This window comes from Natrix helvetica, assembly GCF_964273705.1.
Source record: "Natrix helvetica genome assembly, chromosome: 1".
Lineage (NCBI taxonomy): Eukaryota > Metazoa > Chordata > Lepidosauria > Squamata > Natricidae > Natrix > Natrix helvetica.
This window is the reverse complement of record NC_138548.1, coordinates 300,183,330-300,320,054: the sequence shown is the minus strand read 5'-3', so window position 1 is coordinate 300,320,054 and position 136,725 is coordinate 300,183,330. Positions and strand designations below refer to the sequence as shown.

At 43.1% G+C, this 136,725-nt stretch overlaps 2 protein-coding genes across 4 annotated transcripts; one reads left to right on the top strand and one right to left on the bottom strand.

The window, feature by feature from the left end:
* Positions 1 to 3,820: 3,820 nt before the first annotated feature.
* LOC309384743 (hyaluronidase-4-like) lies at positions 3,821 to 51,748 on the top strand. 2 transcript variants are annotated; one of them, XM_081938486.1, is made up of 4 exons: positions 3,821 to 3,927; positions 45,054 to 46,074; positions 49,207 to 49,296; positions 50,549 to 51,748. In XM_081938486.1, the coding sequence occupies exons 1-4, from the start codon at positions 3,893 to 3,895 to the stop codon at positions 50,921 to 50,923; spliced, it is 1,521 nt and encodes a 506-aa protein (XP_081794612.1). In that variant the 5' UTR covers positions 3,821 to 3,892; the 3' UTR covers positions 50,924 to 51,748. The 2 variants fall into 2 exon arrangements, with proteins under 2 accessions (XP_081794612.1, XP_081794613.1); XM_081938487.1 differs by lacking the exon at positions 3,821 to 3,927 and adding an exon at positions 31,232 to 31,447.
* Positions 51,749 to 62,046: 10,298 nt separating this feature from the next.
* On the bottom strand, positions 62,047 to 136,033 carry TWF2 (twinfilin actin binding protein 2). Of its 2 annotated transcripts, XM_081944411.1 has the most exons (9): positions 135,710 to 136,033; positions 113,593 to 113,670; positions 97,191 to 97,369; positions 95,150 to 95,245; positions 92,801 to 92,905; positions 68,828 to 68,953; positions 68,518 to 68,668; positions 67,341 to 67,462; positions 62,047 to 66,495 (listed from the first exon to the last, which is right to left on the bottom strand). In XM_081944411.1, exons 1-9 carry the CDS (start codon positions 135,948 to 135,950, stop codon positions 66,328 to 66,330), a joined length of 1,266 nt encoding a protein of 421 aa, XP_081800537.1. In that variant the 5' UTR covers positions 135,951 to 136,033; the 3' UTR covers positions 62,047 to 66,327. The 2 variants fall into 2 exon arrangements, with proteins under 2 accessions (XP_081800537.1, XP_081800538.1); XM_081944412.1 differs by lacking the exons at positions 113,593 to 113,670; positions 135,710 to 136,033 and adding an exon at positions 104,243 to 104,405.
* Between the last annotated feature and the right edge of the window lie 692 nt (positions 136,034 to 136,725).

The following is a 136,725-nucleotide window of genomic DNA, read 5'->3' as shown; positions in this document are numbered from 1 at the left end:
CGCGGCCTGTTCATCATGCCAGGTAAGTGCGAGGCCCGCACGGAGGCTCGGGGAGGGGGGAAAAAGACCTACCGGAGGTACCGGAAGTCCAGAAACGATTCCAGCCTCCCGAGAGTCTCCAGAGCCTGGGGGGAAATTGTTTTCGCCCTCCCAGAGGCTCGAGGAAAGCCTTTGGAGCCTGGAGAAGGCAAAAAACACCCCCCCTACTGTGGTGCAGGAGGCCAACTAGGCCACACCCATCCAGCAATGGCACAGCAAACCTGTTGCTGCAATTTTTGAAGCCCACCCCTGCTACAATCCTAGAAATCTGATCGTTCTGAGTCCAAAGAGGGGACATTTTAGCCTCAATATACATTGGGCCAATCTTCCTCTGGTCAGACTGTATTGTGTGGATACAGATATCATTTCTGTAGTATTGGACTGCGCTGCCTAATCAATTCTATCAAGGAAATGAGATTGAGAGGAAGAGCAGCTGAAAATACAAGTGATTACATTACAAAATCCACTGGCAGTCATTGCAATTCAAGTGCTGATTGGCAAACAGCCCACAAAGTATGGCTGCTCTCCCTTGTTGTACCTTAGCAGGAGGTCTATTGAGATTCTCAGTCATCTAGGTCATGGTTGTCCCAAAGGTGTTTTTTCAAGATGGAACTGGGCTTTCTGGTTTTTCTTTGAAGACTTTTCGCTTCTCATCCAAGAAGTTTCTTCAGCTCTTAGCAGTAGGTATACCCAAGGCAAGGCTTGTATGAATGCATGGAGTTCTCGGCCAATCAAGGCTATTAATCAATGTAAGAGGAAGGGCTATTGATGCAACAAAGTCTTATCAATATTCACCATGCCAACAAGGACTTCTGGAGTACTGAAGATACTAAGAAGCAATTCAGGAAGTGATCAGGGACTCTGTATTCATCCCCAAGGCAATCAGACTCATTGTCTGGGTAAATTTGCCACATTGCTCATCTAATGGCACCTTCTGGGCTAGTTATGAGAAAAGTTAACAATGAACAAAAGAAAGTTTAAGAAAATTAACTTTGTTTACTGGTCTCATCAAATGTTTATTCAGAGTAATGAATTTATTTTTTTTAAATCCCATTAGCAGAACAGTTGCAGTTAATATTATAGTGGAATGTTCAATTTGTTTCCCCCCCCCCCCCCAACCTATTCCAATATTTTAGTCAGCAGATGGCAGTGAAGGGTTATCACTGAAAATAGCAAACTTGGGTCAGAGTAGTTGAGAGAATCTAAACTCACAAACGAAGGCGAATTGTCCCAAGACAATGTTGCAGGATCCAGTTTGGGTGGGTCACCAGGACCAGAGGTTTAGTTTTCTGACCTTTTGGAGTCTGGAATAGATAGGATCAGATCCTGCAGAATCTAAACTGCCCGTCCCTATTGATTAAGTGGAAAAACTTCATGGAATCTCACCAATGGCTCTTTCCAGAATGCCTATCAGTACAGGACAATTGTTAGAAAGACTATACGCCTTGGGGACTAACCTCACAAGTGATAAAAAAGCTAGGAGTGGTGCAAAGAGCTACGGAAAGATACATGCTTGGCATTACAAGACAATATAGAAAGACCTGCACATGGATTAGAGAACAAAAGTATACAATATCATCAAGAGAGGAAAAAGACTGAAATGGAAATGGGCTGGTCACATAGCAAGAAGAACTGATGGCAGGTGGACCAAGGCAGTCATAGAATGGATCCCACTTGATAAAAAGTGTCCACCAAAGAGACCTAAAAGAAAATGGATCAATAATATCAGCAAGTATTGGGGCCCAATTGGCAAAAGAAAGCTCAGGACCATGTAATTTGGAAACATATCTAAATGCCCTTCATCCTGCTGTGGATACACAATGGGTAAATGATGATGATTATTGATGTAGATAGTGGCTAACTGCTGCTAATTTGAAAGGAAGGAAGGAGGGAGGGAGGGAGGGAAGGAAAGACGGACTTTATTACAAGTCATAGGCCCCTTAAGCACATCAAAACAACAATGAAATGCAATACAAAGAAGTAAGAACAAAACAGCACAACTTAACCAAATCAGCAACACATGAATATCTACCAGTTACAAATGCAGACGTAACAACAGCTTGTCTTGTTTTACTATTTTTCATTCTGAAATCTAATCTTGGTAGTTTGAGTTTTATAGTCAATATTAAGATCAGATAGACTCCAAACAACAGATTGAAACAAAAGCAAAACAGCCATTAAACTTGCTGAGAGTTTCATTCCTTTCCTTTTTAAAGCAAATGAATAGAAACTGGCTGTTATACCAATGGCTAATCCCATCTTCATTCCCTTTAAAGCATCCTGCTCTGGTGATCAGCTTCTTATGCATAACAAGGCATTTGGGGAGAACTACAACAATCTTTTCCACTTCACTGATGGTCAGTTCCTGTCATTTGTCATCCAACATGAGACCACAGGACTGGAAAAATTGGATTGTTTCTACAGATTAGGCAAGTCTGAGCTAGAATGTTACAAGCTTTGCTATTGAAATGTCACATGATGTTAGTTTCTCTGCTCGAAAATATGCTATTTCTAATATATGCAAGGTTTCAAAATGTCCGAGAACACACCTAAAGATAAAATGGCTTGGTTTGTCCACCCCACCAAGATTAAATTGCTTATTTTCTGAATCTACGTAAAACAATGAATCATAAACTGAACAAACAGTCTGAGTTGGCCCAATACAGCAGTAGGGGAGGTGGAAGGTGGAAATCAAGTTTCAAATTAACCAAATGTTGGTGTATTGTACTAATTACCTACTAGGGTTTTAACTGGGACCTAAGCTTGTTGTGCAAAGAAGCCCAAAATCTTTTGAAGGTTTCACTGAGAGATCTTGTGCCTTCTTTACTAACTGAAGCTTTTGATAATCAGCCACAATAATAATGCCATGTGTCAGCTACTCATTTATATGATAAAAAAAATGTAAAGGACTTAATAATATATTTACCCAACTTCTAGATTGATGAACTAACCCTCCCAGCCATCCTGTCTTCTGACACAGAGGGAGGCAGGAAATGGTAGCCCAACAACCCATGGAAAGTAATGGGGTTCCCCATAAGAGAAAGTAAACAAGCAAGGGCAACAAGGGAAAGGAAAGGGGTTGAGGAGAGAAAGGAAGAAAGAAAGGGTAAAGCAGAGAAAGTAAGGGTGGGGAATTAAGAGTAGGAGAGAGGGTAAGAAAGAGGAGAAGAGGAGAGGGGAAGAAGAAAGGAGGAAGGAGAGGAGGAAAGAAGAAGGCAGAGAAAGGAGGTTGAGAAGATGGAAGGAATAAGGTTGTTGCAAAATAAGATGGAGGCACAGGGTGGTAAGAAAGTGACCCAAACTGTATTATACATGTGTGTAAAAATAATTATAGAGACTAAGGATGAATAGACAATTATTAAATAGCAATGATAAGAATGTATATTTGTGAATGAACTTGAAAGGGAAAAAAAACTTTTTATATATAAAAAAAGAAAGTAACGGGGTTCACACGCGTCTTATTCATGAGCTCTGAAAACTCTCCGGAGGTGAACCTCTTGGGGAGTTTGGAAAACTGCTCCCAAAAGAGAAGCCCTGGCTGGAAGGCGGTGCGGTGGGTTTCTCGTCTCCCTCTTTGCCCCCCTCCCCAATCCCTCCCCTGCTTCGATGCGCGAGTCCTGGGACATCGCCGGGCTGCCACAGTATCTGCATCCCTCGATGCCTCATTCCCTGCTACTTCAGAGCTGAATCAGCGAGGGCGTCATTGAGGGAGGTTTCGGGGCCAGGTGGGTCGGGGCGATGGGGCGTGGCCTGCAACGGCAGGGCGTGGCCAGCAGGTGAAGGGGTGGCGGAAGGTAAGTAGCCTCGGCATGCCTGGGTTGCCTTTGGCAAGCAGAGCGGTGGTGCGAGCGGAATGTCGGCATCAGGAGGGATGAACGGGCGGCAAAGGTAACTCGGCTATCCTGAGGGCGCGCGGGACGGGCGTCTTCTCCTCCTTCCCCGTCTTCTTCCCGTTGGGTCGGGAACTCTCTCGTTCCGGCTGATCAGCCCCGCTTTTCTCCTCCGAAGTGGTCAATGACTTCTTTGTTAGCAGAAATGTTTCCACCGTGCCCTCGTTTATCCCCTTGAGGGTAGCTGGATCTGTTTGCAGGGGGATTTCGGCGCGCAGCCGACTCTTTTACACAGGCTCGCTTTTGTGATGCTAGTTTTTCTGGCGGGCGATCCTCCACTCCTAGGTCGGACTACAGTTCCCATCGTTGCCCTCGGCCAATTCATCTGGTGGGCAGTAAGTAGAGGAAGCCGAGCCATCGCATCCTCCTAAAGAACATAGACCCGGGTTCCCAGTTGGGTTCCCCCCCCCCGAAGGACACCTCCCCTCTCCTCTCTTTTCCTCTATGCATATCCTCCCCCTCCATGTCTATCTAGGCTTGGGTGTGTGCGATTGTATATTGTGTTGGTGGTCAGGTTTTGCTTTTACCCAACTCATGATTCTCACTCCCCCCCCCCTTTCCAAGTGCTTTGCTCTGTGGTTGGGGTTCTTATTCCATCCATCCATCCATCCAAACCCTCTTCCAGCTTTTCCAAGAAGTCATGGCATTCTTGAGCCTGGGCAGTTGTGGAACCAGCTTTGACCGCCTCGGTGAAATGGTGGAGGTGGTGTTTCTGTTGCTTCTGAGGTTTAGCAGAATAAGCATCTTATTGAGGTAGGGAAAGATTAAAAATGGTGACCGATCCAGATTAGACCCTCCAAGATTAAAAATATATGTGAGGTGAATATCTGAATGTGGGCTTGGAGAACCCCTGATGTGGTGGTGAAATTCAATTTTTTAAAATTACTGGTTCTGTGGGCATGGCTTAGTGGCGTGGCAAGGGAAGGATACTGCAAAGTCCCCACTCCTGGGGAAGGATACTGCAAAATCCCCATTCCCTTCCCACTCCTGGGGGAAGGATATTGCAAAATCTCCATTCCCACCCCACTCTAGGGGAAGGATACTGCAAAATCTCAATTCCCTTCCCACTCCTGGGGGAAGGATACTGCAAAATCCCCATTCCCTTCCCACTCTAGGGGAAGGATACTGCAAAATCCCCATTCCCTTCCCACTCCTGGGGGAAGGATACTGCAAAATCCACATTCCCTTCCCACTCTAGGGGAAGGATACTGCAAAATCTCAATTCCCTTCCCACTCCTGGGGGAAGGATACTGCAAAATCCCCATTCCCTTCCCACTCCTGGGGGAAGGATACTGCAAAATCCCCATTCCCTTCCCACTCCTGGGGGAAGGATACTGCAAAATCCCCATTCCCTTCCCACTCTAGGGGAAGGATACTGCAAAATCTCAATTCCCTTCCCACTCCTGGGGGAAGGATATTGCAAAATCTCCATTCCACCCCACTCTGGGGCCAGCCAGAGGTGGTACTTGCGGGTTCTCTGAACTACTCAAAATTTCTGCTACCAGTTCTCCAGAACCTGTCAGAACCTGCTGAATTTCACCCCTGCCCTGATGATGTTTGGAAAAAAAAGAAGAGATGATTGGGTGCTGCAATGAATATCCCCGGCCTCTTTGGGTTTTTCAACTGCTGTTACTAAGCCTCCTCCCTGTCTTTTGTCTTTTGAGGGCTCTCTAGCTTTGAACTTCTCCAAGTCCAGGGTGTGTAACATTCCAGCTTTTCATCTTCCATGAAGTTCTTGTGAAGACACCTTAAGTGCAGGAGAGTCAGAGAAAAAGATGGAAGTTTGCCCAAAGGGAGAGGGATTGACTGAATGGCGATGAAGCACCACTGCAAACACAAAGAAGGCAAAAGGGAATCCCATGTGCTGCATATTTCCAAAAGAAGTTGGTAGATTGGTGGTGTGAAAAACTAAGAGATAGCCTTCCATGTGGCCAATCAGCTCACCATTCTGTGCACAGTATTTCCACCCCATATCTCCTGAACATGAAGGGTTTCCTTTCCTGTAATTATTGGTGATGGTTTCCCTCTTGCTTAAGCCAACTCAATCCAGTCTGTTGGCTTACAACCTCGATGATTCCTACCCAACTTGAAAAGGAGAGTTTGGGTTGGGAATGGTGACAATTATTATAACACATGTGGAGGACATCTGGTTTGAGAAAGCTGCCCTGAAACTGTTCTACAATACAGTACCTGGGCTATTAGATCATGTGTTTGTTTGTTTTTAAATTAACTAATGATGCTATGTGGATGACGCATGGCCCCACTGAAATATACTGGTAATTACCAGATATTTGTAATATACCCTTGTTTGCTAAAAACAATTGGCCACAATGATGCTGTGAAGTATAATGTCTTTAGACAATGTCTTTTTCCCCTGTTTTTCTCTTGCTTAAGCCCTGCCCTTGTTCAGAAGCCCTTTGTTAAAACATTACAAATGTATGTGGGAATATTACCATGCAATAAGTGAATAGTCAGACAAAGAAGGGAAGCTAGTTCAACGTTACTTACCTTTTGGTAAAACTCAGGCATATAGTATATTGATCTGGTCACAGAATGTTTATTGTGGTACAAACACAAAATGGACTTTTTGTAAAAGGGCTGAAGAAATTGAGTGTAACTTGATTTTAATGTGCTCTGAGAGTCATCATTTGAATAGTTCTTTCTCCAGATGTGTCAAAGTAGTTGGCTCCTTATAGTGGGGGACAAGGTAGTGGTTTTCATGTACAGCAGCAGCTGTAGTTTCCTCCACTGGTGGCTCAGTATTATTTCCACACAAGTGATGGGATTGCATCCTCACAGTTAGCAGAAAGATTGGGCGTGTGTTTAATAATACACCAGTTAGCAAAAGGATTGAGTAAATGTTTAATAACAATTGTTTAGCTTGGAGATCATAGGAACTGTGTACCCCACAACTCTGTCCACCTACTTTGCTGTTGCTACTCTAATCCACATGTGTTGCCTGAAGCAATGGCTACCCTAGGGCCACCCTGAAATATGTGATGGCTTTGTTATTGGATTCGGAGTGGAAATGATTGGCAGGTCATTGATTAACTTTGTCACTTTGCTTTAATATTATGTTACTCAAATTTATCTGCATGCAACACTAGGAAACAAAATCACATCGAATATGACTAGCAGATTGTTTCAGCTAACTTCCAAGTGCTATTCCTGGGAGTACAAAGGTCTTGATCTAAAAGAGATGGACTGAGGATGCTGGTTGTGGATTACAACATATGCTGAACTTGCTCAAACAATAGTTCTATGCTGGACTTGTTCAGACAACAGGAGCTCCCTCCCACTGTCACATCTTGATCCCTAAAGCAAGACGTGGTGACAGGGGTGGGAGTTCCTGTCGTAGGTAAATATGTTTTCTGAATTCTGCCTAGGGAGAATCAACTTTTGTTTTCAGCATAAGCAGACAACACACTGTCACTTTGGAAAGTGGCTACTGATTGTTCAAATTCTGTTTTTGGATCTGTTGACTCTTCTTCCATAACTCCGTGTCTCCTTTCACTATTATTTTGTTGTATTTTGTGAAGGGTGCAGTAGTTATGAGTGTATCTTGGACTGAATAGATCCATTTGGTTCAGCACTGTCTACTGAAACTGATGGCAGCTCTAGAGCACAGGTGTCAAACTCGATTGCATCCCGTGGTGACTTTTTTGCCTTTGCGGATCCAGGGTTGGCATGGCCTGCGTGTGACGCATTCGGCCCGTGGGCCACCACTTTGACAGGCTTGCTCTAGAGAGAATGGCCTTCCCTAGAATCACTGTCTACTACAGCTAGGCCAATGTGTAAAGTGTTGAAAGGGATTCTGGAGTAAAAGGCAAGACATTTAAAGGGACCTGCTACAAAGATCCCTACCTTGAGCCCAAAGGTTGCCGACTGAAACTTGCTATTATGTAGACCCAACAACATCACGTTCAAAAAGCGTCCAGAATTGCAATTAATCAGAACAGAGCTGGAAGAAACCTTGGAGGTCCTCTAGCCCAACCCCCTGCTCAAGCAGGAGACCCTACACCATTTTAGGCAAGCGATTGTCCAGTCTCTTCTTAAAAGCCTGGAGTGATGAAGCACCCACAAAGCAAGCTGTTCAACTGGTTAATTGTTCTCACTGTTAGGAAGTTTCTCCTTAGTTCTAGGTTGGATCTTTTCTTGATTAGATTCCATCCTTCTTGTCTGATCTTCGGGTGCTTTGGAGAATAGTTTGACCCTCTCTTCTTTGTGGCAGCCCCTCAAATACTGGAATACTGCTATTATGCCAATCCTAGTCCCTATTTTCTCCAGGCTCCCCATGCCTAGTTCCTGCAACCATTCTTCATATGTTTTAGTCTGCAGGCCTTTAATTATCTTAGTTGCTCTTTGTTGAGACTTTTTCCAAAGTCTCAACATCTTTTTTGTAATGTTGTGACCCAAACTGGATGTGGTATTCCACATGTAGTTACAAGGTTTTATGAAGTGGTACTGATACTTCTAGTGAATCCAGTAGGATTTAAGAGGATAAGCTGCTCTTATGGAACAGATCCTGGCTCAATTAATCCAGCAGTCTATTCTCACAGTGGCCAATCAACCTTAGAAGGAAGACCACTAATCTCCCAGCCTATGACCTCAGAGATAATTACACTGTCTTCAGGGCTGATAGTCATTGATCCCCATGACTCCCAGGAATTGTTCCATTGTTATTATTATTGACAGTGACATTGATTGTGTTTGTATAGCATGCTAAGCCGGTATATTGTTTCAAGTAAAGCTTGAATCAGCCTGGAATGAGCAGGAAACACCTTAACCACTCCCTTCCCTCCTGCAAGTTGCACTGAATCTCAATTTTCCCATGTCCTTGAGATTTGAAAAACTTGGACTTTCTCTTCCAGACTCCTCCAAGGCTAAGAGCAATTGCTGAAAAATTGTGTCAAGTTTATATCAGCCTGACAGCCGCTCATCCTCTTCGAAATGCATGAGATCATGCAGATGTCAAAAGGTAATGCTAATTCAGAAGTGCAATGGTAAAAGCAGGCTCAACTGGATTGGCTTACTTCTGCTTTTGTAAAGTAACTTCTCCTGTTAGTAAGGTAAAGGTGAAGCACCCTAGGGGGAATCCTGTTTCTGGGATCTATATGGATACCAACATGTTTCTTGACAACAGTTCAGAAGTGTTTTGCCATAGGCTTTTTCCAAGATGTTTTTCAACCTTCCAGCCAAACTAACAGCCCTGGTGTTCCTAATTGCCCACCCAACTCTTCACTAGTTTTATTTTAAAGATATACTCTGGTAGGAATACTTCTGTTCTGGTGGAATTTCACACCTAATTTCAATTATATCTACTTTCCCCTTGAAAGATGGCAGAGAGTTTGATCCCCCTCCTATTGCTCATTAAAGTAATATCCCTCCACCCCTAAAGTGGCAGAAAGCTATACAAGTATATTATTGAGTGGTCCTTATCTTTACTCCATTGCATCTCTTCTGGTGTTTGTTCTGATTTTGGGATACAGGGTGTGCTAACAAAGCCACTGGATAGACTCTCAAGTCTTGCTGCCTTCCCCTTTCTGAATATAATCATCAGAGGGGAAACTATTCACCAATCACAGCAGAACTGTGATGGGTGGATAATTTGGCAAATGGGTAGACTTGTTCAATGTGCTTCCACATAGGAATGGAGTTTGGCAGGAGGGTTGATCCCAACAGAAGAGAATATCTGTAGTTCAGGGTTGAATTGTTGAGTCCTTGATGCTCTCCAAGCTCAGTTGTTTGCCTGCAGATCAATGGTGGGATTCAACATTTTTTTACTACCGGTTCTGTGGGTGTGGTTGGTGGGCATGGCAGGGAAAGGATACTGTAAAATCCTCATTCCCTCCCCACTCCAGGGAAAGGTTACTGCAAAAGCCCCATTTCCTCCTGATCAGCTGGGACTCGGGAGGAAGGGAACAGATGGGGGCGGGGCCAATCAGAAGTGGTATTTACCAGTTCTCCGAACTACTCAAAATTTCTGCTACCAGATCTCCAGAACTGGTCAGAACCTGCTGAGTACCACCTCTTCTGCAGGTGTTTCATTTCCTAAGTATGTAACATCATCAGTGCCCCCATGTAGACTGAAACACATGTTCCAAGCCAATTCTTCCCAATCTACTGAGTAGCAGGCTGGAGGAGTCTCACATAAAGCAGGAGAACTGACTTTGTCAGTTTACGACATCAAACAGCAGAAGCTACTGGGTAATGATCCATGGGTTCAGGTAGTAAAGTAGCACACTGAAGGATAGTCCAGTTTTAAGAGCTAGACTCTCCTACTTTCCAAGACACAATGTTTGGAGAGGGGGAGAGAGAGAGGGCATAGTTGGCTCCAGCCTGCAGTGACCAATAGGTGGTGGTTGATTACCGTATTTTTCAGAGTATAAGATGCACCTTTCCCCCCCCCCCCCAAAAAAGAGGATGAAAATCTGGTTGCGTCTTATACATTGAATACAGCAGGTTTGGCCTCCCAAAACCCCGCCCCCTTTGCAAAAATGGACGTGCAGAGGGTTTGCAAAGTGCTCCTGGAGGCTGGAGAGGGCAAAAATGAGTGAAAAACGGGCTGTATTTTGCTCATTTTTGCCCCCCCCCCAGCTCCCAGGAGCACTTTGCAGGCCTCTCAAACTCTCTGCATGCCCCGTTTTTCACAAAAAACGAGGCCTGCAGAGGGCAAAAACTTTTTTTTTAATTTACTTCTTCAAAATCTTGGTGCATCTCATACTCCAATGAGTCTTACAGTCCAAAAAATACTGTACATCTTCTGTAATTTACCTTTGTGGTAATTGGTGCAAAATGTCATAGATTTATATCATTGTAGATGTACAGTAATTGAGAGGGACGCAGTGGCTCAGTGGCTAATATGCTAAGCTTGTTGATCAGAAAGGTTGGCAGTTCATCAGTTTGAATCCCTAGCACTGTGTAATGGGGTGAGTGTCCCAGCTTCTGCAGTTCAAAAAGATGTAAAAAAATGCAAGTAGAAAAATAGGGACCACCTTTGGTAGGAAAGTAACAGTGTTCCATGAACCTTTGATATTTAGTCATGCTGACCACATGACCACAGAGACGTCTTCAGACAGCGCTGGCTCTTTGGCTTTGAAACGGAGATGAGCACCGCACCCTAAAGTCGGGACCAACTGGCATATATGTGCAAGGGGAACCTTTAGATGTAATTGAGTGCTGTTGGTTTAAAGGGTAATACATACCTTTAAATACTGGGGCAACTAAGGAAGATTTTGGATTGACTCAATTTGAGAAGAGTTCAATATAAGATGGATAGCTATGTAAATGTATGTAAAGCTATATAACAAACAAACAGCAGAAACAAAATCAACCAACCAACCAAAAACATGGCATGCATGTCCCATGGTTACATGCAAGCCTGGGAAGAAGACTTGTTCCTTTTCATCTTTGACCACTCCCACTTCTATCCCTGTTACACAAAAGTACATATACCTTTTATACAGGGCTGGGATAAATATGTTTTTTTTTTAAAAAAAAGATTTTCAGTGTCATATTTAGGTTGAGTCTTAAGTAATCTTCAGTATCAGAGTTCAAAAATTCACAGTCATTTTTAAAAATAACATCATACTTTAATGGTTTTCCAAAGTCAAGTCAAAGTAAGCAATTTTAATCTGAATAAGAGCAGGCTTAAATTCTGGATATTACAATTTGTATAGTGGCTTAAGGAGAGAAACCTCAAATTGCTGTAACTGTTCTTTTAGTGAGTAATAGAGCAACAGGTTTTTTTTCCCTTCAAAACTGGCTTTCCTCAAGCTACAAAAGAATTTTCAACCTGAATGGCAGATGTTGGGATTCATGTAAACAACTTTATGGGTTCTTGTTGAAAAAAAAATCTATGCAATTCTATGGAATTAGTTAAACACCTATTAGAACCAGTCGGATGTTGAAGTCAACTAAGTAAGTTAACAGGCAAGCTGCTCAGAGTCACTTTGAACCACCAGAGGGGTGATAACTTTGAAAGAAAGAAATTTTTACCTATTATCTTTCCCTCTTTCCCTCCCTCCTGCCACCCATCTCATACTGGGCTTCTTCTTTACTCCATCATTTACATACATACCGGAGGTGGTATTCAGCAGGTTCTGACCAGTTCTGGAAAACCGATAGCAGAAATTTTTAATAGTTCGGAGAACCGGTCAATACCACCTCTGACTGGCCCCACCTCCATCTATTCTCTGCCTCCCGAGTCCCAGCTGATCGGGAGGGAATGGGGATTTTGCAGTATCCTTCCCCTGCCATGCATACCAAGCCATGCCACACCCACAGAACTGGTAGTAAAATAATTTGAATCCCACCACTGATACCTACCCTCCAATGTAGCCCCAGGCCAAGAAGTTTTCAGCTCTTCTGGAAGGCTAGGAGTGTGGGACCAGACCTCTTCTCCAACAGGATAATATTTCAGATTCTCCTAGGCGCTGCTTGGAGTGTCCAAGCACGGGTTAACATCAGCTTGCTGCCCAAGGACTGAGTTCGAATTCTTGTAGCTCCGCCTCTTGCTCCCCTCAGAGGCTCAGTTTTAAAAACTCAGTCGCCCTACAGGACGCAATTTGGGGAGATCCAGTCCTTGAGCAGCAGACTGGACCCTCTGGTTAGTGTAGTTGCTCCCTTTAAGTAAAAATTGTAAGTTTAGTTAGCTCCTAGATAGAGGTTTGTTATTTTTTTAGTATTTTCTTGCATTTTCTTGTATTTTCGACTGTTTGCCGTTTGAATTTTGCGCGCGAGCCAGGCTGCCTGGAGCGTGACTCACTTCTCGCAGCGACGAGAGCGATCGCACTGGAGGGGATTCGTTTGGCGGCTGCCAACGAACATCTGGGGAGCAGGTAGGAGGCTAGGACCCCAAAGGACAGCATTAGCCTTTTCCCCCGGTGCCGCTCCAGGCGTGAAAACGCGAACGGCGGCCATTTTTATTTGAAAATTTTGGCGCGCTTTTTTCTGCCGGGGCTTTTAGCCTCATCGCGTTGCCTGCGCTCTCTGCAGATCGCCGCAGTAGGGGTTGAAGAGGACCATCGCAGGGTCTCCTGACTGGGTCTCTTCCCTCCAGACCTACAAAGCGGCCGCAGGGTTTTTTTGGTCATCTAGACCATTCACCCTTGCCTTCTTCAGCGCGGATCTGCTGGCTTCCAGCCTCATCTCAGCCGGAGCCATTTTCCAGCCACCACTTGCCTGCAGCACGAGGTTCCCAGCGATGCAAGCCTCAGATTCTCCAGCACCTCAGCCATCGGGAAGGATTCCCAACGCTATGGAGAAGCAAGTGGATCAGCAGGCTGGCCCACCAGCAGCTAAACGCAGCAGGACCAACCCTGCTGCTAAAGGTGAAGGGGTGGGATGCCCAGCTAAGGGGAAGGCTCCTAAAGCCAAGCAGCCTTCTAAGGCTGAGGAGAGACTAGATGCTAGGAGGCAGAGGGCCCTGGAGAAACAGTTCCAGAAGGCCTTATCTGCCCAGCAGGCCCTTCCCCCAGCTCCTACTCCTGGGGAGGAAGGGATTCCTGTTCCATCTACCTCCAGGCAAGGGATTCCTCCCTCCCTTCCAGGGGAAAGGGAGGAATTTGATTTTCCCCCTAATCCTTCCAGGGCCTCTATGGGTTCCCCAGGCCATTCCCTGGCAGCAGATTCCCTTGATGAGGCAGACTCCCTGGCAGAGGAGGACTCCTTCATCTATTCAGTAACTGGGCCAGATACTCCTCAGGCCCACGATCTTCCTTTGCCCAAAAGCATGCAGGAGGTGATGGCAGAGGCCATATCTCGGGGTATCACTGATGGGATGATGCAGCTGGCATCTAAGCTTCCCTTTGCCTCTGCTAATCCCAGTAAGGGAAAACCAGCTAGGGCACAGGGACCTCCAGCTAGGGAGGCCTCACCTGCCCCCTCGGGCATCAGTGAGGTTTCTGATTCAGAGGAGGTGGAGCGTGATGCTCCAGACCTCTCTGAGGATGAAAATCCCACACCAGAACCCCCCCCCCCTCTGGATCTTTTCAACTCTTCCATGTTTCGGGCTATCCTGACTAAGGCCCGGGCTGCAGGACCCCAGATGGGCCTTCCAGCCCCTAGGCCCAAACCTGCCTCGGATCAGGCATCCATGGAGACCATCGGTCCCCAGGACCCAGGGGCAGGGCTTTTCAACGAGGTTTCCCCCCCCTAGACTTGGTTCCAGCCCCTCAGCTGTTCCTCGACATTATCCAACGCCAATGGACCCAGCCTGGTTCCTTGGCAAACCCCAGTGGGAACGACAAGAGGTTATATACCATGGAAGAGCCTCTGGAGAAGCTCCTAAAGCTTCCCCAGATTGATGACCCCATTATGTCCCTTACCTCCAATTCGGCTCTACCTGCTGAATTACTGGAGGGGCTTAAGGCAGAGGACAAAAGGGCTGAAGCGTCTTCTATCAAGATGCATATGGCCACTGCTTGGGCCATGAGAGCATCTTCTGCCTCTTCCTACTTCGGAAGGGCAGCTCTCTTCTGGCTCCGCAAACTATTGTCCGGCCTACCGGCTGGGGACACTAAAATGAGACAGAACGTGAATAAGATCATAGCAGCCATAGAATACTCTGCTGATGCCTCACTTAGTGCCACCAAGTTTTCCTCCAGGGCATTAGCCGCCAATGTGACCTCACGTCGCCTACTGTGGCTCTGCCACTGGCAGGCAGATGTCAAGGCAAAGTGGAAGCTGGCTTCCGCCCCCTTTAAGGGTGGGAAACTTTTTGGGGAGGCTTTGGATTCCTTTCTGATTGAATCCAAGGATAAACGCAAGGTACTCCCAGCCATGACCAAGAAACCTGAACGCAAGGGCCAGCCCTTTCGTAGGGGTTCCTTTCGGAGTTCCGAGCCTTCCACCTCTTCAGGTGGTTCCGGCCGTCCCTTTGCCCAGTCACAGGAACGTTTCCAGGACAGACCTTTCTACAGGGATAGAAATAGACAACAGGGCTACCGTAAACCTTCCCGAGGGGGGTTCTCCAACCGCCCCTTCCGGAAATCCAAGTGACAGTCATAGGGACCCTCCCATAGGCGGCCGTCTCCAACTCTATGCCACCCAGTGGGAGGAGACCACGACGGACGTGTGGATCCTCAACACGATCCGTCACGGCCTGACCCTGGACTTCCTTTCCCCCCCTCCAAGATCCCGGGTTCGCTGCCCCACTCCCAGGTCTCCTCACAAGCTCCAACTAATGAGGGCGGAGATAGACCACCTCTTAGAGATAGCGGCCATAGAAAGGGTACCCGAAGGTCAGGAGGGCACAGGCTTCTATTCCATCCTGTTCCTAGTCCCCAAGCCATCGGGAGGGGTGCGGGCAATATTGGACCTCAAGCAACTCAACAAGCATCTAGAATACAAACGCTTCAAGATGCAGTCCCTGCAGACCATCCTGGGTTGCATCAGACAGGGAGACCTCTTGACTTCGATAGACCTGAAGGAGGCGTACCTGCACGTTCCGATTCACCCGGCGCATCGCAGGTTCCTGAGGTTCCAGTTTGCCAACCAGCATTTTCAGTACAGAGCCCTTCCCTTCGGACTCTCGTCAGCCCCACGCACTTTTACCAAACTGCTGGCCGCCATCGCAGCCCACCTACGCTCAATTGCAGTGAGGCTGGAGTGTTACTTGGACGACATCCTGATCCACTCGTCATCCAGGGATCAGGCGCAGCAAGACCTCAACACCACCATTCAGGTCTTGCAACAGCACGGCTTCTTGGTCAACCTGGCCAAGAGCCATCTCAACCCGACCCACAGGATCCAGCATCTCGGCACCATCATCGACTCGGAGTCCTGCAAGGTCCCTTTTTGGGAGAGGGGGCGGTTTAGAAATGTGAATAAATAAATAAATAAATAAATAAATAAATAAATAAATAAATAAATAAATAAATAAATAAATAAATAAATAAATAAGGTCTTCCTCACACAAGAGAGAGTGGACAGCATCAGATCCCTCGTGCGGAAGATCCGGTCCACCAGGTCAGCAACGGTAGTTCCCTCTCTCAACTGCTAGGGAAGCTGGTGTCCTGCATTTCGGTGGTCCCGTGGGCACGCCTTCACGCGAGGGACCTCCAGTGGTTCCTGCTGCCCCTCCAGAGACGCATGGCCAGCAACTCCAAGAGGGTGATACGTCTCCCTCCCAAGGTAATTCGTTCCCTCCGGTGGTGGCAGTCGGATGCTCTCCTGAAGGGCTCCTACTTCAAGGAGCCGGAGCGCCTGGTCATCATGACAGATGCCAGCCTCTTCGGGTGGGGGGGCACACCTTCAGAACCAGGTGATCCAGGGCAGATGGTCACCAGCAGAGCTCGCCCACAATATAAACTGGCTAGAGCTCCGGGCTGCCAGACTGGCCCTGCGGCATTTCCTCCAGCTGGTCAGGGACAAGGATGTGCTGGTCCTGACCGACAACATCACCACGAAAGTGTACATCAACCATCAGGGCGGCACACGATCCCTTGCTCTGATGACGGAGGCGGAATCCCTGGGTCGGTGGGCAGAACGACACCTCAGGTCTCTGCGGGCGGACCACATCTTGGGGGAGGACAACGCGACTGCAGACTGGCTCAGCAGATCCACCATCCAGAACGCGGAGTGGCGCCTTCACCCAGAACTTTTTCATCAGCTGTCTCTGCGATTCGGCCTTCCAGTCGTCGACCTCTTCGCGTCTCCGGCCAACGCCCAGCTACCCAGGTACTTCACGAGGTTCCAGTGCCCAGGGGCGGAAGGCACGGACACTCTTCGCTCTCCCTGGCCTCCGGGCCTGCTGTACGCCTTCCCGCCCCTGCCGCTAATTCCACAGGTCATCGGGAAGATCCTGACAGAGGGAGCGGAGATACTGCTGGTGGCTCCTCACTGGCCGAGGAGATCCTGGTTCGCTGACCTGGTCAGTCTCTCAGTGTCTCGTCCCTGGCGCATTCCTCAGGACCGCATATCCCTCAGCCAAGGGGCCATCCATCACCCGGAACCCCAGTGGCTGAAACTTGCCGTGTGGTACTTGAAGGGGAGATCCTGAGGCTCAGCGCATATTCGGATAAGGTGATCCACACCATCCAGGCATCCAAACGTCCATCAACGGTCAGAATTTATGAAGCTACCTGGTCGGCCTTCTCTCGCTGGTGCCTTCAACACCAGATCTCTGCCACTTCTGCCACCGTTCCCCAAGTTCTGGACTTTTTGCAGGATGGTCTTGACAGGGGTCTGGCACCCAACACTCTCAAACGCCAGACTGCCGCCTTGGCCTCCATCCTGTCTACTGAGTCGCACCTGTCCCTCAGCAAACACCCGCAGGTGCGCAACTTCCTCAAAGGAGCCACCAATCTGGCTCCTTCTACCATCCACAGGTATCCTACCTGGGACTTGTCCGTGGTGCTACGTTCTCTGTCCGGGCCACCGTTTGAACCTCTTTGGACAGTTGGACTACGCCACCTGACCCTCAAGACGACATTCCTCATTGCCATCACTTCGGCACGCCGGATCTCTGAACTGGCGGCTTTGTCAGTCAGAGAGGACCTTTGCGTCATCCACTCCGACAGAGTGATATTACGTCTGGACCCGGCATTCGTACCAAAAATCAACAGCGTTTTCCACCGCTCGCAGGAAGTGATCCTCCTGGACTTTTGTCCGCATCCCAAGCACTCCAGGGAACGTGAGTGGCATAAGCTGGACGTCCACCGTGCCCTGCGGATCTACATGAAAAGAACAGCTCCTTTCCGCAAGTCGGAGGCCCTCTTTGTGTCATTTCAACCTGCCACCATGGGCAAGAAGGTCACCTCCGCTACAGTAGGGCGCTGGATAAGGGCGTGTATCCAGCTGGCCTACGAACATCAGGGCAGGCCGGCGCCTCCTCGTATCACTGCACACTCGACAAGAAGTGCTGCTACATCGGCTACATGGGCCACCCAAGCATCCATTGAGGACATCTGCCGGGCTGCTACGTGGTCAGGCCCGTCACCGTTTGTCAAGCACTATAGACTGGACACCTTTGCCTCGGCTGAGGCAGCCTTCGGGAGAAGAATTCTGCAGAGGGTTGTGGCTAGTCCCGCGCCCGTGAACAGTTCTTCCCTCCCTGGGGGATCATAGCTTTGGCATGTCCCGTGCTTGGACACTCCAAGCAGCGCCTAGGAGAATGACCGTTGGCTTACCTGAATGGTCTTTCTCTAGGCGCTGCGGGAGTGTCCAACCCCACCCTATCAGGGGTTGCGGGGTAGTTTTTCATTGGATTGGACTATTGCATTGACAGTTCCTTCGGACACTCCTTCGTTTTTTAAAACTGAGCCTCTGAGGGGAGCAAGAGGCGGAGCTACAAGAATTCGAACTCAGTCCTTGGGCAGCAAGCTGATGTTAACCCGTGCTTGGACACTCCCGCAGTGCCTAGAGAAAGACCATTCAGGTAAACCAACGGTCATTTTGTTTTGGCCGTGGCCATAGCAGAAAAGGGTCTTCTCCTGGATCATGCCAGCGGAAATTCTTTGGCAGATGGGATCTGAAGTGCAGCCTTTCTGCTGGAACAAGTGGGGTAGACTAAGCCGCTCAGGATGAGACAGCTCCTCAGATATCAGAGATAAATTCAAATGATTCAAACAGATTTGCTTTGATAAATAAACATTAAAATTATTATGAAGTTCTACTTGACACACACATGCCGTGTTTGTAGCTGCTGGTATGGTGAAGAATCTCTACACATTTGCATTAACACCCATTTTGATATGAAGTCTGCTATTCAAAGGAATGGAGCACGAAGAAGAAATATTATAGCAGGATGCTGTCAAAATGCAGTCAAAATTAAACCAATTTACTATACTAGAAAGAGAATTATAGCATTTCTGTTGCCTAGGTGGAAATCAACTGTGAATGAATGCAGGGATAACTGGAAGGAAATTAATTAGATCTGAAATCCAGCTGCTTTAGGGCATCATAAAATTGGTAGACCCTACTCTCCATTTCTTTGTAGAGTATTTCACATGTCAGGAATTCACTAATACCTTTTGTGAATTGTGTGGTTCCATATATATCAACGTGCCATGCAGGACAATAAAGATGCCAAAATAGTTTAGAAGAGATTGATGATTGGTGCCCTGTGAGGAATGACCAATTGTACAAATGATTTTAAAGAAAAGAGAACATCGTTGTATCCTATAAACATAATCTTTTAAATCCCAGTGATATGCTGTCAGACTATGATGCAGGCACTTTTGCTAATACAAAATTTAGGACTAAAGGCAAAATTTGCTCTACAGAATCTGCCTTCTTGAATAAAATGGGTTATTTTTTAAAATAACCTATTCCTAATAGAAATGTCAAGAACTAAGAGAGTGTGTATAAGAGAAAGATAGCAATGTGAAGGCAACATTTATATTTATAAAATCTGATTTTCATCTTTATGAAAATATGTGGCAAATCTGGCTGATGTCCCCCACTCCCGGGCCATCACCCCATCAATCTGCAATGGCTTGCTACAGCTGGAAAGGCAAGTTCTAAACCTGTTTTCCTAGAATTCTAACAACAATTACCAGCAATTCAGATTGACTGAATTCAGAATAATTTATTTCTAAGAAAAAGGGCGTTGGTACTTACCTGATACGCCTCTTCTCATAGTGGGGGGAGGAGTATCCAGGATGGGTTGACCTTATCCTCCAGCTGATTGGACTGAGTCAGATAAGCTCTTGGGACACGTCCCTGGCCCACCAGGCTCCGCCCAGTTATCGACTCAGTCCTCAACTGGACGGTTTGCCATCCTGGATCTCCAAGAGCAACTTTAGAAAAAAAGAAGAAAAATCACCAAAGCAGCCGCAATTGAGCTGGAAAGCTCCCAGAGCGGCAGAAAAGATTTGCCAAAAGCCCCCTGGGGGGCGGCAAGCTGCCCAGGCGTCTGAGTGAGACAAGGATCACTCAGGGATCGAATTCTGCCGGGCAAGCTACAGACACAGGGCACAAGCTCTCCAAGGGCAATAGTGGGGGGAGGAGTATCCAGACCCTCCCTGACATGGTTATGTAACATGTGTTTGTTGAATGTTGCCCTGGTATGTTAAGTTATTCTTCAATAAAAGGTTTGAAACCATACTAAAGTCTGGAGTGGATGGCATAACGAGTCGGATAGAGTTCTTCGCCGATAACTGGGCGGAGCCTGGTGGGCCAGGGGCGTGTCCCAAGAGCTTATCTGACTCAGTCCAATCAGCTGGAGGATAAGGTCAACCCATCCTGGATACTCCTCCCCCCCACTATGAGAAGAGGCGTATCAGGTAAGTACCAACGCCCTTTCTCCATAGTGAGGGGGGAGGAGTATCCAGGATGGGATGTACCAAAGCTCACGTGTCCCTAGGGAGGGTCACATACTGAGGGCACTGGCCAACTAAGCCTGGTGGGGGTGTCTGCTGTCCTATGTACCGTCTGTAAGACCCTGCGCCCGAATGAAGCCTCCGCCGAGGCAAAGATGTAAGTACCAAAGACAGGTAAGTACCAACGCCCTTTTTCCTAGAAATAAATTATTCTGAATTCAGTCAATCTGAATTGCTGGTAATTGTTGTTAGAATTATCGGTTGACTTTACTGAATAAGAAAAGGGGGGGGGGTGGTTGAGCTTGGATTGATTTGTGGTGGAAAGTGAAACTTGTTAATTACAACTCTTACTGTTAAGAGGGGAATTGAAGACACTGAAAACCCATGATCTTCTTGCCATTTTCCACATCTAAAGCAGCGTTTCTCAACCTTGGAAATTTCAAGACATGGGGACTTCAACTCCCATAATTCCCCAGTCAGCATCTGGGAGTTGAAATCTACCCTTTAAAGTTCCCAAGGTTGAAAAACATTGATATAAAGGCTCTGATAGATTGCCTGCAGCATGCAAATATTGGAGGAGTTTAGTTTTTATGTTGGCTTTATGGAGTTGGAACCAGCTGTTTGCTGTTATTTTACCAGGCTGAGTCTTAGTATCTTTGATAATGAAATGAAGGTCACGTCTAGCTATGCTGGAATTCTCACAACTCCTTATCATTAACCAGGCTAGCAGAGTTTAATGAAAGTTGCTCTAAAACATCTGGAGGGCATCAGATTGTCTCCTGCTGATAAAAGAAAATAATTGAGGTTTATTTTACTCTATTTGATTTGTATTTACTTAAAATATTTTTGTGTCCCCTTTGAAGAGATTGGGGGTGGGGGACACAAATCAGTTGATTAGATTGGTAAAAGCTGGTGATTATAGTAAAATAAAGCATCCCAATAAAACAAAACCACTCCTATACATTAAAAAGAGAGGGGGGGGGAAAAACATTTCAATTCTATAAAATTGGAACAATGAAAAAAGACTGCTGCAATTGCTCAAGCTTATGGATATAATCAGGAAATTGTCCCCCACTCTCCCCCTCCCTCCACCTCCGCATAATCTTTTTTTTTTTGAAAGGTTGGGAAATTGAATGCTTTCAAATCCTTTATGATGCAATTAAGGAGTGTTAAATAGTTTTGTCCATATTAAGCAAGCATACACATGCTCACTAATATCTGAATGCCAGACAACAGAAATGAAATCTTACAGTTTTAGTGAAATTATCCTACCTGTGAAAATGAACAGGGTTCAGAGAAGAACATTTCTCTCCTCCTTTTATCTGATGGATATTTGTTGGAGTTGCTGGTTTTCTAATAAAGTGCGTCATTTAAGTTGATACTGTCTGATTGGTTCAGAAAGGTCGGCTTAATTGAAGTTTGGGGAATCTGCCCCTGGAAAATAGAGAGAGCACTTGAAAACATGCTTCATAGCCCAAGGGTGTTTTCCTATAGAAAACAGTTCTGGAAGATTTCTACCCTAAAGGTGGAATATTCATATCTCTTCGCTACATATTCAAGAAGATTCAAGAGAAACATTTAACCCCTTGCATGCCCTGCTTATAAAAGGATCTAGGTGTGATCTCATCCTAATAGGTAGCATAATTTTTTTAAAAAAAATCAGTGCTCAAGGCTCTGAAATTAACTTGTGTTAACCCTTCAGAGTAGGTCAGGGTGGAAACATGACACCAGAAGGACTACTGATGTTATATGATAAAATATAGAATCACGAAATTGGAATATTCATCTCTCTTGGCTATATACTCTCTTCTCTCTCTTAAAAGAAAGTGGGGGAAACTCTTGAGTTTATTCGTTCTCCCTTTCGAAGCTAGGCTAGATTGTTAAATAGCTTTTTCAGGACCTTCTCTCTGATCCTCTATGAATGGGCTTTTCCTAAACTGGTGTTTTCCATTAGTGATATGGGTGAGGGATTGGGTTAGGAAACTGAAATCCAACACTTTCAGATTGAAGAAGACTGCCATAATTCACAGTTCTGCTTTTGGCCCAGTATGTGACACCTTCTTATATAGGTGATGAGAGAGATTCATCTCCCACAATAGACCCAAATCCAACCCCCCTTGAATTCCACTGACTCTTATCTAGTACCAATTTGCTTTGATTCTTATGTGTAGGTAGCATGGGATAAACTGGTAATACTTTTGAACTCTATCCGGCCTCCTGATTTCATGTGTCTCAACTTTATGACTGCAATTGGAGCTGGAACTTCCATTGCTAAGCAATGCAATTGTTAAGCGAGTTGTACCCATTTTTTTAACCTTTTTGTTGGGTTTGCAGTTGTTAAGCAAATCACACAGTCATTCCTCCATTGACTTTGCGTGTTGGATGCCAACTGAGAAGCAAACGGAAACCATGCTGGCTGCCAAGCACCCAAATTTTGATTCCATGACTACAGGGACATCACAATGGTCTAAGTGTGAGGACAAGTCATAACTTTACTTTACTTTACTTTATTTCATATTTCTAGACCGCCCCCTCTCCCAAAAGGGACTCTTTGTTTAGCCATGTCATAGACCGCCCCCTCTCCCAAAAGTCTCTTTGTTTAGCCATGTCATAACTTCAAACGATCATTAAACAAATGGGATAAGTTGAAGACTCCCTATACATGCAGATGTTTTTACTATGAATTTGGTAAGCATGAGCAAATTTTCAATGGGTTTTGCAAGGATCAATCTCTAGTGTCTTTTATTTAAATTAAAAGAGCAGGGATGGGGTTATTCAGCTCTGGAGAGTAAGCCATACTACCATCTGAACATTTTTATACATTACAACATTTTCATTAGACAGTAATAAGAACCTCAAGTTCATCTTCATTATTCAAACATTAGTAACACTCTCCAAAATGTATTAAACAGAATGACAGAATTGGAAGGAACCTTAGAGGTCTTCTAGTCCTACCCTCTGCTCAAGCAGGAAACTCTATAGCATTTCAGACAAATGGTTGTCCAATCTCTTCTTTAAAAACCTCAAGGGTTATAGCACCCACAACGTTTGGAGACAAGTCCTTCCACTGATTAATTGTTCTAGCTATCAGAAAGTTCTCCTTAGTTCCAATTTGCTTCTCTCCCTTATTAGTTTCCATCCATCACTTCTTGTTCTGCCTTTAGATGCTTTGGAGAATAGCTTGACTCCCTCTTCTTTGTGGCAACCCTGAGATACTGGAACACTGCTATCAGGTCACCCCAAGTGCTTTTTTTCATTAAACTAGACATTCCCACAGTTCCTCAACCATTCTTTATGTGTTTTATCTTCCAGTCCCCTAATCATCTTTGTCGCTCTTCACTGCACTCTTTCTAGAGTCTCAAGTTTTGGATAAAAAAATAGCTGAATGTTTTTAGTTGGTGGCATTATCCGGAAATAACAAAGATTAGACTTAAGAGTATGTCTTTCTCAGAGATGTAGCGAAACATATACGATAATGTATCTGTTTTAATTTATTGATCCATAGAGGAAAGGGGAAGGAAAAATTTCAGCTAGGGGTGGTGGAAGAGGCTACATTAACATCTACGCACTGAAGTAACTTTTCACAACATTATGTCTTTCAGATACATTGGGACTACAATTCCCACTTTCAGTTTTAGCCAATATAGTCAAAATGGGGGTTGTAGTGCTCAGGCATGCAACTTGAAGAAAACTGTTTAGAATTAAAAAATAAAGTGATTTTGAGCATATATTTGGTGTCAGGAGGCGGCAAAATGAGCTCACAATATTTTTAATTACTGGCCTCCTTCTTTACCCTGCCAAGTAATGCTGAAAAGTAGCAGAAAGAGGGAACCTGTTTTGTTGGTCTTATGGCTGAGTCATTGAGATGCTACAGGTAGACCTTGACCTAACAACCACAATTGGCACCAGGAAATTCATTGTTCATCGGTGCAGTCGTTAAAGTGGCCATGATGTGACTGCACCCCAGTTTTACAAACTTGTTTGCCCAGAGTCATTAACTGAATCACTGCAATAGTTAAGCAAAATACCATGTGACTGTCAGCTTCCCCATTGACTTTGCTTATGGGAGGCTGGTAGGGAAGGTCACAAATGGTGACCTCACGAGTTGCTGGTTGCCAAGCACCCAAACCATAATCACATGAACAGCAGGGATGTTGGTGACTTTTTCAGCACCATTGAAACTTCAAACGATTGCTAAATGAATGGTCTTCAGTGAAGGATTATATGTATTAACTATCGGCTGTCAGCATTCTTCGCTGCAATTTTTAAGGCATGTCTGGACCAGGGCTATTTTGTTCCTGCTACCACGTTGTCCCTTCTCTCCACCTTTAGTAGTAATAGCATTTAGACTTATATACCGCTTCACAGTGCTTTATAGCCCTCTCTAATAGATTTACAGAGTCATCACATTGCCCCCAACAATCCGGGTCCTCATTTTACCCACCTCAGAAAGATGGAAGGCTGAGTCAACCTTGAGCCCGGTGAGATACAAATTGCTGAACTGCTGGCAGCCGGCGATCAGCAGAAGTAGCCTGCAATGCTGCATTCTAGCCACTGTGCCACCACCAGCAAGCTGGTCCTTTAAAGGTTTTCAAGCGTTGATGAGCAAAGGACATGAATTTGGCCAAGCCAGCATCAACTTCAGTTTTCTCTATCAGCCATACAAGGGACACCAATGGACGACCAGAGAGGAGTGTAAGAGAAAGCAAGCATGTAAAGGACTTGGAATAATCTCAAATGGTTTGAACCACAGTAACAGGACCATGTGTAAAAGTCAACCTTTGGAACAGTCCAACTTAGGGAATCTGGATGTTGCCTTTGAACAGACAAGAGAGGCACCAAGTTGGCCAAGTTTGCTCCGAAGGTTTAAATGGCAGGTCCAATTTTCTGCTGCTTTCTGAAAAGAAGTTGCAGCTGTTCTCTCCCCCCCCCCCCAAGTCATTTGAAGAAACCCATCCTCAGTCCTTGAAGCCCCTCGGGCTGCCGAGACTGCTGCAGTTGTGCTTGTGTCTGCATTCCTTCCCCCAGCCCACATGTCCTTCCCCGGAGCCTCTTTTCTGTTGCTGAGAAAGGAGAGCAGTTGGGTACCCAGGGACAAGGGGGTGAGGGGATAAATAGCTACTGTTCCAGCGCTGCTGGTTTGTGAAATGAGTCACAGCCGGTCAGACTGGGCTGCATAGGATTCAGGAAACCGCAAATCCCAACAGCTCAGGGAGATTCTCCTTTCACGCAACAGAAGTCAAGAGATGCCTTTGGAGGCAAGCCTTTGTAATCAGCCAAATCCCAGCCCAGCTGAATTATCTTTCATGACTCTGAACAGCTGAGAACCAGGGAAAACTGTCTGGTGAAATGAAGGGCTTTCCGGCTGGCGGTGATATTTGCCAGCCTCCAGATGTCAGCCTGCCACTTGCTGGGGTTGTGACAGACAAGCCATCTGCACTGAGAACTGAAAGGATAATCGGACCGGAAAGCATATATGCATATAGCGCTAAGCAGATGTCATAGGATACAGGGCTTCCAAGCCATTGTCAGGATTGCACAGAAAGGAAATATTAATGTTGGCACCAATGAAGAATTTACTATGTACACACACACCTCTTAAAAATAAAGCAAGTGTATCCTTTAAAAAACTGGCAGTTTTTAAAGGGTGCATTTGCATACATACACTGCAGTTAGTTTTCTAACACTTTCTAATGTTTTGGGAGCAATACTCCCAGCAGTGATTTTTCCCCCCTTTAATGTTTTAGGAGGAAAAATCCTGCTGAAGTTTAGGCAGGCATCCTTGAGTTTTTTCCTCCTTCTTAACATATTCCCTTTGATTTCCCCACTGTTTGAAACGTTTGTGATTTTTCTTTGTAGAGCATTACTTCCAATTGTTTGATTACTCAATGCTTGGATTGCAATCTGTTCCACTTGTTTGTGCTTAGCCTCAGAATTCGAGCAGTGCCTATCGGGCAAGTGTGCTTGAGCCCATATGTGTCCTGCTGAACTTGTTTTATTGCTTCTTATTTTGATAACAACTTAAGTCTTCTGTGCACTTTTGCCTCCTGAAATCATAATTTAAATTATGGCTAACTGCAGAGCAGATGCCCTTTGAACATACAAACATCAACTCCTCATATCTTCTGTGATCCTCACAATATGGCCCTCTAGCTGTGTTAGCCTCTAACCAGCTTAGGAGAATGGGAATTATACTCTAATATACCTAGTAAGTATCAAGTTGGGGAAATCACTGCTCGGTGTAGAAGCATTACTGGAACGAACAGGTTCAAAGATCTACCTGCGCAAATTTGCTGTGAACAGAATATGGGCATAAACTTATTTTCTAAGAAACCATAAATGTAATAAAGACAAAGCAAGCTCTTGCTAACAATGGCAAACTACAGTTGTGGTAGAAACTTCCACCACCAGCACTATTACAACACTCACTCTGCATTTAGATGTTTAGGACCAACTCTCCTTCATGCTTATTGCCTTTCGGCTATTTTTCTCCTTGTCAAGCTTGGTGATGTTTGCCGCCAGTGAAGCAAAGTAAACAATGCTGTTATGATGAACCAGAAGCCCTTTGAACCATTTTATGAAGAATTGGAATTACCTTTTTTCTGAGATAAAGGTGGGAAGGATGTTTTTTCCTCTTATTGAAGGGGAATGGATGATTAGGGCATGTCACTAATGGAATGAGGTCACAGATGTGCCAGGAGGTTCTAGCAGAGCTTCAGGATTTTCTGGCCTTCCCTCTTTTTATGGAGGTGCATTACTATTCTTTTATTTCCCCTGTCTGACCAGATGGTATTTAATTCCTCCAGAGACCAGCAATGAGGTTGTTTTTAAGCATTGCATCCCAAAGAGTCTTCTCAAGTCCGTACAATCAGTTGTGCAATATCCAGTGTATATTATCCTCAATAGGCTCAGTTTCATGAAAGCAAAGTGATTTCCCAGAAGCAGAGAGGAAGAGGAGTAGAATAGCAGAGCTTGTTAAATGGGCTGATAGCAAATGTCCCAGAAAGTGTGTGTGTGTGTGTGTGTGTGTGTGTGTGTGTGTGTGTATCAGTGGTGGGTTTCAATTTTTTTTAGAACCTCTTCTGTAGGTGTGGCCTGCTTTGTGGCTCAGAATGTTGGCTCAGAAACTCTGGTATTTGAAGCACGCAAGTCTTAAAGCTGTCAAGTTACAAGACCCTTGCACCCCTAACCCTTTAGAACCCCCCCCCATGGGTGTTCAAACTTGACAGCTTTAAGACTTGTGGATTTCAACCCCCAGAATTCCTCCTCCAGTCATGTTGACTCAGGAACTCTGGCTATGAAGCACGCAAGTCTTAAAGTTGTCAAAGTACAAGACCCTTGCACCCCTAACCCTTTAGAAAAAAAAACCAGAGGTGTTCAAACTTGACTGCTTTAAGACTTGTGGACTTCAACTCCCAGAATTCCTCCTCTCGCTCTTCATCTTGATGATGTGCGGATGGGCGGGGGGAGGGAGCTGGTTCTAAACGGCACTGTAGATTTGTGGAACCTCTTCTATAGAAGAGGTTAGAACTGACAGGAACCCACCCCTGGTGTGTATCTATCTATTAAGGCTTCTCCATATACCTGGGCATTTTCTTCCTTGTGTACTGCCGTTCACTGGCACAGTCCACACTCTGCTGCCACTTGACCAGTCTCGTGTTCATACCTGCTCCATTCCTGGCTGGGCTAACCCCTGCATGGCCTGGCTCCTTTCCTGAATGCAGGAGGCCAAGCAGGGACCAGGGGGAGAGAAGAGAGTAAGGCAGGGGAGGTGAGGGAGTGAGCAAACAAGCCAGAGATGACAAGGATGGTGGCTGTGGCACAGATGGAGAGACAAGCCCGTTGCTTTGCTCATTGGCAGTCCCCAAGGAATGAGAAAGAGGTGTATTGTGATCCTAAAAGTGTGTGTGTGGGGAGGGGGGGGAGAGAATGACAAGGAATTATTTATGTGCCGTACGGCAAGTGATAAGAAAGAGCAAGCATAGAGTGACGCTACGCAGGTAGAGAGTGGGGTGATCCAGCTGACTTTGGATATTTGGGGTTGGAAATTTTGGGGAGGGGGGCAGCAAAGTCTCGCCTGGTGATTCTTGAGTAAATTTTACCATAAGCAGATTAAGAGGGTATTGTAAAAGACAGGAATTGGGCATTAATGGACAATAAGACATTATTTCTGGAAAACTCTTTAAGGGATGTTTGTTTGCTGTTCTGTTTTCTTTGTACAAGTAGCCCAAAATTTATGTTGTTAAGTGAAAAATTTGTCAAGTGAGTTTTGCCCCGTTTAATGACTTTTCTTGCCACATTTGTTAAGAGGATCACTGCAGTTCTTCAATTAGTGACATGGTTGTTAAGTGAATCAGGCTTCCCCATTGGTTTTGATTGTCAGGTGGTGGCAAAAGGCGACCATGTGACACCGGGACGCTGCAATCGTCATAAATATGAGTCAGTTGCCAAGTGTCCAAGTGTAAATCACATGACCCTGGGGATGCTGCAACCCTTGTCAGTGTGAAAAATGGTCACGAGTCCCCTTTTTTCAGTGCCATTGTAACTTTGAACGGTCACTAAGTGAGCTGTTGTAAGATGAGAACTACCTGTATAGTTAATACTGAGCCGGTTGCTACAGCAAGTTTGTAGAAGACGGGGCCAGAGAAATAGCATTTCTCACTCTCTCAAAAGAAGAAATTTGTGCCATGTTATAACTACCATGTACAAGCAAATGTTAGAAGTTGTAAGATTATGATCATGTATATCTAAATAGTAGTAGTAGTAGTAGTAGTAGTAGTAGTAGTAGTAGTGTGTTTAAAATATATTGACCCAGACAATACACTGTTCACCAAGCTTTTATGGATGTTAAAGAAAAACTATAAATAAAATGAGGCTCTTCTGAAAAGCCAAGGGTTTTTTTTAATGCAGATTAATTACATTTTAAATACATAATGTTAGCATCCTAATTTGCAGGAAGCCATTTGTGGTGAAAACCTGGGGCCAAGTATATGGTGTTGCACTGGGTCCCCCAATCCCTTAAACTAGAGCTAAAAGAAGGTAGCAGCTTCTACCAGAATGAACTTCATGGCCAAAGGTTCAGAAGAAGAAAAGATCTAGAAAGTGAGACGCTGGGGGAAGCGGGCTCCATTGCTCACCCTCACCAAGATTAGCACTTTAAAATAAACCTGTTTCTTGCCATATTATTTCTCTGATCCTCCTATGGCAGCGCACGGCACAAATCACTTCACTCTACTGAATGATAGGACCAGCCACATTGGTTAGTGTTGTTTTTGCAAAGTTCTCATCTTCAGATCTTCAGAATGGGTACCTATAAGTAGTCATTCTTCTCACAATCTACCTTGATGTAATCCCTCCCCACCCCCTCTATTCTTTCCATCCATCAACCTCTATGACTTGATAAAGGAGGATGTCCAGGAAAATCAAGTGTCTTTTAAGGTCATTTAAAAAAAATGATTTATTTGTCTGGAATCAAGAGAACTAGTCTGGTTATTTTAAGTATTGAACCATTTTAAGCACCAAAAGCTATTTATGACCAACCTGTGCTGCAAAGAAATACGCTCCATTTCTCTGTATTTTATTGGCTTTCTTTCTTTGCACTGAAATGGGCTACTGTGCACATGACAATTGTGGGAGAGCCTGTAGCTGTTGGAGTTGATGTAACCCTTTCATCACTGCATTTGAACACTATTTTGATTTAAGCAGGCTGTGTTTAATGTAACAAAACAGGTAACCTATAGTTTTGCTAGGAAATCCAAATTGGCCAGATCCAGTACCAAACACTGTGATGTTGTCTCTTGAAGACCCCATATGTGGGGGGCATCCTGCATAAGTCCAGGGCTGTAGCAGAGATATACCAACCAGACTTGCCACAAACCTTCCCATGGCAATGCCTCTGCCATGTATTATGACTGCAGGACTGTAACTTTGTTGCTTGGTATCCTTACGATTTATATCGATATTGTTTCCTGTTTGCTTATTTGTACCCTATGACTATCATTAAGTGTTGTATCTTATGATTCTTGACGAATGTATCTTGTCTTTTTATGTACACTGAAGAGCATATGCACCAAAGACAAATTCCTTATGTGTCCAATCACACTTGGCCAATAAAGTATTCTATTCTATTCTATTCTATTCTATTCTATTCTATTCTAGTCTAGTCTAGTCTAGTCTAGTCTAGTCTAGTCTAGTCTATTCAGTAGAGGAGTTCTGCCAGATGTAGAGTAGAGTAGACTAGACTAGACTAGAATTCTTTATTGGCCAAGTGTGATTGGACACACAAGGAATTTGCCTTTGGTGCATATGCTCTCAGTGTACATAAAAAGACAAGATACATTCGTCGAGAGTACTTAATGATAGTCATGGAATACAAATAAACAATCAGGAAACTATTCTGCTCAGAGATCCAGGATCAGGTTTCCCTCTGTGTGTGTGTGTGTGTGTGTATGTGTGTGTGTGTGTGTGTGTGTGTGTGTGTAGGATTATGCATGGCTCTTTCAAGTTTGCAAGTGAGAACACTCGAGCCCGTTGTGGCTGCTGAGCTGAGTTTCTCCCGTTTGAAGTTTTGATGAAGTGTAGACCGAGACCTCTCGGTGAAAGCAGCCGCGGGGATCACATTCCAGCTGCCCGCTTGGTAAAAAGGCATAAGAGCAAAGCAAACGAAGAAAGCCCTCTGTACACAGAGCCGGCTGCGTGTCTGATGGGAGAGTCAATAAAAGACGGGAGGCTTGTGGCTCCTGCCTGTCACCGCAAACGGCGAAGAGTCCCTGAATGAGCAGGGCGTAGTAGTAAGAGTTTTTCGGTCCGACTGAATGAACGCAAGGCGTGCACCGCAACGGAGCACGAGGTTAGCTTGGAGGAGGTGCACATAAACACAGCTGTTCACAAGAGCACCAGACATGGATCATACCACTCTGGAGGCAGGGGGAGAGCAGCCACAGGTAGTTTCCCTCCTCTTCGCTTCTCCCCAGTGAAAGAAGACCTCCTTGGTGGCTCCTGGAATAAAACTGATGGGCAAAACGTAGCTGATGGGAATCTAGGTGCCAGGCAAGGAGGCTCTTGGAGCAGCGGGAGGAAAAAGGGGATTGGTCCAAGCCAGAGGGACCCACGGAGGAAGCCGGCTTAGCAGGTGCCCTGATACTCCAGGCTCCCAGCCTGAATTGAAAGAGAGGCAGAGTAGCAAAGTGGGCAGAGTGTTTCAAGGAAACCCGGGAAGCAGACGCTCAGTCCCATGGCTGCAAAACTCTTCAGGTGGGTTTCTCTCTCCTCTCTCTCTCTCTTTTTGTCTTCCTCCTGCCTTGCGTGCTGATGGAAACCCTTCCTTGCATTGTCCTCCTCTGGGGAAGGAGGAGGAAGCAGTCCGGGTTGGGCTGCTGTGGGGAAGAGCCGGGATTCACCTGACTTCAATCTGCAGCTGAGAGGCTGGAAGGGGAACTGGAGAAGGCTGTCGTTGGGGTTGCGTGTGAAGTGGGCTCGCCCTGGCCTTTGAGCTGGTTGACTGCCCATCGGTTCAACTCACGGCACGCTTCCCTGACTCGGGGTTCTTGAGAGAGTGGCAAGTGGCTCGGGGTGAAGAATGGCTGGGGAAATTCTTGCCGTGGCACGGGGCTGGAAAAAGAACCCCTGGGAAATAGGATGCTGTAAATAACTCGAACCTCTGTCTCTGCTCCCGGAGGGGATCCCTGCCCTTTTCTTTTGCTCCATCCGTATTTTTCCCCCCGTTTGCCTCTTTCTACAGGAATCCCAGGCAGAATACATGCCAGTTTTCCCCTGTTATGGTCGCTGTTATTTCTATTTGGCTTTTGTTCTATCTTTCTGCCCAGAGGAACAGGGGTTTTTCTCCCCCACTGTTACTTGTACTACTCCTAGTGTTAGTACATAGTGATAATCTGCCTTTGGATTCTTATGTGATTTCCTTCTGGAATTTCATAGTTAAATCACTGCCTTAAAGAAGCCTGTCTTGTTAAATTTCCTACAACTTGTTTTAACACACACACACACACACACACACACACACACAGACACACACACAACCAGAGCTTCTTATTTTCATGATTTTCTTTTCATATACTAGTTCTGGTGCAGGCATTTTTTTTTTTAAAAAGAAAAACATATTGACATAAAAAGGAAAACTCACTTTCGGTATTCTGAATTCTCTAGCATTTATTTCAAAACGAAGTCAGGTGTAAAATTGGATCAAATCCAACCCGAAATTGCACAGTGCCTGCCATGTGCAGAAAATAGCAAGAGTAGACGATGAGTAAATGATGCATTGTTGTGGGGAAAGGAATAAATAGGAAAACGCAAGTGAAATGCTTGTTACGCAGCCCCTGGGTGCTAGTTAATTTGTTTTAATTTGTGTAATTCTACCAACCGCAGAACAAAGTGGCTGATTTGGAGAAGGCTGTGCAGGTTTCATTGCTTCACTTTAGCTGCATCCCCCCCTGTTCTTTTAGAAGCCAGAATGTAGTCTAGAGTATCGCAGGGCAGTTTAGTCATTTTCTTAGTAAAGTTTTTCATGCACCTGATTCTTTAATTTAGTTTTTATCTTAGGCTGACCTAGATATCCAATGTCGCCTTCTTCCAATATACTGCTGTTAGTTTTCAGACATTAATGAAGTCTTGGCTGAAAAGCAGAGATGCTCAGTCAAATGTCCATTAAATCAAAAAGCTGTGTGAAAAACAGTAGCATTTAAGTGGAAATAGGTTAGATCTAGAAAGGCCTAACCTGAACTTTCACCTGGCATTTCAGTTTGAAAAAGCCATAGTTGTTCATAATGCTGAGGCCACGGTTCCCTCAAAAGAAGTAGACCATAAATCTCCCATCTGTATCAGAAGGGCACTTTCAAGCCATCAGTGCTAATTGCACGAACCTTCAGCCCCATGGGATGACTCTTCTCTCCCAGAAAAAGGGGTGGACAGTAGTAATCATGAAGACAAATCAGTTTTAATCACCCTGTCTCTACTTTAGAACTACAAACCTGCTCAAGAGGCTGATTGGCTGGCTAGATAGAGTTCCTGAAACATAACTATCCTCCCCTTATTTGTTTCTGGAAATGTATTTGTTTGTCCAAAGATTATCAGAGCAGAGTTAAGTTCTATTGCAGGCTAACTGTACAATCTCTTTCTTGGCCTTTGCTAATTGGCCACAATCTTTTCTCTGTAGAATGGTTACTTGGTCATTGAATATCTTGAAATGTTTCTTTAAAGCCAAACATTATGTGGCACCAAATGGGTAGCTTGCAGGTGCATTTGATTTTTGTTTGTTGGTTTGTTGTTAAAAGTGTGTGTAGCAAGAGTGGAGTGGGGAGCTGTAGGGAAAGGTGCAGCCAAAATCTGTAGCACAGCAAAGTTTCTATTTTCCATAAGTCCCAACAATTACCTGGCCCCCTCCGGCATCTGGCCCCTAGCTTCTAGAGGAAAGTTCCCATTCACTCTCTAGGCCTTCATGCAGCTAGAACAGAAAGAGCCATTCTGGGTGCCCTTGAAAGGAGAAATTGTTAGATGGCTTGGCTTATACGTTATAAAATGCTGAGGTGCTTCCAAGTACACAAATATAGAGTTTGTGCTGGCAATTTATGCTACCAATTTGATTCTGACACTATTGAATAACGCTGTACTCAAGAAAACTGATTTCGCCAACCCCATTTGCCTCCTTTTATTAATAAAACACAAACTTTATTTCAAATTAATGAACTGTGCAGGTGATCTGTTTCCCTCTAGCAATATTTGTTTTGGTGAGGGGTGTGTGAACAAATGCATGTGTGCGAAAGAATGAGAGACAGACTGCTGCAATTCCTGTCGTTTTCTTCTTGGATGTTTTTTAGTTTACAATTACTTTTTAATATTATAAAGCACTATCACTTTGCCTTTCCACGTTAGCCACTAACGGTGGTGTAAACCATTCGTATTTGCAAAATCACAATAGATTCAGGCTGATACAGTTTTCAAAGAACTTTATGATTAACAAATAGAAACATATTTTGAAATCCATAACGGCGCAGTGTCTTTAAAAAAACAAAATGCTCTAACTTAGTGCTTTATTTAGATACTGGTGCTTTTACAAAAGAGTGAAATGGGAATAAAAGTTTGAATTAATCAGATAGAAATGCCATTGCATGACTGACATTTCATGACTTGCCAATTCAGCAAGACCAGAAGAAGAAAACGTTTTCTTCAATGTACCTAACAGCTGCTCAGCTGCACACTTAGAATTCTACAGGTAGGATTTAGAGGTGGTGCCCCACCTGATTTCTAACAATGGGTTAAATGGGGAAAGCCTCTTCTCCAAGAGGCACATTCTCTTAATTCCAGATCAAACAAGTCTGGGGACTTCTGTCTTAAAGGATAATTTATTTTTTGAACGTCATGTCACAAATTCCGTCCATGAAAAGAAGATATATCTCTGCCCCTTCGTGTTTCTCATCTGGCTGGTTAATTTCTCTGCCAAAGGATTCTGGGCCTAATGCCAGATTCTTCCAGCAAACTTCTACAACTTAAGTGAGCTGGCACATGCAATATTAAGAGCACAAGTCCAGAGCAGGAAATCTCCTGAGGACTTTGCTAAGCTCTGTGTTCACTGAATGGCCTGATCTGATGCTAAGCTGTTCTTTCCGATTTAGCCTCCCATTTGGAGAATGAAAACAGTCATCAAGCCAGCTGCTTACAAAGGTGCGACATAAGAAAAACTGCAAAGATTGGCTAATTATATTGTTAGGAAAAATACAGCAGAGTACGGCATTTTTGACATGAAGTGCATACAATAGGGGGGGGGGCAGAATCAACTAGGAACTACGGTAGGTAATTGCTAGATACATTAAGTTCAAGATGCTGCTAATGAATGTCAGGTCTGCCTGTAACAAAACTAACTTGTCCAATCATGGATGAGAGGACAGACCTTGCATGTATTTCTGATCTCAGCTTGGAGGAATAAAAGGTTGATCCCTCTCATGGAGATCTTCCCAGTTGGGTTTCATGTTTTGCTCTCCATTGGGGGAGGGGGGTTAAGGGAGATGTTGTGGCAATTGCATATCAAGAGACCTTAGCAGTTGCAAGGATCATTGATTCACAGATAGCCAGATGTGGAATCTTGGCTAGTTATGCGCATGTTATTCCATGCGCATGTTATCCCATCTTAGTTATGCGCATGTTATCCCATCTTCCCAGCAGCATTCTTCACTGAGCTCTTGATCTTGTTATGAAGGTGCTTGTAGATTTGTCCAGGTTCTTAGTACTGGGTGTTCAACCACCTTTCCCTGGGATCAGGGAACCTAAGAGGTCCTGTCTACTATGACAATCATGCATTTGTCCCAAGTAATCACTGACCTGACTCACATAGCTGGTCATATTTCAAATCTGGTATTCACTTGGAGCATATGTGTGATGATTGGTTCTGGAGAGTTTTTCCTTTGATCCATTGTCACGGACCGATTACTTCCTTGAGACAATGGAGACACTACACTCTGTAAAATGTCACCCGGATATCTAATGGATCCAGCAAGTTTCTCATTTGATTGAGTTTGGGAAATTTCTTTTTTTTAAAATATTTTTTATTACACAGTTTTTTAAAACAAAAAAAAAGCTACTTTAACAGTTTCCTTCTATACAACATCTCCATATTGGTATACACCTATTATATGTGCATCCCCTCTCTACTCCTACATGCCATTATTATACATGTAATTCCAGTGTTTTTATACATGCAAATATATTAATTTCTTGAGTTACAGTCATTCGTTGTACGTCGTTTCCATTTATACATATTTATTACTAATTTCTAATTCCTGTATCTTCATTTAATCTTTCCTTACGTTTTGCACCTGTCCTCTAACCATTTATACCATTCATCCCATACCTTATAATAATCTGTTTCTCCTTTATCTTTGATCTCTTTTGTGAGGCTATCCATCTCTGCACACTCTAGGACTTTCCTTATCACCTCTTTCTCTGATGGAGCAAAATTATTTGTCCATTTTTTGTGCACACATAATTCTGGTTGCCATTATGATATTTAAAATTAGATATTGTGTGTTTTTTAAAATCATATTTCTCTGTCAATATTTGAGTTTGGGAAATGTCTAAGTAGACTGGAGGGTGAATCTGTACAGTCCCTTGTTGGCCACTGGAACAGAGAAACACTTAATAGGATCACCCCTGAACAGTCTTTCCTTGACCTCCAAATCATGTGGAGGTCTTTTGGATATCAAGGAACTTGGGGAAATAAAAAGTGAAGAGTTTCTGGTGAAAATGTATAGAATGTAGATGCAACCAGAATGAGTAAAAGCCAAGGGGTGAACAATAAAGGCAATAAGGGTGGCGAAGCTCAATTACTTCTCCACCTTTTATTGTCTCTAAAGAATACCGGCTACTGTCCTTTAGGGAGAGATGAGTCAGTAGATTATAATATAATTATAACAGATTAACAGAGTTGGAAGGGACCTTGTAGGTCATCTAGTCCAAACCCCCGCTCAAGCAGGAGACCCTACGTCATATCTGACAAATGGCAGTCCAATCTCTCGTTTCCCTAGCTGAGTTGGACTTCTAAGTTTGAGTTGGCAAACAGATGAACACATCTACTGTACAGATAATAGATAAAGTCTTATGGTGCTATCTTGGAAGCTTTTGAATCTGTAGTAACCAAGGGAGTGGATAATAACCTCTTTGATCTTTATGCCTGCCCCTTAGAAATTGGACTCCTGCCTTATGTTGATAATTAAAAGGGGCAGGAGAGGACTGAGAGTTAGATCTGAGCTGTAGTCAACAACAGTTTGAGGTAGGGCAGATGCCAGGCCTCCTTAAAAAAGGCACAGGTGTAGCAATTTCTTGGGTGCAACAAAACTACACACTTATCAACCTATCTCTAAGGCAGCCATACTTAACCTGTGGGTCGCAACCCCTTTGGGGGTTGACAACCTTTTCACAGGGGGCGCTAAGACCATTGGAACTCTAAACTTTAAACTTCACCTCGTGTTCCTCGAACCCCCCCCCCCCCGCGGATGGGCTCCGGAGTCATCGCCAGCCACGCAGAGTGTCGTCGCGGCTCCACGCCATAGGAAACATAAGTGCGTGCGCACACACCATACAATTACAGCCTTGGAGACTTCGTAATGGCGAGAAAGTGTTCTCACTCTGACAAAGCGCTACCTTGCCTTTCACAGCCGCCTCGTTTCCAATTGGGGGGAAGAAATCCTCTGCATGGATTCCCCCAATTGGAAACGAGGTGGCTGTGAAAGATGTGCTGCTGAGGACGAGCACCGGATGGGATGCTGGCGGTGCTGGGAGCCGGGCTACACGCGGAGGAGCTGGCGCCTGGGGCGCCCTGAAGCAGCACCAGCCAGCATGTCCCACAAGAAGAGCCCCAGAGGCAAGGGCGGTAGCACTGCGCCCTCCGCCCTGCCCATCACCCAGCAATGCGCTGCCACTGCCGCTTTGTTGGGTGGGCCGGGCAGGGAGCGGTTGTGGCCTCGTTTCCAATTGGGTGGGGAGAAATCGCCAGCCGCATAGAGTCTTGCTGTGGCTCCACGCCGTTGAAAACATAGGCACGTGGCGTGTGCACACCCCATAAATTACAGCCTCGGAGACTTTCCCCCAGGGAAAAACGCCACTGCCAGGTACTTTTAACCTGTGATTAAAGGTGACAAACAGTATGTGTGTCTGTGTGTGTGTGTGAGAGAGAGACAGACAGACACATACACACAGAGAGTGACAGAGATGGGGGGAGGGGAGAGACAGACAGACAGACAGACAGAGGCACAGAGAGAGACAGACATACAGAGAGAGAGTGAGTGACAGACAGACACACACACACACACACACAGAGTGACAGAGATCGGCAGGGAGGAAGGGAGGGAGAAACAGACAGAGACACACAGAGAGTGAGTGATTAAGTGAGTGAGAGACAGACACACACACATACACACAGAGTGACAGAGATCGGGAGGGAGGGAGAAACAGACAGAGAGAGACACACACAGAGTGAGTGATTAAGTGAGTGACAGACAGACAGACAGACAAGAGACACACACAGAGAGAGTGAGTAAGAGACAGACAGACAAGATACACGCACACAGAGTGACAGAGATGGGGGAGGGAGGAGAGATGCAGAGAGATAATGACAAAGAGAGATGGAGGGGGAGAGAGACAAAGAGCCACACACAGAGAGACAGACAGACAGATAGAGAGACAGAGAGAGAAAGAGAAAGATATATTCTCTTAATATATAGATTTGTTGGAAGAAATGTCCTTCTGGGTTCGGCTCCAAGTGGGGAAAAAGACACTGGAGACATGGAGGCTGCTTGGAAAGATGGTTTTAATGGTGGACAGGACCACATGACTTTAGTTCCTGAACAGAAAAGGTGATCACATGCTTCAATGTTGGTGGAGAAGAAGAGAAGGGAAGAGAAGAGCAGAGTGAAGAGAAGAAGAATGAAAAAAGGCTTGCAGGGCTTTTTATAATTTGTTCGGCCCCACCTATCTGTTTCCTGTTCCTGTGTAAGAAATGAATTCTGATTGGTTGCCAGACTCCCATGGGCCCGTGCAAGGGCAACCCTCTAGGCTGAGTTTTGAATCCAGGTTTGAATCCAGAGTTCTCAGATACCATGTGGTGAGTTGGGTAAAGGGCCAATATTATCATGCCTTAATTCCATCCCCCTGGAGCTGTGAAGGGGAGAACTCTTTATTATGTAAAATGGACTAGCTTGGTCTTCTTAATGGCCCATTGACAAAGTGGGGATGGGCAGGAAGCTGTAGGAATTTACTTTGTGTTTAAAATGTGTTTTCTCCCTTTTTCACATCCAGGAAAATATAATATTCTGCCTTTTCAATATTTCCTAGGATATTTCATTTTTCTGGGAGAGGGCTGGGTGTTAACTTCCTACAGATATATTAAGAAATATTCACAATATATAATTGCATATTGTTTTTGTGATTAATCACTATGCTTTAATTATGTTCAATTTGTAATAGTGAAAATACATCCTGCAAATCAGATATTTACATTACGATTCATAACATTAGCAAAATTACAGTTATAGAGTAGAAATGAAAACAATTTTATGGTTGGGGGTCACCACAACATAAGGAACTGTATTAAAGGGTCGTGCCATTGGGAAGGTTGAGAACCACTGATCTAAGGTGGGTTTTTTTTTAATGAAGGTTATTAAGAAAGTGGAGCTAAATTTGTACAGGGCTCTGGGGGATATAAACCAGGGATGGCTAACCTTTTCCGGACCGAGTGCCCAAACCGTGTGTGAGCGAATGTGCACCGGTGTGCCTGAACCCCCAAAATGCACTCTGTGTGTGTGCCTCTGTGCATGTGCCCCACCCCCTCAGGCATGCACCCCACACGTGCATGCACAGACCCACATGCGCCCTGCCCCACATATGTGCGTGTGGTCCCCCGGGCACGCCACACCCCCACTCGTGCAGGCCCCCACGCATGCATGGCAGAGACTCGACAATCAGCTGGCTGGCGGGAGACCCGTGCGTATGCACGGTGGAGCTGAACTGGGATAACAGCTTGCAGGCCCACAGAGAGGACACTGCGTGCCAACTGTGACACGCGTGCCATAGGTTTGCCATCATGGATATAAACTATCTGGACCCTTGGCTTCAGACTTGGGCATGAAATACAAACATTAGTTGCTCTCATGGATGACCTATGTATCTGGAGGTTCTGTTGTCATTTTTTGCTTTTTGTGTTTATTTTTAGTTATTTATATTGGTGTTTTTGTTCACTACCCAGAGTCACCTTGGCAAAATAAATAGCCACGTAAATGGAATTAAATAAAAATATTTCAGCAGATTTTAATAATGTCAACCACAGCATCCTTCTGGACTACATGTATGAGCTGGAGGCATAATCTTTCGGTGGTTTTACTTCTCTCTAAACAGGGAGATCCAGTGAGAAGAGGTGAGGTTGGACACCTGGGATTTTTTACTACATAACGTTTCCTTCCCCCTATTCTGTCTCTATGAAATTGCTAGGAGAGAATGTCTGCCGGTCTGGTGTGAAGTTATCATTATGAAGATGATACTTAGCAATAATCTGAATTCCGTGCCTATTGCAAAATGGATTAGAAGTCATTATCCTAATCTGGTAGTTATCAGGATATGAATGGTGGGGTGTGTGGGGAGACTCAGACATAGACCAAGCAAAGTGGAGTGACTGTTGATTCAGGATAACTGATTCCATAACTACCATCTATGGTTCTTGATGGGGATTTTCTCCTCAGGAAAGAACAGTTGCACGGTATGAGTCCCTCTGAAATGTATGGTCTCCAACTTGAAGAACAGAAGAGAGAATGTCCAGTAGGGCTTTTGCAGAGTATTGGTTGGTGTGATTGCCATGCCCTGGCCTGGAATAGGATATACTGAAGATGTTCACTCGTATCCTTGATGTAGCTGAATTAAATTACTGTGATCAATGTTATAGGGGGCTGTTTTTGTAAACTTCCCCAAAGTTTCATCTGATCGCAGTGGCATGTGTACTGAGTGCTTGTAATAGCATTGCCATGTTACACCTCTGTAGGCTTCCAAGTGCAATTCAAGGTGCAATTATTACCTATAAAGTCCTATATGTTCAGGGTTAAGGTTCTATGTACCTCTATTCCCTAATGGTTTCTGCCCATCTTGTCTAGACAATGAGGGATCATTTGCTAAAGGTCCTCATTGGCCTGATGGTGGCCATTCTCAGTAGCAACTCTATTGCTCTAGAATGGCTTGTTGTCCAAAATGTGGATGGCCTTAATCTTCACAGCCTCCAGAAAGCAGGTAACTTTTCCAGTAGGAAAAGTCCAGTAGCACCATTTCCCACAATGTAGCCTGTTAGTCCAATTGCCATTTTAAATAATTTTATTCCAATGTTGTACTCTATTCTATCATGTCAGTTCTGTAGGCCACCTGAAGCCTGGCTGATTTTGGGTGGTACACAAATTTCATAAACAAATAATGAGAAAATCAGAAGGCAAATCTAAAGTTATTTTTTCATAGTGTCTCTTGAATGCATTGCTGTGTCTATGCCTAGAAGTACTCTAGAACTTGAGCTGCATCATCAGAGCCTCATTAAGGAGTTACTATAATTTTGAAGTTTAATAATAATACTTTATTTATAGTCACAGACCAAAACACGACCACTACAAAAGAGACACAGCAGCCAGTCACCAAAAGCCCAACTAAGGGAGGTTACAGCTCTCTCCTCTAATGGTCACAGCTCTCAAGAAAAACCTGGAAACCTGAGATGTGATGTACGAGGAGACATCCCCAAGGCAATGCACAAACAAATCACAGCCATCAGGTCCAGAAGGGACGATTTCAGGAAGAGACAGTGACCTAGATCTGTCCGTGCTATACATAGGGCAAAATAGAAGGACATGCTCCGCTGTCTCAACCTCGGCTCTGTCACAAGGGCACAGCCGCTTATTAATCGGGAGCCTCTTGAAACGACCATCCAGAAGTGCTGAGGGCAAGACATTGAAGCGAGCTAGGGAAAAAGCTCTTCTGTACTTGGGAATGGTTAGGGTATAAAAATAGGAAGCCATCCTCAGTCCATAGTTATTAACTTGGTTGAGAGTCAGGGGGGAGTAAGTTTTATTGGCTCTGGCTCGTAGATATTGTAAATCAATGTCCACAAGCCGTTGGACTATCCTAAATTGGGCATCCTTGAGGTCGTAGTTTCCCAAGGCATCCTCCGTGAAACCTAGCAGATGAAGCTGCATCATCAGAGCCTCATTAAGGAGTTACTATAATTTTGAAGTTGATAGAAACCAACGTTTTTGAATTACCATTTTCTTTCTAAATAGTTGAATGGAGAGGAGAATAATGGATGTCTTTCAGCAGTACACTTTTGCCCATCTTTCTTTCATACAGTGGTCATACTTGCTCTCCACTCAGTATCACTCTCCTAAAGTTACCTTTGAGCTTCATTTAATGCCTGGACTTGTCTGTGTAGCTTCCTAAGATATTGAATTTACACAGAGAGCTGCTGAAAAGCTATTGGGCATTTTCCCCCTAGTTGAGTGACAGGAAGAAGGACATAATATCACTTCTGTAATCAGCCATTGTTTATATCATCACAGCACAAAGTGTCTAAACCTATCAGATGTAATGAGGTTTCATTAAGAAATGATCTCATGCTAAATTGTCTAGGCTCGGAAAGAAATGACCTGAGTATTAAGTCTAAGTACTTTTTTCTATCAACCACCAGGTGTGCATCTCCATTGTTACTTCATGTAAATGATGAATGTAGAGCTCAAAAAATTCCGCAGTTTTCCTGTCTCACCTTGTTTACCTTCTCAGTCTCCTTAAAGAGATTGATTAGTATTAGATCCATTATTCATAGTTTAGAGTCTAGATATTATAAAAGCAAGGGGAACAGGTCTTCCTACTTGTCCTCTCTATTATAAAACATGAGAAATTGGTTCTTTATATTATGCCTTCATTTCCTTTCCTGTTGCTTTTTCTGATCTTCCTGTTAAGTCGTGCGTCCTTAGTCATCTTCCCGTTTCCCTCTTTCCTACTTGTTCTTTTTCTTCTATTGTAACTTTTTCCCCATTTCTCCTTTCAGTGCTTCCCCCATTTCACCCAACAGCATTCAAAACCCTTGGAAAAGAATGCAATTGGTGCCTCTGTTTTTCACTGGTTGAGGGCTGCATGAATGAGCACATCCAACAGTGAGGGCAATGTAGTAAGATTGATCTTTAAAAAATTGTCCAGATGGGATGACAAAAAACCTCCAGAGCCCTGGGCTCTGTCTTGTCCCAACCTCAACCCAGCTGTTTAATTATAAGGTGGCTAAGGGAACCTCTGGATTCATAGCTTCAAACTACTTCCCCTGGGATGTAAGCAAAGGATGAATCCAGTAGAAGGCCCTCTCTGGTGAAGACACAACTTATTCCCCCAGAATTTGCCACCCAAGAAGGAGGCTGGGATATTCTTCAAAGTTTCAATCTGAAGTTTTGCATTTCTTTTTGTCTTGCCATAACCAGGATCCAGCTTGTGAGTTGTGAGACTAATCTTGCCTTCAAGGAATGCTACAATTTTCCAGCTCCCTAATGTACTTTTGAAGATCAGGTTCTGATAAAATCTACTATGTTCTTTTCTTTTGCTATTATCTTAGTGGATGTATGTAATTGTTCCCCTTTGGGCTGATTGGTTTAAATAGTGTTTTAAAAACAAAATCAGCATATCAGCTATGCCCTACTACTGATGCTTATGGTTTGGGTTGTTTTTACTTGTACAGTACATCCAGGCTGACTAGATAGCTAATTTATAAAGGATATATATATCAGGTTAACACAGCAAACACATGCAGGGGGGAAAAGTTCATGGACCAGCTTCTAAATCCATCCTGTTTGTTGTTCTTTGGAAGAACCCTAGCCTCAAGTAATCCAATGGAAATGCATTTATGTATTCATTCACATGGATTTAAACAATGCCCAACTCTTGAGGATGCTGGCATTTTATATAATAAAAAGCTAGAATACAGAAATACGTGTGGTGGGGAAACTGAACACGGATGGCTGAATAGGCCCATGGATGGCTTGCAGTTGTATGATGATATCTTCCTGACATGGCTGGTTGATGGGGGGGTCGCTCTGAAACCTTAAAGGACTGAACCGTCGAATCGCCAGATTTTTTTTTTTTTTTTTAGCAAAGCTGCTGCTAAGTTTAGGGGAGAATGCAAACAAACAGGTGGTTAGCATCTCTTGTCTAATTTATTAGGCATCCGAGCTGTCACTAAAGTTTGTGTGGACTTAATAGTTAGTGGCAACTCAGCCAAAGACTTTGGTACTGTTAACAACTACAGCATGCATTATGACTACTTTCAAAAAAAAATAGAGAGAGAGGTCTAGACGTTAATGGATAATGCATTTGGCTGAGAAATCTTTTATCTCCAGGGGAACAGTGCGTTCAACAGAAGTCACCAATGATCGAGGAAGGCAATCTCTGAATGTCTGCTCCGTGACCTATGTAGAGTGAGGTTAATGTGATTGCTCAGTTCCTGGTGGAATTGGCCCAAACAAATAAGGAAAGAGGCGCTTGTGATTGTCAGGGAAGGAACGGAAAGCAGCATCCAGATTTCTTCACAGTTTTCTACCAGGGACTGTAGCCTCTGGGGTTTTGGATTCAGAACTTCGTCTCCATACTCTTTTCAGAGGCACTGAATGCTAAATATAAACATATGGACTTTCTTTTCTTTTTTAAAAAAATCCAAATGGATTGGAATCTCAACAGAGAAGGAGCAATGAGAAAATGACACAACCGCAGCAGCAAAGTGAAACACACACACACACACACAGCTTTCATAAATAGCACAGGAAGCAGTTCTGAATATTTTCTAATTTAGCTTCCCCCCCTCCCCTTTCTCCATTCACTGATATTACAGTACAGATTAAATTAGTTTGGGGAGAATCTCCCGGCAGCAGTGGCAATTAGCAAACAGGCAGACTCCTTCATGTGCTGCTTTACATGGAAAGAAAAAGAAGGCTTTCAGTGCACTCTCATTTATTGTCATGCCCTTGTCTCCAAGCCCCAGGGGGTTCCTGATCCCCCTCCCTGATCCAGGCAGAGAGCTTTATGGTACTTTTTATAGCACACTGATGGAGGATTGAGGGGCTGTGGACTGCTCTCAAGTCCAATAAAAGGATGGCTTGCTGGAAAGGTCTATACTAGTCAAAAGGTTGAGTGCTTCTGATGACCCTGGAGTTTTCAGCGTCTGTCTGTCGGGGAAAACCAGTTTGTAATGGGCGAAGTGCCATTCAAGAGCAGGGGGTTTATTTTAGAAGGAGGGAGTAATGGCTGATAATCGATCAGTACAGTGCTGATGCCATGTTGACAGTGTCTTCTGTCCTCCTTGCAGGATTGCACACCACTCAAGAACGTCACGCTTAGCCGGGGTGCTAAAATGGGCTTCGACACAATTGAGGCTCTACCATTCTCTGGGTCATCAAACCTTCTTGTTGCTGCTGCTACTCTTGCCAGATGGGCCGGCTGCCTTTCCTCTTGCTGCTCATAACTTGAAACCAGCCCTGCCTCCCATTGTAAAAGACAAACCTTTCCTAGTGACTTGGAACGCACCAACGGCTCGCTGTGCAGCTACCTATGACGTCCCTCTCCACTTGGACTCCTACGGCATCCTGGTGAATTCCCAGGAAGCCTTTGTGGGTGGGAACATTACCATCTTCTACTACGATCAACTAGGCTTATACCCGTATTACATGAACACAACAGTGCCATCCACTGCGGTTCACGGCGGCTGTCCTCAGAACGCCAGCTTGAAAGACCACCTGGAGAAGATGACAAGGGACATCGCTGTGGCCATGCCCTCCCACTCTTTTGCAGGTCTCGCTGTGATTGACTGGGAGAACTGGAGGCCTCAGTGGATTCGGAACTGGGACAAAAAAAATATCTACCGGGACATGTCCCTCCTCTTGGTCAAGCAAAGAAACCCCCATTTATCTGATTATGAAGCTGAGCTGGAGGCCAAATGGGAGTTTGAGACAGCTGCGCAGCATTTTATGACGAAGACTCTCCGCTCAGCCCAATCTCTGCGCCCCAATGGCTGGTGGGGCTACTACCTCTTTCCCGACTGTTACAACTATGATTACTTGGATGACTTTGAGGGCTTCACGGGTCACTGTCCCCCGGTGGAAGTGCAACGCAATAATGACCTCTCTTGGCTTTGGGAGGACAGCAGGGCCCTCTACCCGTCCATCTACTTGGAAGAGATGCTGAGAACCTCTCCTCAAGGGAAGAAGTTTGTGAGGGCCAAAGTGGGCGAGGCCTTGAGAGTGGCCGAGTTGCCTTCTGCCCAACATTCCCTACCTGTTTTCGTGTATGCCAGGCCATTCTACACCTACACCCTGAAGGAGCTGAGCCAGGTGAGATTCTTTCACTGTTTAACCTTTGCCTCCCCATGAACTTTAGCTCTGAGCCCAGCAGAGTTCTTGGGCATCAAGAACTCTGTGCCTGTTTTGGAACTGTGTGATAATTAAACCCGACCTGTGAATGGAATCTTGTAGGACAGAAAGAAATGCATTTGATCCCCACGTTTCAGGCTTCGTTTGGGAAGGTGAGAAGAGCTGTCCCACTAGGTTTCTCAGCGAGAGATGCCAAACGGCATCCAAATGAGAATCACTGTGCGATGAAAAGGGTGATGTGAGTGGGCCATTTCCCTTGGATTGAAACGTACTCTGCACTTAAAAATGGATGTATTTAAAAAATGTTTGTGTAACACTCTTCCTCTTGAATGGGCAGGATACACATAATTGCTTCCAGCCCTCCTTTAAAAAAATATTTTCCCCTCCTTTAGTTGTAAGATCACTACTTAACCTAGGCTGCAAAACCTCAGCAACCCGGGGCTAATGCAGAGCCTATAAGACCTGCACTCACTTTTTACATCATGGTGTCGGCCATGCTCATCATTTTAAAAACCTTCTTCTGCTGATACGGAAAATTTCCAGTTATCTCGGGGACAGTTCTCTATTTGTTCATTGTGCAGCACTATATGTTGCCTTTCGTAGCAGTGTGCAGTTCATTCAGCCTTTGGAAGGGGGTTGCATTTGTGCAGGGCTGAAGGACGATTGTTGGTAGCTCTAGTAAATGAGGCCTTTACTCCCAGGTGGTGGCGTTGCAGTCCCCTTCCCAAAGAGCAGCAACACCCCTTCCTGGCTGGTGGAGCTTTTCCTTCCCTTCAAGCTGAACTGGGGCAAGGTGCTATTTCTAAGTGAAAGCAGCTTTGCTCTTCTCATCTGGCTTCTTTGATGCCTCTCCGTCTCTTTGGTAGTTTTTGAGTCAAGGCACCACATTGTATCAAATTGCTCCTTTGATCTAACTTAAGGGAGCTCTTGTGAAGCCAAGAAGGGCTTTGTTGCCTGGCTCTACTTTAAAAAAACAAATTAACAGAAGAGGAACCTTTTAAAAAGTGGATGTATATTTTAACTCAAGTGGGATGGCAGTCCGATTATGGAGGCTATAACGCAGATGATAGGTAGATGGGCAGATAGATAGACCGAGAAGCACTTAAAAGAATGTCACACATCTCCATGTGTGCCCAGGATTGAAGCAGGAAACTTGTGTAAACAGGGAGAGATCAGCACTCTGGAAATGATCCATGGGGGCCTCTTGCTGAAAGTAGACCAGGAAGAGCTGGCAGAGAAGGTGAACCTCCAGTTATTGGGAAGGAATGGAGCAAAAGAAAGAGATCTTTGTGGTCCACCCCCCCCCCCCCCCACCACCAACAGGGATTGACAGAAGAGGAAATGCCTTGGTTAGGATTATTGTCATAGATTCATGTGGAAAAAAACCTAGAGGTGGATGATCTCACTGGGCTAGGAATAACCCTTCCTCCCAACCCTTGTTTCAACATGGCAAACCCACAGTAGCTTTGTTTTCATCATTCTCTTCATTGGGAGAATGGTGTAGAGCAGGGGTGTCAAACGTGCGTCATCACAGGGATCACAACGTTTTCCCCCTTGGCTAAACCAGGTGTGAGCGTGGCCCGAGTGTGACGCATCCAGCCCATGGGCTGCGGGTTTGACAGTCCTGGTGTAGAGAATTATGCAATTAGGAGGGACTATTTAGGCCAAGTTCAGTGCAGAAGTCAACATTAAAGCATCCTTGATAGATAAACACCCAGTCTCTGATTGAATATATCCCATGAAGTGATAACTGACTTCATTGCTTGTAGTGTTAGGAAGTTTGTCCCCAAGCATCTATTGAAGCGGAACAAGCTTTCTGACAATTTGCATCCATTTTTTTTGTGTCCACACTGGAACAAGAATTTTAGCTCAAGAGATTTTATTCCCCATGGAAGAGCTTACTGTAAGTGTCTTAAGGATTCAGAAATAAGATCAGTTTTTTAAAAAAAAAATCACGCAGAAAAATAGGAGTTTTAAAAACTTGCAATATCATGGAATCATCAGCATCAGATATCGTGATTTGTAAATAGTTACATTCAGGGGTAAAATACAGCAGGTTCTGAGAGTTTCTGGAGAACTGGTAGCAGAGATTTTGAGTAGTTCAGAGAACTGGAAAATGCCACCTCTGGCTGGCTCCAGAGTGGGGTGGGAATGGAGATTTTGCAATGTCCTTTCCCCCAGGAGTGGGAAGGGAATGGGGATTTTGCAGTGTCCTTCCCCTGCCACGCCCATCAAACCATGCCCACAAAACCAGTAGTAAAAAAAAATTGAATTTCACCGCTGACTACATTTAAAAAAGAATCTAATCACATGACCAGGGAACAATTCTAGAAGCAGGTTTTCACAAAGTAAATGGCAAGAGGTTGTTGGAAGCCCCCCCCCACCAAAGAATTAAATATTTTGGGAAATATTAAAGAGGCAGGATAAAATATTTCCCCTAAAGGAGAAATTTAAAAAAAATCTTGAGGCAGAAACCAGCCCCCGTTTCCTTGCCCCAAGCAGAAACTGAGGAGGCCAGCTTTTAGAAATGCAGATTTGGCAATCCATTCAGAAAGATGGAGTCCAGACAGAAACTCAGATAAGCAACAAGCAAAAGGTTGACAAAATTAGCTCAGACTAACACCTAGGATTTCCGTTTCCTCTTTTGTCTATAGAGCCAGCTATGACCCCTGCATGACCCGCATAGGAATCCAGAAGCTATAAAAACTCACCCACTCTCGACTCCATTTTGCCAGCTGTCCCTGAATTACATGTGGTTGGTGGTTCTGCTTCATCAATCAAGGGAACCTTTCTTTTCAATCAGCCTACAGGCTCCATTTTATTTCCAGTGCCTTTCTCCTGGCTCCTTGGACCTGGACCTGGATATTTCTTCCAACAAGGTTCACCAGAAATGTCTCGACCTCTTCCTTGTTTATTATTTATTTTTTCACATTTTTGAACCATCCCTCTTCCTTAGGCAGGGACTCTGGACAGTAGACAATAAATGTTAAAATATAGAAACAGCATATGAAAATCTAAAATTTAGAAGGGGGCAAGGAGGATGAAATCCTGTTGCTGCTAATTTCTTTGTGATGGTTTCTCTTGCTGTTCTAGACAGACCTGGTGTACACCATAGGGCAGGCTGCAGCCATGGGTGCTCACGGCCTTGTACTCTGGGGAGACGCAGAATATTCTCGGAACCGGGTAATGTAGTTCCATAACTCTCCATGCTCTTTTCTTATTCTTTCTTTTTCCAATTCATTTTTGCTCCTTACTTGCCACAGAGGTGAGGATAGACCTCAGGCTGTCTGTATCTCTTATTATCTGGTCGTTTTTAGATCAACTTGCATACAATGCAATTTATTTCTGCAATAAATAAAAGAGATTTAAAATCCAGTGCTAATGAGAAATGGGGGCGGGGGGGGGGGGAATCAATATTTTTGACCTGATCTAGAGATAGGCAAAGTGTCACATTTCAGATGTGGCTGAATTACAGCTTCCAGCAGCCCCTATCAGGCTGGCTAATGGTGAAGGAATCTGAAAATTGTGGTTCAGCAACATTTGGTTATGCACCTTTGGACTAATCCTTCTCTTTGAAGTGACATCCTGCATCTGGGTTATACTATTTCAAGTGTTTGTGGCATCATTAGTAGCTGTTCTGTAACTAATTAAACATCCATCATAGATAGAAAGATACTGCGAGGAATAATTATGGTCTGTTGTTCGGGTTTCTTGACAAAGAAATATGGAAGATCTGTTTTATTTAGAGAGGTAAATGGTTTCAAATGGTACAGCCAAGACTGACCATCTCTTATTACAGGTTCCATACAGTATTAGTGCAGTTTAGTGTATTAATGCATGAATAAAACACACAAGACAAACAATACCCTTTCTGAGATTTCTCATTGGTGTAACAAGGGAAATGTAAAGCTGGCAATTTCTCTAAACAGCTCAGAGTTCTTCTATGTTGTTATGTTTCCATGTTTGTAGTCTATTTTATCTATTTCATTTGACTGTACACCGCCCCGAGTCCCTTTGGGGAGAGGGGGCGGTATAAAAATCGAAATAAAAGGTAAAAGGTAAAGAGTTATTTCTGGGCAGTGCAGAAATGTAATAAACAAAAAAAAAATATGTTTCCAAATTGTCGGTCAGTCCTGATCTCAATTTGGATTTTCCAAAACTGTTATTCTGTGGATTTCCTCAATCTGTAGCCCCCAAGAAAGACATTCCAGGGATCACATGATTTTTTTTGGATTCCTTACCTCAAGATTAGAGAGCACTAGCCCTACCTCAGAGAGAAGAAAATCAGATACTGAAAACACTTTCTCCTCAGGCCCTTGGTAGAATGCTGTACTTCTACAATGGATTCAGCCTTAGCCAGGCAATTTTTCTCTGGATTTATATCAATTATGGTAATTGCTATGTTTCTTAATGTATATCTTCCCCTCTCTTACAGACCAATTGCTTAAAGTTCCACAAATATCTGACAAGCACTTTAGGCCCATATATTGTCAACGTGACCAGGGCAACTGAGCTCTGCAGCCGTCATATCTGCAATAATCATGGCCGCTGCATTCGCCGGAGAATGGACTCTGACGCTTATTTACACCTTGGTCCTAATCCTACGGAGGGCATAGCCACTCTTGAGTTGGCAAACAGGACTTTAAGCCAACAGCAGAAGGTCAAGATGGAGCAGGAGTTTGCTTGTCATTGCTACAAGGGATGGAGTGGCAAAAGGTGCCTTTTCAAGGGGCACAGCGTGCGATTGTGGGCAGACAGTTGGTGCATTTACGGCACGGTTTTGTCTTTACTTTGGATAAGGTATTTATGAGCCACTTGGACTAGTTGTTATAAATATGAATATTGTGAAGCCAATGCTATAAAGCGAATCCTGTATCTTTCCGTGCGACAGAGAAGAAAGGTACAGGCATGGTGTTGGGTGATAAAAGAGGCGTTGTCAAGTTGCTGTAACTCTCCCTGACGTCCCAGGATGTCCTTCTCTGGTGGTGTTGCACTGGGAAAGTTGGCACGTGTGGATTAGTCCTAGTACCGTTCACTATCTATGCAGGACTTCCCATACACCAGGGGTGGGCTGCTTGGGCTCTCCAGAGGTTGCTCGCGTATATCTCTCAGCCATCGATGAAGGATTGTTGGAGCTGAAGCTTAGCCCTCGGGGAAGAACACAGATTTTCTACCCAGACGTTTTTGGGGGGGATTTCAAAAAAAGTCAAGAAGGTGGTTGCAACTGCATGATCACAACAACCATATGGATTTGGGTTTTTTTTTTTTACTTCTCCAGCAGAACTTCATTCCTACCCCAGCAATACACAACAAATAACTTTCTTTTTAGTTTCTAAAGTTCTCACCAGCATACAAGCATCCTTAATGTTTGAGGTGCACGTTTTTCTAAACTGTGACAAAGACCGTAATTTCCTACTTCCTTTTGTTGTATCAAAACTGATCTAAGCACATTATTTATATACAGAGCAAACCTTTCCTACTTGAACCAACTAGGTGTCCTCCAAAATGTGATTGGTGCTGTTTTCATTGAAATATGTACGTAGGTGAAATATGTGTACTTGTCAGGCTACCTCTCTTATCAAGGAATGGGGGAGAGAAAACTTAATTTTTTTTAAATTAAATATTTTTCATGTGACCCTCAGTGCCTCGGTGCCTCATTCTTTTATAATGCTATGTACTGGAAGCCAGAAATATCTTTCATCTCAATCAGCCATGAACATTTTTTATTTATATGAGTTGACTCTCATGGCTGTTTGTCTCCTGAAAACTCTCAAATCTTTAATGTCTTCCTCCTCTCTTTGTACTGTATACTGATGCTGTTGCTACATCCAGGGCCGTTGCTCTAAAAGCATTGGAATACTTTAGACCAGGGCTGTCAAACTTGTGACCTGCGGGCAGGAGGCGTCATGCACTGGCCACGCCTGGTTTAGCAAACAGGGAAAAAGTCACGATACGTCAAGTGACGCAGCTGTGAAGATGCGAGTTTCACACCCCTGCTTTAGATTCTCATTCAGCTCAACCTACATCACAGGGTAGTTTAAAGTTTAAAATTGGAGGGAGTGGGTTGACATACTACATCTAGAGCAGTGGTGGGCAACCTTTTTTTTCAACTGAGCCAAATCTCGCCAAAACCACGATTGAAATTTATTTTGAGAGCCACATTTTTAAAACCGAAAATACATAGGATGGTACACTGTTTTCAGTTTCAATAAACTCTGGCATTTGAAGCACGCAAGTCTTAAAGCTGTCAAGTTACAAGATCCTTGCATCCCTAACCCTTTAGAGAAAAAACCCCAAGGGGTCTTCAAACCTGACAGCTTTAAGACTTGTGGACTTCAACTCCCAGAATTCCTCCTCCAGTCATGTTGGCTCAAGAACTCTGGCATTGAAGCATGCAAGTCTTAAAGCTGTCAAGTTGCAAGACCCTCACACCCCCAAACCTTTAGAAAAAAAAACCCAGGGGTCTTCAAACCTGACAGCTTGAAGACTTGTGGACTTCAACTCCCAGAATTCTGAGAATTGAAGTCCACCAAGGGCATCAATCATATTAGCCCAGGGATCTGCAAAATTGGCTCTTAAGACTGGTGGACTTCAACTCCCAGAATTCTGAGAATTGAAGTCCACCAGTCTTAAAACAGCCAACTTTATAGACCTCTGTGTTAGCCCAAAGCCTGGCGCTGGGCGGGCCTTGCTCCCCCATTGGTGGAGCCCCAAGAAGCGAGGAGGGAGAAAAAGAGACGGAGGCCAAGGAGCTTCCCCCCCGCCCCCTCCCAGCAAAAATCTAACCGGGGAGCGGGGCGGGCAGTAGCAAATTAGCCGATCACGCGGCGTGATCACGCGGCGTGATCGGCTAATTTGCTACTGCCCGCCTGGCTCCCCGGTTAGATTTTTGCTGGGAGGGGGCGGGGGAGGGGAAGCTCCTTAGCCTCCGTTTCTTTTTCTGCCTCCTCGCTTCTCGTCCCCGCCCGACTTCAGGATCCTCCCTAATCATTGTGGATCGAAAAGAAAAAAGGGAAAGGTCCGCTTGTTTTGAAGTGCCCGAGAGGAGGGAGGGGAGCGGGCGCCCGGCACACAGAAGAGCCACATTAAAATGTGTAAAGAGCCGCTTGTGGCTCACGAGCCGCGGCTTGCCGACCACTGATCTAGAGGAAAAGTGGGCTAGAAAACTCTAGGTCCGTGATGGCGGACCTATGGCACCCATGCCAGAGGTGGCACATAGAGCCTTCTCTGTGGGCTTGTGCGCCGTCACCAGCTGCTCTCTTCAGGATTATGGCATGCCAGCTGATCTTCGTGCGAAGACCAGCTGGCCAATTTGCATGCACACTAGCCAGCTGCTTTCTTCCGAGTTCTAGCGCTCCAGCACGGACACGCTCCAGTTTCAGAACTTGGTGCCGAAAAAGTTAACCATCACTGCTCTAGGTTGACAAGCAGAAGTCCAGCAAGTGCAGCCTTCATCTTTAACAGCATAACTGTTCAAGGAAACATGGGCCTTGTTTCCAATCAGCTTGACACATGTGTGGGTCCTCAAGGAAAAGGTTGCAGCTTTAAAAGCAACCCAGTGTTGCTCTAAGGAGCCACATTCAGACAATATATAGACAAATGCAGATATGGTGGTTTTGCAGGGTGACGAGAAGTTCAATGCACATTCGGACTGCAGAGTTTGGATCATGCCGGAGCCCTGCAATGTGCAATGCATTATGCAGTTACCCTATACCAGCGATGGCGAACTTTTTTTGGCTCACGTGCCACAAGTGGGGGGGAGCGCAGGGGGGTTGTGTGCCGGCATGCCGCACCCATAATGCAATGCATGACCCCCCAGTGCGCACGTGCGCACAAGGCACGACCCCCCCATTTTTACATGCTTTTTTCGCCCTCCCCAGGCTCCAGAGGCTTTATAGGAGCCTGGGGAGGGCAAAAAAAGCCTCCCTCGCCCCCCCCGGAGGCCCTCCGGAGGCTTCAGGGACCATCTGGAGGCTTCCCTGAAGCCTTTGGAACGCTTAAAACCACCCTCCAAGCAAACCAGAAGTGACGGTCCCTGAAGCCTTCGGAGCACTCAAAAGGATCCTCCGAGCAAACCGGAAGTGACTTCCGGTTTGCTCGGAGGGTCATTTTAACCACTCTGAAGACATCAGGGAAGCCTCCGGACAGTCCCTGAAACCTTTGGAAGTGACTCCGGTTTGCTCGGAGGGTTGTTTTAAGCACTCCGAAGGCGTCAGGGAAGCCTCCGGATGGTCCCTGAAGGGCCTATACCAATGGATGAGTCATAGAATGATTTCACCAACATCCTAGCACCACTTACAAAGGGGAGGGCTGCTCACTCTCCGTTGCCGCTCCATATGATCAGGACAGTATTTGTTTGCAAGGCCCTTATGCAAAGGAGGCTTTTGCAGGTAGCCAAGGTCCTCCGCTGTGTGCCAGCCAATTTCTGCAACCCGGTAAAACCCAACCACACACCCCATTGTCTCCTGTAAAGATGATGGGATTAATGTTTACAATTTCCTGCTACGATGGGAATCAGTAAGACAACATTTAACTTTGGTTGCCAACCATTTCTTTTTTTCTGGGGTTGGTGTTTGTTTGCACCTTTGCTCTGACTTCCTTCTCACACATTCCTGATGGAAAAGCTGTGTTTGTGTTAGCAAGGTGGTTATGGCAGCTGCAAGAGAGTAGTTGTGTCACCCCGTTTGGTTGATATTGATTCAGATTTCATATCCTATGTCAGGGGTGTCAAACTCATATCGTCACAGCGGTGTCACGTGACATTGGGACTTTCCCCCTCTTTGCTAAACCGGATGCGGCTTGTGCCTGATGCATTCGGCTCCTGGGCCGGGAGTTTGACAGCCCTGTCCTATATCAACGACCCCTAATCTTTTGGGCACAAGGGATCTGTTTGTGGAGAGACCTTTTTCCGCAGACCAGAGCGAGCGTGATTTTGTGTGCTGCCTTCATCCCGTGTATGGGGCTTCGCTTGTTTGCGCGGCCCGGTTTCTGGCATGCGAGGGAACTGTGCTGATCCATGGAGTGGGGGTCGGGGACTGCTGTCATACATATTGGCATTTGCGATCTAAACATAATAAAGTGTATTGGTGGTGGTTTGTTCTCCAAGCTTGCCGTTTGGCTTCCGAACGTTTCGTCACCAGGCTAGATAACATCATCGGCGGAACTTCAGTTGAAGCGTCTTGATTTAACAGCAACAAACCACCAACCACATCTGCCTCCCAAGCTACAAATCTTTTCCATCATCTCTAAAGTGTATTGGATTTCTAGCCTACGTATACCCATGGCTTGGGACAATTGTAACCCTCCTACTACATGGCCATTCTGTGGTGTTAGAGACCTAGGGGCAGATGCCATGACAAATATTACTAAAGTATAAAATATAAGTTGAAATAACGAGGAAATGAAAAAGTGTGCATTTGTTCACGTACGGTGGAGAACAGTAACACTGTTTTTTTTATAAAAGAGACAGATTGGGGTGGGGTGGGGTGGGGTATTGTTATGTATCCATAGAAGAAAACAAGCCACTGGCTGTAAATTCTTGGTTATCAGATGCGCACGTGCTCATGTGCTGAGATGGTTATCACAGCCTGAACTGAGCCCTTGTGTGCAATGCTGCAGAAATGGAGATTAGCTTGTTTTATTTATTTTATTTGTATTAACTTTCCAAATGAGATTAATGCTAATCTGGAGTCCACAGAACATGAACTGAACTGCACTATTAGCAAAGAAGTAGAATTGCAGTTGTGTCATGGGAGCACAAGGCTACTTATGGCACACTCCCCAGGCTGCAAATTTAATCCAGGTTCATTTAGGGTCCGTTCAAAGTTACGTCATTGAAAAAAAGTGATTTATGACCACTTTTCAGTTACCACCTTTGTAGCATCCCCATGATCACGTGATCAAAAATTCAGATGCTTGGCAACTGGTTCGTACTTATGACCATTGCTGTGCCCCAAGGTCATGTGATCCCCTTTTGCAACCTTTTGACAAAGTCAACGGAGAAGCCAGATTCGCTTAACAACCATGTCACTAACTTAACAACTGGAGTAAGTCACTTAACACCTAACCTGTGGCAAGAAAGGTTGTAAAATAGGGCAACACTCACTGAACAAATGTCTCATTTAACAGCGGACATTTTGGGCTTCATTGTGGTCATGCGTTGAGGACTACCTGTACCACCTTTCCCTATGAATTCGTATTGGATCTTTGGTGAAGATAGCTGTGGTCCACATAGATTTAGAGAGCCCCACCTAATTAATTGGCTGTTTTTGCTCAGAGCAGGAATTCTGAAATGAACAGCTTGTATACGAATTAGAATTGATTCCAGTCTCTTCTTTTGTTAGAGAATGACAGCTCTTGGCTTACTATAAAACCTGGATGTTAAATAAAGATGGATTGTTTATAGCAGATCATCTCTAGGCTCATCATCTGATGGCAGAGATGCCTACTGAGTAAGCTGCTTACTTGCACCTCTTTGTGTGAGGATCTATCCGATGTATTAAGTACTTAACTTCAATCCTGGGCAAGGGAATTATGCCACGTGGCCTACTAATTTGGAGGCATAATACTCAGTTTTAGCTACGGCACAATAACATTCCTTTGCTTTTAAACTACAAATTGACCAGCTTATTATAAAATGCATGGTGCCTACCTACCACACAGCAGTTCTACCTTTAATAGATTCCTGACAGAAAATCCAGGCTATGTCCACCAAGTACATTCTCTACAATATTCTTCCTGTCCATTATTAAGTACGTAAATCAAATCTAATTCTTCTCCCTCAAATGTCTCTCACCTAAGAATGCCCCCAAATGCATTGAGCATCTGTGCCAAAAACCAGCTGATGAATACAGGTCTCACGGGGGTATTTTCGTGATTCTTTTGGGGAGTTATAGCTTGAGGTTCATTTACCTTCTTGCACCAAAATGTATGAGAACCAGCTATGAACACAGAATTGAATCCATAATTGAGTTGTGATGACATTTGATACACAGAAAGAAGCAATGAACGGATCTCAATGCTTCTTTGGTATTTAGGACCAGGTAGTGCCATGCTTTAAAAGGGCAACATACAAAGCTTTGGAATTCAGCATAAATGTACCATGTTGTCTTCGCTATGTTTCAGCTGCATATTAGACAGCTTTCTTGGCACAGAAGACATTTTTAAACCTGTACTTGAAATATATTTGTCAGTAAGTCATAATCAAATGATATTAACTGAACATGTTATTAACACCTCAAAGGGGCAAGTTCATGAGAAGTGTTACTATCGCTTTGTACTGCTTTGGCAAGACATGGGGAGAAGAACGCCGAAGATAGAGGAGTGGAGGCTAAAACATGATGAACAATTGCAGGAACTAGCAATACCGAAGAGAAGGACTAGGGGTGTCAAGATAGCAGTCTTCCAATATTTGAGAGGCTGTCACAGAGAATTTGGCATCTATCTATTCTCCAAGCATCTGAGGGGAACACCACAAGAAGCAAACTATCAAGGAGAGATCCAACAAAGAACTAAGAAGAAAATTCCTGATAATGAGAAGAGTTAACTCAGTGAAACGGTTTGCCTCCAGAAATTGTGGGTGCTCCCTCACTGGAGGTTTTCAAGAAGAGAGCCATGTATCCAGAATGGTATAGGCCCGGGGGTCCTCCTCAAGCAGGCGTTGGGACTAACAAACCTCCCTTCCACGTCTGTTATTCTGCATAAATTTTGCCTTTTAATTGTGTACACTAAGAATGCCAGCAATAAAGCTCTGCCTGCTGGATATTTAAGAAACATTGTTTACGGATTTGATTTCAGTATTTTGGCAAAAACAAAGCAACAATGTTGGAGAGGCTCTCCGATTAACACCTGGAGAGTAAAACTGATCTTGTTATCCTTGATAACCAAGCCAAGATAGGGCCTTGAATAAATGTGAACACACCAATGCAGGCTATATATATGTAGTATACAAAACGGCGGCGGCAGGGAGAGGGGATGGGCACGGGCATCCATGGTGTATTGCAGATCTGCAAACATGATCTCTTCTGCAGTTACATGCAGTTATAATGATGACTCAAATAAGCAGGGGATCGTGGTCCAAAATGAAGAACCTTCTTCGGAAATGCGAAATGGGGAACCAGGTATCACACATCAGTCACAGAAGAAGAGCAAGGTAAGCAAAAAGAGAAGCCACCTTCTGGTTGGTGATTCAATTGTAATGGATGTAAATTTAGGAGAGGATATGGAGGTTTTAAAAGAGGTCAGGTGTCTGCCAGGTGCTACTGCCAGCAGAGACAAGAGGCGTATTCTTAAGATAGTCAAGAATGCAAGTAAGGACTGTGACGTTGATGCTATTATACATCTTGGCACAAATGATCTGTCCCAAAAAGATGTACTTTCTGTGCAGAATGATTTCCAGAACTTGGGGTATGAACTTAATAGTATAGGTTGTAGGCTTATCTTTTCAGAGGTTTTACTGTATATAAGGAACAAAAAGGGAAAGGCCAGCGTGTAGCAGAGTTTAATGTTTGGCTAAAGGAGTGGTGTAAAAGGGAAGGCTTTGGTTTTATTAGTCATGATGCCTGTAGCTGGTCCAATGAAAAACTGTACAAAAGAGATGGGTTGCACCCATCCAAGAAAGGGACTGAGTTATTTGGCATTAAATTCACAGATTTTCTTGATAAACATTTAAACTGAAGAGCGGGGACAGAGAATTAATAGATACAGAACATTTCTGTCCCCAGCAAACTAAAATTCATAAGGTTATAAGTGCATGTAACATAGATGTTTGTGTGGGTAAGATTATCACTCCTGCTGTCAAGCAAAACCAAGCATTTAATAGTGATTGCCATACCATGTGAATGAATCACACAAGTGGCAAGAAAATAGGGGCAGTCAGGCATAACACAGGTTATGTAGACAGTAAGCACAAGGTCAATCAAAATGGACTCAAATGTCTATACACCAATGCACAGAGTATGAGGAATAAACAGGACAAATTAGAAATTCAATTAAAAGAGGGCAGATACGATGTTATTGCCATTACAGAAACTTGGTGGGATGAATCCGACAAATGGAACATAAAGCTAGAAGGATTTAAATTATTTAAAAGAAATAGACCAAATAAAAGAGGAGGTGGAGTTGCACTATATATAAGAAATAACTACATCTCTACAGAAATAGAACACAACAATGATGAGAACTATCTTGAATGCATTTGGGTCAATATTAAAGGTTATGGGGGAATTGCCATTGCCATAGGTCTATACTACAGGCCACCCAACCAAGCAGAGGAAGTAGATGAACTTTTTGCTAGTCAGCTAACTAAGGTATGTAGGAAGCACACCACAATAGTAATGGGAGATTTTAACTACCCTGACATCAACTGGGAAACAAACTCTGCACCAAGTGGAAGATCCAACAGGTTCTTAAGAAACCTAGCAGACAACTTTGTTTTCCAAAAAGTAGAGAAGGAAACAAGGGGATCAGCCATATTGGACTTAATCCTCACTAACAGAGAGGAAATGATAGAAGGTGTTGAAGCCATAGGAACCCTGGGGGCAAGTGACCATGCAATATTGGAATTTAACATTATCCAAACACAAGTAGTAGAACAAAGCCAAACTAGAGTCTTGGACTTTAAGAAAGCTAATTTCAATAAACTTAGAGAGAGCTTGGGAAAAATTCCATGGATGAGAATCCTCAAGGGGAAAACAACTCAAGAAGCTTGGGAAATTTTGAAAAATGAGATTACAAAAGCCCAGTCTAGCACAATACCAATGAAGAAGAAAAATAACAGCTCCCAAAAGAAACCAGCATGGCTGCATAAAGAACTATCTGACAAACTGAAAGACAAAAAAGGTAAGTATAAAAAGTGGAAGGAGGGGGACATAACTAAGGCAGAATATCAGCAAATAGCCCAAGCCTGTAAAGATGAAGTGAGGAAAGCTAAGGCTCACAATGAAGAAAGGCTTGCCACAAAAGTAAAAATTAACAAAAAAAGCTTCTTCCAACATGTTAAAAACAAGAAAAAAGTTAAGGAAACAGTTGGTCCATTGCTAGGAGAAAGTGGCAAGAAGGTGACAAGCAACAGGGAGAAAGCAGAACTATTTAACTCATGTTTTGCATCTGTCTTTACACAAAGGGATAAAACAGTCCAACCTATCAAAAGCAGCACCACAACAATCAGATTAGGAACACAAATTGAAATAGGGAAGAAAATGGTAAGTGAGCACCTGTCTACCCTAGACGAGTTCAAATCACCAGGACTGGATGGATTACACCCCAGGGTTCTGAAGGAGCTAGCAGACGAGATCTCAGAACCACTGAATTATATCTTTCGGAGATCCTGGAACACCGGGGAACTACCAGAGGACTGGAAAAGAGCTGATGTGGTTCCCATCTTCAAAAAAGGGAAAAAATTAGATCCAGGAAACTACAGACCTATCAGCCTGACCTCAATACTAGGAAAGATTCTGGAAAAAATAATCAAGCAACGAATTTGCGAACACCTAGAAGCAAACAAAGTAATAGCCAAAAGTCAACATGGATTTGTCAAAAACAGATCATGCCAGACTAATCTTATTGCATTCTTTGATAATGTGACAAAATTAGTAGACCAGAGGAATGCCATTGATATAGTTTACTTGGACTCGAGTAAGGCTTTTGATAAGGTAGACCATAACCTACTACTAGATAAAGTACAAGAATGTGGGTTAGACAGCATCACCACCAGATGGATTCGTAACTGGCTGACCAACCGCACTCAACGTGTAGTCCTCAATGGAACTGCATCTACATGGAGGGAAGTATGCAGTGGAGTACCCCAAGGCTCTGTTTTAGGCCCAGTACTCTTCAACATCTTCATCAATGATTTGGATGAGGGAATAAATGGGGAACTCATCAAATTTGCAGATGACACCAAGCTGACAGGAATAGCCAACACTCCAGAAGATAGGCTTAAGATACAGAAGGATCTTGACAAACTTGAACATTGGGCACTATCTAATAAAATGAAATTCAATGGTGAAAAGAGTAAGGTGCTACATTTAGGCAACAAAAACGGAATGCACAGGTACAGTATAGGTGGTACCTTGCTCAGTAGTAGTAACTGTGAAAGGGATCTTGGAGTCCTAGTGGACAACCATTTAAATATGAGCCAGCAGTGTGCAGCAGCTGCCAAAAAAGCCAACACAGTTCTAGGCTGCATCAACAGAGGGATAGAAGCAAGATCACGTGAAGTGTTAATACCACTTTATAATGCCTTGGTAAGGCCACACTTGGAATACTGCATTCAGTTCTGGTCGCCACGATGTAAAAAAGATGTGGAGACTCTAGAAAGAGTGCAGAGAAGAGCAACAAAGATGATTAGGGGACTGGAGACTAAAACATATGAAGAACGGTTGCAGGAACTAGGTATGTTTAGCTTAAGAGAAAGAAGGACTAGGGGAGACATGATAGCAGTGTTCCAATATCTCAGGGGTTGCCACAAAGAAGAGGGAGTCAAACTATTCTCCAAGGCACCGGAGGGTAGAACAAGAAGCAATGGGTGGAAACTAATCAAGAAGAGAAGCAACTTAGAACTGAGGAGAAACTTCCTGACAATTAGAACAATTAATCAGTGGAACAGCTTGCCTCCAGAAGTTGTGAATGCCCCAACACTGGAAGTCTTTAAGAAGATGTTGGCTAGCCATCTGTCTGAAACGGTATAGGGTTTCCTGCCTAGGCAGGGGGTTGGACTAGAAGACCTCGAAGATCCCTTCCAACTCTACTATTGTATTGTATTGTACATGAACGTGCAAACCATCTGGCCTCACAAGGTAAATTCAATCACTTTGTAGCAATAGTTTCCACGAATTCCTGAGACATCCAATTTGCCATACATGTTTTATTAAGGGAATGGCCAATTGTATCAACAGATATCTCGAGTCTACTAAAGAAATACTCAAACCAGGCTGCTTTAAAAATACTTTAATTTTTAGAAAATACAGCATTCAAAACAGTATGCCCTGCCTCCCCCATAATTTCCAAATTTACATCATCGTATAGCCCAGTCAGGAATGTGCATCTCCCAAACTCCAAACCTTGATTCTTATGGAAGATTTGATAAGTTACTAGCATGGATACAGAAACAATCACTCCTAGCTTGCTTTTCATCTGCAGCGAGTTAAATGTAATGGCCAATGAAAACTACTTACAGTGTTAACCATGTAGTCAATTAGACATTCTTTTAGTGTGCTAGAGATGTCAGTGTAAAACTACTGTCATTTCAGTTGTGTGCACACAGGAAGGAATATAGTTGTTAGAGTATTAGCAAGGTGTTCCTGTAAACATATAATTCTTGAAAAATTATTTTGGGACTCCTACAAAACTTTATTTCTATAACGAGATGTATGTTCTTGCAATCGCTCAAACTTTTGTAGTATTAGTCAGATCTAATAAATGTTTTGATTAAGTGTTCATCCTCGATATAAATAGCAAGATACATTCTGATCCAAGCTAACTGGTTCAGAGACTATTCCAGGATGGGGAGTCGTTTCTACATTTTTGTGGAACTTTTTTGCTACTTGCCAAGCGTGTTGATGGTAAAGTTTGTAAGATCACATAACTGCAAGGAAAACAAAGTTCTGGAGTCTAGCGGAGTATTGAGTCTCCCTATCCTGGAATTAGTCTCTATTTGTTAGCTTGGATCAGAAAATAGGACGAGGGTGGGGGAAGAGTCGGTTTTGATAGAGTAGACCGGGGTTCCCAAACTTGGCAACTTTAAGACTTATGGACTTCAACTCCCAGAATTCTCCAGCCAGCATAGCTGGCTGGAGAATTCTGGAAGTTAAAATCCACAAGTCTTAAAGTTGCCAAGTTTGAAGACCTCTGGAGTAGACAGATCACTATGATTCACACGTTGCATAACTGATTTTATTGGTCTTCCAGTCAACAAATAAGAAAAGGGATTCACTAGCCACACACACACAATATGAATATGCATAATATGGCAGCAGCTACTAAGATCAGACAGACAGCTGAGAAGCAGCTCTTTGCAAGGCTGAGTGACTCCCATGTTTCATTGTGAAGGGAAAAGGGCTGGTCGTGGAGAGTCAGCTTGAGAAGCAGGCTGTTTGCCTTCTTTCCTTCACAGACGTTCTGACTGGTCCTCATGTACCACTGATCATGCCTTTGAGAGTACTGACTGATCCATCATCATTGCTCGGTGATATTTGGCAATAATACCATAAAGGAATCGTTTCAGACTAATTTGATTGGAGTAAAAGATGTAAAACAAAGGCAGTGCTTGCGTGCTTGCTTATCTGCCCCATTTGTTGGATTAATTAATGCAATTAGTGAAAACAAGGAAAATGTCAACAGTAGCCATCCAAGTATGCTTAATATCTCATCATGAACCCCAGGAAATGTGAGTTCAAGATCAGAGTAATAGCTGTTATCAGTTTTGGAATGGCAAATATTTGTTCTTCTGCATCAAAATATAATAGGGAACAAAAATGATAATAATCTGCCTCTTATTGGTGGGGAGAATGTAATACATGGAACAAAACATACAGGACAAATCTAACCTAAAATATAAAATTTGCCTGGGAAAGGGCAAAATGATAAATCATATTATTACACGAGTATAGCACTCTCAACAAAAACTTAAAATGAAAGTAGCAAAGCTATCTGCATATATCATGCAGAAACTGCAGAGATCCAAATCCAAATATTACATAATATCATATCTCTAGATTTAGCTGAACTGATTGAGATTTGGTCACAGTAAAAATAAAGTATTTAAAGATATCATTGTGCCAAAGATCAGCAATGTAGATAGAGCCTTCAAAATGTCCCAAAAACCACCTTTTTTTAAAAAAAAAAATTTGAAATGTTGTGCACTGACCATTGTTATGCTTAAATTTTGTATTTTAGTTGCTGATCCCTGCATGTGCCTGCTTAAAACAGAATCTTGCTGTTTGAACATGTTTTAGGACAAAATTTAAATTTAATTATTATCTTAGAATTATATACTGGATGCAAGATCTGTTTATTTCTAAGCACTACATTATTATAAAGACATCTGTTCCAAGGAATGCCAATAAACCTAAGATGCAAAAGATGAACAGTTTAAAAAAATCAGGAAAAATTAACATTTAGACTTTTCCCCATCCATGAAATGATGGTGCATACCACCACTTCCATCATAGACATTTTCATCTGGATTCCTGTAGTGAGTAGGGGAATGTAGTGGAAATGAAGGTCTAAATTGTGTCCTATTTTGAGAATCTATGATTTTTTTTCCAGTTTTTTATTTTTAGAATCTGTGATTCTATTTTTCCCCCCATACAGAATATTTGGAATTTGGCAAAGCCTACTCTTTCTTTCTTAAATTGAAGATCAGTCCCACTGGGGAAAGAATGACCCAGAGCACCTCTAGGCTTGCTCTTACACAAATACTACTCCACTCAAGGCCACCATACTAATACCATACGATTGGCTATGTAAAAAAAAAAGCTTGTAATTTCAGAGTTTGCTTGCATGAGATATAAAAGCAGACCAATAAATTGCTCCTTGGGGTCATAGGAACTTTCATTATGTATATCAAATTCACCTGCTCTAATGGTTTTTCAGAAGCTCCCAGTCCCCAAGGTCACAATTGTGTCTTGAGTTTTTTGTGAGTAGATCATAGTCTGCTTCTCCTTTAGATGTTCAAAGCTGATCAAGACTCTTCCCAGACTCCTTGGCAGTTAAAAATGCCCATCCGTCATGTACACAGCTAACAATTTCATGCTATGAGCTATCCTTTCCTTCCACCTGGTTTTCATGGATCTAAAACAATTAGCAGACAGTATCCAACACGTGGAATGAACATCCTCTGGGCAAAGTACATTCTGTGAAAGAAAAAGCCCATCCGCATTCAGTGACCAATGAAAGGGCCAATGTTCCTTTGGCCTGGCAAAGCTCTATCACATAACTAAAGAGCTATGACAAGGGGTTGCATCGGTTGGGTGTTGTAATCTAGGATGAGGACAAGCAATTGAGTAAATATGAGAAGACCCAAGGACCAAGCGACTTTACTTTAGATGCCAAGCATGGATGGGTGAAAAAAAAACCCAACAAAACAGATCAGGAAGGAATCTACTTTCTCAGTTAAGTCAGAAGATGATCTCAGTTAAATCAATGCTGTGTTAAGCTGCAAGCTAGCACAGGTGGAAAGTGTGACCTGGGAAAGCATATGAGAGCTACCGGTGAGGTGATTCTTGCCATCTTGATGTAGTTAAGCGAAAACGATGCCAATAAGGGCAGGAAAAACAATTATGCTCCCAGTTCCTAACCGTCCATGTGTCTAGCCTAGGCTGTGACATCACACAACGAGCCATCAAGACATAAGGCAAGGAAGAAAGAAAGGCAGTGTAATTAGCTTTCTGCAGATCAGAAATGAAGCAGAACATCTTTTTAAGAGAAATCCAACCCATCGCTGGATTTGTGATGGAGATTTCCCCCTACAAACAGTAAGGCTTAGAATGGGATTATCAGGACTCTTGAACAAAATGAGTGTTTTACTTCTTCAGTAACTTGGGAAACAAAGAGTTTCTTAAAATCCAAACAATGCACCTCTATTTTGGAGGAGATCTATTTTTTTAGCACTACCCCCAGCCCCCCAACTCCACCCTACCTCAAAAACAATCCATGGAACATACTGCTATTTGCCTTAATCAACAGGCAACTGACCACTGCATCAAATACTAAGGAAACAGACCCCCTTGGTAAGGGAATGGCTTTGACAGGCTGGAGTGACACTAAGTTATTGTTGCCATACAAACGGTGCCTCTCTTTGATGGGGGTCACAGCACCCAAGATAGAAGTTTATAACTCTCTCAGATGAGAGGAAAACAAAACTCTTTTGAGTGGTGCAGATTCCAAGTAAAAACAGGCCACAAGATGAAGCAATAACAGGAGCATCTATTGTAAGAAATATTAAAAAAACAAAGAACAAAAAGCTCTAGGGTACCCCTTCCCCCTAGATTTATATCACCATAGAGCAAAAGGAAAGAAAAAAGAGCATGCCGTCGTCTTCCTCTTCCTCTCTGTCCCCCGATTCCAACCCTCCCACCCTGTTAATGAAACCGATGGACATGACTTTGAGAAAAGAAGTAGGGAAAAGGCTCTGGAGTTCAGTGGACAGGCTCAAATGCAGAGAAGTGGATTTCCTTGGAGCTGCAATGCTGGAGGCTGACCCATCCTCTGGGTTTAACTGTCTTCTCCGTTCTCGCCTGGTCCTTTGATAATTCGCTTCTGTCCCCTTTTGCCCACAGGACCTTTTGGCTTGGCAAAAGCCTGCTTGAAGGCATGCTGCTTGGGATGGACCTCATCATACAGGAACTCGGCAGTCAGCTCAGCTCCATCATCAATTTCAATCTGATACAAAAGAGAAAGGAAAATACTTAGATCTGGCCACTGAGAACCCGAAACCCAACTGAGATTGGGAATTTCTTCTCAGTAATGGTATTCCATTATATTTCTCTTCCCCCATAGCTTTCCAGCTTCCACTCTGGTTCGCTCAACTCCTACTTCACAGGGCCATTTCTAAATTTATTTTAGTTTTATTTTCAGGACTTGAACGTTTCTTCTTCTCATTAGAGATGGGTTCACTAAAGTCTTATCTTACTTTTCATGTTGTCCATGCTGTTAGGACACCTATTTCTAGCATGTCCTTCCAACAACCTCTGGTTACTTCAATCTTCAGATCCCCGCATCACCCTCTTTCATACTGGTTAAAACACTAAAAGCCTAGTTAGAATGGAAGAGAATTCGTTTTTCTTCCAGATGCTTATGAATCCAGAGGACAAAGACTTACCTATCAGGCTTGGAAGCCATCGGGGGATAGGGCCTCAAGCCTGCCACACATTCAAACATAGTTACTATGGGAAACTGGGAGGGGGGATGGTATGGAGCTTGGGAGATATGTAGCCATAATAACATTACTTCTCAGAAAGTCAAGGTCGCCTAATCCCTGCATCTGAACGGATGTGGATGGGAGGAATCTTCATCCACGGCAGTAACTGATTGGACAATTTGATGGACTTGTGAGTGTTGGGGAAGGGTCTTGAACTTTCAACTGGGTGGGGAAAAACCTGGAAGCTTTCAGATTTGGGTTTTTCCCAGCTGTGCCAAATGGCTCTTCTAATATATTGGTGTTTTGAGGGACTTCTTGCCTCAAGCTATTATTTCATAGAGGATGCTATTTGGAACCCCGACATTACCTTTTTTGCAATTTCTAGGCAGAAATCTTGCTCTATGGAGTCCAGCAATCGGCTCTTGCAGCTAGAATACAGCATACGCTCTTTGATGCTACATTTGTAACCAGGCATGGAGTAGATAAACACTAGGAGAAAGAAAAAAAGCAGATCAGACATTCTTAGGCCCCGGTAAAATTAATTCCACTAATCTACTGTATGTTGAAATAATGGCCATTGCATGCCATAATAGCATGTGGCAAAACAAATACAGTTGCATTTGTATACTGTTTATATATTGCACAGATGAAATGATACCAATTCTTATTATAGCTAAAATCTATTGCACATGAATTGGGTAATTGATTTTAGAAACAAATTAAAACTTTCCCCATGTGCTGGGCTGTGAACTCTTTTGTTTTAGGACTGGCATAAAAGGCTGTTTAAACGTCTATGGAGATTCTCAGTTGTCCAGGTTATGGTTGACTCAAAGGTGCTTTTTCCCCCCAAAAGGCAACTGGACTATGTTTTTTTTCCTTGAGGAGGAAGACCTTTCGAAACCTCTTCTTCCTCAAGGGGAAAAAAAAACCCTTAGTCCAGTTGTCTTTTGAAAAGAGTACCTTTGAGATGAAGCTGTTTAGTTTCGCAATGCATTTCTGGACTGTGTGTGTGAAATATTTTTATTCCTGCTTTTGAGCTTTTCCAGAGCAGGGCAGAAGAGATCAGTCTTAGATAGAGAGGTGAAAGAACGTCCCAGCCGGCCAGACTGGGGATAGCAATAGCACTTAGACTTATATACCACTTCATAGTGCTTTTTTTTACAGCCCTCTCTAAGTGGTTTACAGAGTCAGCATATTGTCCCCAACAATCTGGGTCCTCATTTTATCCACTTCAGAAGGATGGAAGGCTGAGTCAACCTTGAGCCTGGTGGGATTTGAACTGAGTGAGATTTGAACTGCCGAACTGCAGTGAACAATCAGCTGAAGTAGCCAGCAGTGCTGCACTCTAACCACTGCGCCACCTCAGATGCCAGGAGATTCACCTATTGTGATTACTGAGGTGCTTGGAGAAGGAATCCACCAGAGAAGTTTTAAACTCCCTCCCCAGATGGCAACACCATTCTAGGAGGTAAGGAAAATACCCACTCCGTGTCCAAAGGGAGGAGGTAAAGCTTTCCTCAGCTGTAGATTTGGTTACAGCTTACCTACTGACTCCAGATAATCTCCCTCATGAGAGTGTTTGTACAGAAAGAAGTGGTAGCGAGCAGAATCCTGAGGAATTCTTCTAGGCAGATCAGCAATTTCTGTAGCCTTTGTGTGGACCAGTTCTATGGTTTCCTGCTCCAGGTTCAGCTTCTGTTGAAACAAAGGCAAGAGGAAACCAAAAATAACAATGAGGTGGAAACTCCAACAGTGCAACTTGTGCAAGCAGAGCATGCACAGAAACGAGCAAAACCTGGGACAATTAAACTGAAAGCGCTCCCCCCCACCCAACCCTACCCAAGAATCCCTTACCAGCTGGATGTAATTGATTTTCCTCTGCTTTAGTAGCTGAATGGCTTGTTGTGCATCTGGCAGCAAAGGGAAGGCCAGGCCTTGGAGAGTCTGGTGTTTGCTTTCTACGCTGATTTCAGTTTTGACCTGGCAACAGGGGCGCAAAAAAAAACCCCAGACTGAAATGAAACCCTGCATGCATTTCCTTTTATATCCTTGCATTTATTTTACACTTTTGTCCATCAAAAAAAGTTAATTCCCCCCAAAAGTAGAGAGGTACAAGAAAGATGGAGATGTAACAGACAAACCATGCTACTAGCATCCAGAAGTGTAAGGATCCTTTCAGGAAAGAGCCATTGTAATGTTCTTCCTTTCCTTTCCCTTCCCTCTAGGACTAGAGAGTTTAAAGGATGTCTCTCTCTTTCTCTCTCTGTGTTTATGCGCGGATTACAAAAATCTGAAAAGAGAGAGGTGAGATGGACTAAGGTAGACATTGGGAACCAGGGGCCAACAGATCCGGCAGCAGTCAGACAATGAGGAGGTTGGGGAGGAACTTGGGCCAGTCCTGGAGTCTGGGGAAGGCTCTGATGAGGGCTTTGTGTTGGAGGCAGAGATGTGGCCAGGGCCATCTGACAGTTGTCAGCTGCCTTCGGTGTTCCCAGTGTGCGTATGTGCAGAGCTGCTAGAAGAAGGGAAAGGCTAAGGAACAAGGGTTGACTCAGGAGTAAAGCCACAAGTGGACGGTAAATGGCCCTTCCCATGGGGAATAAAGAGGAGCAAAAGGGGAAGGGAGTTTGCAGGAGACAATTAGTTCAATTCATTAAAGTGAAGATCTGTTCCAGACTTCTTGCCAAGTATTGTCTGCTACAGAGTGGCATTTGGAAGGTCTGCAGTTGTGAAATCTCTTGGTTGGGACTTTGCTGGAGAGGAATTCACTTTAAACTAAATAAAAGGGGTTTTTATCAGGATGAGGAGTCGGCTTCATGCTTTTGGGAAGCCTAGGTCAGAACAGAACTCTCCGCTCAAGTCCAAATAGAACTAAGTTCATTGGTTTGAATGGGGCTGTTTCCCAGGGAAGTGCATTTATGATTCCAGTCTTAGGAAGAAGGGAGAATACCCGAAGGCAGGAAATGGCCAGAACAAATGAGGCTTGTGGCTGGATGCGAAGAGGAAGGTCTCTTGTGCTTTATTAGTTGTGGAGAAAAAAGAAATCCATCAAGTGTCGTTTGCATGACCTGCTGAAATTCCATTCTCTACTCAACTGTTAAAGCCACTGTGCCCTTTTTTGTCTTTGCCCAAGCAAGAATGAACAGAAAAGCTGGCTAGGAGATGCGGTTCACACCAACAAGCATTTACACCGATGTAAATCCCAGAGTGAAATGGGGTTACATCAACATTTACATGCCTTTGATTGTAATGTGTACAGAATTTCTTGGGCAAGCGACTTATCCTTTGACCACTCGCGTCATCCATGGAAGTTTCTCAGCTTTCTAAAAAATGCTGTCTAACTTATATGTTAGACAGCCCTTTCTAGTGATGCCTAATACAGAAAAAGAAGGCTTCATATTTTGGAAGTGAGCAGAAGAGGAAATCTCAGATATGACTGTATTTATAAATATTCTGGAGATGATACTGACAAAAACAAAGTCTGATGGGCACTAAAAAGGAAAAACAATATTTTCCTTTTGAGTGGCAGCTTGTAAGGAAAATAGGAAATGAATTTTTCATCATAAGCTACAGTAATGATTAACCAATCTTATAAAGCTAAAGAAGTTAATACTAAATAAGATACATACTTTTTAAAATCTACCTCTTTGGGTCACTTCTGGCAACAATCAATTATTAGGTGAGAAAGAATGACATTTTAAAAAGCAACTTCAGCATAATTTTTTCTTCTTAAAACAATTAACAGTACAAAAGCAGCTTTATAGGCTCCACACAGAATCAACAGAGGGAAAATCATTAGATTTCAGTTTCATGCTTCATAGAGGAGAAAAACTAGGTCACATGCTTCATTGAGTAACAAACAAAATATCATTTGTAAAATAGAACTGTGCCAGGACTACTTTTCATCAAGTGCTGGAAGTGACACCTTCAGATGTACTTCTAGTCTCTAGAATAGTCTAGTCTAGCGATGGCAGACCTTTTTTGGCTCGTGTTCCATAAGGGGGCGGAGCGCAGGGGGGTCGTGCGTGGGTGTGCCGCACCCATAATGTAATGCGCAACCTCCTCCCAGTGCTCATGCGCACGAGAGGCGCTCCCCCCATTTTTTGTATGCCTTTTTTGCCCTCCCCAGGCTCCAGAGGCTTTTTAGGAGCCTGGGGAGGGTGAAAACAGCCCCCCCCATCCCCGGAGGCTTCAGGGACCTTCAGGCGGCTTCCCTGAAGCCTTCAGGGGACTAAAAATGACCCTACGAGCAAACTGGAAGTCCTCCGGAGGCTTCAGGGACCTTCAGGAGGCCCTGACAAATGGCTCCGCATGCCACTTGTGGTATGCGTGCCATAGATTCCCCATCCTGGGTCTAGTCTCTTATTTTTAGTCTCAGTTATTCCAAGTAATTTTTATTTTATTTACAGATTTTTACCCTTAAAAGTTCTGAAGCAGTTTTGCATTTTTGGCCTCCTAAATAAAATTATAGATTTCCACCCAGATATAGTCTGGATTAATTTATATGGACGAATATATGATTGACACAACTATATCAAAATGATATATACATTAAATGATATTATTTATTGTAGATGATGCTAAAGAAAAACTGTAAATAAATTTGTACCCAATTATAAACTTCTTTGTTTTTTAAAGTTGAGGCCATATTCATATGGAGAGTCTTGGTGGCGCAGTGGTTAGAGTGCAGTACTGCAGGCTACTTCTGCTGGCTGCCAGCTGACTGCAATTTGGCAGTTCAAATCTCACCAGGCTCAAGGTTGACTCAGCCTTCCATCCTCCTAAGGTGGGTAAAATGAGGACCTAGATTGTTGGGGGCAATATGCTGACTCTGTAGACTGCTTACAGAGGGCTGTGAAGCTCTGTGAAGCAGTATATAAGTCTAAGTCCTATTGCTTTATATTACTGAGGAGCCCTTGATGCTCTCTGAACTTGTTTCATTAGGTAATGAATCGTCTGCAAGAAAACAAGCAAGTTCAGAGAGTACCAAGGATCCCTCATTTTAATCCTAAATTACAAATATTCTCCTTTATTGGTATCATATATTATCAAATATATAATTTGCACCTCTATAGAGTAACAAGTATTGCTCCCATGGCATAGGTTCTACAAGTGAAAGCCCTGGGCATCAAATTTTGAGTGTCTGTGCTTTCAACAACCATGATAGTGAGGTGACCTGGTAGATACCAATTATCCTGACTGAGTTTGTGAATCTTTGAAAACAACAACAACAGAAAACAAGAGGGAGGAGCTATCACAATGAAAGAAATGAAATTAAAACAATATATTACCAAAGGTTCTATATTGATATAATGCTTTTTGACCATTTCAAGCACTATTTATAGTTCTGAAAGAACGGTGCCTGATTAAACTGAAAGTTGTCCCTGAATAACTTCAGTTGCTACCTTTGACCAAAGGACAGGGAAGACTTTTATGGGCTTGGCATGCAATAGGTGAATTATTAATTATCTCAGGTAGTAACGCTCAAGTGAGTCACAATGGTTCTAGGATGTTTCTAACCAAGATGACTAAGTACCAGGATGATGTAATTTAACGTAAATGAGTATACAGATTAGAACTCTGACCTTTTCATAGCCAGAACACAGTGCAAGTTGAACTTTATGGAGGCATTATACATTTTATGTTGAAAGATCCATGGGTGGTTTGCCTTCTTTCCTTCTAAATTCCCTGGGCTGAATTCCTGTCCATGCTGAGTCTTCCTCATAACAAATTGGGAGATGAGCTGGTGAAGCACTTGGGGCTCTGGGGCGGAGTTTGATTGACATGGCCTAATCAATATAATTTTCTTTAGTAACAACGTGAACATAGGTTGAAAATGCATTTTTCCAGGGTGGTTTTTGTTTTTCAAACTTCACAGTCTAAACCTTCAGACAGTTTCTGCCCTAGATCTCTCCCGTTTAAGTGCTAGTTAGGCATGGTCTTGCTTAGCTTTGTTTGAAGCTGTACTCCCACCTAAACCTTATGGTATAGAGATATTTCTCTTGCCACTCTAAAACAACTGAAACCTTGGATTGATCATAAAAGAGTGCAACTAAATGTAAGAGAATTGTACAGACTATAATGCGGGAGGCATAGGAAGCGACAGAAATCTGATCTTCGTGTTTGTGTTTGATGTACCTTTGCTTTTCTTCATTTTCTTAAACAACAGTAACAGGATCACAATAATCGGGGGTGGGGGGTTGTACATCAGGCTTTGCCCATGATGCAATCATAATCAAAAATTCCTAGCACTCTGCTCTGCATGTCAAAGCAAAGTCCCCTTTGTCTGCCAATACAAACCTCTCTTATGAAAACAGTATTTTCCTTGGGAGGGAAGAATATAACGTCAACCCTTTCTCTTTACATTTTGTGGTCTGAATCCTAATGTTAAAGGAACACATGAGATGTAATCTGCCATTCTAATCTAGCGTTGGCTCTAATTTCTAATCAGTGCAAACTTTTGACGGGTTTTGTATCCAGCAGCCATAATCAGATGGGAGTTGTAATAACACAAGTGGAAGCTAAAAGAGATGCCAATCCAGACTCACCCACTTGAACCAAAATTTAGAGAATTAGAGCCCTTCCTAGCATCAAGTACTGACATATTTATTACACGGTGTAATTAACCAGGAGCTCCCAAGAGGCTTATTAAACCTATCAGTGTGAGATAGAAATTAATATACGTTTTGATTCTTTGTTTGAATTTTGACAAATTCTTTAAGATTCTTCAAATTAAAAAAAAATGCTTTCCGATACATTTCTTGAGATAAACTGAATTTTTTAATTCTTGTAACAATCAAAAAATTTAAAAAAACGATAGTAAATTAACTAGTAATATATGTTTGCCAAATTTATCAGCACAATAAAAACAATGGGATTGTTTGGAAGAAATTCAAGACAAAAAACCCCAAATCTCAGTAATAGCACATTGCCAATGTCGTCTGAGTTTAAAAGGTAAGCTGGGCCAGGCAAGAATAGCACTTAAATGAGAGATCACAAAGGAATTCCAGGTCTATAGGCAACTCCAGGAAGTTAGAAAATATTAAATGAAGGTAAAGGCAAACCACGTGTACATTATTGCCAGGAAAATTTCATGGGTGTATCCACAAACTCACTTGACCATTTTAAGGCTTAACCTTCTCAAGGCTTTAATTAGCTTTTACAAAAATAAGCTATGAAAACGGGGAGGAAAAAAAAACCCTATCACTGAAGATTTTTAAAAACCAACATGTATGTGCAGTTTATTCTAAAAGAAATGAAGGCAATCCAATTTTTTTCGCATTAGAAATTCATAATGTCTTTTAAGTAATTTATCTTTTTACCGTATTTCTCTTAAAACAGTAAAAAGTTTGCAGACATAAAACCAGTGGTGGGTTACGACCGGTATGCCCCGGTACGGGCATACCAGTGCCTGCCAGGAGCACCGGGTATCGTTCCGGTACTCCGGAGGGGCTCACCCATGCTCCTTACTGGTATTTGAACTCTTTGGCGCTTCCGTGCACGGAGCGTACGGCTCCTGTGCAATGCTCCGCCGAGCAGCTGGAGTATTGCGGAGGCGTCACGGAGTATCGCAGGCAGTAAGTACGCATACGTGCGCTGCGAGCGTTCATGTGGTGGACACCTGGCCCCGTTGCACCGTACCTTGCAATGGGATCCAGAACCCACCACTGCATAAAATCATACAATAAAGTAATGATGGATTAGGTTTAAAAACCCAGTGTAGTAGTTAGGCTAGAAACTGGAAGGCTGCAAGTTCTGGTTCTGCATAGAAGCAGCTGTGTGATCTTGGACCAGGTACTTTCTCTCAGTCCTAGGGAGGAGGCAATAGCAAAATACTTCCCACATCAGTTCTTTCAATAGCAGAATACTAAAGGAACAAGAGTGAAATAACGTTTCTCAGTACTTTATGGCTCTTATATATTAGTATCTTTTGAGGAGTGCTAGAACCACCTATAGCAGGGGTGTCAAACTCAATTTCACTGAGGGACGCATCAGGATTTGTGTTTGACCTCAGGGGGCTGGGATGGGCGTGGCCATCTCAACATCACTCATGTCAGGGCGCCTGTGGTAGCCCGAGCTCTCTACTCACGCATGGCCCTTGCGAGCTCCATTTTCGCTGGCAGATGGTTACAGGAGGCTGTCGCAGCTGAAAACGGAGCTCAGAAGGACCACATGCTGGCAGAGCTCTCGAGCCACCAACGGTGCCCCCGACATGAGTGAGGTCCAGATGGCCACACCCACCCTAGTGCCAGAGGTCAAACACAACTCTGAGCTCCGTTTTCACTGGCAGAGGCACTGTGGGCCAGTCCTCTGTTTCCAAGTTGGCCCTGCCGGCCGGATCTAAGCACTCTGTGGGCCGGATGTAATGCGCAGGCCATGCCTTACTTATAGTAATTTCTTGGGATAAAGGATTCAAATCCATTCATAATATTTAATAGCCATTAGATATACCATAATAGCTCAACAAATTCTAGAGTTAATTTACTTATACTTTATTTTGACTCCAGTCACCTGAGAAACATGTCTAAGTAGGCTCCTCAGATAATCTTTAGATACACTGAGTCAGATGATTCTAGATTTAAAATGGGAAAGTCTGTGAACTTGGTTAACAGAAAGCGAACCTGGAATATTGTGGAGGAAATATATAAAGGAGAATATGATGAAATGAGTAAGGGAAGAGAAAGAACTCTGCAAAACGTAACAGAAGACAGAATGCAGGCAACATGGCCTACCTCCTCAGGATGAGGGTATTCTACCACAGTTGGGCAGCAGCAGCAGCCCAAAACCATCTGCCAGTAGGAAGTAAGAAAATGATATCATATTATAAGAGGGAAAAAAAAGAAATGCTGCCCAATTTCCATCTATCCTGGCATGTACTAATACTCAACAACAATCTATGGAGATTCTCAGTCATCCAGGTCATGGTTGTCTCAAAGGTCCTTTCTGAGAGCTGAAGAAGCTTCTTGGATGAGAAGCTAAATGTCTTCAAAACAACAACAACAACAAGAAAGTCCAGTAGCCTTTTGAAAAAGCACCTTTGGGACACTCAATAACAATCCTTAATAGAAGACAACTGATCTGAAACCTTGGCTGTAGGTTATCATTCAATAAACCACACAGCTTGTTTAGGAGGGCTTCCATCTGTCTGCGATGACTTTCAAACATGTAGCTTTACCTGGAGTTAAATATGATGGCTTTTAAAGTCTATGCTGCAACATGTACAACTGCAATTGGACTAAGCAAATGTAACTGCTGGAAAAAAATGTTTTTATCTTGAAGCGGAGTTTTTCTTTACATAGACCAGCCTACTAGCCAAATGCTAGAAAAAAACAGTACCATAAACACTTTTTATTTGGATAAGTACCTTGAGATAGTGCTGCATGCCACTTTGATTACTGTATGTGACTATAGTACATAAATCTATATTTACAGGTTCTACAGAACCTGAAATCTTTCTGAAAATCCACATACGTATTCTTATAGTGCTTCTGCTCAGGGGAAGGCAGAAACAGATATTACAGGGCTGATATCTGGCTGATTGGCAGTAAATCAGCAAAAACACATGATTCCTAATTGTCCAATAATGAGGGCACTGGAAGTTCTTTGTTGTAGTTGCACTCCCCCACCATCACAGGGTTCAACATCAACAGCTAAAATGCTTTCCTCCTTTAAATAATATTGTTTAAAATGCAAGGAGGAAAACCAATAGATTTTTATTGATTGACTGAAAATATTTCTCGGCTGTTTTTATGGCCCAAGAGCCACTTAAGAAAACGTACGTTATGAAAGTTCCCCATGACAAAGCAGAACAATATCAGCAGAATACATTGATACAAGGAATGTCATTCCAGCATTTGTAATATCCTACATAGTAATAAAACCAGATATAGCTAAATTAATAGCCCACAACTGAGTAATAATATTGATTCAGGAGATACATGAGAAATAAATAAATCAGGCTTTAGAACTTTCATAAATATTAACAGTGATGGAATCTGAAGCAAGAAATTTCTTGCTTTAAATGATGTTCTGTTAGTGAGGTGGGCAGCCTCTAAGTTTGGTAAATAAACTAACAAACTTCACTGGTACAAGTCAAAATGGTCCTTTACACTGTTGTGCTAAGAGGGAGTAGCTGACACAAACTCTCAGCTTCTAGGGCTAAAGGTAGAGTTGGACCACTTTATCCCTAGTACAAGTCCATTACCTTCACCATTGCACCATACTGGTATTAGGAAAGAGACTTGGAAATGAACTGGTAACCAGTATTGCTGTGAAAAAAAGATGACTGAGGATAGGCTCAACACATATCTATCAATATAGGTAGTCCTCGACAATTGAGCCAAACTTTTTCATTGCTAAGTAAGACAGATGTTAAGTGAATTTTGCCCCATCTTATGACTTTTCTTGTCACATTTAAGTGAATCACTGCAGTTGTTAAGTTAGTAACATGGTTGTCAAGAGACTCTGGCTTCCTCATTGACTGTGCTTGTCAGAAGATCGCAAAAGGTGATCACCCCCGGGGATACCATAAATCATCACAAATAAAGCCAGTTGTTAAGTGTCCAAATGTTTATCATGTGATCGTGGTCCCCCCCCCCCCCCCGTGCCATTGTAATTTCCAATGAATGGTTGTACGTTGAGGACTACCTGGGGTGAAATGCCCACTTTCTATACCAGCTGAAGTTTTTCAAAGCCTCAGACAGAATGTTTTATATTATACCAGTCTAGATGTCTCTGGGGGCATGAAAAATTGAGCAAACATCTAGCTAATATGGCAATATAATAGTGATAAAAGCCACTCTTGACCTACATATCATTTAAACGTCTCCAATTAGCCTTGAATCTAGTAGGATTCCCAAACTACGGTATATCCTTAGAAGTTTTTATTTTTAAAAGCAAGGCACTTATAGTTAAAACCATTTGTAAGTTTATATTAAGAATACTTGGATTCCCCACTTATTCTGCTTCAATCTTATTTTGCTTATGTCTTAGTTTGGTCAATCTCACATACACCTTCCAAACATTGTTTCAGGAGCTCCCAAATGCTTTTCTAGATGAGATGAGCTAGTCCAGCAGTATACAAATCAAGGGGTAATCAATCCCATTCTTTTAGATAAAACACTTGTTCTATATATACTGCTTACAAACTCATTCAGCATCTTTTTTGAAGAGGCATCTATAAATTGTTAGGGTTACAGGTTCACTGGTAGAGAAAGGGAGGAACTTTTTTTTTTAAAGCAAATGCTTCAAGGCTGGAGGGTAGAAGGTTTAGGATTAAAACATGCGAGAGAAAAGAAGCTCCAAGGAAGAGCCGTAATTCTGAGAAGAAATGCGTAACATCAAGCCTACCATCTCAGTGTAGGACTCCTGGGAATCTGAATCCTGAGGGCAGGTGAAGAGAAGACACAAGAGTTGTTTAAAAGAATAATTTGTCCTGAGTCAAGTGGCAGGCAATTGATCACGTTATGCATGAAAAAGCTGGCTACTGGGATTTAATACTTACTGTATATGATATATATTACGCCACTTATTTTCCCCAAAATACATCCAAGTAACTTTGGAGGAAGCCCCCTTCATCACTGTTGGAGAGCTGCGACTGAAAATCCTTGGAGCACACGCAAAACAAATATAACCACAGACTTCCTCCAGAAGTATCCACAATATAGAGAGAGTCAAAATCCTCTGCTATACAAAGGGGAAGGGGGGCAATCTGTGTGCCGTAGTTATATGCAGCTCTTGAATTTTGTTTTGGTATTCCCAGAACTCTTCAGTTCTTTTCATTGAAACAAAACAGCAAAACAGAGGGATAGTTTTCTACTACCGTATTTCCCCGAAAATAAGACAGGGTCTGATTTTCTTTTCACCCCTGAAATAAGCCCTTGGCCTTATTTTTTGGGAGGTCTTATTGTTTTTGAGGTGCAAGAGGCCCCTTAAAATCTCGGCATGTGGCTCAGCTGATCCAGAGAGGACCAGAAGTTCTGTCTGTTTCTGGCACACTCTTGCCAACCCTAGCATCTCTGGGCCTGTTGCTCTTTTTGCGGCTGCCAACTAAGAGAAGGGGCATGGTGGCTAGGATTTGCGGTAGCAGCCTCTGTGAGGCTGTTCTGCATGGATGGCAGATGCATGTGGAGCACATGGGACATGTTAACCCTCCCCCCTTTCCCCAGGAAATGGCAGGGACCGGCTGCACATGCAGTTAAGTATTTTAGGGGAGGGCTTATTTTAGCACATGCACTCAAAAGCCCAATTGGGCTTATTATCTGGGGAAGTCCAGGAGACAGGATACTTTTACATTAACAAACAGGTTAATGGAGTTATGTCAAGCCTGTTATGACTTAGTACATCTATTTCATTAAAAAAAAAGCTCAAACAGAAACCAATGACCAAATAGAAGCCCCCCCCCCCCCCCATTATGGAAAGCCTACCACAATTCTTGACTACTTAAACCGACAAGCAATGTAATTGAGCCATACAAAGGTTAACCAACGCAGTGATAATAAAGACCTGGGATTTTGAGCTTATCTAAGTGGTTTGGAAAACTGTATTTCTGCCATAATTCTAACATAGTTTCTTGCTTTAATTATGGCCTTCTAAAAAAATCATTTAGTAAGATGAAAATTAGGTGAGGTTTGCATAAGTATTCAAGTGATTGCAATACATTTATTTTCCTTTCAAAGACAAGTAGCCAACAAACAGGGTTCAAGATGGGATGTTCTAAACTCGGATTAACAAACTTCCATAGGAGTAAATTCCTCTTTATTCCTTCTTTCCCATGACTCAGAAATAAACTATGACATCTTCAACTTTCAAACACGGTGCAACGATTTTTTGACACTGGTTTAAGAGGCTGACTTTTCCTAAGACGACAACTATAGATTCCAGATCAGACAAAATGAAAAACAATAGATCTAAGGCTTCAGTGATCCAGGTGTGCTATCAAAGGAGAAATAAAACATATAAAAGAAAATAACGGCTATGTTTCAATGTATAACGAAGGACTGATTGCCCACCAGGGTTACTATAGCTGATTAAAGAGCAAAGATGATATAGGGCCAAAGGTATAAAATATTATTTCAATCAACACTCTACTGCCAAGCTGCTTATAAACCTAATAGCACTTTACCAAACCAAAAATCGAGATATTAAGAAATGAAGATCCTTAGAAATGTATATATCTAGTGCAGCAATTCATTTTAATGTAATTCATCATGCTTCTCTTCAGCAATGCTGTCAGAGCAGTTTTAAGAAAAAGATGCAATGCAACAATCAAGCAAGTTGTCAGGCCTGCAGCCATCTTTGCTGTTAGATCTTTGTCCTGCCACACTTTCAACTATGCATTTTCTATTGTGGGAAAATGGGAGGGGGGGATTGTACGGAGTTGGATGCTATGTGGCCATAACAAAATTCTTTCTAGAAAGCCAAGGTCATCCTTTGTCTGCACCTGACCGGAGCTGGATGGGTGGAACTGCCAGCACAGCAGTGGAAGATTGGACCATGTGATGGACTTGTGGGTATGGGGGCAGGATCTTGAACTTTCAACTGGGTGGGGAAAACTGGGAAGCTTTCAGATTTGCGTTTTCCCAGATGTGCCAACATGTCTCTCTTAAAAAATTGGAACTTTGAGCAATACTTTGCCTTGGACTCTGATCTACTTTTGGATGCTATTTGGAACCCTGACACAAATGTGCATACAAGCACGTGCGCCTCCCCCTCCCCCACAGATACTTAAATAACGCAATTACAATATCGGATAATCTAAATGGAAAATGTCTCCTGCCCTTTTTGGAGCTGACTTAATGGCAACTCTGAGCGAGCAGCTCTGCTTCTAGAGCAGGAGCAGGCAACTTCTCCAGGTTTATTGGAGCAGGGACCACACTCCTAAAGCAGACAGGATCAGATCCCAATGATATTTCTTTTGTGGGCTGGAACTGCGCTGCCAGATTAAAAAAAATTCAGATATAGCAGTAATTGATCATAGGCATATATGCTCGAATAGGTTGTTATTTGAAAACATTTATTCTGAGATGCATTTTATCAAATACAAGGTGAACGTGACGAGCAGGCCTATTGTGCACTTTTAATCCCTATTTCTACATGCTGGAAAGATCATTCATTTTAAAAAAAATAGTCTGAGGAAGTGACAAAAACTATTGAAGCACAATAGGGCTTTCAGGTATTTCATACAGGCAACACACAATAACCACGTGCAACTCAATCTTACACCAACTGACAATTTTGGCAGTGGAGCCAGTGGTATTTAGGCTGCAATTTTTCTGAGAATAAGGGCCACTGAACCAGGTAGGATCATTTCTAAATGGACATATGTGAGTTTGCACTTGTGATCGTCCTGTTTCCACTATTTTTTGTTGTTCCTTTTATACATTGACCTACGCAACAAAAACACCACAAAATTATGAACAGAAGTTTAGCTGCTCCACATTCAAAATATTCAATGAAAGCTACAGAAATATTGATTTTAAAGGCTACACTGTGTAGGAAGTTAGCACCTAGCCCTCTCCTAGAAAAATGAAATATCCTGGAAAACATTGAAAAGGCAGAACGTATTTCCCTGGATCAGAAATGGAGAAACATGTTTTTAGGCAGGAAACAGACTCATTCTCAATAGCCCCCACTTTCCTTAATGGGCCATTAAGATGCCCAAGCCAGTCTATTCTGCGACCTAGCTATTTGCGGGATCGCTTTCTGCCCCATACATCCCTGCGACCAATTCGCTCTCACAGAGAAGGACTCCTCCGGGTGCCGTCCACCAGACAGTGTCAGAGGGCGGCGCCCAGGAGTAGGGCCTTCTCTGTGATGGGCCCAGCCCTCTGGAATGACCTCCCCCCAGACATCAGGATAACGACCGATCTCCGCTCCTTCCGCACGAAACTCAAGACCCACCTGTTCCAACTAGCCGGCCTGGCTTAAACTAGAACTTTCTAACCTCCCTGGCAATTTTAATTACGGTAAATGTAAATTTTGGGGTTTTAAATTATTTTAATTGTTTTAATTTATTGTTGTTTATTTTAACCTAGTGGCTTTTTATTGGAATTTTATTTGTTAAGCATTGATGTCACCTCCTCCATGCCACATCTGTATATTTGTTTTGATTGTACGTCGCCCCGAGTCCCTTTGCGGAGAGGGGGCGACTGATACGTCAAATTAAATAAATGAATGAATGAATGAATGAATGAATGAATGAATGAATAAATAAATATTCTACATAATAAAGAGTTCTCCCCTTCAGCTCCAGAGTGATGGGATTAAGGCATAATAGAATTAGCCCTTTACCCCACATGGCATTTGGAAACTCAAACGTGAACTCAAAACAAAGCCTAGAGAGTTGCCCCTGCATAGCCCCATGGGAGTCTGACAACCAATCAGAATACATTTCTTACACAGGAACAGGAAACAGAGAGGTGGGGGCGAACAGAGAGTATAAAGCCAGGAACTTCCAGCCCCCTCCCCTCTTCTTCTTCACCCAACATTGAGACATGTGATCACCTTTGCTGTTCAGGACTCAAGCCATGTGGTCCTGTCCACCATTAAAACCATCTTTCCAAGCAGCCTCCATGTCTCCAGTGTCTTTTTCCCCACTTGGAGCCGAACCCAGAAGGACATTTCTTTCAACAATTGGCACCCCCAGATGGGACTCCAAGCTAGCCTAACCAATGGATATGGCCCAGGTAAGCCTCCCGTGCCGGCACAGACCCCATTGAGTCTGTGGGTGGACTTTACCTTGGCCTTAACCATTTGGATGTAGGTTTTAAAGGGGTTTTGAGTTTCTCAAAGGCTGCCTGGAAAGAAGGTGAGTACCTCTAAATTTTAATTCTCTAAAATTTAATTTTAAAGCGTGGGAAATGTGTTTATGCCTGCATGTGTGTGACTAGTGTGTGTGAAAATGGATGGAAAAGTGAATGAAAATTTGTTGTTGTTGTTGCTGTTTTTGTTCTGTGACCGCAAAAAAGCAAATGCCCATTGTGCATAAAGAGAGAGAAAAAGAGGAGGTGCGCATACCCGCTGATGACAGAACTCCTCCTGGGTAACTGTACAGCCGGTCCTCCCGAGTCTTTCCCCAGGACTCGAAAACTGTTGGAGAGTCCCTGCGAGTAAGGGCGCGAAACACCCCGTGTAGAGGGGCGCGAAGGTTCCCGGGAGTGAGGAACGTGAAACGTCCCTCTGTAGGGCGCGAAAGAGTTCCCTCCGTAGGGCAAGAAAAAGTCCCTTTAAAAAGGGTGCGAAAAGGCCCTCTAAGGACGCAAATTTTGAAGCGGGGAATACGAAGCGGCAAGCCCGGCTAGGACGAAGTGAGCCACACATCTGAGCTGGATCATGGGAAGCGGTAGCTCAAGGGCGGCCATGGAAACCCCCCTGGGGGAGCTGTTGGGGGTCCTGTCCACTATTAAAATCATCTTTCCAAGCAGCCTCCATGTCTCCAGTGTCTTTTTCCCCACTTGGAGCCGAACCCAGAAGGACATTTCTTTCAACAATAGTCCATAAGGGTATTGCAAGTGATCTGCGGGGAATGGGAAGAAATAATGTAGTCCTAGCTAAATCATTTTTCACATTAGGTAAATGTTCTCTCTTTCCCAAGGGCAACTTACTGCAGATAAATGAACTGTAATGAGTGCAATATGCTTACTGTTGAGAGTAATAAATCACTAGGATTTTATAAGGTTTATTCCCAATTTGTGTGATTGTCTTCAAAAAGTTTTAAGTCGATGGAATAGTCTCTATTTTTTTTTTTAAAAAGTTAGAAACTGCTCCTTACATTGTTCTGTGAAATCAGAAAACCTGGCAAATCTTTTAAATGCAATTGCTACGGTGTCTGGATGCAATCCGGCTCAACTAAGCCTGAGTTTAACACTAGTATTTGAGGCTATAATAAACATTTGACTAAAAGATAACTAGAGGGTCTCTAGTGATTGAGATGTAGAAGATGGATGGATGGATGGATGGATGGAAAGGAAAGAAGGATGGAAGGAAGGAAGAAACTCTTTAAGGCCTATAGGAAGTTAGTACCCATCCCTCTCCTAGAAGAATGAAATATCCTAGGAAATATTGAAAAGGCAGAATATTATATTTCCCAGGATAGGAAATGGAGAACCATGTTTTAGGCAGGAACCAGACTCACTCTTAACAGCCCCCACCTTTGTCAATGGGCCATTAAAATGCCTGAGACAGTCTATTCTGCACAACAAAGGTAGGATTAGCCTGCAACAGAAACTCACCACATGGCATCTAGGAACTCAACCAAGCTTGGGACTCAAAGGACACACAGACTACAAAGTTAGCTAAGACACCCCACCCCTGGGAGTGTGACAACAATTAGGATACATTTCTTGCACAGGAACAGGAAACAGAGAGGTGGAGCTGAACAGAGAGAATTAAAAACTCAGGAACTCTCAGCAAGCCCTTCTTTTTCTTTTTCTTCTTCACTCAACATCTGGAAGCATGTGATCACCTTTTTCCCCAGGACCTCAAACCATGTGGTCCTGTCCACCAATAAAATCATCTTTCCAAGCAGTCTCCATGTTTCCAGTGTCTTTTTCCCCACTTGGAACTGAACCCAGAAACTGAACATTTCTTCCAACAGGCCCCTAGAGCAGTCTGGAAGTCTGATGAAGCTAGCACCTATTACATCAGTGGCAAAGGTGTCACATCCCACAAGCGTAACATAATTTAATTACTGTATTTCCCTCAAGGAAATAGAAGAATAAGAAGTGCCAGAAAGCACACCATAGAAACACCAGCTTGTTTTATCCCACAAGGCAGAGGCAGAAAGCCATTTCAATCAAACCAAAATTAAAACAAATTTCAGATGGTGGTGGTGTTTACCAGCAGAATGGTCTCAAATGAGTTTGGACCTTGCTTTTTGTCATACTGGAGGAGCGGCAGAAAGTTTCAAGAGGACCTGCCAGTTGAGATGGACCCACCACTCCTTCCTGCACACTCGTTTTCCAGAAGCAGCAACATCTTCCTTGTCCTTTGGTTGGCTGACCGGCTGCTCTCTAAGCAACAGTCCAAGGGGATTGTCAGAGCAAAGCGTTGTGTTTGGGAAAGCAAACAGCACAGCCATCTTACAGTTTGCCCCTTGAAAAAAATGCACCTAGAGCAGGGGTGTCCAAACTTGGGAACTTTAAGACTTGTGGACTTCAACTCCCAGAATTCCCCAGCCAGCCATGCTGGCTGGGGAATTCTGGGAGTTGAAGTCCACAAGTCTTAAAGTTCCCAAGTTTGGACACCCCTGACCTAGAGTAACCAGCACCATGTAGTTGTGGCTCTGGCTGTAATCCTAACTGGCCATCTAATCCAGAGTGAGTTCTGTTGAGAAATGGCTGCTTTGACCTGGTTAACAGGAGGATTAGTCCAGAAAATGGAATGGAGCAAGGGAAGACTTTCTAATACACACTCTAGAGCAGGGGTCTCCAACCTTGGCGACTTTAAGCCTGGAGGACTTCAACTCCCAGAATTCCTCAGCCAGCTGACTGGGGAATTCTGGAAGTTGAAGTCCTCCAGGCTTAAAGTTGCCAAGGTTACAGACCCCTGCTCTAGAAGATCGGGCCTCGCTCTCAGGTCAGCAAAAAATCTTTCCTGATGGCTTAGGAAAGTTGTGGGCAGCACTAAGCTAAACTGCCAGAGCCTGTCTTAGTCAACCCTTAATTACAGTACTTCAGAGTAGCGCCCTAACAAGGAGAAATGGAAGTTGGCTATCCCAAACTGGCCTTAACTTTGACTTCTTCACATCCATAAGTATACAACGGTACTACACTAAAGTCCATGGTTTATACCCAACCATGCCTGGCTCCAGAGGCCCAAATCAGAGAAAGCAGACAATCACTTTAACGTGGTGTGGGGATTCACACTGATCCAATTGAGGGCAATTCTTACACATCAAAAGTGAGGGCGGAATGCAAAAACCTTGGCTGTCTATTCAGGCTTCGTGCGAGATAATCAATTTTCTGAGCCTCCTCTAAAATAAAACGGATGCCTCATCTGCTGCCAGTGAGACTGGATCACAAGCAGGGTGACCCAGAAATGGAGCCATAAACCGAAAGGGATTCTCTTCGCAAGCTGTCAGAATCGCTCAGCCACGCAGAAGTGGCGGTGGGAAGCTAAGCTCCAGGCCTGTCATATTTAAAGAAAGCTGCGGAATGGGAGGGAGGGGAGGAAGGGCTGGAGTGCTGCACACTCGGTTGGGGGCCCAAATAGGCTATTTGGCTGCACCTGATGTGTGCGGGTCTGATGGAAGGCTGATCTCTCTATAAAGACGCTTTGTTCTCCCTCACTAGTAATATTTAGGTTGACAGTTGGTACAGGCTAGTTCAACAGATTCAGATTACGGAAACACGTGAAAGAGATATTGCTTTTAGGCCCAGTGCCCAAAAAGGATTTGCACCCCCCTCCCCAAAGAGAAGCAGGCACGCTGCTCTCTAAGCTAGTATCTTTCTGAATGAATAACACTAGCTTTCCACCTGATCTCCAATGTGAACTTGTGCCAATATTCCAAGTTTAGGGTTTGGCAAGCAACCCACAAGGACGAGGCAGGAGTGAATTATTTGGAGAATTCAGAAATAAAGGTAAAGGTTCCCTTTGCACATATGTGCTAGTCATTCACGACTCTAGGGGGTAGTGCTCATCTCTGTTTCAAAGCCGAAGAGCCAGCGCTGTCTGAAGACGTCTCCGTGGTCATGTGGCTGGCATGACTAAACACCGAAGGCACACGGAACGCTGTTACCTTCCCACCAAAGGTGGTTCCTATTTTTCTACTTGCATTTTTACATGCTTTCGAACTGCTAGGTTGGCAGAAGCGGGGACAAGTAACAGGAGCTTACTCCATTACGCGGCACTAGGGATTCGAACCACCGAACTGCCGAACCTTTCTGATCGACAAGCTCAGCGTCTTAGCCACTGAGCCACCGCATCCCTACACGAACTCAGAAATAATAATGCTCAAATCCATCCCTGGCCTACTCCAGCCCCAATCAAAGTAGCACCCCCAAAACTTTTAAGTCCTTTCCAGTCTTGTTACAGGTAAGACTATGTTTCTTTCACTGCTATATGTCAATTTAAGAGTTTTTGCTTTGGGAAATTTGGTCAAAATGATGGGTTTTTTTAAACTTGAAAGAAAAGTATTTTTGTCCGAATGGACAGCTTTCCCTTATATTACTATTCTACCTCAGCCATTTCCAGTCTCTATATTTAAACAGGCCGATGCCTTTTGTACTTCAATCAACAAGCCCTCCTTCCATTTCTACACCCTTCACTTTCTCTCAAAGACAGCATAGCCAGCGTTGGTGGAAGGTAAAGGGAATAAACCTACTCAAGAGTATATGTTGCTTTGGAGGGGATAAGGGCCCAATTCAAATATATTGTATATCTTTTAGCTATATGGAATATTAGGTTCCCCCCCCCCCCATCCTTTCTCTCTCTCTTTTTTTTTTGTGTGTATTTAGATGTATATGTACTATGTTAGTATTATTTGCATTTAAAAATAAATAAATTAAAAAAAGACAGCATAGCCACGGTGACTTTAAAATCTTATTCCTATGGTTTACATCTGTGGGGACTCTCATACATAACACCAATCAATTGTTGCCAGAGTTATAAATTTACCACACAAACAACTGAGAGAAATTTCTTTCTGCTTGCTTTCAGAGTCATTCATCACCCGCTTCGGTCGGAGAGGAAAACCGCACAGAGTGCTTGGGCCAATAAATGCAAATGGAAACCCACAAGCAGCAATCTTGCCCTGGCTGCTAAATCATCTTCTGACTTGATAATCATGTGCCAGAGGGAGATGAAAGTCCTACAGTCAAGACCCGGCAGGTTAAACATTATTCAACTCAATGTACAAATCACATTAAGGAAGCAAATAAAACGCAATACTTCAAAAACTAATTCAGGAAATGACGGGAAAGAACACTATATGAGGCCTATGTTATTGTGCAATATTGGGAAAGTTCTATCAGGTGTGCCTTGTATGTACAGAATCTTCAAATCCATATGAACTACGGGTAGTCCCTGGTTAACAATGGTGATTGGATCTGGACTTCCATCACTAAGTATGTGGTCGTAAAGCACAACATCACATAACCGCAACACTAAGCAATGGCAGTCCTGGCACTTGAAGCGAGGACTGCAGGCAGCTTTCAAGCAAACTGATATAGTGCGAGGTGAGATACAAGTGCAATGGGACTGGGGATGGCTGCTGCAGGAACATTGCATTATCTCTCATCCCAACCTTCCCTGCCAGCTTTCCAAAAGCAAAGACAATGGGGAAGCCAGCAGGGAAGCTTGCAAGTTGCTCCAGTAAGTTACTCTCTCCCACAGGGCACAAATGCAGCGGGACAGGGGGCGGGTTGCAAATGGCAATCATGTAACAGCAGAACAATGCCAGAATTGTAAGTGCCAATCAGGTACCCAGATTATGATCATGTGACCATGGAGATGCTGCGATGGCTGGATCTTTGAGGACTGGCCGTGACTTCCACCCATTTGTTAACTCTAAACAGTCACTGAATGAGTGGTCATTAAATAAGGGCTACTTGTAATACTGTCCTATCCTTTTACCATGAATGTTTTGATTCAGATTTCTTACAGCTGCATTAGTTCAACTCTATACTCTTAATGTGGGATTACAACCTCCAGAACCAATGCATAACTATACTGGACACATTTTCTTCTGGGTGTTTCTTTATAGTGGTAGAATCTGGGTGTCCATTCCAGCCATTACTCTCATAGCTATGCATGCTGGGATCAATAGCCCAACATCAAATTGGGACAAAAAGATGGGTCTATTGTCCAAACCAAATGATGTTTCATCACACTTACGGATGGTGTCATTATGCACCTTGTGCAATTTCAAAATTGTTTTCATTCTTTTTCCTTTGCTTTATGGAGCAGCTGTCCTACAGATGAGGAAAGAAAAGTCTATTGATGGTCATGGCATAATGGCAGAGATATTGGACTAGGGCCAGATTAATGTTCCTCCTTAGCCACAGAAACTCTCTCTCTCTCTCTCTCTCAGCAAACTTTGTCTCATTGGATTACTCTTCTGAGGGATAAAATGAAGGCAGACTCCCATAGAAGTTAACTTGTGTTCTTGGAAGAAAGAGGGGATGTACATCTAACAAATGAATAACCATGTAAACAGCTGAATATTCAATAGCATGCAACCTATGCCGCCTGAGTAAACACAGGAAATCAGTACCTGTGCATTGTCCCTCCTTCATGGTAACCAGATCAAATGTTACTAAAGAATGGTAGCCAGACATTATTTCTGGAGGAAACCTGTTTCTTCAAGATTCAAGATAGTGGTACTTTGTAACTGGAAAGATAGGCTTTACCTATTCCTAACCACCAGTCATTTGAGTTGGGTGATGTACTTGAAATCAACCAATCACTGAAAACATGACTATTAAGAACAATATGGCTGCTCAAGTATTGCAGGTCACCTACTGGATAGCAACTGCCTTGGGAATGATAGCTACAAACTTTGACATTTCCCTCCATACAACTGTGGTCTGAATTATCCTCTGAGGTCTGTGTCTGTCTTGTTGGGTTGGTTCTGCAGCCCAACAAGAGAGACACAGACTTCAGAGGATAATCAGAACTGCAGAAAAAACAATTACTGCCAACCTGCCTTCCATTGAGGACCTGTCCACTCCACGAATCAAAAAGAGGGCTGTGAAAATATTTACAGACCCCTCGCATCCTGGACATAAATTGTTTCGACTCCTACCCTCAAAATGACACTGTAGAGCATTTGCACACCAAGACAACTAGACACAAGAACAGTTTTTCCCCAAACACCATCACTCTGCTAAACAAATAATTCCCTCACCACTGTCAAACCATTCACTAAGGCTGCATTACTATTAGTCTTCTCATCCTTCCTATCACCCACATCCTCCCATTTATGATTGCAGGACTGTAACTTTGTTGCTTGTATCCTTACGATTTATATTGATATTGATTGTTTCCTGATTGCTTCTTTGTACCCTATGACTATCATTAAGTGTTCTACCTTATGATTCTTGACGAATATATCTTGTCTTTTTATGTACACTGAGAGCATATGCACCAAAGACAAATTCCTTGTGTGTCCAATCACACTTGGCCAATAAGGTTTAAGGTTTAAGGTTTATTTAATTTATAGACCGCCCCCTCTCCCCGTAGGGACTCGGGGCGGTGTACAGACCATTCATAATCAAAACAACAGAAAATAACATAAGGCATAGGACAAAAACAACACACACACACACACTGTCTGTATATAAAACCCCAAAACAAATTTAAATAATTAAAAACAATTTTAAAACCCGTTTAAAACCCCAATATAAAATTTAAAAAGCCATCCAGGAAAGTTAGTAATAGATGTTAAATACAGTTACGATTATAATTATAATTAGGCCAGACCAGCTACTCGAAACAGGTGGGTCTTGAGTTTCTTGCGGAAGGAGCGGAGATCAGAGGTGGTTCTAATATCGGGGGGGAGGTCGTTCCAGAGGGTTGGGCCCATCACAGAGAAGGCCCTACTCCTAGGCACCGCCCGCCCGCACTGTTTAGCGGAAGGTACCCGGAGGAGGCCCTCTCTGTGAGAGCGGATTGGTCGCAGGGATGTTTGGGGTAGAATGCGATCCCGCAAATAACTAGGTCCTGAGCCATGGAGCGCTTTGAAGATGACGATCAACACCTTGAAACGCACCCGAAAGGTCACAGGTAGCCAGTGCAGCTCGCGCAGGAAAGGTGTTACATGGGAGTACCTAGTACTCCCCATAATAGCCCGCGCGGCTGCATTCTGGACCAGCTGGAGCTTTCGGGTGCATCTCAAGGGGAGCCCCATGTAGAGAGCGTTACAGTAATCAAGGCGAGAAGTCACTAGGGCATGGGTGACTATGCAAAGGGCGTCCCGCTCCAGTAAGGGACGCAATTGGCGCACCAGGCGAACCTGGTGGAACGCCCCCCTAGCCACGGCCGTCACATGATCATCTAGTGACAGCCGGGAGTCTAGGAGGACGCCCAAATTGCGTACCCTATCCACTGGGGGCAGTTGTTCCCCCCCAATGGCCAGAGATGGAACACATTGGCTAAAGCGGGGCGCCGGTAGCCACAGCCACTCCGTCTTGGAAGGGTTGAGTTTGAGTCTGTTGTCACCCATCCAGACCCGCATGGCTTCCAGACACCGGGACATCACCTCGACGGCTTCGTTGGGGTGGTTCGGGGTAGAAATGTACAACTGAGTGTCATCTGCATACAGATGGCACTCAACCCCGAATCCTCGAATAATCTCGCCCAGCGGTTTCATGTATGTGTTGAACAGGAGAGGGGAGAGGACCGACCCCTGTGGCACTCCACACGTGAGCGGCCTCAGGGTCGACCTCTGCTCTCCCGCCAACACACATTGCGTCCGACCGGAGAGGAAGGAGGAGAACCACCGCAAAACGGTGCCCCTCACCCCCATCCCCTCCAGACGACGCAATAGGATACCATGGTCGATGGTATCGAAAGCCGCTGAGAGGTCTAACAGGACTAAGATGGAGGAACAGCCCCCATCTTTCGCCCTCCAGAGATCATCCACCAACGCGACCAAAGCCGTCTCTGTGCTGTGACCGGGTCGGAAACCGGACTGGCGCGGGTCTAGATACGTAATTTCCTCCAGGTGTCGAGGGAACTGCTGCGCCACCACACTCTCAACAACCTTCGCTAAAAAGGGAAGGTTGGAGACAGGACGATAATTGGCTAACTCAACTGGGTCTAGGGAAGGCCTCTTAAGTAGGGGCCTCACCACCGCCTCTTTCAAGGCGGTTGGCAGGAACCCCTCCTCCAACGAGGCATTCACCAGACCCAGGAGCCAGTCACGTGTAACCTCCCAAGTTGCCAGTACAAGCCAGGAGGGGCACGGGTCCAATAAACATGTGGTGGCCCGCAGTCGCCCACGTAGCCTGTCCATATCCTCGGCGGCAACAGAGTCAAACTCCTCCCAAATAGGTACCTCAAGACTCGCCTCTGGTGTCTCCTCACAATCACTGAAGGGGACCCATTCGCTCCGGATCTGAGCGATTTTGTCCTGCAGATATTCCCCAAATTCCTCTGCCCTCCCCTGTAAAGGGGCTTCCCGCGACCTCTGTGAAAGGAGGGAGCGGGTCACCCGAAACAGGGCGGCAGGGCGGTTTTCTGCAGCCACAATAAGGGTGGCATAATATCGACGTTTAGCCACCCTCAGTGCCACAAGGTAGGTCCGTAAATTGGCTCTTACCTGTGTTCGGTCAGATTCGGCATGAGAGGATCTCCATCTGCTCTCTAGGCGTCTCTTGTGGCGCTTCATCACCCTCAGCTCCTCGGAAAACCAAGGGGCCAGGGTGGTTCGCTGCCACCGGAGAGGCCGCAAGGGCGCCACCCGGTCCAAGACCCCGGCCGCCGCACTGTTCCATTTTATTGTATTGATCAAGGGTGGAAAAGTGAAGAAATCATTCCCCCCCCCCCAAGAATCAATGAAACACAAAAGGAAAAGAGATGAGAAAAGAGATGGGGTGCATCAACCAGCATATTCCTCTATGTTAGAAGCCTTTCTGTTCCTTTTAAGCACCTTGAACTTCCCATTTTCCTAGCTGGATTGCTCAGCTCTTCCTTCCAAATGGAAAACGCGGACACTATTAAGGCTATCCGGCAGCCTCCAAAAGCAAACTTTTATTCTTAATGGCACCTGAATGGACTTTTAAATGACACTGTGACACTTTTACACACAAAGCCCCAAGGGAAAATTGTAAAATTGGAAAGAAAGAACTATAGCCTAATCAACAGCTCAGTTAACTTTCTTCTTACCTCATTGATGCGGATCTGCTGAAGCTCTTGTTCCGCTGCAGTCAGAGGAGCTGGAGCAGAGGAAGAAGACACATGCTTCTGGTAGCCACTGAGCGAGATGTCTTCCTGTGGCCCAACAGAAAAACAACCGCAGGAAAAGCATGAAACTGGTTCAAGGTAGAATACACGGTGCATTCATAAAATGGCTGCCTTCATTGGTTGGGTTAGCCACAAAGGTGCCAACCAATGCAAACTGGCAAAGTTATTCTTTACAACCTCCTAAAGACTTGTAAAACGTTGTCTATTACAGGGGCATCAAACTTGCATCGTCATGGTGGCGTCACGTGACGTATCGCGATTCTCCCTCCCCCCCCTTTGCTAAACCAGGCGTGGGTGTGGCTAGTGTGTGACGCATCCGGCCTGCAGGCCGCGAGTTTGACAACCCTGGTCTACTATCCCAGCTTTTTTGTTTGTTTGTTTGTTTGTTTAAGGGGTGCAGGGAAGAGCTCCAAAAAAAGGACTCAGGTGAAGCTTTATAATTTTTACTTTGTAAGAAGGAATTTGGGAGCTCTATGAGGTCCAAGAGGCCTTATCTGAAGTACAAATTATGTTTGTGGTTGGCGTTCTGTAACACACTAGTTTTCCTATTCATTTTTAGAAATTACAATATTTTTTAAAAACCAGATGGAAGTAGGGAGGCTGGGGAACACTAAAGGAAAGTCATTGCAAGTCATGGGTACCACTTAGGCTTGCATTATATAACGATCAATGAGCCATGACACGTTTCTCAACAGATCTTCTTAAATGAATCTCCACTTGCTGAGGTAATCTGAGGTGATTTGCCTTCAGCTGCCTCAAGATTGCCTTTATCCACTCAGGGTTGGGCCCTGACGTTGCCCAGACTGGAAGCTTTGGCTGACCCAAAACTGAGATGCCAAGTTGATTATGAGAGGAACGTGAAGAAATCATATTACAGTTGTGTTTATTGCACTACACTGGTGCTAACCCATTTCTGGATTAAATACCAATTGGTCATTACTTTAAAATTCTCTATGGTAAAAGAGATCTGTAAGAATATCACTATCAAGCTATTCCTCCATACTTCCTGAGACCACCTAAGAAAGTTCATCTTAAGGGTCTGGACTGGTGGTGACCCAAATATTATAAAGATGAATTTTAAGGTCCTTCTCTATTGCTGCTCTACATTGTTAAAAAGCATTCCCTTTAGAGTTGAGCAGTCCAACACATTTATTAGCTTTTTAAAAAGTCCTCAAAATGCATCTTTATGTCGTTTCACTGTCGATTGAACATTCACTTTATTAATTTTAAGAGTTTTAGTTCTTTTTATGGGTTTTAATGCTTTGATTTTACATTTGTTTTACAGTACTGTAAGCCACAAAGAGACTTCAGTGATCCAGAGGCCTATTAACTTCAGTAAATAAGCAATAACAAAAGAACTCGACTAGCTGGTGGATCTAGGATAGATGGTTGAGGATTTCACAAATCATATTGAATGACAAAGCTTTGCAGAGAGTCATCCAGAAGATTTCACTTATAGTACTGTATAATCTATTCTAATGTACTATCATTTGATGTGCAACACTGCCCCCTTCTGGCACTTTTAAAAAACGTTCCAGGTCTGTAAGCATTTTTGCTGGGTTTTCAGGACAACATGTAAAATGAGTTTAGCTAGTCAAATTTTATATTGGACAGAATACAAAGCATTTAGATAATCAATAACTACTAGTCAACAGCCAGACGTATGCCAATCCACAATATGAAACTCTCCCTTTCTTTTTATCTTGTTATTTGCATTTGGAGGAAAGAGAATAGAGCAGGGAAGGGCTTAATGCAATGCATGTATTCCAATTTCTACGTTTCCAATTTAGTGAATTAGTATAGTCAGCAAAGCAGTCTAAAGACTTTGGGACCAGGCTTCCTCTGAACTGAATGTTATAAACAAACAAAATAACAGAAAGGACAAAAGAAAAGCAGACTAGAGACAAGCAATCTTCCACAGGATATAAGTGCTCACCTCTGCTCTTATGGCACAAACAGATCACCTTGTGCATATCTTTATTTCATGTCAATGTCTCAAATCATGTACTCATTTTATCAGGATATGCTCAAACTGAGCGTAGGCTGCAAGGGTGAATCAGATAGGACTTCTTATGTATCTTCATATGGCAAAGCAGAAGACACAGCTCAAGTTCTTGTTTCTATGCAGTCAGAATCCTTGCAATCTTACAGCAAGCACTTCAAAATGAGTAGATGATAAATTCTAGTCTGGCTTTTAGAAGCAGGACTCCAAACCTCAATAGTTATGACTCTGATTGTTCTGATCTCAGTGGATACGACCAACTGCCATACCTTTACTGTCCCAAAGAGTTCATCCTTAATGTGTCCTCCTCCAAACTCTTTCTTTACCGTCGCTCGGGTTGCTGCGTAGAGCATCTTGAGTCTAACCTTTTTGTACAGAGAGAAAGAGAAGAGAATATTAACTATAGGAAGACATTCACGGCTGCTAACGATCAAAAGTCCAGTTCACAGTGGCTTAAAAAATAAGAGTTGCAGGATTATTTATGGTTCTGAAACCCATCAGAAAGGATCTTTCCATATTTGGAATTACAGGGTCTTTTAAACCCAACATTTATATCAAAATGAATCTGTTAGCTCCATCTTTCCCAGAAGCGCCTTCTGAATGTGTTGTTGCAACTCTCAGAATTCAGCACGGCCATGCTGAAAATGCTGAGATCTGAAATTCATTCTTTTCCCCAAGACTGACAAAAGCTATGCTAACTTTTGAATAATCGCAGATTGCTTAATCCATTATAACAAAACTATAAACATTAACAACTCTTGGTGACAAGGTTTGTAGTGCTCAATGTTGCCCTGTACATCTTTAGGACTGAATACTAATATAAATGGAAGGGAAGTATTTTTCTTTCACTCTGGACTTCATTAAATAAATAGGCCTTCGAGTCAGCTCCTGATGACTCCATGGAAGGTCCGTGTGGTTTTCTTCGCAGTTTAGCTGGCAACCTTGAGATTTCCCTGGTGATCTCTCTCCAAGTACTAATGAGGCCTGATTCCTTGATTCAGAGATTAGAGAAACCTGATTACATACTGCAACATACTTGGGCAAACTTCATTACTTCTCACAAAGAAGTAATCCAATTTCTTGGATGGACGGCACCATATTGTAGGCTTGTAAAACATGAGGCTGCATATGAACACCATTCCAAAGCTACTGCTGATCCAGAATGTAGCATGACAATAATGGGAAAAGAGGTCCCCTGCTATGTAAGCTGCACTGGTTACCAGCTGCCTTCAGATGCAATTCAAGCATAAAGCTCAGCTATTTGAGAAATTAACTGTGTCCTGCAAAATCTGCTTTCCTGTGCCCTCCAGGGGGCTTGGCTTGCTTCAGGTCCCATCAAGGTCGCCTAGTGGGCATTTTCTGTCACTGCACTTTCCTTTTGGAAAAATCATCTCCCAAAGATTTGCATGGCCTCCCCACTTACTCCTCCTCAACTCTTCTCTAAAAACCGGCTCTTCTCCCAAGCCTTCAGTTCAGATGACTGCAATTGTCCCTTTACCCCAGATTTAGAAGGGTTGTTTGAAAAGTTATTGTCATCTGGATATTGTTTTTGTGGAGTTGTTGCTCTTTTAATTTTGTGAAGCCACAAGTTATTAGAAGTTGGGTGGCCTTGAAATTTAATAGACAAATAATGTATTCTTTACCAACATAGTGACTTCTAGGTATGTTGGACTTTAATTTTCACAATCAGCTAGTAAGATTGGGTAAAACAGCTCACATTTGAATAGTTTCAAATTCAGGATGCCCCGTTTCAAAGTTGAAATCACATCGGAAACCATCTGCTTCAATTATCTTCCCAATGATCTGTTGGGCTCCCATTTTGAAGGAGCCTGCATTGAATGAGAAATACCTGTTCCACATTTGGAACAACTGCTTCTAAACCAAGCAGCTTTGCACCCGTGATTACCATGGTCAAACTCTATGCTGACTAGAGATTATGGGAATCATGAACACCTGGAAAATTCCTGGCTGGCAGTGAAGGAGCTAGAGATTAAACCAATATAAGGCACCTGTAACCACCAACCATTAGTGGTTTTGGATTGGAGAAAGGAAGTAGAGCAACCTCAATGCTTCTGAAGAGCACTTTGCATACCTTTTATCCTTCAGCTTACCATCTAAACCAGGGGTGTCCAAACTTGGGAACTTTAAGACTTGTGGACTTCAACTCCCAGAATTCCCCAGCCAGCTCTGGGAGTTGAAGTCCACAAGTCTTAAAGTTCCCAAGTTTGGACACCCCTGATCTAAACTAACTAGCAATAACCGGATGTTCTTGACCTGTATTCAGTCAATAGGAATAAGTTGAAAGCTTACAGGAGAGTTGTCAGGTGACCAGGATATGAAAAGCCACTCATAGCCCTGGGCGTTTTGGGTATCCAGGCGGTAAAGGATGTAGCATGGCTGCAGTTCATCTAACAGAGGAAGCACAAAGGAATCGTAGTCCTTATCCCAGCGCCGAGATGGTTCTTTGGAGGCTCCAAGCACCAACTGCTCTGGAAGTCAAGGTAGGGTGAGAGGAGAAAGAATTAATGAGTAAGCAAAGGAGCCATTGCATTTGACACATCTCTAGGCATCTGATCTTTATTTAGAATTAGGATGGGGAACCTAAAGCCACCCTCCCATCTGCCATAGACAATTTATTTAAAGGTGAAGAATGATGGGAGTCAACAATATTTATAGGGCAATAGATCTATCTTTATTCTGAGTAAAGGCTGGGACACTACAGATCCCAAGACAATGGGGGAATAGTTTACGTTTCTTGTTAGGACTGTGAAAATCTGGGGTTCCCTTCCTTGTGGTAGCCCGCAAAATTTTGAAACACGTTTCCTGTAGAGAAATGTTAAACCCACTTTTCCTGCATTTCATAAGATAATCAGACTGAGTCTTTATCTTGTGTGCATACACATGGATCAAAGCAATCCAATCTTTGTTACGATCATAGGCAGCGTTGTGTAAGTATCTTATTTTTTACTGTTAGTGTTCTGATTTAGTTTTGATTCTTGCTTTGATGTTATCGCTCAAAGGTTTGACTGGTTGGGAACAGAGCAGGGTTTGTTAGTCAAACGTACTGCCAGTTTTCTTGGCATAAAACTTTAATGTGCATGATAATGAAAAAAGAATGAGGTCGGCCAAGAGTACACTAGTTCAATGTACTTAACGAGATAGACGTTAAGGGAATGAATATAAAACAATCTGTCACTGCTCTGCCAACAGCTTTAGCCCCACAGCTCTGAGACTTTAATGTTCAGGTTGTGCCCTCGTGAAAATATGGACTTTCCCCTAAAGCTGCTAAGTCAACATGATGACACCACGGTTGGCTTTTGCCTTAAAATAGATACTGCCTCTGCTCTTGATAGAACCCAGCGGTTCCCCTCCTCAGTTGGTTCTTATATGTGTGAAGAAGAACAGTCTAAAGGACAAGAATGTGTATGGACATTGTCAGTCATCCAGGTCATGGTTGTCCCAAAGGTGCTTTTATTCCCCAAGAGGCAACTGGACTTTCTGGTTTTTCTTTGAAGACGTTTCGCTTCTCATCCAAGAAGCTTCTTCAGCTCAGAGCCGTTTACGGTATTACACCGTTTTCTAAGATGACAAGATTGAGCAGCATGCTTTAGGAAGCACCGTATCTTATGATAAGTCATTTTCCTATTTCTTCCTAATATACAGAAATTGATAATGAAGCCCAGAAGGTCAAAGAGCTTGCCAGAATAACTCCTACAGCTAACGCCACAGTGAGATGAAAGCAAGGAAAAGTTCTCAGAGTAATGGCCAATTTTTCCACTTTGTGAAACTCCGGGAGGCAGAACAATGCTTAGAAAAGGAACAAGAGGTTTTACTATAAATAAAGGAGTGCTTCTCCAACTTGGCAACCTTAAGATGTACAGACCATTCATTTAAAAAGTTGCCAAGTTGAAAAAACACATTTAAAGCATCCTTAGAGTTAATATAGAGCAGGGGTGTCAAATTCAAGGCCTGGGCCCAGATCCGGCCCGCAGGGTGCTTAGATTTGGCCCGCGGGGCTGCCCTGGAAATAGCGAAGGACCGTCCCACAGTGCTTCTGCTAGTGAAAACAGAGCTCGGGAGGGCTACACCTGGCCCTCCCGAACTCTGTTTTCACTGGCAGAGGGTTGCAGGAGGCCGTCCCAGCTGAAAACAGAGCCTGTTTTTGCTGGCAGAGTGCTTGGACGGCGCCCACTTCTGACACGAGTGACATCATGCTGGCTATGCCCACCCTGGCCACCAAGATAAACACAACCTGATGCGGCCCTCAATGAAATCAAGTTTGACACCCCTGATATAGAGCTTTCCCTGCTTATTCCATTTCTCCCTCGTGGATACAGTTTGACATGCTCCACTGACATTTTGCCGGGATGCTGACAGGTGATCCCTGGCAGCCCAGGATCTTCATAGGGACTAGCGGGGTGCTAGTGAAAGCATGCCCCCTCCGTGTTCCTGGGCACCTTTTTCCAGGGCCATTCTATATAGGCCCTGGGGGAGATGCATTAGCTCAAGCCAGGCTCTCTCTCTGTACCTGCTAGGCCAGGCTGAACAGCAGCTGACCAGGGGTGGCAGCAACATTTTCTCAACTCCACAAAGCTGTTCATTGCGTCAGAGCAATCAAACATATAATCCCTATAGTATGAAAAGGATAAATCCAGGAAAGTTGCGTCACATATTCAGAACAGAAAGGCTTGGTTTCAAGGCTCATCTGACAGTCACGTTAGGAGCAACTTCATTGCACTGTAGTGCAGGAATTCAAAAACAAATTCCGCCCTTGTAACTAAACAACCCAAAGGACGTAATGACCTGGGACAAACAAAAACAAACCCAAGATAATTCTATCTGCATACTTCATGTTTCCCCCCCCCAACGAAGGCTACAAAGAATTCAACTGGCAGTAAAAGTGCTTTAATCAAAATAGGGGGGGGAAACATGTTTCACTTACAATGCTTCTAAAAATTGTATTCAAGCTTTTCTCAAGGCTGTGATAAGAGATTCCCCCTCCCCCCCTTCCATTTAAACATGTCTGATTGTTGGAGAGGGCCTGGGCAAAAACTCTGCAGTTTTCTTGGCAAAGGTTTTGAGAAGTGGGTTGCTGTTGCCACCTTTCTAGGCTGAGAGAAAGGGACTAGCCCAAGGCGACCCAGCTGGTTTTGTGCTTAAAGCAGAATAATAGAATAACAGAGTTGGAAGGGACCTTGTAGGTCATCTAGTCCAACCGCCTGCTTCTCTGTACCCTTTCTAGAGTCTCAACATCTTTTTTTTATAGTTTTAAAACTCCTTGTACGCATTCTATATTCCATTTCCCCCAAGTATATTTCAAAATGTACAGACCTGGATGGCCCTCAAACATTCAGAGAAATGAAAAAAAAAATAATTCAGTAAAAAGTAATTTCAAATATACAATTTTCAAGTGATGATTCTTCACCTAGGCTGACACATCATGTAACATCATCATTACTTTTACCCATGTTTAAAACAAGACATAAAAATGCTAACTCCTAAATCATGATTTATAAAGTACAACAACATCTCACTAAATCACCTAAGATGTTATTGATGGCTTGAAATCCTCTCATCCTGAAAAGTAACAGTTATTCTATAAAGTTACTGTTTATTTGAGTTTATTATTACCCCCTTATTAGCCAATCCAATCGATGTAGGACTATATATTTAAAAAAACATAAACCATCTCTCTCTCTCTCTCTCTCTCTCACACACACACACACACAGACACACACTTCTCTAACAACCTCTTTTGAAGGGGCTCTTTGCCATCTTTTTCTTGGTAGTGTCTTGGTCGTGGACATAACTCTCTCCCTGATCTCTGCTCTTTTGGATCCCAGCTAAGAGCCCAATAGAAAAACTGCTGTTTGATTGACACCCAAGGCAGTCAAGGGTTTGTCATCTTCCCTGAGTCTTTGTGCCTCCTAGTTCCAGGTCGACATTCAGGGCTCAGAACCCCGGACAGCATCTTGGAGTTTGGGGGAGCTCGGTGAATTTTTTAAAAAGAGGATTCGGGTTAATGTCATGATTCCAATAATACCTCCAATGAAAGAAGACTCAGAGGCTTGAGTTTCTTCAAAGTTCCATTTTATTAGAGATGCCATATTGGCACATCTGGGAAAACCCAAATCTGAAAGCTTCCAGATTTCCCCCAATCAAATAAAAATTCAAGACCCTTCCCCAACACTCACATGTCCATCACATGGTCCAATCAGGCACCGTCCCAACTGGAGATGCCTCCCAGTCACACCACTCAAGGTGCAGGGCAAAATGTCCTTGACTCTCTGAGAAAGGAATGTTATTTTGACTATATATCTCCCATACTCTTTGTAATCCCCCCCCTCACATTTTCCCACAGCATTAAATGTGGCAGGCCTGAAGGCCCAATGGAAAAGATGGCTTCCAGGCCTGACAGGGTTATTTTTACAATCTTTGCTTCTCCTATCTTATTTGCTCTTTTTGTTTGTTTGTTCTCTTTTGCCCTTTTTCTTCTTTTCCTTTGTTCCTTTTTTTACCTAGCCATCTTTTGAATCTCAAGTGCTGACAAGTTCCTTCTTCAAGGTAGCCTCAGGTGCCTGCTTTAAAAGGTCCTGTCCCTCCTCTTCCCACACCTATATGCAAATCATGTCAAGTAATTTTGCTGTCTGAAGCCAGCTGGCTTCCTTTCCAGGAGTGGCAAGGGGGCGGAAGGAAGGAATAAATATGGAAAACACTAGGTGTACTGAACCACCAAGGATATGAATATGAAGCAGGTGCCCTCTGAAGAGCCAGACATAGAACCCTAAGGGCATCTAGACTGCTTTACAATTGTGACATCTTGTTTTTTCTGTTTTGCTAGCACACCTTTGGAGCAAATCCATAGATGTTATTATCCTACCCTTGATGTGCAACTCTTAATTATTTCAAAGGACACTGAATAATCACAGAAAGCCATCTAGGTAAGCTGCATTTGGTAGGTCTGAGCCCAGCTAAATTAGTTCTCTGGAAGCCAGATTCCCACATTCAGATTTTCTTATAATCTCTCTCCTTCATCTCTCTCCAGCAATGAGTTAGTTATGTGGTCTCACACACACACATGCAGAAAGAGCAGCCTAAGATCACAGAAAGGTTTGCAACTATTATTCACTAGAGTGCATTATTTACTGAAGATATTTTAGCTGTCACTTACGTTACTTTAGGATTGGAAATCAGCAAGTAACATGAATTCCCAAACAAATAAACACTGACAATGAAGTAGAAACTTTTTTTGTAAGCTATTATGACTTCTTCCACCTTAGCAACTGAGTCTTAACTTTCTGACCTATTTCCATTAGCATTAACGTAATAGCAGAGTGAGTCAACAAAAGGAAAAAAAAATCTATTTGTTTATCCAATTTCTACACTGCCTATGTTATTAAGTGACTCTGGGCAGTTTACAAATATGGCCAAATCTCAGAATGGCCAGTAAAAGAACAACTGTGTTCCAACACTAAAGCTCTACAAACATAAGATTTGTGCTTTGAAATTCAAATAGTTGTTTTCCAATCCTGCTGCTCAATGCAGCAAAATTTCAGAATATACAAGCATAGCAAATGTGCAGGGAAGACAGTGTGTCAAGATGAGACATTATGTTAGATTGGATCCTTTGTGGTCCTTATCTCTTTAGATAGGGTTTAAGAAATTGCAAAAATAAGTTTTTCTCTTATTTACTTGCACATGTTTATTCTACTCCAAATTTATCAACTCCGTGCCTTTTTTAAATAAGTACTGCATTTGAACAGAGTTGTATGTATGTATGTATGTATGTATGTATGTACGTATGTACGTACGTACATACATACATACATACATACATACATACATAAACAGTCGTGAGAAAATAAATACAGCTAAGAGGCAAAGCCTTAAAACAACAATGCTCAACATACTGCAACTACCCTGTAAAAACTTTAAAGCAGGGGAAATGGCACATTCTTTGATAATCCACTGCCAATGTCAACATATGAAAAGAGTTTGTTGGGAGAATAGCAGTTCAAATTTCTTCTTAGTGAGTCAAGATTTTGCAAATTTTTTGGCAACAATTCAATCAAAAAGTCATTTTGTCTCCATTTGGTCTTCTTTCGACTGGGATATTATAGCCACAGAAACAAAATAAACACCTAGGTTCCAGGCAGTAATACTGTTCCTAATATAAGCTATGATTTATTAGCTTCTCTTTATTGACCACTAATTACTATTTGGTACCACTGTAAGTGCAGTTGGGTCTGTCCCAAGTCCTCCTCCTGATTTTATAGAACGGTCCATAAAGTTTCTTTGGCAGCTACATGGAAGTGGTTTGCCAGTGTCTTCCTTTCCCTTAAGAGGTTTTCTTAGCCATTCCTGTAGGCCTGCAACCCCAAAGAGCTTCCCAACCAATCGGGCTCAAACCTTGCTTAGCTTTCAATTTCAAAACCCAAATTGCTCGGATCATTATCAGTTGAGAGAGGTGGTTGAGACATTTGAAAAGCAGAAGCACAGACAGAAAAGCGCTATAATTTAACATAGGCTTGTTGCTTGCCCTTTTGGTTTGTGTTATAATTCAGTTTGAGTGGTAGGAAGTATGCTGCATTTCTAACTTGTGAATCAGTTCTATATACAAGTGGCCCTTGTTTAGTGACTGCCTTGCTAAGCGACTTTTTGCAATTAGGAAAGGAAGAAATGGTTTTGCAACCAGTACTCAAATTTGTCATTTCACAGGTTCCTAAAACAAAGGAAGGTGAAGTAAGAGAATAAAACCAGGAAGTTTCATTTAGCGACTGCTTAACTTAATAACCAAGTTGCCAGTCTGAATTGTGTTTGCCAAACGAGGACTACCTGTAACTTAGTCTTGATTTAGCTCTACAAATGTCATCTTTTGGCATATGAATTCAGTAACCCCCCCCCCCCCCAAGAGGCATTGCCTGTGTTTCTTTACAGCTCCTCTCCAACTGACAAGGATGAGGTATGTTCAGCCCTTGCATCATCATATAAAAATTAGAGGTAAATGTGACCCATCAGGGAAGGGCCTTAATCAACAGAATGGTCCTATTTCCTATACATCAGAGAGACTTCTCAAGTCACAGCACAGATACTAGACAAAATCTCTAGTTTGTACACAGACTGTCCTGGCCTAGTAAAGTTTGATGTACAGTTCAGCCACTGATGATGTATATGGAACCTGTTTGTTCTTCCTATTGCTATTCTTCAACTAGTTTATAGCCCAGCCTTTTCCTTAAAGGTCTATAAGCCATTTATTAACCAGGGGCGATGATGCTTAGCTTCTTTGTTGGTACCAAGTAAAAGCAATTTATAAAGGCAAGAAAATCCTTCCCCCAAGGAATTTGCAGAGTCTCCTTCCTTACCTGGGAAGTCCTTCCTTACCCTCTGGAAGTCCAAGTCTAACTTGGGATTGTTCCAGCACCAGAGCGATGTGCTAAACTGAAGTTTATTGTTAAAGGTAAACAGAGTAAAGGAAGCCTGTAGGGCAGATTTCAGAATCTCACAAGGCATATATAGAACTACACAACTGAATGCATTCGTCTGACATATAAACAAACAAAGCATTTATTCCCATTTTTAGATTTATCTGACTTCACATTTCTGCTTCGGCCACAAAACGCAAGCTGTCATGGGTTCTTTTACATATACCCAGGTCAGTGGGCTCCAAAACCCCACAAAGACAACACAACCTCACCTGGCCCCTAGGCAACACATCCACAAGTACTCAAAGCTAGTACTCACTATTTACTATACCACTCTTCCCCAATTCTATTGCAACTCCTGTTCCTCTATTCCTGTTCTCTACTGGAGAACAATCATTTTTGGATTTGCTTTAGGCTGTTCTATTTTTCTACACAAACCACTTTCCCTCCCACACCAACACTCGCAGCTACCTCTCTGCACAACTTTTTCAGCCACCAGTTGTTGGGTTGGCTGAGGAGAAGTCTTAAAGGGAGAGGGCACCCGTAGTCCAGGTGCTGCTCATTTTGCAGGCATCCTGTCCTTTCACAAAAGCCAAGAAATCAGCTGAAGGCATGTGTGCTACTAGTCAAGCATATGCAGTAGAATGCTGTCTTACGTGACCGATGCTGTTCAGCTATCGTTTTTCCAAGAGGAAAAATACTTAAGTTTTGAATGTAAAGGAACTCTTCCTTCCTGCACAGAAGAGAGAGTTCAATCCCTCTTCAAAACGAAAAAAAGAGAACTGTGCAGAAAGCTTCATGGGCTGAACTTACAGGCCATTAAGAGGTTAAGCAAATGAAGGCTAGATCCAAACTTGCTCCCTTCATCCAGACCAAATGAACTACAATCGTTCAATTAAAAAGAATTGTGAAACAGGACTGTTCAGCTAGGGAAGTTCTTTCCAGAGAGTTTGGAGTCTCTCTTTTATTATCACTTTAGATAAGTTCTAGGGTCCTTACCTGCAGGGATTATATTTGTTACATGGTCTTATAGCTCCTTTCACAACCAGCACAGCTCTCTCCTGACACTACGCTCACCACAAGATAGCCCTATATAGCCCTAAGTATTTCCCACTCCTTTCTCCTTTAAAAGGAAACACCCCTATTTCTCACCGTTCAAGCATTCTGAGGAATGGAGAGCAGCCAACTCCATCTAAGTCCTGAACCAAGTCCTTGAAATCAATGATGACTCTGGTGACTCATTTCAGGCTACAGATTACAGTTACTTCTTGCTTAATTTGGTGCAAGTCTTTGCAATCTTTGAGCCATAGATAAAATTTGTTTCTGTACCAGTAGACACACCTTAACCTTGAGGTTTAGAGAAGAGGAAATAATTTCTGTTTTCAAAACAGAGGTGTAAAACTAATATTATTAAAATCATGGAGGGGGAAAAAGAAACTTTAAACCATCCTATTATGTATTGCAATGATGAAGGGACTCTGATAGAACTGCCAATATCAGTTATTCTAACTATATCACGTATATTCTATACCGAGATGCAAAATTAAGTCCAATTTCAGTAATGTAGTTCTTCTCCATTCCAGTCAGCTCCATATACTCCCTCTTCCCCAAAAAGCTAAATGCTTTTCTAACATCTACGGTATAATATACTAGCTATAAAGTGAACCAACAGAGTGGGATTAAATGTAGAATGAATGTCCAGAGATCTCAGTTTATTTCACATTTTCTATCTTTGATGATGGTCAAGCTTTAAGTAACTACACATGGAATGTCCATGTTTAGGCCACTTATGGATTATTCTTAAGAGATGTTCCAGGCATTCATTACCGGTATTTAATTTCTCTGCAAGAACAAATGGGGTTCTATTAAGAACCAGCAGTCTATCCATCTTCCACATCCCTTAGATCTGGGACAACTATTCCTATAAAACCATTTAGCTTCTATGATTGTGGGACAATGTTAGAGGCTGTGTAAAGCTTTGGAAGAGAGTGCACTGGCCTACCATATCCCTGCCGATTCCAGATAATATGTCTCAACATTTAGAGAAAGCTTGTTTTATTGCTTGACTGACCATGTCTGGAAAGCCAGAAAACTTCCAAGCTTCCCCTTTTTCAACAAAGGCACCTACAGATGGTGATCCTTGCAGGCAATATTATTTTAACCCCAATTATTCAGATGCACCTGATATTTGACCTTTTCCAATTTCTATGTTTTTTTTTAAAAAAATTCAATTTTATTGTACTTCCTTTTTAAAAATCTAAAAATTTTCTTCAGAAGCACAAGTAATCATTACTTGAGGACAAGAATCTCTCTGAAACAAAAGAAAATACTTTGGACAAATGACAACTTTAATTAAACTTTAAAAAAAATGAAAAAGGAAACCATTTATGTAACCTAGCTTTGTCTTGCCAATTTTTGCTCTTGTTTAGAAGAAATGCTTCTGAGGGCACATGTACCCCATGAACAATCTGCTGTCAGAAGAAGATGCATATAACCAGTTTCTTTACTCAGAATCAAGCAATTGTCTGTCTGTCTGTCTGTCTGTCTGTCTATTATCTATCTATCTATCATCTATCTATCTATCTATCATCTATCTATCTATCTATCTATCTATCTATCTATCTATCTATCATCTATCTATCATCTATCTATCATCTATCTATCTATCTATCTATCTATCTATCTATCTATCTATCTATCTATCTATCTATCTATCTATCCATCTATCCATCTATCTATCATCTATCTATCATCTATGAATATCTCTGCTATATGTCTTGTCTTATGGAATTCAGGGCAGAATAGAATAGGCTAGAATATGCATAGGCAGTTGAATGGGATACTCTGTTCTAGCAGAAGTCAGTACGTTAACAAAAGTGAAGAAAGATAGGGCTAAAGAAGAAATTTTAAATACTTTTCTAAATGTCTTAGAGGACACTCCTGTGATAGCAAATTGACATCCCATTGAATTTTGGGGAACTTACCTTATGAAACCAGTTATAGCACTGAATCTAAATTTGTTGGAGATTCTCACCTAATTTGACATTGGTGTCACAACATAGAAAAATACCATTGTAATTGTTCACTGTACCTTTTGTCACTTGTATTTCCTTGTCTTGTTTCTTCTAAATAACTGTAATTTCCCGAATTCCCAGCCCATCTATCAAGGCTGTGACATATGTATCATCATCTAGTTCAGAGGTGTCAAATTGGATTTCTTCAAGGGCCGGATCAGCATTGTAGTTCTCCGCAGGCTGGTTGGCTTGGGTGAGGGGAGGGGAGAGACAGAATGGCTGCCTCCTGCAACACCCTGCCGGCCAAAACAGGGTGTGGCGGAGCCTCGTTTGATTTTGGCCATCAGAATACTACAGGAGGCAGTCGAAAATGGGGCGTGGGGGATGGGGCCCACAAACGCCCCCTGTTTTGGCTACCAGATGCACTGTGGTTGATCCTTTGCTATTTCCAGGACAGTCCCACGGGCCAGATTTAAGCACCCCACGGGCCAGATCTGGCCCACGGGCCTTGAGTTTGACACCCCTGATCTAGTGGATAAAAAGTATACAAATGCTGATAACCAAGGCACTTCAGCTCTTTATTTAGAATTTGGCACTTGGTGCTCACTGTATTTCTGTGGTAAAAGACAGTAATGAACTATAGCCCTACATCTCTGGAGGACTGTCAGAAAAAGATACTAACAGGAGAACCACTGCATTCTCACGGAATACAATGTGGCATTCTCACTGAACTGCGATTGCATTTAATTTTTTTTCTGTCAGTTTCCCTTGCTGAAAGTATTGCTCTGAAGATTCCTCTCACAATTGGTATTTCCTTGAGGAAATGGTATGTTATACATCAATGAAAGAAAGTGAACAAAGTTAGCATATTTTTTAAAAAAACAATGGGATGGACAGACTTTGAAGACAATACTCAAAGATCTACCTCTATTATCAGGTCAAGTCATTTAAGGCAAGGGTTTTCTCTGTCTCCCTTCCCTTTCTTCAAACACTGTTTTAAAAACCCAATTTAGCCAACTGAAAGCTTGCAAAATATTATACCCCCCCCCCCTCTTAATAGCTACTAAAAGTACATTCCACAGAAATAATTTTCCTGGAGCAGCTCTCCTTACTGATACAATTGCCAGGAACTGCTGGAATGATTCTGAATTCCTTGAACACTCTCTGTGAGCCAAGGATAGGAAATCACTTTGAACCTGTTGCTATGCTTACAGGAGTCAGCTGTCACATTTTTAATGCCCTCAGATGGATTTTTGATGTTTCTCAGAGTCAGGAGTTGTTCTTTTCTGTAGAATTCTTTCTATCCCTTCAAACAAACAGCCAAAGCAGAGACCAAAAAACATTTAAGTTCTTAGGTGGCTTAATGGTGATTTGGAAATGGGTAGTAAATGGGTGATGGCAAAGAGAAAGCTTCTGGTGTAGATATGTCATGGCTTTGATTAAAATAAAAGCAAAATTGAAAACTTTTCTATCCTTGCAAATATACTATAAAAATAAATGCCTCTTGAATGGGGTGTAGTTGCACTAAAAGATGTCAGTTTTCATCAACAGCAAAGGATTAAAGAATATCTCCCAAACATCAAAATAATATCTAGGGAAGTCAAGGGGTGCTCTGGGTGATCCCTGCCTCTGCTACCAGGTTCTCCCCACAAATAAGAGACACTCATGCTTTCATTCAGTACATGCACCAACCCTCCTCTCACAGCAGCCACACACACACAAAACATGGAGTCATAGGCACAAGTCCCACCCAATTAATTTGGAATACCCCATAAACATCTTCATACATTCATTCCACATGGGGGAAGTTGTTTGAAACTCCCTTACTCCTTTGAAAGTTAGCATGATGCAAAAACCAGCTCCAAACAACAAGATAATTGCTGCATATACTTTCAAGGCAACTAAAAAATTAAGAGATACTTTTCTTAAAGTCATTAAAATAATTCATGTTAAAGTAGCATTTGTCTTATAATAGCAACAGCAGATTCCTATTCTATTCCCAGTCTGTTCAATTATAACAATCAGGCAACTTTCTTAAACAACTTTTTTGGTCACCTTCCTTCCATATTATTAAGAATCTCTAAAACAGAGTTCTTGATTTATGTTTCTGTCCTCTTTTAAAAATGGTAAAGATCCCCTCAAGTCAAAATTGACTTTTGGGGATGTACCATATTTTTCAGAGTCTTGCACCTTTCCCGCCCCCTAAAAGAGGGTGAAAATTTGGGTGTGTCTTATACACTGAATGTAGTCCCACCCACCCATTGGGCCCCAGCCTTTGGCCTCTGTCTCCCAGCAATCTACATCCTTACAGCAAATGGGGAAAATGGGGCTTGCGCAGGCAGCAATAGGCTATGGCAAGCCCTCCAGCCTGAAACAGCTTATGATCAGGAGGCCCCTGCTGAAATTGAAAGTGAAACTTGCTGCTTGCTGTAGGAGGCAAATTGCTGGGAGGCAGAGGCAGATTTTTTTTCTTGTGCTAATCAAGCTGTTTGCTGTAAGGAAGTCAGTCAATAACTATAAATGCCTATAGAATGTTCAAATTATTAGAATTATTTTTAAAGACTGCTTTATTATTGTTCTAGACAACTTAACAAAATGAAGAAGCATTTTGACCTAGAAACTTGATCTGAAGAGGCCCAGTGCTATTGTATCTTCTTTTAAACAGCAGAGAATAACTATACTTCCAGAAAGCCACATCAATTTTAACAGCATCTGTACAAGTATATTCTGAAATGTAACACCACAAACAAGTGTATATCGTCTGTACTGTTTGCTGATTGTTGCAAGGAGGTAAATTGCTGGGAGGCAGAGGCAGATTTTTTCTCCTTGTTTTCCTCCCCAAAAGATAGGTGCATCTTATACTTCAGAGCGTCTCATACTCTGAAAAATACAGTAAGTTTTCTTGGTATTGCCGCTTGACATTGCTGCCTTCTGGATTTTTTTCAACATCCTAATCTCTCCTAAGGATTTCCAGGCAATTGCTATACAAGTTCTAACCCAGGGTTAGCTTCTGAGCTCACCCTAAATTGGTTATGGCTAGGACTTCCTAAGACCTGTCTTCTCCTATATTATCTCAGTATTTGTCCTCTATCTCCGTTGACCCTAGTACTATCTGTTAGCCAAATATAGATATTAGAAAGGGTCATGTTTTAAATTCCTCTTACGTCAGTACCCCATAAGCCCTCAAGTTTTAGAGTGGCATATCACAGAGATATAAATACCTCATCCACTGATGTTAAGAAAGCTTCCTAGGTTGCATTCATAGAATGCATCTACTCATTCTAAATACCTAACAACCACATCAGCGATATAAAACGGAAGGGAAGGTCATGTACCATCTGAACTTTAGATAAGATCTAAACCAAAGAGTATGCAACTGAAGCACTGCCTAGATTGCCCCTATTTAGTAGTGGATAAAGTTTTCCTGTACTCTTTGGAAAATCGTGTTCCATGAAGGAATATGAGACTTTGCCTATTTTTTAGAGGGCTGGTAAGCTAAGTGCAGAAAGATCTAAAACACTTCCACTTTGAATAAACTGCCAAATTGCCATCATTCCTAAGACAATGGGGAAACTTAAAGAGGTTTAGAGTTAAGGGTGGAAAAGAAACTGTGGCTGCTTTAATCCAGGGGTCTCCAACCTTGGCAATTTTAAGACTTGTGGACTTCAATTCCCAGTATTCCTCAACCAGCAAGCTGGCTGAGGAATACTGGGAATTGAAGTCCACAAGTCTTAAAGCTGCCAAGGTTGGAGATCCCTGCTTTAATCTGTCTTTCTTGTATACATGGGTAAACTGACACATAATCACTTTTTGATATCATGCCTTAAAATATGGTATTAGCGAAAGGAGTACAAACACTAAGGACATTGATTAAAACAACGTACAAAAATACATATTAAAATAACTTACAAAAGTATATTGCAGTTATATAGGTAGAACTGCATGCAATAACACGCATATTGGAAATAACCTAAACAATATGAGGATTTGTCTCCTAATAAACTGTCAAATAGTGTGTAAATGTAAAATAATTTAAATTTTAAAAATTGGGAGGGGGGGGGGAGAAGCATGAATCCAATGGATGTGTCTCTGTGTATATGGAGACAAATCAAAAGGATAGAGTACAGATAATCTTTGACTTACAACCATTTGTTTAGCCACCATTTGAAATTACAACGATGCTGTATGAAGGGACTTACAATCTTTACCTTAAGTTAGAGCTGCTGCACTGCTCCTCTGGTTACATACATAACATTTGGGTGTTTGGTGTGGGACCAATGAAACAGGTACCTCATGGAGTGGAGGAGGCCCAGGGAGACCCAGGAAGGTCATGGGTAAGCTAGGGAAGCCTGCATCAAGGCCTCCCAACTCCAAGGCATCCTGTGCTCTGCTTAATGTCCACCATGGGGAGAGCCGGGATGGTGATCATTAAATGAGGCAATCATCTGGGCACCTTGCTTAATGATCACCATGAATTACATCCATAACTCTGGGCTTAATTGTTGTCATAAGTCAGGGACCACCTGTAGTGAAATTTACATAGGAATCTAATGAGAGTGACATAATGTCCAAGCAATTTGAATAATAAAGAGTTCTAGCGTACGCAGATCTCGGCTTCTACTCGAAAAAATATTAGGATAGCCTATAGTCATGAATAAATGTTTACCTTCCTGATTCATTATCCAATGCAACAGAATAAACACATCAGGGCAGAGTGGAAGGTGAACATTTGAAAGATGATATGGGGGATGGCGTTCCGCCAGGATGTAACTGATCTCCAGTAAACAAGAATATAAACAATTTGGAAAAACAAGAGTCTAGTTCTCATGGAGAAGATTTTATGTTTGGGTTTTTCAAATTGGGAGGAGCTTCTAACATGAAGAGAGGCTCCTTCAGGCACAACATTGTTCCTAAACATAAAAAGAACCAGTGTTTTTCAGCCTTAGCAACTTGTTTGGCTCCCTAGCTTGCTGGCTAGGGAAATCTGGGAACTGTAGTCCATCCGCCTTAAAGTTGCCAAGATTGAGAAACATTGCCCTTACTTTTCTCCCCCACATAATTACATTTGGTTGGTAACCCAATATTAAAGAGCCAACATTCAAAGCATAATAACTATTACTGGATAATCAGTTTAGACAGATCGGTGGTTTTTCCACACTATATGGGTTCTCTTTGTTCAGTGGGGCCCAGCTCAGATCTTTAGATGGGCCATTTTCTTTCCTTTTTAACTCTGAGACCAAGACAGGAGATAAAGGTGACATAACCAGTAACCTCAGAAGATCACCAGAGTAGGCAGGGGCTAGTTCTGGGGTTATGAGGAACTGAAGTGAGTTTTAAGGAGTGAAAAGTGTGTTATCAACTTTGCATAAATTATGATCTCAATTAGGGGAAACCCTAAGGATTCCGAACTTGAAGATTTTTAAAGTGTGAAGTGAATGTCTTGGTGCCTACAAGGCTTCACATAGCAATTCTGCCCCTTAAAACATTGCAACATTCCACCCCAAACTTCAATCTCCAAATGTAGGCTGTGTCCACTCCTCTACTAAAGGGGTACTGAGGGCTGAGTGTAATCCACGGGTTTTTGCTAAAAGGAGTTAACAGGGGAAAAAAGTCTAAACAGATAAAAACAAACAAAATCATAAGCCTGAACATTCCTATATCTGCTAATCTGATTTAAGCATAACTAAACTCAATGGGATCTACTCAATGGGGACTCAATGGGATCTACTAAATGGGATCTACAATATTATAACTAAGGCAATGCTGACACAGCCGTGCTGGAGTTCTTATTGAACTTTGTACCAAAAGACATACACTTTGATGGCAATTTAAAAACTGGGACAAAACTGCTTTATTGAAAAACCATCACATTAGATAACAAGTCTTCATGTCTTGCCCAGACAACAACCCCTTTATTCTAGCTACTGAGTTTCTGTTTATTTTTCCCAGGACACTCATGGGAATAATTATTGAAAACATGAATGCACTATGCACATCAAAGAGAATTGTCGGAAAAGAAGCCAAGGGGAGGAACAACTAATAACATTATTTGCTTCTTTAAATGTACAGCTGCGCTGATTCCACACTTGTCACCTGAAGTCACAGTTGTTGGTCCTGACTCCTGAGTAATTATTTTATAGCAGCTTCCAGCAGAATTGCTCACCGATAGATTGAATGCACAACACCCACCACTGTACTCCGTTAAAATTGATGCTGGGAAGGTGCAGAACAGGTTTTAACAAACGGGTTGAAAATGTCAAGGAAATGAAAACTTACCATCCTCAATTACGATTTTGATCAGACGGATCGAACCATTCCGAGCCTTTGCAAAAAAGTCCTTTAATTCCGTAGTGGCTAAAAGAATCAGAAACATCCTGATCAGAATTTGAATCCCAAAGTTATTCCACTCTCTGACACAATAAAAGAAATGGCAAAAAAAGGGGAAAACCTGAGAGAAACCTGAAAGCAAAAGACTAGAGCAATGAAAAAAAGGAGATGATTTCCCTAGTTCTGATCGGGGCTGTCTGGGGAAGTATGCATTTCACTTTCACAGAGGTTCCAGAGTTAAATACCAGCTGGAAGCACATGTGATCCAGAGAACTTGATACTTGGCTGGGACAAACATAATATCCCAAATTTAGCAGCCCGTTGGCTTCCAGAAGCAAGGTGGGCTCAAGTGACAGTTTATTAAATGTACAGCATATCCTGCGGTGCAGACCAGGCAGGCTGAGAGGACGGCTGGAAAATGGGATGAAGATGGGCAGGAAAAACACTTCTGATTTTACTCTTGTGATAGATATGTTTTGCCTTTGACAGCCCCCCCACCCCACCCCAGGCTGCCCAGCTTGCTGAGGAAAAACATTTACAAAGGAATCAGAACTGGAGCTGCTTTGGCATTTGTCTTCCTGCCTTTCTGATGTGCATTCTTCAAGGATAGTTTTTATGACCTTGAAAGTATGGTAGCTGGTAATGGTTTCCATTGCTACCAAATTTAAACAACAACAAAGCATCCATTCCCACAAAACCAATAACTAGCGGTACAGTTACTGAAGACAGCAGATAGCATTACTCTTCACACTATAAATAAATACTTATTTATTTATTTTTCGGAATATAAGACGCTCCGGAGTATAAGACGCACCAAGATTTTGAAGAGGCAAATTAAAAAAAAAGTTTTTGCACTCTGCAGACCTCCTAAAAATGGCCCATTTTTCATGAAAACGGGCTCGTTTTTAAGTTTAAAAAAGGGCATGCATAGCCTTTAGGAGGCTTGTAGAGTGCTATGGGGGCTGCCCCCCTCCAAAATGAGCAAAATACGGCATGCATAGCCTTTAGGAGTGCTCCTGGGGGCTGGGGGGAGGGCAAAAACAAGCAAAAATGGCCTGTTTTTCTCTCATTTTTGCCCTCCCCAGCCCCCAGGAGTACTCTGGAAGCCTCCTAAAGGCTATGCAGGGCCATTTTTGTAAAGTGGGTGGGGTTTTGGTAGGCCAAAAATGCTGCATTCATTGTATAAGATGCACCCAGATTGTCACCCTCTTTTTTGAGGGAAAAAGGTTTGTCTTATATTCCAAAAAATACGGTACATATGGATTTAATCACTTTGGTTGTGGATGATGTTAATTCCACCAAATGTTCTGAATACAGTTCACCAAAGATTGGCATGTCCAGGTGAGTCAGAGCTTGACACACATTGATCTCGTTTCATTGAGAGCACAAATGCCGTAATAGAATGTAACCAATATCATTGATTTCACTGTGTAATTAAAATAACTACAGTAATAAATACACTGATCTGCGGATCGCCTGTCAGAAATTATTTTCACCTTTCCACTACTTTTAGTATAATCCTTCTTCCCAAAATACTACTACATTACTATGCAGAAAATCATTATTTAAAACATCTGTTCTATAGCCATGCACTGGAATAAGGATCTCAAACTATACGGGTGGTCCTCAACTTACAACCACAATTGAGCCCAACGTTAATGTTGCTAAGTGAAACATTTGCTACATGAGCTTTGCTCCATTTTATGACTTTTTTTGCCACAGTTGTTAAGTGAATCATCGCAGTTAAGTTAGTGACATGGTTGTTAAGTGAACCTGGCTTCCCCATTGAATTTGCTTGTCAGAAGGTCGCGAAAGGAGATCACATGACCCTGAGACCTTCATAAATATGAGCCGGTTACCAAGCGTCTGAATTTGGATCACATGACCATGGGCGATCATGCTGAAATGATCATAAGTGTGAAAAACAATCCTAAGTCACTTTTTTCACTGCTGTTGTAACTTTGAACGGGCACTAAATGAACTGTTGTAAATCGAGGACTACCTGTAATTGGAGGGGTTAAATAATAAATTTCCCAGGAATACATTTCAGAGAGGTATAAAATTGGCGATAGTTTGTAAGGAAGTCATGGTTAACGTAGAAAGTTTAACAATAATTATATGAATCTGTAAACTTTCCAAAATGAATCTCTTGTCAATATTAAATGTTACAATCCGGAGTGTTTAATCAGTTTTAATAACAGAGACCTCTTGCAGGAAAGGCCTAAGGCCCACAGTGACATTTGCAAAATGGAAAAAAAAAAGTCCCAGTAAACGCCCAGTTTCTCTACTTTAGAAAAGAAAGCGATTAGTGTTCGCTACTGTTAGCGAACAGCTGCTCTGAAGGGTTGCTGGGGCAATCACTAAGCGCATCTCAGGATCAATCAACACCGAAGCAGTATCTGTTCCACTGCATTCCCTCCCATTGACATCAAAGAGGACATCAAATGCATGTGCCACACAACACAGATGGGCTACAAGGAAAATTATTTCACATCAAGACCATCTTGAATGATGCTTCCATATAACCAGGAAACTGCAAACACAGCCATCCAAAGCTGACGTCAATCTTCAGTCTGGCTTTCAGCAGGCACCCAAACACACATTTATATTGGTTAAAACATGAGGAGATGTGGGTTCTGGACCAGAGAGAACCATCGTATTCACCTAGCTTCATGAAGCCCGAAAGTAAAGGTAGTCCTCAACGTATGACCACAATCGAGCCCAAAATTTATGTTGTGAAAGGAGAAATTTGTTAAGTGAGTTTTGCCCAATTTTACAACTTTTCTTGCCACAGCTATTAAGTGAATCAGCTATTAAGTGAATCCCTGAAATGGTTAAATTAGTAATGTGGCTGTTGAGTAACTCTGGCTTCCCCATTGACTTTGCTCCTCAGAAGGTCTCGAAAGGTAATCGCATGATTCTGGGACCCTGCGACCGTCATAAATAGGAACCACTTGCCAAGCATCCAAACGTAAATCATGTGGCCATGGGGATGCTGCAATGGTCATAAGTGTGAAAAATGGTCACAGGTCACTCTTTCACTGCTGGTGTAACTTCTAATGGTCACCAAATGAACTGTCGAAGACTACCTGTACTTCATATAGTTGCTCTTTGAATGTACCAGTAGCTTTTCAAGTCCCAATCCATCACCGCTGAGGTATGCTATTTAATAAATAAGTCAATCCATTTGTATTGTTAATGAAAGCCAATATTCCCAAAATGCCAATCTCTGGATCTGTGCATTTCTGTATAAATCCTAGAGCAGTGATGGCTAAACTTTTTGTCCTCGCGTGCCAAAATCGTACACGTGTGCCATGCGTGTGCCTGCACCCACAATGCAATGCACCTGGCCCTGTACATGTGTCCATGACACGTCCACGCATGCACATGACCCCCGTGCTTCCCACCACCACCATGTGCACACATCTCCCTCCCGTGCCACATTTTAGGTCTAGCAGGCCTCCCTGAAACCTCCTAGGACCAAAAACGGGTCGCGGGGTGGATGCGAATGGGCGCGCATCTCCCGCATATGCGGCAGAGACCCAAAAAATCAGCTGGCCCATGGGAGGCGCATGCGCATGTGCAGTGGAGCTAAGCTGGGCAACGGCTTGCGTGCCCACACAGAGGGGTCCACGTGCCACCACAGTCGTAGAGGAAGGTGCAGCTCTCTGAAGAAGGTTCTAATGTTGGGGAAGGTGGAAGGAAAGAGGACGATCAGAGGCAAGATAGGTGAACTAAGTTTCGGGGGTGATGAATGCACTGTTGGAAGATCTGGAAGTCCGGGTGAGGGACAGAGTGTCATGGAGAAATTCTATCCATGGTTGCTAGGAGTAAGAAATATGACTTGATGGCACGAAATCAATCAAAGGAAAATCAAGGCAAAAGAGGAATTCAAAAGACTGGTGTTAAAAAGAAACGGATACCACAGTGTTGATCTTAGGGCCAATTGCAGGTTTAGTTGAACAGTTTCTCCCCACTTCAAGCCCCTTCACTTCTTTTGCGCTCCTTCCCCCTCTTCCCGAGAAGTGATGCTTCCAAAGTCCCAGATTTCTGTTCCCCTCCGCTGCTCTTAAAGAAGTAGGCACTCTGATATTTGGAAGGCTGAAAGAGGCTGCTTACTAAACACTGATAACCTCTCTGACTTGAGAATCCAAAGTAAACACAAAACTTCATTCTGATTAGCTTAACTATATACGTCTCTCTCGGATATAAGACTGCATCAAACTGGGAGTTAGCCAGGAGAGAGGCGTGACTGAAAAAGTTAATGGATTCAGTCTCTAAAAGGAAGAAGGCGGAGTCAATACCCAGACTTTGGATTCTCACGTCAGCACATCGAAGAATTAAGGTAGTCCTTGACTTACAACAGTTCATTTAGTGACCATTCAAAGTTACGACGGTATTTTAAAAAGTGACTTAGGACTGTTTTTCACGGTTACGAACTTTGCAGCATCCCCATGGTCATGTGATCAAAATTCAGTTGCTTGGAAACAGGTTCATACTTATGACCATTGCTGGGTCCCAAAGTTTTGTGATCGCCTTTTGCGACCTTCTGACGAGCAAAGTCGACGGGGAAGCCAGATTCACTTAGCAATCCAGTTACTAACTTATCAACTGCAGTGATTCACTTAACACCTGTGGCAAGAAAGGTTGTAAAACTCACTTAAATGTCTGAAATGTCTCCGTTAACAACATGTATAAATTCCTCAGTTAACAACAGAAATGTGTTCAATTGTGGTCGCAAGTCGAGAACTACCTATACTTTTCCCACTTTGTTGTCCTAATCCCTCTTTGCATAAAGGAAGTTTTTATTTATTTATTACTTACATAACTTCACGACACCATCAACAACATTAAGACAACAAAAGATATAAATAAGCCACTCTCCTTCCATTGATAGGCACTAGGACAGTGTTGGTGAACCTTTTCGACATCAAGTGATCTTCCGGTATCCAGCATGCGCACCGGCTATCTGGTTTCTGGCGTGCATGCATGTGCGAAGACGAGCTAGCTGGTGCACATACATGCAGCAAAAATGGGAAGATCAACTTCCCAGCACGCACATGCGCACCGGGCAGCTGCTCTTTTGGTTTCTGGCGCTCCCACGCACATGAAGACCAGCTGACTGACTCGCTGGAACCCAGAAGAGCAACGGGCAACAGCCCGGATGCCCGGAGAGATGTCTCTAGGTGTCACTTCCAGCATGTATGCCATAGGTTCACCATCACAGCACTATGATAAGGGCAATCAAGAACACTTCCTCACTGCTTCTGGTCTCAAATAAAAGAAAACACAGACCCGAGGCCAGCTGTGCATGACAGGAGACTTTGGGGAAGGTAGAAAATTTAGGACAAGCTCTAAAGAAGCAGCGACACAATTGCATTAAAGGCCCTTTTAGTAGATCTCTGTCAAATAGAAACTAGCAAAGTTAAACTGATGGCTTGCTCAGCCTAGAATCCTTCCAGCAAAACAACCCAAATAAGGAGAGAGAAAGAGAGAGAGAACATATGTATCCCCTCCTCTTTCACATCCTGCAATTGCTAGAGCAATCTGTTTTCTTCTTGTTTCAAAATTCAGTATACAAAGACCACAGGTCCTTTTGACTTTTTTGTTGTTGACACAGTGCAGTGACTAAAGGAGTGCCTTGGGGGGGGGGGGTCCACATTCTTCCAAAATGAGAAAGAAAACCCAGGAGTTGTGCATGTGTGCGGAATGAAAGATTCTTTTCATCCTTGCGCTCAGGAGAAACTTGTAGCTCAGAAATCTTTCAGTATCACTGAGTGATTGGGTAAAAAGGCTAAACAGAATCATTGTTTGCTTGATTAAATAAACCACAAATGTTGGGTTCACAAAATATGCTATGCTAAAATCAAGCTTAGGATAAAGGCAGGCAAACTCAGGCACCCCTTTAGTCATTGCTGTTAAATGTTTAAACTATTCTCTCCCAGGATCCCTCACTACAGGTCTAGGGATGCTTCCTATGGATGCTGGGTTTTCTAGCTCAGCAATATCAGAGTTACCATAGATACCCTTGCTTTTGCACAATAACGAGTCTTCAGTTAGTAAATTCTAATGTTTAGTAAAATTTGCCAGCCATGATATTTCTATCAGACATAGAGTGCAGCATGGAACTAACAGTTCCTCACTGGTCAGGAAACCAGTTTATCTGCAGAGCTGCAAACTATGAATCCTTCCTTCCTCTCTAAAAGCAGCAGCAATGTTCTAAGTATTACAAGGCTGTTTTCACATATTCATCAAATGAGGCTCCGGAGAAATATTTAAAGGTTTGTTGTTGCTATATGGCTGCATTGCGTTCTGAAAGAAATTCTGAAGAAATATCTATTTATACCACCAATGATACATTGAGAACTGGCACTCCTGGCACTAAGACAAATAACTATGAAGCGATTATTTTGCAGCACTATGTAGAACATAGCATTTCCTCTCTGAAATGAGAGAGAACGAAAGTTCAGAAGTTTTTTGCTTTGTTGCTTAGTAAAAGCCAGGGAAATCAGTGTTATTTATGCACCACAGTCCCCAAACCTCATAATGGTTTACAGCTAAAGAAGATTACCAAAACAATACTGTAAGCATAGCAGTGTCTATATAGGTAGCCATTAACTTATAACCACAATTGTAACTAGAACTTCTATTATTAAACAAGGTGATTGCAAGTAAGTCACGTCCAATTTTATGACCTTTTTTGTATAGCAAATCCAGTTTCCTCGTTGAGTTTGTTGGAGGCCTCCTGGGAAGGTCATAAATGATGAACATGTGACCCAGGGACACAGCAACCATCATAAATACATACCAGTTGCCAAGTGCCTGAATCACAATCATGCAGAATGATCCATGATTCGTGGGGGAAGCTGCAACGGCCATAATTACAAGCAGTGGTTGTAAGTCACTGTTTTCAGTACTGGCATAACTTTCAGCAGTTGTTAAATGAATGGTCATAAATTGAAGGCTACTTGCATACCACAACAAATGCATTAATAACAAAAAATATAAATATCAAAATTTAAACTCATATTCCAAACATCTTTAGCATTGCCTTCATTATCTGATTTTAAGTCCTGAACCTGCCTGAACTGCTCCTTTTTAACTATCTTTCTAAAAAATCAGGTCTGAAGGCACTATTCAAGTCCCATGCAAGGCTATTCCAAAAGATTGGTGTTACAATGAAAAAAATCACATGTTTTTTCACCTTTCCTGAATCTTGCACAGGGGGAGGAACCTTACACATTCCAACCCAGGACTTAAATACTGGACAAGAAGAACAGTTTCGAAAGAGATAGTCCTGCATCTGTAAACGAAAAAGCTGAAAGCATGAATTGATAAATGGAATGAAAAGTGAATGTGTGAATGGAAAGAGACAAAAAACCAACTATCATCATTTGTTATTAGTACAAAGTCCCACCCTCTCTTTTTTTGTTTATTTAATGACTGGATCTCAGCAATGTGAAAATACAGATGAAGGCATGCAGACAATTATACTTGGTGAAATCTTTGATGACAGACGTAAGTAATATATCTAAACGGAGAGGCTGAAAATTTCCTTGTTTATAGAAGAAAAGAGTAAGTGACAGGCAAATGTCCTCAATGAATAGAATAGACTAGACTAGAATTCTTTATTGGCCAAGTGTGATCGGACACACAAGGAATTTGTCTTTGGTGCATATGCTCTTCAGTGTACATAAAAAGACAAGATACATTCGTCAAGAATCGTAAGATACAGCACTTAATGATAGTCATAGGGTACAAATAAGCAATCAGAAAACAATCAATAACAATATAAATCGTAAGGATACAAGCAACAAAATTACAGTCCTGCAGTCATAAGTGGGAGGAGATGGGTGATAGGAACAAGGAGAAGACTAATAGTAATGCAGCCTTAGTGAATGGTTTGAGTGGTGAGGGAATTATTTGTTTAGCAGAATTATTTGTTTAGCGGGAAAAAAACTGTTCTTGTGTCTAGTTGTCTTGGTGTGCAGTGCTCTATAGCGTCGCTTTGAGGGTAGGAGTTGAAACAATTTATGTCCAGGATTTGAGTTACCTGTAACCTTTTTTCACAGCCCTCTTTTTGACTCATACAATATACAGGTCCTCAATGGAAGACAGGTTGGCAATAATTGTTTTTTTCTGCAGTTTTGATTATTCTCTGAAGTCTGTATCTGTCTTGTTGGGTTGAAGAACCAAACCAGACAGTTATAGAGGTGCAGATGACAGACTCAGTAATTCCTCTGTAGAACTGTATCAGCAGCTCCTTGGGCAGTTTGAGCTTCCTGAATTGGCACAGAAAGAACATTCTTTGCTATGCTTTTTTGATGATGTTTTTGATGTTAGGTGTCCATTTTAGGTCTTGAGGTATGATAGAACCTAGAAATTTGAAGGTCTCTACTGTTGATACTGTGTTGTCTAGTATTGTAAGAGGTGGTAGTATGGGAGGGTTGCTCCTAAAGTCTACCACCATTTCTACGGTTTTGTGTGTGTTCAGTTCCAGATTGTTCCGGTCGCACCACGAGGCTCGTTATTCAACCTCCTGTCTGTATGCGGTTTCATCGTTGTCTCGAATGAGACCAATCACTGTTGTATCATCTGCAAACGTCAGTGGTTTAACAGATGGATCATTTGAGATGCAGTCATTGGCATACAGAGAGAAGTAGAGGCTCTGGGGGGCTCCTGTGTAAATTGTACAGGTATCTGATGTGATTTTGCCTAGCTTCACCTGCTGCTTCCTGTCTATTAAGAAGCTTGTGATCCACTTACAAGTGTGTTCAGGTACCGCTAGCTGATTTAGTTTAGTTAGAAGAATGTCCGGTATGATGGTATTGAATGCTGAACTAAAGTCTACAGAGAGGACCCTTGCGTAGGTCTTTGGAGATTCAAGATATTGTAGGATGTGGTGCAGAGCCATATTAACAGCATCATGTGTTGATCTATTTGCTCGGTATCCAAATTGCAGGGGGTCTAACAGCAGATCTGTGATGGTTTTTAAGTGGGACATCACTAGCCTTTCAAAGGTTTTCATAACTACAGATGTTAGAGCAACTGGTCTGTAGTCATTCAGTTCCTTGATGGAGGGCTTCTTCGGCACAGGGATGATAGTGGAGCGTTTGAAACAAGAAGGAACGGGGCACATCTCTAGTGATTGGTTGAAGATTCGGGTGAAGATGGGGGCCAATTGGTCAGCACAGACTTTTAAGCAAGAAGGAGTTATCTTGTCTGGGCCTGATGCTTTTCCTGGCTTCTGTCTGTGAAATAGATCTTGTACTTCCTTTTCTGTGATCACCAGGGATTGTGAACCCAAAGGGATGGGGTCAGTTATAAGAGGTTTGGCTGTTGTTGTTGTGTCTGAGATGGGGGTTGTGGAGATAAGTGGCTGTAGTTTCCTTTCAAACCTGCAGTAAAACACGTTCAGGTCATCTGCCTTGTATCTTTAGCATCCAGAGGCTAAATCTTAATCAGTGTCTTTCTGCATGCTTGGATTTTGTTGAAATGCTGTAACCAGTGATATTTTAAAGAGTTTTCCACATGTTTGCTAGTTCATTTGTTGAGAACTGATTCCTTAGCTTTTCAGAGTAGCTTCTTTTTGTTGCTCTGATCTCCCTTGTTAATACATTTCTGGCATGATTGTACAACATTCTATCATCTTTTCTGTTGGCTTCCTCTTTGGAACTACATAGCTGCTTAAGTTTAACTGTGAACCAAGGTTTATTGTTACTGTATATTCGCAAGTTCCTGGTCGGTATACATAGGTCTTCACAAAAGCTGACATACGATGTTACAGTATCTGTGAGTTCATCCAGGTCTGCAGAAGTTTCTTCAAAAATATTCCAGTCAATGCAGTCAAAGCAAGCCTGTAGCTTTAACTTTGCCTCCTCAATCCAAATCCTCTCTGATTTAATTGTCGGCTTCGTGGCTTTAAGTCTTTGTCTGTAAAGGTGAATCGTGCAATGATCAGAGTGGCCCACAGCTGCTCATGGTAAGGACCGATAAGCATCTTTTAGTGTTGTGTAGCAATGGTCTAAAAAGTATTCTTGCCTCTGGTGGGACAATTGACATGCTGAAAATATTTTGGAAGCTCTTTCCTTAAGTTATCTTTGTTGAAATTACCCAGAACAATGGCCAGTGAATCTGGGTATTTGGCTTCAGCCTCCATAATCTAATCAGCTAGAGTTCGTAATGTCTTGTTTACACAAGCTTGTGGAGGCACATTCACAGCAATTAGGAGAAATGAGGAAAACTCTGGTGGAGAATAAATTCATAAGTAAACACTCTAAATTTTCATCACATAATTTATGTATTATAGTTACATCCTCAGACCAATTGTTGTTTATATATATATACATAAGCCTCCTCCCTTCTTTTTACCTGATGATTCTGCAATCCTGTCTGCTCTAGGTATTCATGCTGTTGTCATGAATTCCTTCATTTAGCCATGATTCAATGGCTTTGCTTAATATCTTTGCAGAAATTCAGAAGGTACCAACAAAAATCTATGCCTCATTTCTAAGGAGATGGTTTAAATGATTTAAGGATTTGGATTAATGTCATTGTTTGTATAAAGTGTCAGGCAATGAGGATTTAATAGCTGCCAGCTGATGTAAGGTTCTAAGGTGTGAACTGTAAACTGATTCAATGAGGATGATTCAGCAATACATTTATAGCCTATTTAAGACACTGGTGGGGTCCACACAAGTGATTTACTGTTTTAAGAGGTGTCTATATATAGGTGGCCATTAGAGGGCATTTCCCCCCCTCGTTGTGTGTCTTATTTCTCTCCTTGTATCCCCTTGTATCCATAGCTGGTAAGAGATTTATCTACCATGTGTCTATCTGTATATATGTATATATAAACCACTATTAATTGTCTAAAAGCTCTGTGTGCCATGTGCTGTGTTTTGTTCCTGCGTTTATCTCATAATAGTCACGCTGCCAAAACTCAAGGCTCTATTTAACAGCAAAACATTAGGTCTCTATTGTTAGAACTTTAGCTAAAGCAAAGGCCCACCATTTTTCTTAAAGCTTATTAAGGAAATTTCCCAACATCAAAATGTTGGGAATTTTAAATTGGACTTTACATTAACTGGATTTTAAATAAGAATTTTAAATAAGTTTTGTCCCCACAATAAAACCCTCTTCTTTTAACTAAGTGTATTTATCCAACGAGCAAGTTTGGTGCAGTGTTTAAGGCAGGGGTGTTCAAACTTGGCAACTTTAAGACTTGTGGACTTCAACTCCCAGATTTCCCCAGCCAGCTCTGGGAGAATTCTGAATTCTGGGAGTTGAAGTCCACAAGTCTTAAAGTTGCCAAGTTTGGACACCCCTGGTTTAAGGCATCAAGCTAGAAACTGGGAGACTGCGAGTTCCATTCCTGCCTTGGATATGAAGCCAACTGTGTGACCTTGGGCCAGTCACTTTCTCTCAGGTCAAGGAAAGAGGCAATGGCAAGCCACTTCTGAAAAACCTTGTCAAGAAAACTGTAGAGACTTATTCAGACAGTCTCCGAGAATCTGATACGATTGAACTGACGAAAAACCCCATCTATAGCACTTTGATTTAGTTTGAGCTGAAAATAAAAATATCTCCCCATAGTTTGCTTGTCCTACTTTCTTTAAAACCTTTGCCAGTGATATTGATTCATTAATCACAAGTGTAAGCACATACTCTTTTCACAGATATACAAGTATCATACTGGGAGAGAATAGGCCTAGTTTTTCACTGAGCATCTCTTGCTCTGTCTATCAGCGGTAACCAACCACTTCTGATTCAATAATACATGAACTCTGAAATGGATGCCTTCCTGATTCAAATCATTCTGTCCTCCTGATAGGACACTTGAGCCTCTGTCTATCAATCTTTAATCCTCTGGATGTGATGACTGTTAAAAAGGCTTCAAATAGCTGTGTTCATTTCCAATTCATGGTTTGCAAAAGTAGGTAGTACATTTCATGCTATTATTCCAAGGTCCTACTTGTGATGGATTTCTAGAAACACTGAATTTCTAGTTCCCTATGACAGCTTTGCTTCATGGACTCCTGTTTTGAACTTACTTCAATTGGCTCTTCTTCTTTCCCGATTTCCTCCAGTTGTTACAGCTTCTTTCACATGCTGTCCAAAAACTACCATGGAAGTCACAGATGATTTGTGCCTTTGCTTCATAATGGAAAATATAAATGCCTATCAAATCTTTGGTGGTTTTTTTTCACCAAGGCATATCTGAAGACTGGACAATATGCTATACTCACCATTCTAGAGCTATACCATGTCAGATACTCCATGGGGATTTGGAGAGAACTGAATATTTGGACTAGAGCAATATTGTGAAAACGTTCGCTTGATACAACCAACTTGGGAGAAAAAATAGCTAACAACGGTATCAATAATTTCTACCATATGCTTGACAGCTGTCAGGTATCAATTTCCATCTTAGAAAAGTTTAATACTGAAACCAACTGACTGTACAAGGCAATATTTGTCTGCTGGTACCTTGTGTTTATTACATCTAAGGGTAAAGTTAGTCAGCATCTTTATCGTAATGGTCACAAGGGGAAAAATTATTGTCAGTATCCGACTGAGGCAAACAACTGACTGGATATTTACTTGCTTCTGAATCACTAGTATTTCTGAAGAATTATAAGCCCAAGTGTAGGCTTATAAAACAATGAAGTTTAGGTGCAGTTAAATCCAAAGGAGTAACTAAGGATTTTGAATCACACTTACAGAACACTATGTTCTAATTTCCCTTTAAGTCTAGGAGAGGAAGGATATCTTGGATCCATCTGATTTGCTTATAAGGCTACTTCCAAACAGCTTACATTTCAGTGCTGATGTATCATTGAGAAGGTCAATATTTCAAGGTCAGTTTATCACTGCTAACAGAGAAATTAAGAAGAGGAAGGAAGAGAATTGGCATAAAATGAAGCCCAATTTGGAAGGTGGCCGAGACAGATATCATGGTCATGGTACTGAAAATTGCTAAGAGATCAAGCAGCCCAAAAATAGATGCACCATTCTATCATCGGCCATGTAAAGCAGGGGGTCCCCAATCCCTCGGGCCAGTCAGTGGCCTGTTAGGAACCGGGTCACACAGCTGGAGGTAAGCAGAGGACAAGCAAGAGAAACTGAACCATCCCCTGGGATACTAATGTATGTGGGCAGAAATAGGTCATGGCACAGTCTTTGTGGCGTATGCTACTTTAAAATATAGTAAGACACCGCGTGTCTAAAAAGGATTTTCTGCACATAGAAAGCTAATACGGTTAAAGATAACTACAGTGAAGTGACAGCCAACAGTTAATAACGCAAAGGCAAGAGCCATAGGAAAACTCCTCATGCTTTAAAAATGGAAGGCAACAAAAAAGGAGACCAGTAAAAGGAAATCTTATTTATAATTACTGATGCAGTATAATCACTGATGACATAAGCATAAGCTTATACGAACTCAAAGAAGTAATTACTGTCAAGAAAAAATATTTAAGTCCAGCTTTCCTTATTGTCTTGATGATACCAAAAACTGTACCTGGAAGAAGTATCAAAGTGTTAATTCCATCAGGCAATCATGGGGGCCTTCTGTAGGTTTCCAAATCATATAGGACTCCTCTTAGCACAATATACCCCTCTCTGCATATTTAAATGGATGCTAGGCAGAAGAGATCTAATTTTTTTCTCTTTTTCATGTTAGAATTTTATGAATCCTTTCATGACGGATCATCAGTCATCACCCTGACTTTGCATTTTCAGTCCCAAGTATCACAGGCTGGACAACCAGCCTAAAGCAGGGGTCGGCAACCTTAAACAAAGAGCCACAAAGGTCCCAACCAGAAGCCCCCCATTCAATTCTGGAGCCAACCAGAAGTCCGGTTCCACCATCATAGTCTCCTCCTAGTGTGGTGTCCTTTTTCCTCTGCCAACCAGAAGTTCAGTTCCCCCGCCATAGAGTCTCCTCCTACCCCGATGTCCTTTTTCCTCTACCTGTCCTAACTATCCATTGTGGAGCTGACCGGCGATAGGAAGCCACAGCAGAGGGATGAAAGAGACACATGCGGCTCCAGAGCCGCAAGTTGCTGATCCCTGGCCTAAAATAAGCCAGTGAAAAGGCAAAGTTATTAAAGCATATTTTGACGTATTAATAATAATAATAATAATAATTTGAATTTATTAGCCGCTCCCTTTCCAAGTAGGACTCGGGGCGGCGTACAATGGAGCATATAGAACATAAAACATGTATACAAACACATAAACATACATATATACAAGACACACATGCACGGAGGAGGTAACAAATTACATCATTTAGACAGTTAAAAATCACCATTAAAATACCCCAATTGTAAGAAACCCAATATACAATTAAAATTTAAAATTTAAAAGACAGTTAGGAGAAGTAAGAAAAATTACGATTGAGCCAGGTCTGATAATTGAAAGAGGTGGGTCTTCAGCTGTACACGGAAGGAGCGGAGATCGGAAGTAATCCTGATGTCACGGGGGAGGTCATTCCACAGGGCTGGGCCCATCACAGAGAAGGCTCTGCTCCTGGGTGTCGCCCCCCGACACTGTTTGGCGGACGGCACCCGGAGAAGTCCCTCTCTGTGTGAGCGAATTGGTCGTAGGGATGTGTGGGGCAGGATGCGATCCTGCATGTAACTAGGCCCTGTGCCATGAAGCGCTTTAAAGATCACAATCAAAACCTTGAAACGCACTTGGTAGACCACAGGAAGCCAGTGCAGCTCGCGCAGGAGAGGTGTTACAGGGGAGTATCTAGTCCTCCCCATAATCACCCGCGCGGCCGCGTTCTGGACCAACTGTAGTCTCCGAGTGCATCTCAAGGGAAGCCCCATGTAGAGAGCATTGCAGTAGTCCAGGCGAGACGTCACTAGCGCATGGGTGACTGTGCGTAGGGCATCCCGGTCCAATAAGGGGCGCAATTGGCGCATCAGGCGGACCTGATGGAATGCCCCCCTTGCCACGGCTGTTACATGGTCATCCATGGACAGCCGGGCATCTAGGAGGACGCCCAAATTGCGCACCTGTTCCATGGGGGCTAGTTGCACGCCCCCGATGGCCAGAGATGGAAGCACCTGGTTGAACCGGGAGGCCGGAAGCCACAGCCACTCCATCTTGGAAGGGTTGAGTTTTAGTCGGTTGCCATCCATCCAGACCCGTACGGCCTCCAGACACCGGGACATCATTTCGACGGCCTCATTGGGGTGGTTCGGGGTGGAGATGTATAGCTGAGTATCATCAGCATACAGATGATATCCCACCCCAAAACCACGGATGATCTCGCCCAGCGGTTTCATGTATGTGTTGAACAGGAGAGGCGAGAGCACCGATCCCTGTGGCACTCCACATGTGAGTGGCCTCCGGGTCAATCTCTGCTCCCCTGCCAACACACGTTGCGTCCGGTCAGAGAGGTAGGAGCCAAACCACCGTAAAACGGTGCCCCTGACTCCCAGCCCCTCTAGACGGTGCAACAGGATACCATGGTCGATGGTATCGAACGCCGCCGAGAGATCTAATAGGACCAGGATAGAGGAACAACCCCTATCTCTGGCCCTCCAGAGATCATCAACCAATGCGACCAAGGCCGTCTCCGTGCTGTGCCCGGGTCGGAAGCCGGACTGGCGCGGGTCTAGATAATCATTTTCCTCCAGGTGACGTGGGAACTGCTGTGTCGCTAAAAAAGGAAGGTTGGAGACTGGACGATAATTGACTAGGTCCGTTGGGTCCAGGGAAGGCTTCTTGAGCAGGGGCCTCACCACCGCCTCTTTCAAGGCGGCCGGTAGAGACCCCTCACCCAACGAGGCGTTCACCAGGCCCAGGAGCCAGTCGCGCGTAACCTCCCAGGATGCCAGTACAAGCCTGGAGGGACACGAGTCCAATAAACATGTGGTGGGTCGCAGACGTCCACGCAACCTGTCCAAATCCTCGATGGCAACCGAGTCAAACTCCTCCCAAAGCGGTCCCTCAATACTCGCCACGGGCGTCTCTACTGAACCACTGAAAGGGGCCCATCCCATCCGGATTTGAGCGACTTTGTCCTGTAGATATTTCCCAAACTCCTCTGCTCTACCCTGTAAAGGGGCTTCCCGCGATCTCTCAAACAAGAGGGAGCGGGTCACCCGAAACAGGGCGGCAGGGCGGTTATCTGCGGACGCAATAAGAGCGGCGCAATGTTGACGTTTGGCCGCTCTTAATGCCACAAGGTACATCCTCAAATAGGCTCGTGCCTGTGCTCGGTCAAATTCGGAACGGGAGGATCTCCAACGACTCTCTAGGCGTCTCTTGTGGCGTTTCATCACCCTTAGCTCCTCGGTAAACCAAGGGGCTAGGGTGGTTCGTCACCGCAGGAGAGGCCGCAAAGGCGCCACCCGGTCTAGGGCCCCGGTAGTCGCACTATTCCATGCGTCTACCAGGTCCTCCACTCGGGGGCGGGTCAGGTCCACAGGAGGTGGCCCAAGCTCCGTCTGGAACCTATCTGGTTCCATCAGGCGCTTGGGGCGGAACCATCTAATGCCTTCCAGTTCCGCCTCCTCGCGGCGGGGGGTAGCACCAGGGAAGTCCAGCCGGAGAAGTGAGTGATCCGACCATGACAGGGGAATAATGGCTGGATCCCCTATTCCCAGATCACTCATCCACTGGCCAGAGACAAAAACAAGGTCCAGCGTGTGGCCTCCCTCGTGAGTAGGGCCCTGAATTAACTGGGTCAGGTCCATGGCTGTCATGGAAGCCATGAACTCCCGAACCCCCTCAGACGCTTCTCCCATCGACGGCAGATTAAAATCCCCCATCACTAAAAGTTTGGGGGTCTCAACCGCCACCGATGAGATCAGCTCAAGGAGTTCGGGCAGGGCCGCTGACGTATAGCGAGGAGCCAGGTATACTATCAGCAGGCCCAACTGCCTCCCTGGGCCCCATCTCACGACGAGGGACTCACACCCGGATGTCTGTGGCACGGTGAACTCACTCTGGAGGTCATTCAACCTGTTGGATTACTTTAGCTCAATCTGTGCAGCAAACAGCTTCAAAACAGGCTTCTTTAAAACATCACACCGTGTTGTACTCAAATAATTCACCACTTCAAATACGCAAATGTACAGATATCCTAGAAAATTAATTTCTGAGCATTTCACAGCTATAGGAAAATAAGTAAAAAGGGAACAAATCGGTATGCTTCACTTCTGTTTTCCTTCAGACTTGTTTGCATAATAATATTTGAACAGGATTTGACTCATGGCTTTTACCCAAAAGGCTTCACTAGGGCAATTTGCCAGCATAAGCACAAAACTATCAAAAAGGATATGAACAGCAGAAACACTTTTGCCTGGGATCAAAACTAATTATTTCCTACATGAAACAGCAGGATAGGTTAACGTATTTGAATAAGAAACACATTCACACAAATGTTCTGGTTTACCCATAATTTTGCCCAGATTAGAAAAATATGCATAAGCAGCAACTTGAATTGGGCTCATATGTTCTCCATGCCTGCTCTGTCAGAGAGATTCCACTGTGTTTAATTTCATTTTTCACAAACTTGGTTAGAGCAAAAAAAAAAAAAAAACACCAAGGAAACCTGTTCTAACAAATTGATCTGCTTCTAATTAAGCCAACTGCAAATCACAAGTTATGAAACAGGCATGAAGCAAACTGTAATTTCTGGTCCATACATAAAAACTAAGGAGGATTAGTAGAAAGAAAAATCAAATGTTAGCAGCATAATCTTTCTCCTGGCTGTAGAGGAGGAAGAGATAGGAAAGGAGTTAATTATTTCGATTAACTCAGATTCGTTCCAGTTTTCACTTCAGCATTACTCCATTTGATTCTTGCTGATTTACCTTCTCTATTTAGTCATGCAAGTAAGAGGACTATCTATCTTTAGTTACAATCTAACTTCTATTTGCCACACTAATGTCATTTCATTTGGGACCGCTATTTATTCAACACCATGGTTTTGATGGATTACCATTGCAGGCATTTTTGGGGAAATAAAAAGTGGGATGATTTGGTATAGCTGTGTAACTAACTACAACAAATATATTTTAAATCATGGTTCTCAATGTGGAGGATATGCCATCCAGATAGCCATGCCATATTTCCAGGGGATTGCCCAAACGTAACTGCCAGGCATGTGATCAATTTGTCATAATCTTCACATATGTATGCTAACTTCAGCAGCTGAATATTACTGTAGCTTATAGTACAGTAGCTCAGAAGGGGCCATGAGCAAAAGAAGGCGGACAATTCCTGCTCTAAAGGATTGTGCCATAGAACAATTGTCTCAGAAGAACTCTCCTCTCAGGAGAGGAGAGGCAAATACAGGTAGCTCTTGTCTTATGACTACATAAGCACTACACATAAGCACTACATAAGCACTACACTGAGCCCAACATTTCCCTTGATCAAGGCAGTTGTTAAGTGAGTTGTGTTTCATTTTATGACCTTTTGCTACTATTAAGTGAAACATTTGAGTTGTTAAGCGTATCATGCAATCATTAAGCGAATCTGGCTTCTCCCTTTGACTTTGCTTGTCGAAGCCAGCTGAGAAATGGTGTTGACATGTCCCCAGGACAGTGCAACTGTATAAGATGCACGATTGCCAAGTGCCCAAATTTTGATCACACGATCGTGGGGATGCTGCAATGGTGATAGGTGAAAACTGGTGATACGACACTTTTTTCAGGGCTGATATAACGTATTTTTCAGAGTATAAGACGAACCTTTTTCCCTCAAAAAAGAGGGTGAAAATCTGGGTGCATCTTATACACTGAATGCAGCATTTTTTGCCTCTTGAAACCCCACCCCCTGTGCAAAAATGGCCGTGCATAGCCTTTAGGAGGCTTGTAGAGTGCTCCTGGGGGCTGGGAAGGGCAAAAATGAGCAAAAAACGGGCCGGTTTTTGCTTGTTTTTGCTCCCCCCAGCCCCCAGGAGCACTCTACAAGCCTCCTAAAGGCTATGCATGCCCCTTTTTTTGACAAAAAAATGGGCCCATTTTTGCGAAAAACAGACCATTTTTGGGAGGTCTGCCGAGTGCAAAAACATTTTTTTGAATTTGCCTCTTCAAAATCTTGGTACGTCTTATACTCCAAAAAATACAGTAACTTCAGTTACTAAAGAAATGGTTGTAAATTGAAGACTCTCTGTATCTAGATTTAATCCAAGGCAGTGACCATGATGAACTAAAAGAAAAGAATGAGTACTATAGAAAGCTATTACATTTTGCATGCATACAAGTGGGAAACTCTCTCCCAACACTTAAATCTTAACAGAGGCACAACTGAGCACAGAAAGATTTGTGACAATGAAGGTGAAAAGAGATTCCCTTTTTCTAATGAGACCATAGTATAAACTCTGACAGAAAATAGTATAAGATGATATGTTGTGTGTGCATACTTTCAAGTCATAGTTGACTTCAGGAGACTGTCTGGGCAAGTCCCTGCAATTTTCTTGGCAAGATTTTGGAAGTGTTTGCTCATTGCTAGGGCTGAGAGACAGTGACTGACCTAAAGTCAATTAGCTGGCTTTGTGTTTAAGGCATGACTACAATTCAGTCTCCAGGCTACTAGCCTGGTGCTTACTAGCTTCCCATTACACCAAACTGACTCTAGAGATAATAAGGAATTTTTAAAAAATGGCAAAAACTTTTAAGAGAAATAGCAAGAACTTATTTCAGTTTTAGGGTAAAATCAGTCAGAAAAGCGGTTAGCACTTTTGATTGCTTGATTACATGACATCAAGTTGATATTAAGTCTTCATCCCTATTATTATATCAGAAGGCTGTTTGAGGCTTGTGGCAAAGGAAAGGACTTGTAATTTTAGCTGCTCCCAGGGCTGAAAGGAAACACCAGATGATTAGAAGGTCCATAGGTATCATTTCATGCTTTGCTATTATTATTATTATTCTGCATTATGTTACTGATTACAGTATAATGCTATTGCTTACCATTTTAGAGTTTCCATCCTAGTTATTAGAACTGAACACTGATCTGATTAAAATATTGAAATGACATAAAAACCCAAGTAAATAATTAATGAATGGCAGATCAGGGATGAGCAAACCCACAGGACAAAAACCACATACTAACATGCCATGGTTTTTCCTAACATACATACCAACACTTATACTTTCCTTGTGATACAATACTGTAAAATCAGCTGCAAAGTTACTATATACATACACTTTAATATACAGGTAGTCCTCAACTTTTAACCATTCATTTAGTAACCTTTCAAAGTTACAACAGCACTGAAAAAAGTGACTTGGTCATGTGATCAAAATGCATTTGTCTGCTAGTTTATGAATTGACCTTAAATTGTTATTACTGTAATCTTGCCAAATCTACCCTAACTGAAAGGAGGGTGTTTTAAATAGCTGAACTTTATCAAATCCAAGAAGCCCAGAAAATTGTAACAAACATAATGATGCTAATGATGCTTAAACCATCAATATCCATGAGATTGTTCTTTCTTTCAGAGAAAATGCAGATTCACCCAGCCATTCAGTCAATCCAGCATGTAACTTAGTTTAAGTACTGCCCAGCAATACTGCTACTTTTACAAGTTCTGAGCACTACCCCTCACTCACTAGATATTTTCCTGGTTTTCAAACACAGTTCTTGCAAGTCAGCTTCATCCTTTTACATCAGATTGCACCTTTGCTGCTCTACTATCAGTCTCTCACTCTTTTGGATTATAGCCATTTATACAGATTGCACTGTTTTTAAAATTAGCAGCATGCAACACTTCCAACTACTGAAAAAGTGCTAAGTCTAGAGACAGAATTATGAAAACAGCTAGAGTAGGCCTCATGTATTCCCATAGCCTGACACTGTAAACTGAAAATTCACAGTGAGTTGTTAAAGCAAGATAAAGATGGGGGGGGGGGGGCTGGAGAGAGGTTCAGGACAGGCCAATTATAATCACCCCTATTTGATTTGTGCAGCTGATACATGTATAATTTACTGTAGTGATGCAATCCCATTCTGACAGCTTTCCAAGTCAAATCTTTAATTATAGTTACTTCTTGTAGCACAGTAATTCTGTGGTGCATTTCAACAAAATCCGAACATGCAGAAAGACACTGCTTAAGATTTAGCCTCTGGATGCTAAAGATACAAGGAAGCAGAGACATACTGTAAGACCATAGAGCCGCTTCCATGTGGTGAGGGAAATGGCTCCGGCAATTATGATTCACACTGCAGAGCCAACATGTTAGGCGATTTATACAGCAGCAACCAGAACAGGCTGCCACATCTCAGATCCATTGCAGAGTAGAGAAATGCATTGAGTACCTACAATATCCCATCAGCAACTGCACCCAAAGATATGAAATGAAAGAAGGAACCTTCTGTTCAATCTGAAATGTACACGTAAAACAGAAAACAAGTATGTATGTATGTATGTATGTTTGTATGTATGTATGTATGTATGTATGTATGTATGTATAATTACAGGCTAGCAAGGATCACTGTGCTCAAGCTTGCTAGAACATCCGGATAAGCACGGGCTAAGGAGATGATGCCTTTTACCTCCAAATAAATGGTGTAGACAACCCCTTTACTAAACGGTGGCTTAGTACTTAGTACGGTGCTGGTGGCTATCATGTAAGAAAAAAATCATGGGGCGCTGTGGGGTATCCTTGGTAATCACGACCACCCACACAGCAGCGAGAGAGATTTCTAGGAATTACTTTTCATTGTAAAGGTGCCCACCTTTGCTTCAAAAAGCCTCCCCTCTCCACCGCACAGGCAGATGGGTCACTCATAACCCCAGGCGTGAAAGACCAAGGGAATCAACCGGGAGGAAGAGTCGTCTGAATGATCGAGGCCGAGCTCGCGTGTCGGAGCCCCTTTTCTCCGACCCCCAAAACCGGGAACGGAGCAGGAGGAAAGAAGAATTGAGGTTTGGGGGAGAAGGACGGCCACCCACCAAGGCAAAGCCGGGGGAACCGGTATGAATGGGCAGAAGCGGCTTGGGCGGGCCGCTTGGCGAGATCTCCGGGGCGGCACAAAAGGTGGCAGCAGCCCCCCGCCCATCCCCTCCCAGGGCTCCTCGTTTTCCTACCGTGGATGCCGGTCTGGTGAGTCATGGCTCCGCAACTGCTCCGCTTCACCAGATCGCAGCTCAGCCCCGTCTCCGACTCTGGCGCAGGAAACGGCTTGGTTGCAGCACCGCCTGCTTCCGGGTTCCTGCTGACTGGGGCTGGCGGGGCTGGGCGAGAGCCGCCCGAGGCAAGGCCGAGCGTGTCGCCAAGCGAGCGGCGCTCCGAGATGAGGGGCGGCGCTGCAGCGAGGCCTCCATTCATTGCTGTCGCCCACGGATCTGGAACGAGAGCTCCGCCGTGTGGGAGGCGGGGAGGGAGTCGCGCTTCATTCAGAGCAGTGCGCAGCCCCAAGCCCACGCATCTCGGGTTTCTTAGGGAAGAGGAAGAGTAGCATCCGCACAAGAACTCCGGCGCCTGAAATAATGTGGCATGGAGCGGCTTGGCCCTTCTGAGCTATTCCGAGAAGAACCGTTTGCTGGACCGTTTAATACAAAGAAAAGAGAAGGAAGAGTTTAGAGACAAGATCAGTTTTTCCTCGAACCCATCGCTCTGCTAAACAAATAATTCCCTCACCACTGTCAAATTATTCACTAAGGCTGCATTACTATTAGTCTTCTCATCGTTCCTATCACCCATCTCCTTCCACTTACGACTGTATGACTGTAACTTTGTTGCTTGCATCCTTAAGATTTATATTTATATTGTTTCCTGTTTACTTATTTGTACCCTATGACTATCATTAAGTGTTGTATTTTATGATTTTTGACGAATGTATCTTGTCTTTTATGTACACTGAGAGCATATGCACCAAAGACAAATTCCTTGTGAGTCCAATCACTCTCAGCCAATGAAGAATTTCTATTCTATTCTATTCTATTCTATTCTATTCTAATTTCCTCGTGAGTAACGGCGGTGAGAAGACCCCTTTGGGTTATCTATAAAGGCAAGCTTGGCTACCCTTTGTGAGGAAACTGGATTAGCACAGCGAGTGAAACCAAACACTTCCCTCATGGTTGCAACGAGCACCAAAAAGGGA

Bases quoted from the DNA above. Each gene is read 5' to 3' on its own strand.
- LOC309384743 (XM_081938486.1), top strand. From the start codon at position 3,893: ATGTCGGCATCAGGAGGGATGAACGGGCGGCAAAG. The intron at 3,928-45,053 runs GTAACTCGGCTA...TCCTCCTTGCAG, and splicing joins GGGATGAACGGGCGGCAAAG to GATTGCACACCACTCAAGAA. The intron at 46,075-49,206 runs GTGAGATTCTTT...TTGCTGTTCTAG, and splicing joins CCCTGAAGGAGCTGAGCCAG to ACAGACCTGGTGTACACCAT.
- TWF2 (XM_081944411.1), bottom strand. From the start codon at position 135,950: ATGAATGGAGGCCTCGCTGCAGCGCCGCCCCTCATCTCGGAGCGCCGC. The intron at 113,671-135,709 runs GTAGGAAAACGA...TGATTCTTTTAG, and splicing joins TCACCAGACCGGCATCCACG to CCACTACGGAATTAAAGGAC. The intron at 68,954-92,800 runs GTAAGAAGAAAG...CCCTGTTGCCAG, and splicing joins AGCAGATCCGCATCAATGAG to GTCAAAACTGAAATCAGCGT.